Source organism: Lampetra planeri, chromosome 31 (genome assembly GCF_965212315.1).
Source record: "Lampetra planeri chromosome 31, kcLamPlan1.2.h2, whole genome shotgun sequence".
In the NCBI taxonomy this organism is placed as follows: domain Eukaryota; kingdom Metazoa; phylum Chordata; class Hyperoartia; order Petromyzontiformes; family Petromyzontidae; genus Lampetra; species Lampetra planeri.
In genome coordinates, this window is record NC_136137.1 from 768,142 (window position 1) to 912,320 (window position 144,179).

At 48.4% G+C, this 144,179-nt stretch overlaps 3 protein-coding genes across 4 annotated transcripts; all 3 read left to right on the forward strand.

Moving 5' to 3' along the window:
• Positions 1-9,212: 9,212 nt before the first annotated feature.
• Positions 9,213-97,996, forward strand: LOC144729053 (epidermal growth factor receptor-like). Of its 2 annotated transcripts, none has more exons than XM_078608911.1 (28): positions 9,213-9,501; positions 55,954-56,105; positions 59,462-59,648; positions 67,803-67,931; positions 69,157-69,219; positions 70,278-70,396; positions 72,048-72,189; positions 73,208-73,327; positions 74,475-74,601; positions 75,712-75,770; positions 76,492-76,582; positions 77,252-77,454; positions 78,228-78,354; positions 79,651-79,741; positions 81,282-81,439; positions 82,426-82,479; positions 83,197-83,338; positions 84,783-84,902; positions 85,870-85,968; positions 87,764-87,949; positions 88,132-88,287; positions 88,602-88,677; positions 89,214-89,360; positions 90,129-90,226; positions 91,680-91,835; positions 92,285-92,329; positions 93,184-93,613; positions 94,864-97,996. In XM_078608911.1, the coding sequence occupies exons 1-28, from the start codon at positions 9,417-9,419 to the stop codon at positions 95,349-95,351; spliced, it is 4,050 nt and encodes a 1,349-aa protein (XP_078465037.1). In that variant the 5' UTR covers positions 9,213-9,416; the 3' UTR covers positions 95,352-97,996. The 2 variants fall into 2 exon arrangements, with proteins under 2 accessions (XP_078465037.1, XP_078465036.1); XM_078608910.1 differs by lacking the exon at positions 82,426-82,479 and adding an exon at positions 82,572-82,637.
• A 2,910-nt stretch (positions 97,997-100,906) lies between these two features.
• On the forward strand, positions 100,907-119,016 carry ATIC (5-aminoimidazole-4-carboxamide ribonucleotide formyltransferase/IMP cyclohydrolase). The gene is made up of 16 exons (XM_078608912.1): positions 100,907-101,035; positions 103,594-103,720; positions 105,397-105,473; positions 105,979-106,045; positions 107,499-107,587; positions 107,993-108,144; positions 108,437-108,593; positions 109,155-109,280; positions 109,561-109,668; positions 110,303-110,388; positions 111,360-111,449; positions 112,147-112,275; positions 112,910-113,002; positions 114,234-114,416; positions 114,828-114,983; positions 115,588-119,016. The coding sequence occupies exons 1-16, from the start codon at positions 101,017-101,019 to the stop codon at positions 115,705-115,707; spliced, it is 1,779 nt and encodes a 592-aa protein (XP_078465038.1). The 5' UTR covers positions 100,907-101,016; the 3' UTR covers positions 115,708-119,016.
• A 4,047-nt stretch (positions 119,017-123,063) lies between these two features.
• On the forward strand, positions 123,064-143,248 carry SDHA (succinate dehydrogenase complex flavoprotein subunit A). The gene is made up of 15 exons (XM_078608913.1): positions 123,064-123,174; positions 126,050-126,148; positions 126,984-127,145; positions 128,551-128,694; positions 130,142-130,306; positions 132,013-132,161; positions 133,088-133,212; positions 134,342-134,510; positions 134,959-135,154; positions 135,810-135,981; positions 137,402-137,520; positions 137,957-138,068; positions 139,519-139,649; positions 140,688-140,801; positions 141,611-143,248. Exons 1-15 carry the CDS (start codon positions 123,121-123,123, stop codon positions 141,695-141,697), a joined length of 1,998 nt encoding a protein of 665 aa, XP_078465039.1. The 5' UTR covers positions 123,064-123,120; the 3' UTR covers positions 141,698-143,248.
• Positions 143,249-144,179: the final 931 nt, after the last annotated feature.

Below are 144,179 nucleotides of genomic sequence, written 5' to 3' on the forward strand. Positions count from 1 at the left end.
AAAGCTGCATTAATCGGTGCTAGATCATATCAGATCCCAACTACACTTACCACCAGCCTCAACCCATACGTGGTCCATGCAGAATGATTTTCATTTAAGAACTGTGTTCAATCCCATAAAGCTTTGCACGTGCACAATCTGTGCCACACGTGTACACGATGCACGTATACAGACGAGCTGTAAGAAAAGGGCCAGCAATTGATGCCGTGACATGGCTGGCTCGTGGGTCACGGTGTGACCTGGGTGAGTTCACAGGCAGCGTCGTGAGAGGATTGGGTTGGGCTGCGCTGGGACGAGGCTGTTGCAAAGGAACGCGACCGGTTGCTGTGAATGAGGGGGGGAGGGGTGACCTCATTTGGCCCCGGGGCACCTTGCCACGACAGACTTGTGTCGAGACGCGGCGTACATTCGCGCCAACACCAGGACCCCAATTTGGGCATCGCGAAGATGCCAGGGCAAGTGCAGCTCCGCGATGAGCGAGCACCGATGACAGATGGATTGCTGAAGCAGATGGAACAGCGGACACGAGTGGTGAGCGGCATTTGTGGCCTCAATGGCCGAATGCTGTCCCGGGTACTCAGTTGAGGCCGAGTCAGCCTTAGGGGTGGCCTCCCTCTCGTGTCGCCCGCACCGTGCAAGCACGCACACACAGGACCCGCAGTGTCGTATGGGGGCCCGTGACGTTTTGTCGCGATGGAGTGTGCAGGCGGTGCAACTGCACCGGGGCCCACGGGACAGAGGGTGCCGAAGCCCGGGATTTGGGGATTTAATTGCTTCCACCAGGGCCCTCACCGGGACTCTTGACAAGGCGGCGGGGGGGGGGCTACATTAACACGATGAACATTGAGACTTTAGATATCTTTCCCTGGCAATAATTATCAATAAAATATTATCTTAGAGGTTTTCGGGTACGGGGCGGGGAAAGGGGGCGATTAATGACCCCCACCCACCTTGGATTGGCCACTGGGCGCAAAAGAACAGATAGGGGTGGTAACACAAACGCTGTGAGTAGTAGTCGTAGCTGGTGAGTAGTAGTAGGTCGTGAGTCGTAGTAGCTGGTGAGTCGTAGTAGCTGGTGAGTCGTAGTAGCTGGTGAGTCGTAGTAGCTGGTGAGTAGTAGTAGCTGGTGAGTAGTAGTCGTAGCTGGTGAGTAGTAGTAGCTGGTGAGTAGTAGTAGCTGGTGAGTAGTAGTAGCTGGTGAGTAGTCGTAGTAGCTGGTGAGTCGTAGTAGCTGGTGAGTAGTCGTAGGTCGTGAGTAGTCGTAGTAGCTGGTGAGTCGTAGTAGCTGGTGAGTAGTAGTTGCTGGTGAGTCGTAGTAGCTGGTGAGTCGTAGTAGCTGGTGAGTAGTAGTAGCTGGTGAGTCGTAGTAGCTGGTGAGTCGTAGTAGCTGGTGAGTAGTAGTAGCTGGTGAGTCGTAGTAGCTGGTGAGTCGTAGTAGCTGGTGAGTAGTCGTAGGTCGTGAGTAGTCGTAATAGCTGGTGAGTCGTAGTAGCTGGTGAGTAGTAGTAGCTGGTGAGTCGTAGTAGCTGGTGAGTAGTAGTAGGTCGTGAGTAGTCGTAGTAGCTGGTGAGTCGTAGTAGCTGGTGAGTCGTAGTAGCTGGTGAGTCGTAGTAGTAGCTGGTGAGTAGTCGTAGGTCGTGAGTAGTCGTAGTAGCTGGTGAGTCGTAGTAGCTGGTGAGTAGTAGTAGGTCGTGAGTAGTAGTAGCTGGTGAGTCGTAGTAGCTGGTGAGTCGTAGTAGCTGGTGAGTAGTAGTAGGTCGTGAGTAGTAGTAGCTGGTGAGTCGTAGTAGCTGGTGAGTCGTAGTAGCTGGTGAGTAGTAGTAGCTGGTGAGTCGTAGTAGCTGGTGAGTAGTCGTAGCTGGTGAGTCGTATTAGCTGGTGAGTAGTAGTAGCTGGTGAGTCGTAGTAGCTGGTGAGTCGTAGTAGCTGGTGAGTCGTAGTAGCTGGTGAGTAGTAGTAGTAGCCGGTGAGTCGTAGTAGCTGGTGAGTCGTAGTAGCTGATGAGTAGTAGTAGTAGCTGGTGAGTAGTAGTAGCTGGTGAGTAGTAGTAGCTGGTGAGTCGTAGGTCGTGAGTAGTCGTAGTAGCTGGTGAGTCGTAGTAGCTGATGAGTAGTAGTAGTAGCTGGTGAGTAGTAGTAGCTGGTGAGTAGTAGTAGCTGGTGAGTCGTAGTAGCTGATGAGTCGTAGTAGCTGGTGAGTAGTAGGTCGTGAGTAGTCGTAGTAGCTGGTGAGTCGTAGTAGCTGGTGAGTAGTCGTAGGTCGTGAGTAGTCGTAGTAGCTGGTGAGTAGTCGTAGTAGCTGGTGAGTAGTAGTAGGTCGTGAGTAGTAGTAGCTGGTGAGTAGTAGTAGTAGCTGGTGAGTCGTAGTAGCTGGTGAGTCGTAGTAGCTGGTGAGTCTTCTCGCATTGCTGAGCGGGGCGGGGCTGATTCGTAGTCGGTCAGCCCCTCGCGGATTGAGGCGTCAAAGCCATCACCACCAACCACCACCACTACCAGACAGCTCCGTGTTTCCTACATCGCAGAGAGAGCCTCCGGGATCAGCCGAGAATATAAAAAAATGCCATTTCTGTGAGTCACGGTGTGGCTCGCGAGTGCCATCACTGCCTTGACACGTCCTGAAGCCCTCCCTCCATTCAGGTGTTGAGTTTCCCCCACGGCATCCCTGGGCTGTATTCACACTCAGTCGTGGTGCACTGCTTGGAACAACTCAGTGGTTTGGCCACAGTTTTAAGTAGCTGTGAGTGAAGTTGTGCTTTTTAAATATATGTTTGTCTCCAAAGTAGGGTCGGCGCTTAGGGAGCTGCTGGGATGGGCGCAGAACCATCAAAGTCACGTCCCTGTGGTCGACCGACCGAAGTTCGCGCTCCGTAGCGGTGTAATCACTGTGATTTTATTTTATCGAGAAACTCCCTGAGGCATGGCTAAACTGCACCCCTCTCTCCCTTCCAGTATGCCACGTGTATCCCCTGCTGGACGAGGGCCTCCCCATGGGATTTGTTTAGACATACTTCACGCGTGATTAAACACAATGTGATAACTGCACTACGTTGGCAGCGGTACACAAACACAACAAAAACACAACACAATAATCAATAACACCGCCTGAAAAATGTATTTAAAATTGGTGACATTTTGGGAAATGTCTCTTCTTAGTAGCGGAGAGATACAAGCTCGTGAAAGTCGGGTCTCCCAAGACCAGCTCAGATGGCACTTAGCCGTGGTGAGAAATCAAACTCCCGTCGCTTGGCGAAGAGAGCTGAACGCAGCACTCGTCGCCCTGCGCCACGCGTGTGCTTGCTGCGATTCTTCTCGTTTCGTTCCAGCCACAGTAGGACCCTGATTCTTCACAGGCCGGCAGCGCTGTCGTGTAGTCGTCGTGCAGCCCATTATTCATGGGTTAGATCGCGTAAATATATAAATGTGTCGTTAAAACCCGCCACCACCCGACACAGCCAACTCGTATTAAACAGCCCATTAAACATTATTGTCCAGCAGGATGTGCGCGTGTGCCTCGCACTGGTGTGACCCCACAATTCCTGCTAAATCTGGTCTCGAGTCACGCACGCTCTTGCAATGAGTGTTTTTTGTTGTTGTTAATGCGTATAGTTTATATTTATTTATATACATTGTATGACCAAATCACCTGGAATGTGTCTGATTTTGTCAGATCTGGGAAGCAAAGCAGGTTTGAGCCTGGATAGTGCTCGGAGGGGCGACCAGCAGGGATAGTGCAGTAACATACATTGTTGTACAGTACTGAAATATGTTCCCCGTCTTCAACAACCCGCACGAACCATGACCGACAAGGCATGATGGGGGTGCTTCCATCCAGCAGGCGACTGCTAATGTAGTTCATAAAGCTTCATTTATAATCATCCATAGCGTCTAAACCTTCGGTGCTTTTTCCTTCTTGGTTCTTTCGGTAAAGTCACGTAGAAGGGAAGTAATAAAATAATAAAAATAAAACATAATAACCTGAAGACAGCTGCTTGCGTTGTGGCCGAAACGTCGTGAGAATTATTTTATGATGTTTTATTTTTATAATTTTATTACTTCCCTTCTACGTGACTTTACCGAAAGAACCAAGAAGATGAATCCCTGCAGTCACGAAAGCTTTAAATCGAAACGTCGGTACTTTATTGTAGAATATCAGAGATCGCTTGAATGCATGGAAACCCATCTGCACGGGTGGAAAATAACCTTCAGTGTAAATGTTTTGACCTAAAGCTTTCGTGGCTGCAGGAATTCATATTCTTTGGGTCTTTCGGTAAAGTCACGTAGATAGGTTCAAAGAAAATAACAAAACAACTACGACGTTTCGATCGCAACACAAGCGGTCGTCATCAGGAAAAGGTGTTGCGATCGAAACGTCGTAGTTTTTTGTTATTTTCTTTGAACCTATCTTCGTGACTTTACCGAAAGACCCAAAGAAAATGTCAATGTTTTGTATGCAGTGGACTTTACATGCCACACGGACCTTCACAACAACCTGGAGTGCTTCAACACGGGGTGATAGGTAAGGCTCTCAAAAGGAGCCATTGAGGGGGCTCGCCTAACTTGACCCCATTTGAACAGCAATCATGTGGGCGATGACTTTAATCAAGGGCCTCCCACGAGTGTGGCTGCAGGTTTTGTTAAAGGGCTCCGGCCACCCAAGAATTCCTTGGGCCTCAGTGGCGCTGCCCTGGCTGGCCCGAGGTCCCGCTGTTGTTGGCTCTGTGCCTCCATTGCTTTGTCCTGGGCTGTACCGCCGTGTTGCCCTCTCCTCTCTCTCCTCCGTGATTCCCTGCCCTGTACCCCCCCTCCCCTGCTCCCCATAGCCTTATACCCGAATGTATTAAAAATCTATTAGTTTGTAAAGTATCTTGTGATTGCATTTCGATGCCATGTTTATTGAAACCGTTGTTGTTGGATTCTCGTGCAGTTACAGAATGGTGGATGGCGCACGCTTGCACGTGGCTCACGCAGTGAGAGATACTACTGCTGTATTGCATGCGCTATTGAAGACGCGAGTAATGTGAATATTAGTCATACCAATCATTAACAATCAGGAGAGTATTTGGCTCATAAATTTCCACCTGATAAGCCACTTTTAGAGCTGTCATTTGTCGCCAAGTCGCTTCTGAAAAAGAGCTATTTAGCTCAGCTTGCCTTACCTGGTAGTAAGTTTGTTTTTATTAATGTAAGAAATCACCACCCCAACCAGTGAACCAGTGGTGTTTTAGAATTGTGGGTTGCTTGCAAGCTTAGCAAACCGAGCTTAATGTTTCTAAGATTCAGTGGAAATGCCACATGTTCCACAACGGCTATATTTAAGCAAGCGGAGTCCAGCGATATTAGGAGAAGCACCCAAAGCCGTTCTGTTTCATGGGGTGAGACCAACCATGGAGCAACTAAGGGGTCCACGTATCCAGCTCGATCCACCCTCGGAGGCTGCTGGTTCGTACCTTGCAGCTCCTGGCGAGTATCGGATGCTCTTGTTGGGTTGAGCGTGGGGTGTGATCGGCTGTGAGTGATGGGTGGGGAATTTCATAAAACAAGCATTGGAATGTTTTTTTATGCGGGCGATAAGTGTCAACGCCTTCTCTTTATTGCAAATGTCATAAGTATTCATGATGCGAAGGAGTGGCAAAATCTGCACTCACATTGATGCGAAACACTCGACGGATGTGAACTGACAAATTATAACTTCCCTCCACAAACCTGCACTGACCGGCGTGGTGAAGTACGGCCAAACAACCCACGTTACTCGCAAAGCACGGGGAGGCCGTCATCCAGCAGCGGATTGACAAAGGGGCAGTAAGCACGCCCAAAATCGATAATGTAGTGAAGTCCATTTCTTCTGAACTCCTGGGCTGTGCATGAGCGTGGAGCTGGGCTATGCGAATATTCAAATAATCAATTACGCTACCGATTATTGGCTCCATTACAAGACGAAGCGGAAAGTTGTTTAAAAAAAGAGTCACCTCCATTTCCACGTGTGCCACTGGACGGGAGGTGATGGGCCGATCTTACTGGCACCATCAGCAGCATCAGCCGCGTCGCGCGGTTTCCTGCCTTCGGGAAATCTGTCTGTGAGAGGCAGTAACCATGTTGGGGGGGCTCGTGTCATTGAAAAAAAATTAACCCGTAAAAACTAAGTTTTTCACTATAAATCCTTTATATGCGTGGCATCGGTTTTATTTTATTATTCATTTCTGTTTTTCTTGAGTAAGAGTTTCATTTTTATCACATTGGTATTTTAAATTAAATATGAAAAAAAAAATTTCCTAAAAAGTGGGAAATTTTGGAAAAAAATTTTCACGAAAATAAATTGTCACGCACAACGAGTCTGTGCAAAATGTCAGCTCGATTGGATCACGGGAAGTGGGTCGTAAGCGCGCAAGCAAGTGAACTTAATATAAAGGATTTAAAAAAGAACAAGAGTAGTCTGTTTCGATTTTTAGATGACTTCATCGATTAATCGTCCCGGCTCTCGACGCCAGCATCACAGGAGGATGAACCGTGTTCGGCCGTCTGGAATGAGTCGTCGGTGTGGATTTTGCAGAGATTGTTGAAGGTGCCGGCTGCGAGCCTCGTTTTTGCACACTAGATGGCGAAAGAGCCTTCCCTTATGAAGATCTGGGCCAGAGGACCGAACGCCCCACGCGATTCTATAACTTTGGCATGCCACGATGTCTCGCAATTCCGATTCCCCACGGGAATCTCGCAGGGGCACACGAGATTATTTAATTGCTCCGTCTCCATAGTGAGCGCCCTCTTGGGTTTGTGGTATTCCTTGGCTGCACGCTTTACACGACACACACACGACACATACACGACACACACACGACACACACACACCCTTGGATCAATTGATTCCAGTCAGTGGCTACGCTCGGCAAAAAACAAGTAAATTCTGAGCTTATGCCATAAAACGATACACTCTTTATATTAAACTATTCTTATTTTACCAGGTAAGGCCCACTGAGCTATTACCTCTTTTTCAAAAGCGACCTGACCACAAATGATAGCTCAACGAAGTGACTTGTCATGTGGAAATTTACAGCAGCCAAATAATTTAAATAACCTAAGCGCGTGTTTCTAAATGTGGAGGGAAAAACCGGAGAAAAATCCACGCGACCACGGGGAGAACTCGAAATATGGAGGCGTCAGGGTTGGGGTGGAACCCACGACCTCCTGTATACAAGGCAAAAGAGATAACATCTCGCCACCGTCAAATGTAATTCTTATTTCACACACTGAAAAACAATATCTCATCACAATCTTGCCTGCATCCATTCTCTTATCACATCACAACTCTTATAAACACAATTATACTTTTGGCCCCCAATCGGCTGCTAGCACCACCGCAGCTCACAGCAAGTCTCAGTTTACACGGTGGTGCCTTTGCCAATGTTTGAGATGTTGTGCGTTTTTTCATGGATGGAAATGCCAATTGCAGATACGACCACATCCCTAAATTGGTGGCTATTTGTAACAAAAATTAATCAAGACGAATTGCTGGTACTAATTATGTTGTCAAATGCCTCATTCAATTATTCAGGGTATGATGCCTTGACCTAGTCATAGTTTTAAAAGTACAATTTACCATAAATAAATACATGTGAGTGTCCCCATTAAAAATTAGGGGGGCATCCATAGACGACGTGGCGATTCCCAGAACAATCTGTGGCAGCCAACGTGGGAGGATGCCAGAGAGGACCTCCAGTGAGGAGACGGAGTGATGGAATCAGCTCGCGTGCAGGTCCTGGGTGGATTATTGTCGCAGGATCGTGAGATGTGGCGGTGGCTTGGAGAGGCCTTCATCCAGCAGCGGATCGACTGTGGTTGATGATGATGGTGAGCATATTCACACTAAAATGCAAAGGTCACCGTTGAGCATTGAGCTCACGCAGAGCGGTGGACATTCCACGCTACTATGGCGAGGAAGCATGAGGCCGGTATTGAAAACAGTCATAATTGCGGTTCGGGAAATAATGTATAAATTGACTAAAGTTTATAACAGTATATTTTATGGTTTTACTTTTAATGAAGGGCTTGTGTTACTCAATAGCTATAAATAGGGAACTATTAATAGGTAACTATGAGTAGCTGTGCCTATTTAAATGCGTCCATCAGGATTTTTTATTTTTTTATTCTCCCCAGGCCTCATGATGTAAAGTGCAATGTCCAACTCTTAGTATCCACTCTGTCTCTCAGGCCTCGCTACATATGTGCTGTGAATAAGGGGCGCTGCTGCCCGAAACGTGATCTATTCCTATCCTCGGTTCCCTTATTAGGCCACGTGTTAGTGACGAATGTACTCTTAGGTTTTGTCGGTAAAGTCACGTAGGTAAAAAATAAAAATAATAATAGAAATAAAATAATAATAAATGAAAATAAATCTATTAAATCACGACGTTTCGGAGGCAACACAAGTCTCCGTCTTCAGGTGGGACCGTCACAGCTAAATTTACTGTATCACTTATTTAGCTGTGACGGTTCCACCTGAAGACGGAGACTTGTGTTGCCTCCGAAACGTCGTGATTTAATTGATTTATTTTCATTTATTATTATTTTATTTCTATTATAATTATTATTTTTCACCTACGTGACTTTACCGAAAAAACCTAAGAGCATGAATCCTTGCAGTCACGAAAGCTTCAAATCTAGAATTAAGTGATGAATGTCTTTTGAGGTTTTGTTTAAAGTTAATATGGGCGGGGCTTATATGTATAAGGGGCGTGACCAAATACTTGGCGGGCGGGGCCATCGTAATAGGGGGCGTGGCCAACTCCGTATCCCGACGTCCTCGTGCGTGAGAGGCGGGGCTTGAGCTCGCGCGGGGGGCGTGTTTACTCTAAAGAGGCGGGACTTGAGCTCGCGCGGGGGGCGTGTTTACTCTAAAGAGGCGGGGCTTGAGCTCGCGCGGGGGGCGTGTTTACTCTAAAGAGGCGGGGCTACACGTGTAAGGGGGCGTGGTTACTCTAGAGAGGCGGGGCTACCCGTGTAAAGGGGCGTGGTTACCGGCGATGGGGGTGGAGGTTAGCAGCCGAGGGCGGGGCTAAACAGTAGAGGCGTGGTTACACTCGTGGGCGGGGCCAGTCCTGCAGTGGGCGGGGCCAGTCATGCAGTGGGCGGGGCTTTGCACTTTTACGGGCGGAGTTAGTGGGGGGCGGGGCTAGGGGAGAGCCCAAGCCCTGTCCCCCCCCCACCCCTCCCTCCCCCACCCCTCCCTCTCCCCGCAGACAGCAAAGTTGTCGAGAGTCCGGCGGAGTGGAGAGAGGAGTGCGAGTCGAGAGTAGAGAGACGCGGGGAGAGACGCGGAGACTGAGAGAGACACGAGGAGGAGAGGGACACGGGGAGAGAGACGGAGAGAGACACGAGGAGGAGAGGGGGACACGCGGCGGAGGGAGAGGAGGTCATGCTGAGAGCATGAGGAGGGACACGGGGAGAGGAGCGCCGCTGCTGCTGCTGGGACTCGCGCTGTGGTCGGCGGGGAGCGCCGGGGCCAGAGAAGGTGCGGGCGGGAGAGTGCACGAGAGTGAGAGAGAGTACACAGTGAGTGTGTGTGTACACACACACACAGTGAGTGTGTGTGTGTACACACACACAGTGAGTGTGTGTGTACACACACACAGTGAGTGTGTGTACACTCAGTGAGTGTGTGTACACAGTGTGTGTGAGTGTGTACACAGAGAGTGTGTGAGTGTGTGTGTACACAGTGTGTGTGTACACAGTGTGTGTGTGTACACACACAAAGTGAGTGTGAGTGTGTACACAGTGAGTGTGTACACAGTGAGTGTGTGTACACACACAAAGTGAGTGTGAGTGTGTACACAGTGAGTGTGTACACAGTGAGTGCGTGTACACACACAGTGCGTGTGTGTACACAGTGTGTGTGTACACAGTGTGTGTGTGTACACACACAAAGTGAGTGTGAGTGTGTACACAGTGAGTGTGTACACAGTGAGTGTGTGTACACACACAAAGTGAGTGTGAGTGTGTACACAGTGAGTGTGTACACAGTGAGTGCGTGTACACACACAGTGCGTGTGTGTACACAGTGTGTGTGAGTGTGTACACAGTGTGTGTGTGTACACGGTGAGTGTTCGCGAGTTTGAGAGCTAGATTGTGTGTACAGTAGTGTGTGTTGACTCTGTGTGTACACCAGTGAGTACACAAGGATAAAGGCGCGTTTGTGTGTGCCGATGTGAGTGCTAGTAGTGTGTGTACACTCGTGTGTGTACAGGTGTGTGGGCAGTGTGTCCTCGTGTGAGTGTGTACACACGAGATATTGTGAGTGTCAATATGAGTGTACTCTGGAGTTGCTATGCAGAGTAGAGTGAGTGTGTGCACACCCCAGTATTGTGTGTATACTGGTGTGTGCGCAAATGTGAATGTGTACTTGGAGAACTGCAATCAATGATGTTTACGACTGCGAGTGGACACACAGGGGGTGTGAGCGAGATTAACTTTACACAGTTTAAAGACAACGCACTCAGACGTGCACACACTGATTATAATAACACGGTCATTAGCTTACGCAATTAAACACCGGGTAACACTACTGTACACACACACACACACGAGTACTCACAATGATTAACACACCCATTAGTTGACACTCAAACGCTGGTGAACACACTGCCGTACACAGTGCACACACACAGGTGAACACACACTCACAGGTGAACACACTGCCCTACACACACACAGGTGAACACACTGCCTTACACACACACACTCAGGTGAACGCACTGCCTTATACACTCACACACACACACAGGTGAACACACACTCACAGGTGAACACACTGCCCTACACACACACACAGGTGAACACACACAGGTGAACACACTGCCCTACACACACACACAGGTGAACACACACAGGTGAACACACTGCCCTACACACACACACAGGTGAACACACTACCTTACACACACACACACAGGTGAACACACTGCCTTACACACACACTCACAGGTGAACACACTGCCTTACACACTCACACAGGTGAACACACTGCCTTACACACATACTCACAGATGAACACACTGCCTTACACACACACACCCAGGTGAACACACTGCCTTACACTCACACACACAGGTGAACACACTGCCTCACACACACACTCAGGTGAACACACTGCCTTACACACACACACAGGTGAACACACTGCCTTACACACACACAGGTGAACACACTGCCTTACACACACTCACAGGTGAACACACTGCCTTACACACACACTCACAGGTGAACACACTGCCTTACACACACACTCACACAGGTGAACACACTGCCTTACACACTCACACAGGTGAACACACTGGTTTACACACACACAGGTGAACACACTGCCTTACACACACACACACACAGGTGAACACACTGCCTTACACACACACAGGTGAACACACTGCCTTACACACACATTCAGGTGAACGCACTGCCTTACACACACTCACAGGTGAACACACTGCCTTACACACTCACACAGGTGAACACACTGGTTTACACACTCACACAGGTGAACACACTGCCTTACACACACACACTCACACAGGTGAACACACTGGTTTACACACTCACACACAGGTGAACACACTGGTTTACACACTCACACACAGGTGAACACACTGCCTTACACACACACACAGGTGAACACACTGCCTTACACACACTCACAGGTGAACACACTGCCTTACACACTCACACAGGTGAACACACTGGTTTACACACTCACAAAGGTGAACACACTGCCTTACACACACACACCCAGGTGAACACACTGCCTTACACTCACACACACAGGTGAACACACTGCCTCACACACACACACTCAGGTGAACACACTGCCTTACACACTCACACAGGTGAACACACTGCCTTACACACTCACACAGGTGAACACACTGGTTTACACACTCACACAGGTGAACACACTGCCTTACACACACACACTCACACAGGTGAACACACTGGTTTACACACTCACACACAGGTGAACACACTGCCTTACACACACTCACAGGTGAACACACTGCCTTACACACACACACAGGTGAACACACTGCCTTACACACACTCACAGGTGAACACACTGCCTTACACACTCACACAGGTGAACACACTGGTTTACATACTCACACAGGTGAACACACTGCCTTACACACACACACCCAGGTGAACACACTGCCTTACACTCACACACACAGGTGAACACACTGCCTCACACACACACACACTCAGGTGAACACACTGCCTTACACACACACACAGGTGAACACACTGCCTTACACACACACAGGTGAACACACTGCCTTACACACACTCACAGGTGAACACACTGCCTTACACACACACTCACAGGTGAACACACTGCCTTACACACACACTCACACAGGTGAACACACTGCCTTACACACTCACACAGGTGAACACACTGGTTTACACACACACACACACACAGGTGAACACACTGCCTTACACACACACACAGGTGAACACACTGCCTTACACACACACACAGGTGAACACACTGCCTTACACACACACATTCAGGTGAACGCACTGCCTTACACACACTCACAGGTGAACACACTGCCTTACACACTCACACAGGTGAACACACTGGTTTACACACTCACACAGGTGAACACACTGTCTTACACACACACACAGGTGAACACACTGCCTTACACACTCACACAGGTGAACACACTGGTTTACACTCACACAGGTGAACACACTGCCTTACACACACACACTCACACAGGTGAACACACTGGTTTACACACTCACACACAGGTGAACACACTGGTTTACACACTCACACACAGGTGAACACACTGCCTTACACACACACACAGGTGAACACACTGCCTTACACACACTCACAGGTGAACACACTGCCTTACACACTCACACAGGTGAACACACTGGTTTACACACTCACACAGGTGAACACACTGCCTTACACACACACACAGGTGAACACACTGCCTTACACACACACACAGGTGAACACACACACTCGTACATAACACCGGTTTGTGCGTATGAGTGCTGTATTATCCAGTGTGTGTGCAGCATTGTGCATACCAGTGTGTGTGTGCAGCATTGTGCATACCAGTGTGTGTGTGCAGCATTGTGCATATCAGTGTGTGTGTGAGAATTTGTGTATGAACCCAGCGAGTCAAGATCGATTCCCACTCAAAGCAAACACCAATGACGATTATCTGTACCGGTCCTGGGCCTCCCTTGGGTCGAATTAGCCTTAAATGAGTACCTGGCGGTGTGTAAACATCGCCACCGGGGAGACAAAGGCGGTTGGGCGTGGTGCTGGCCACCCAGCCCTCGTGTGCCGTGCCGGCCTTCAATGGTGCTCACTTAACGCACTTGCCCCAACAGTCTGTGTAGGTTACATGTGTATGAACAAGTGTCTGTGAACTTGCATGTGTATGAACAAGTGTCTGTGAACTCGCATGTGTATGAACAAGCGTGTCACTCTTGTCAAGCCACATCTATAAGCTCCAGTTCTATAAGCTAAAGTTCTATAAGCTACCTGAATATTAGGGTCACTTCAGTTTAACACGTATCAGCTCTTATGATGATGAGACAATTTGTGATGTATTTAGCAGTCCATTACATTTGTCTAATCCTTAATAATGAACCTCAGTGATCCTAATGAACTCTTTGCTTTAGTTTAATTGTTCAGTCATGCACTATGTAAGTAAGTACTTTTAAAGTTAAGTTTTTAAGTAGATAGGTGAATATGTTAATGTTATTTAAACCAGGCGAAGCCCACTCATTTGCAGGTAGGTTTGTGTGTTTTAAACTGTGCAGCAATAATAATTTGGATTTTAGTTATTGCATTGACTCGTGTGTTATAATAATTCAATTCAAGACGACGATCACTGCCAATTTTTTTTTAAATATCTAAAAAACTCCTTCACTCTCACCCGCATCATCATCATCGACTGTTAGGCATCATGATCCATTCACCATGTGTTGACAAATGAGCCTCGTGCAGGAGGATGCGGGACGGCTGTGTAAAGTCACAGAGGAGTGCGACACACGGAAATGCTGCCTCTGGAGTCTGTAGCAACAGCAGGCGTGCACTGTAATGCCCTCATCGTGCCATTCCAGCCGCTCGGTGCAGGTATGCGGGCTCTGCAGGCAAGGCTCTGCAGAAGCCCAAATGATAAAGAGTCACCATTTGGCTTCCCCAGCCTCCTGCGTCCCCTCCACTGCACCGCTTAACTTGTACAGTTATTAAATAGGCCTCATGCATATACAGTATGTGTTACTCTTCATCTAGGGCAGGGGTCGGCAACCACAATAACAAAAAGAGCCATTTTTTTTCCTAATTCGGCAAAAAAGCTCAATAATTGAAGAGCGAAGTATGACGTCACGAGGCGGGCCTTCGAGAGCCACATGCGGCTCCGCGGGTGCAGGTTGCCGACCCCTGACCTCGTGCACGGCTCTCATTGCCAACACACTGCTGGTTGAGGGCCTCCCCATGCCGTGCGCGTCGTCGAAGGTTATCCGACCCATACCTTCACCATGATGGTCAGTGCGAGTTGATGAAGGTGGGGCTGTTGGGAGAACAGTACGGTAGAGCAAGTGTGGGAGACTAGTAGGGTAGAGCAAGAGCATTTTCTGCACTCTCTTCTGATGGCATTGCAGCCCCGCAGGAGTCTACAACGCCTGTTTTGTGCGCTGTGGTCACCCATCCCAGTACAATCTAGACTCAAACCTGTTTTGCTTCTGAGATCTAATAAGATAAAATTGTTGGCATCAACTTCAGCAAGAGAAGTCCACCCCTGGCTTTCATGCTTATTCTTAAGAAGTGCTTTAAAATATTATTGTTTCATATATCAACGCATAATTGGAATGAAATCAATGAAGATTACACAGCTTTTACGACCAGGAGCAGTCAAAACTTATAGACACTTTATATTATTTCCAATGTCTCACCCAGACATTCAGCTTGCTCTCTCACGTGATAAAGTAAATTGAAAATCATCCAATCAGCTCGTTACTTGCCTGGAACGTCACCTATGAAATATACGACTTTTAGAGTCGTGTTATTGATGAGTGTGGTGCGTTTTTGCTATCAGGATGACAGGTCAGTATATCAGAAGACTCCTGTTTGTGCTGCAGGGTTCACGTAAAAGTAAATGCTCGAGTGATTCCTGCTCAAATGAGAATCGAGGGATTTTGCATTTCCCATTTACAGCCCTGTGCCAGTTTTGGAAGTTCCACATTCCGATGTCAGAGTCGAGTCTTCCATAGGATCACTCTCCCACACATTGGTATCTATTTTATTATGCCCAGAATGATGATGGGCTACGTTGACCCCCAACCAGGATTTGAACTTGCAACCTTCAGATGGCGAGCCGCTCGCTCTACCCACTCAGCCACTTGGCCGGATAACGACATATCCACCAAAATGTGGCATTGTGGTGGATAGGTGACAGTGATGGGAGTCAGGATAGGCTCACGCGGGAGGGCAGGCAGCGGAGAGAGGGAGAGTAACTCTGTTAATAATTCATCGCTTCGGTCACGGAGCCCCTCTGAAGTGGCGGTGCAGTCCAGAGGCCCCATGGGAATGAATAATTAAATTGTGTGCTGTGTTGCACCCGTTAATTGCTCTCGCGTCCCCGAGTGTCCGAATCCGTGTCCTCCAGCTCCTGTGATCAGTGCCGATCGCCATGCGTGCGTTTGAAGTCTGCCGCCGGCCACTGCTACACCCGGGCGTTGTGGTCGGGAGTTGCTGTACATTTATAGATGCGTACTCGCCGGTACAATGCAGAATGTAAGGGGTTTTAGACTAACTTAACGGCCCCACTCCGAATGTAATGTATTGTCTTCTGTAAGTAATATTTGGACTGTGATGCTCTTAATATGTTACGGTTGATTTTTACACGATGCAGTTTTTGTCTGTTATAAGTTTGTCAAATGGGTCCTCAAACTTTGGGTGTGTTGGAATCCCGGACTGGTTCTGTATCATTTAATTTATTGCTTACACGCTAGATTTATTTAGTCGCTACGGCGTGTCGCCTCGTTTCTTGGCAAAGACTCGTACAGTGAGCGTGTTGTAGGCACAGGAAAACGAATGATACATTTGTAATTAGTTATTTTAAACTAAAATCTAATTTGCCCTGGTTTGTCCTTCTTTAAACAATTCCTTTTTGTCCAAGTGCTCTTACGAGTGTCATTAAAACATTAAAATTAATCTTCCATTATCTTAACCACCCCCACTTACAAAAAACATTGCAAGCAAAAAAGTTAAAGTGGACCCGTGTTTTTATAGCTTCACATCGCTACTATGGTGCCCTAACAACGCAAAACGCACACCTGCGTAGGCTACGCGCCTAACATGCGGAACAAATCATTGTTCATGCTGGTGATCTCTCTATTATGAAGACGGGCCATTCCAGAAACACCGCCTATTGTAGACATTTTATTTTTTTCATGCAGCGTTATTGATGAATACGTTGACTAAATGTGGTTGAGGACACGAAGTCAAAAGTGTTACTTAAACAGCAAACGTTTCAATTCTCATTGTAATGTTGTGAGACATGGTTAACTTTGCAGAAAAATAAATAATGGATCGCCATGTATTTACTACGGTGTACCAGAAATGATACAGAGGAGAGGCGTGGAGCAGTAGCACAGTGGTTAGCACACTGCACTATGAACACGATTCTTGAGATTCCCAGCCACAGCTAATATCACAGGCAAAGTGCTGCATGGGCGACTTTTTTGTAGAACCACTCTTGACTTTCTCACAGACAGATGATGAGCTGAGTCAACCTCGCAACCGGAATTTGAACTCGCAACCGTCTGATTGCGAGCCGCTTGTTTTTCCGCTGAGCCACCTCTGTGACAGCATGGTCATGCAACCTCATTGCTAACACGGGATGTGGAGGACTTCATCCAACAGGGGATTGGCCAAATGCTGTACATTATTTGAATTACTGCACTATCGTAGATGGAACGAGTTAAGGTGAGCAGCCGTTTTATGTACTCAGCAGATGTTTGCACCAAGTGGATGAGACGACTTTAAGCAAACAACGTACGGAAGAGCGTTTATTAAAAGTTGTCCAGCGTTCAGCAGACGGTTTTTTTTCTCCTTAATTTAATTCCTTGTGCCATGGCCCATGCCAACGAAGCTGCATCACTTACAGTCGGGATGCTGCACCAAACCGTTTTGGGATGGTGGCCGGAGTGTGCCTGAGCACACAGACGTTGCAACTTTACCAGAGCCGAGTGGCTCCAGGCGCTAGGCCACAAAGAGGTGGCTTGAGGAGGCGGTTGGGAATTGACAAGGGGGCCCTATTTTATTCCTCGTTACTCGGGCCCATGCCAACCTCCGATTGGCACGGTTGGCTACGTACGGTGTGAAATAAGTTCAACGCACATACGTACAACCGCATCACGCCACTGACTGTAGCAGCAGGGATGTTTTATGGAACTGCTTTTGCTGGGTGGCTGAAGCGCCCTGGAATTGTAAGCGAGTCCGTGCTGGCGAATCTGTCCCCTCAGCCACAGTGGCATGGTTTAGATCGCGAGAGTGAACGAACGGTCTTTGACACTCGGCATTGTCGTTTTGTTTTTAAATGTGGCACCGCAGTGGCTGAAAAGATAATGCCGCCGCCACCACCGCACCGTATCTGGGTTTGCGTCGCTTTGGGGAGCGGGTTGTGCGGCTGAGCGGTGGAGGAGGGAGGCCGAGTCACAGATGTGTTGGTGCCGTCTACAAACTGCAGTTTTTCTTTTCAACATTTCTTGCTGGTTTGTCATTTCCTCTCGCGAGATTGACTGCAAGACGCTGAACACATGCACGGCGCATGTTCGCGCTTCGCAGATCGTACTTGGACGCAAGAGCAACCGTGAAGGGTTATGGTGCTTTCTTTGGTTGTGAACGTATTTTTTTTGCAAATGCGAAGGGTCATCTGTAAATGTGAATAAAATAGAATATCACCCAATATTAAGATAGTTTATTTGAACACCTACAGCATAATCTTTGTCGACATAGAAACATAAGTGCACAAATCCCACTCACATCCTTTATTTAAGCAAATGGAATTTCATATAAATTATGGAAGAATTAAAATATAACAACCGCTGGGCGACTCTTCACTAAGTAATGTTGGTGCACCAGTTGCTACTCATTTGACCGTTCCTCCTGGGAGACGATGGTGTTGATGGGGCCAAATCGGCCCTGACCGGGATTTGAACCTACGGATACAAAGTGTGGGGTCCTCCTGCTGTGCCGTGAGTGGGACAGGACGTGATAAACAGTACGCGCATGCGACCAAGGAGAGAAGAATGGGTGTTGCTGTTGAGAGAGAACAGCAAATGAGAACCTTGGACTTGAAAGCAAAGTGTGGCCAATTTTCTTTTTGTTTGTTCACCACGAAGCTGCCCTACGTACACACATTTGCACGGCGTGAACGTGCACTTGTGCGCGTGTTAGCGTGTCTGCATTTGTGCCTGAGTAAATAACGCATTAATTTGAGTTGAGCAGAGCTGTGCGTTTATGAGCGTTAGCTCCGGTCAGCCGAGCGGCGAATACACAATGTTAATTCTCACATTACTGGCCTCCCTGCTCCTCCTCTTCGCCTGGTCGCCTTTCTCTCCCCAGTGCTGATATTTATATAATGCACCAGATACTTATTTAAGGCTGAGTAGATCTAGGGGAAGCCCAGGACCAGTTCAAATATTCGCCACTGTTATGGATGGTGAGCGGGAATCAAGCTCGGGTCACCGGGCTCGTAGCGCAGTGTGCGAGCACGCGCCACGCTCACTCGAAGACAAAGACGCACACATGCGCCATGCTCGCACATCCACACACATCACACACTTTGTGTTGCATCATTTCTTGCTGTCCTGGAAAGAAAAAGTGTCTAGACCCAGGGGGCAGAATAATTTATGGTCACCACTTAATTCATATTCATTTTATGGAATCTCTATTGCTCGATAATGTTAAATGCCACGTTCCGGCATGCAGTTATTTTCTTTATAATGCAACATTATTTATATGGGAGAGCCTCACCGAGTCGGAAGACTTTTTCAAGAGGGTCCTGCATTAGGATATCTGCACGGTTCTATTCATGCATGGTTATCAGGTAGAAGGAACCCAGATTCCGCGGAGAAAACTCACTCGTAGGAAGTGACAAACACTCAAAGGACCACGCAGATAGATTAAAACCATTGCTGTGGATGAAATCTACGTGTGCGGTTCTTGTAGGGTCGCTCTACACTCATTCACCTTGCCGGGACAGCGGGCATTTCGAGTAAGAAAATGTTATGGAAGGTCCGGAACAGGTGGCGAATGTCCGAAGCAGACCCGCGGTCTGTGTTTGCTCAAATTTAAGTCGTGCTCAAGCTCAAATCCAGACGACACACAGCGCTTTGTGCAAAAGTCATTCGCTCAAGTTTCACCCCCGCAGTTGGTTATTACAACAAGGGCTTTAGTGCCACCTCTCAACAGCCGTGCTCCCTTGCGCTTACATAATATTTGAATATGCTGCACCTTTTTAACCTTGGTTGTTTGTTTAAACCGGACAGACCAGTCCTGTGCGCGCTGTGCGACTTGAGGGTGTGGAGATGGAGCCGCGGGCTTCGATGCGTTGCCGATGGCATTTCGGCGTGACCCCAGCCATTTTATATTTAACGGCGCCCCACGGAACAGGGGGGGATCAATCCCCAAGAGGGACCGCGCAATGCCAGCAAGAACATAATTTGTGTGTTGCGGATGAACAGAGCGGTCCCCGCCACGTATTGTGAATGTAGCGCTGCTGTTTAGATAGCAATCTGCAGGTTCTGTGCTTTCAGATTATCGCGTCATCGGCAGTGCGCGCGAGAGGAAGCGCATACAGCTCACGTGCGGTTTATTGATTCCCTCTTCAAAACAAGTTGTTTTTGCGACTTGACGAACTCAGCGGATGAATGTGCCTTGTTACTTTGCCAGCGAGTCGCCGTTCCCGGTGAACGCACCCCGACGCAGAACGGCGCCTCGATGCGATAGCCGGCAAGTTGTGTGAATACGCTACGCGATAAGAGATACACGCAGATGAAAGCACTTTACGGCACAAGACGGGGAAAACGGAAACATTTTGTGGCGGACAACAATCTGACGGCCCGAGTTCGATTCCTGGCCACGGCTAACTTGGTGAGAGAGGGATACCTGAGCACGTCCTGCACACCCCCTGCCTTTACTAATCCACGCTGACCAGCTTAGTGAAGTACGGTCACACATCCCCCATCGTGTGGAGAGGCCTTCATCCCGCAGTTGATTGATTCAAGTGGTTATATTTATTACTATCAGAATTGTTAAAACGAAAGAGATCAACAAATTGCTGACTATAGTGGGAAACAAAACCAAGGTGAAGAGTTTAGCAACACGACGGGATGAGAGGACCAGTGCCACCCACCGTCTGCCCGTCCACGTTTGACGTAATGAGATTTGTTTCATGTCTGCGTCAGAAAGGAGGCCAGGTCTGCACAGAACTCTGCTGCCTATCGAGTTACCCAGCTGAGGTCAGAGGGTCAACGGGGGGCTAATGACCTCGGCAGGTTTGGCGGCCATGCCCGGCCTTCATCAGAGATTCCATTTGTAATCCCCCACACCTAAAACGCTAAAAGTAAAATTAACAGTAGCGGACGTGGAGATAAATAACGGAGTGACAGCCGAGGAATGGAATGCATTCGAGAAGACGTCGACTGAGGAGATGGAGCGATTAAATCCGTTGTCCTTCCCCTGCACCTCCGATAAGCATTGTTGTCTATGTGCGGTGCGAAGGAAGTTCTACACACATACAGTGCATGTGCAGTGCATGTGCGAGTTCAATTATTTTATCCTAGGACTGTGAGTGGTAATGACAGCTTGAGGATTCCTTGTGGATTACCCACGGCTGATGATGATGATGAAAATGAACATCGCAGTGAGCACGCAGTTGTGCTAAGTGTGCACTGCTGTATGAGGGTAGTTTCTCTTGTAATTCATAGCTGCGTGTTTGTGACTATTAGGTGATGGGAAAACATTTTTTTTACTGACGAAAGCGATACGTATTTGTGATGGCGGCACAAAAAACACGCGTCAAATTAATGCTGCCATAACAGGTGCATTGACCCTGAACTCGAGACTGTTTTGTCAGTTTTATCTTTCTTTTAAGTGTTGTAATTGCCGTTTAAAAACTAAAAATATTTTGACTTTTCTTTTCTGGATTTTTTTGCTCCGTAAATCCCTACTGACAGAAATGCCACATAAGTCCGGCTCTTGTGATGCTGCTTCTGTGCTGTGACCTATCCGTACATCATCCTGTCCATATTAGCAGCATATTTATACATCTCGTCCTAATAAACTCATCTGAAGTTTGTGCCGTATTTATGCGTCGGTCTCGGCGGATATTCACAAACTGGGTCGGGCTGCACGGGTTGGCGCAGCCACGGACACCCCCCCCCCCCGCGTGCAGACGCCCCCCGGGTGTGGACAGCACTTGCCCCAACAGTCTCTTAAGGCTATACTGAGGGATATTTGTCTTTGTTTATATGTAATCTGGTAATGCTTTAATTTATCCATAAGCACACGCAGGACGAAGTTTCCTGGGCGGCCCGGGCGAGATTGGGGTTCACGATGAGCACACGGGGTCCCCTGTGTGGTGGGAACACGGCGATGTGTCGAGTGTACCCACCGAGGTGTTGACATGTCCACTCGGGGCAAGCCCCCACCGCCACGTTGGTTGGTGGAAGGATTCGCGTGCTCATCACCGAGCGGGGCCGGCGCTGTGCGGACAAAGCCCCTCTTATCGTCTTTAATCACCGAAGGGGGGCTGCTCTCGGCTGAGTCGAGCCCCCTCACCCCCCCCCCGCAGTGACCCCCCCCCCACATCTCCCACGCGGCGTACGGCATCTGAATTGTGCTGCTAAGCGGTGGCCAAGAGAATCGTGGTGCATCGCCCCCCATCCTTCTTTACTTAAAGTTGTGATGAGGTTTGCAGTACGCTGTGACTGTTGCGGAATTGACTGCGATTTGCCGATGAGTGGCAAGAGCGTAGAGTCCCTCCAGACATCTCACGCGAAGCACAGCACCTTGACACGACCACCTGTGACAAGTGCCCAATGCCTGAATCGTAGCGTATATCCTGTGTGTCGGATATATGCACATCTCTGCTCACACCAGAGTGCTCATATCTATGTTTTGTGCAACATCTGAATCATCCCGCTCATCTACAGCCAATTGCATCATGACAATCCGTCCTTAAAGTTATGATGAGTGTGGCAATAAGCTGTGACCAAGTGGCAAGAGACTGGTCTGTGTGAGTCATGTATTGTGGGTTGTGCAATAGCCAAAAAGTAATGGCAACCTCCAAGACCTGTCGGCCCATGAATATAAAAAAAAATTCAGCAAAACACATTTTATTGACTTATTTCAAACCCACCTTATTTGAAATATTGCGGGAGAAATGTACGTTCTGAGAATCATTACCCCGTTTAAAATCCTCGATAGGCAAACAAATTCCATACAGCTCGAACACTTTGAATATCCCATTGTAAACAGCAGTCAAATGCTAATTCACTTATGACCCTGTGAGAGAGCCCATTGATTCGACTCTCTTTCGTGGCGTTAACAATGGTAGGAAAATTGAGACGTTAGCGCCTCCTCTCTAATGCGAGAGAGGGCCGACGCGTGGGTGCGGACGGAGAGCGCAAGTGGCTGAGTCTCATCCCCACCAGCGATCGCGTCCGCTCAGTGTGGAGCCCAGAGACGCACGCACACACACACGCGCGTACGAGCGCTGTCGCTGAAAGTCACTCCCCCGCGTCCCAGCCCCACCCCCTGCAACAAACGGCCCAGTGTTGTGGCTAACTGAATAGACAAGAACGCCAATTGATGGTGGCGACGGGGCCACTTTTTTTTCTTCTCCTTCGCTGTAGCGTTTTACCAAGCGACGGCTTTTTATAGCTGGCCAAAAATATAAGTGCGATTAAGTGATGCTTAGGAGGAAAATTGCCAGGTTGGCCAGCAGGCTCGTTGGTTTGAATGCCTGTCAGGCAGCACTGAACGGTCGTGTATCACTATATTGTCCTACCTAACAATAAAATAATGACATAATAAATAATCAGAAAAGGGGTTGCCTTGCCACGTAAATATTAATGAAATTGACATATCAGTCTTTTAGCCGGTGGGGTCATCCAAATCAATGTTCTCCAGCATTTATAAGCAGCAAAAACATCTGGATTGGTTGCTACCAACATTCATCACCAGAGCGTTGATTAAACTAATGCTGCTGTTGCCTAATTTTTCTTTATCCACAATCGCAAACTCCCGTCATCCTCACAGCGGCTTTTGGCTAGTTATCGAACAAAGACGGTTACTACATTGCGTGCCTTCAGATGCGCTTATACGGCCGTCTGGAACGCTCCGATATAAGGAAGCCACTGAAGCTGTGCACTTTTAACTCTAGATAAAAATGTAACTTCTTTAGAACTTCTTTATGTGTTTAGTTTACTATCCTTCCCCCGCACCTCCGATTAGCACGGTTGGCTACGTACGGTACGAGAGAAGTTCAATCGGCAACCACGGTGCTTAATTTAGGAATAGATTTCGAATATAGTTTACACGGCTACTGCTGCCTTGACTGTTAAGCCTTGCGAGATCCACGAATTTTTGTTTAATTGCGTGTGCCCACAAATGGCAAGGTGTGAGCATTTCTTGACGTCACGGACATGAGTGAGCACGCGCTCGCGATCCGATCAGACTTGTGCAAAATGGTTAAGAAAACAAACAAAAAATGCACATTTGGGTCACATAGTGGCTCTGTGGCAGTTCTCTTAATTACCACAATTACGCAAATCGGCTTATAACTCCGCCGGCATCTCCGCCGCCGAGATGTGAAAATGTCCGTGTGGCGCAAAAGGTTCTCCGTCCTCCGCCTGTTGCAAAGGCACCCGTGGCGAAATCCTTTCACTGCGCCTGGTAAATTTGGCATAGGCCTGCACCATGACGTCCCCCTGCGAGGAGACCTCTTAGCCCTGCGAATGTCGGGATGTAAGCGGGACAGCTGGCATAATGTCTCCCATGAAAAATGGAGTGTTAAGCGATGCTGCTTCCTCCACATGGCACAGAGAGAGACCGAGGCGTCGACTCAAATCGCTTGCCCTTCGACTCGCCCCTCCTACCTCCTTGTGAGATGACCCCGCAGTGTCCCCTATTGAACTGGCGAGATCGCACCCCCCCCCTCCTCTCCTGCAGACTGCACATCTCTGCAAGTGTCGTGTTGTGATCACGCGCGGCATTGATATGAACGTGAACACAGTTGTTGTGGCATAAAGGTCAAAGCCTTGTGAAGTTCTACAACCGTATCACGCTCACAACTTTTCCAGGGCACACTGCGGAAAGCGTGCTATTTTTATTTTGGGTTGTAACTTTATCTTGGCGGCTTATTGTAAATTGGTCTGCTGGGAATATTCTCAAATTCTCCAAAAATGTTTTAAACATACATTGCATATATATTTTAAAAGCATTGCAAGTTCAGGTAATTTCAGCACCCCAACAAAAAAAGGAATATTTTATGACTTGCACCATTTCAGATTCCAAAATGTAAAAAATACCCCACTTCATTTGAGCATATAATATTCAAAGTTAAGCTCTGAATAAAACATCAACGCCCAATGGAAGCAGTTTATTGTTCAATTCTTTATGCTCTTTTAAATTTGCCGGCCGGATATGCAGGAACAAAGAACTGCGGAACAGCACAAAGGCTAAAACATCGCATTCCTGTCTTGGCTTGTGTTGTCTTTTTAACCCCAAATGTTCAACAGCTCCCACACATTCCTCAGTTATGTTATGTTCTAACAATCAACATGCACGAATCATATTCGTCACCTATGTCACATGTCACCTCCTGGTTTGTGTCTGTCACGACCTGGTCACAACTAGAGAAATATACAAACATTGCAACTTTTAAATGTACGCCTGTCTTTTGTATGACTCTAAATGTTTTGGCTGCCTCCTTACAAATCTGTGAAAACAGACACTGAAACTTGCCATTGTGTAACTATGTTAATAGTTACACAATGGGGCGCCGATGCCGCAGGATGTTAACTACCTCGCCTGGTATACAGGAGGTCGTGGGTTCGATCCCAACCCTGACGATACCTGTTTATTTGCAGTTTGCATGTTCTCCCTGTGGTCGCGTGGATGTTTCTCTGGGTCCTCCGATTTTTCTCTCCACATTTAGAAACATACATTTAGAGTATTTGGCTGCTATAAATTTCCACATGACAAGCCACTGCGTTGAGCTATCATTTGTGGCCAGGTCGCTTCTGAAAAAGAGCTGTATAGCTAAGTGGGCCTGACCTCGTAAAATCAAATGAATAGTTTAGAAATAGTGAGTGAAGGGGGTAAGCGGTTGCACATTGATAAATGCACTGTGAACTCCGTGGCCTGAGCTCGATTCCCGCAATGGCGAACATCAGTGGTGAGTGATCTCTGAATCGGTTCAGGGTGCCCCCACTTCACCAACACGCACTGACCAGCATACTTGAGTAAAGTCAGACAAACCCCATGGCTGTCGTGGTGTTGGGAGGCCTTCATCAGGCAGTGGATTATATTCGAGATGTAACGATTCACCCCTTATGGTGACGTGTTATGAATCAGGAGTCGCAGGATTACTATTTGGTGTCGTTTTTACAGTTTCGCTTGTATTTCTTCTCCGCTGTTCTGTCTCGCTTTTCACCATCTCATTTACTTTATTAGCCTCAATAATGTCACATCACTTGTAGAAATTGTGAATCGTCGATTCTTGCGTTGTACGATCAACGTTTCGTACCATGAGAGTACGAATGATCGTGAATCGATAAATCTGTGAATTGTTCCACGAGTAGGATATAGGAGCAAGTTTTCAGTGGAAGGTGTTGTAACTGGGCACGCTGCCGCAGATGTTTGTCAATGCTGGCGATTGGTTCCGCAGATTTCACTTTGGTCCATCTGTGCAGCTGTTTCATATCTCATTGCGCTACTGCACAAATGTTGCCAAGTAGATAAAAGCCGCCCAGCTGCGCACTGTTGCGCCTGCCTCTGCTCTCCTGTTTCCGTTTTGACTTTTTTGTTTCATCAGCTGGTTTCTGTCTTCCCAGAAAAAAAATATTCGGTTGTGTCGACTTCCGAAAAATCTTTTGAACTTTTCCGGAAATGTGGGAATTGCCTAAACACAGCAGATGTTGGGCTAGGAGCCCGGCTGATTGCTAGCTTGTGTAATGCTTGTTTTAAATAATAAATGCATTCCTGTTTGTGATTCCTAAACATGCACGCACATTTTTTGTTACGTGGAAAACTCAAGAATTTGTCGATAATACGGCGGCCTGAGAAGGACAAATAAATAATCGGCGATATTTTGGGCATTGACCCTCTTCATAGTCCTTACAAAACCTTAAATTCTGTAGCAACTATGTGGCACACATTAAAAGTTTGCAAGTAATTTATATATATTTTAGTCTGTTGATCTTCTTCACACCATACGTAGCCAACTGTGCCAATCAGGTGGGGGGAAGGGCAGCAAACTAAATGTAACACGGAGGCTTTTTGCGACAGAAATACTTCTTCAGAATGTTGGCACATCGCCTGATGAAGTTGGTTGTAATCACCAGCGAACAGTTGTACTCAAATAATAATTGCTGCGGGTTGACTCTCCAACACACCGTTGTGCTGAAGTAACTAATTGGCACATTTTGTTCACGTGACAAACCCCACTAGTTGGCTGTGTCGGGTGGGGGTGGGCTAACAGCACATTGAGAGTTATTACATCTCATCCAAAAACCTTCATGATGAAGTCATTTTTACTTTTTGCGTACACTTCACTTTAAGATTCGGTGTTGTGATTTGGTTTCCTATTGTCTTATTTATGTAAACACTTACGTATAGTTAACGTGTGGTACTTTAGGCAGTTTTTTTTATTTCGTAAACAATTATTCACATTTCATCATCGGCTGTGGCCTATCCACTGCTGGATGGAGGCCTCCCCATGGGACGGCCATCCCTCATTGTCTTATTCAACACATGCTTTGGCAACCCGTACAAATATTTTTCTCCATTTGTCAGATGGTAGCATGACCCGTACCATAGGAATGTGGAATGTACACCTCTGGCTCAGGGCTGCTTGCAGAGGAGAGCATAGCCGTACAATTGTTGGGTTCCAGTAGCACTTACAAATGTAGTTTTTAAAATCTTAGTTTTCCACGAATTATTTTACTTTGACCAAATTTCCCGGAAAGCGAGCAGTTTTGTCAGATCTTGGAAACTGAGCAGGCTTGAGCCTGGCCAGTGACGACACGGTGACCACCCTGCACAAACAGTTTGTCGTCGGTGCTACGGGGATACGTGGTGCGTAGTAAAAGGCAACGCGTCAAAGGCAATGCGGCAAGATCCATTGTTGTCGTTCTGTACCTTTTACGCTTCCGCATTTCTACACACACCTTCGGCAACCCGCACTTAACAGCGCTGTGAAGTGCAGTCAATTAAACCTCACGACCCGCTCGCATGGGCATGGAGAGGTCCTCATCCAGCAGTGGATTGACAGGCAGGCCTGCACATGTACACGTACGTCGGAGCAATGCTGACCGAGCAACTGAGAAGGTTACAAAAAAACTGGGAGAGAGAAGCGCACGTGGCCCGGCTTCGGGGCTTCGCTCGGTGCTGCGCCGGCAGCTGCGAGCGTCTCTCGTTGAGCGCGAGGCGTCGGCTACATTCCCCGGGAGGAGCCTCGCCATTGGCCACCACAACAGGGCATTGTCCCGTCGGGATTACAGCTGCGCGCGAGACGAGCGGCTGCCAGAGAGACGTGACCGCACACGACCCTCCGACTTGCGCGCCCGTTGGCTCGGCCGGCTTAATGGAGGGGGGGGGGGTTGGTGGGTCAGGCCGCGTCAAGAGCGTTGCGAGAGAAACCGACGTGGGTCGTGCCACGGTGGCGCTGCGCCCTGGGCGACCGAGGGGCCGACTCGGGCGACGAAGTGTGAAGCACGGGCGCGCCAGCTCGGCTCACGTGGCGGGCAGAGCCGCCTGGGCGCTACGTGGGGCGCCTTTGCTGACGGGGGGGAGAGGGACCAAAGTTGTGGGGAGGGGGGTGACTCGATGCAGACGTGGAGCGGGAGAGATGAACACAGAGGCGGACGCAGAGACGCACATGCACGCGCAGAGAGATACAAGTGCACGCAGAAGCAGGCGCACAGGGGAACGTAGACAGACGGAGACGTGAAGAGAGGAAGACGAAGGCAACGGTTGCAGAGGTGGGAGAAGCAGGTAGACCGACACACCGAAAAGCATATGGGGATGGACAAAGAGACACCAAAGGGTACACAGATACACGTGTTGAACGACACGCGAAGAGAAGCACGGAGAGATGGACACAGGCATGAAAACGGCCGCAGAAAGAGGCACGGAGAAGGACAAATGGAGGTCCCTAACGAGACGGTGGCTCTGCGCGCCTGCACACGTTCCACAAGCGTATACACAGCACAACGCGTAGCCACGCAACATACACACCGCTGTGATATATGCACAGTGTACAATGGTTTTAAAGCCAGCCCATTGATATCAACTACAAACAAAAATGAAGCAGACTGATCATGCACAGGAGCAACAATTAACGTCCGCTTTTACAAATCCAGGCACAGACATTGCAGATCTCTGTTGCCGGGGTTGCAATTCGTCGCCGCAGACCACCGGGGCACCCTGATTGTGGTTGTCGGCGCGGGCGTCCCACCGAGAGCGAGCAGCCGAGCGTGGGATCGGGGAGCGGTTCGGCAGCGACGCTGACAGCGCCGACGTGAAGCACGTGGGACGCGACCAAGGCGGCGTGAAGGAGCGGCGTGGGGGGGGGGGCAGGAGTGGGGGGGGGGGGCAGGAGTGGGGGGGGGGGCAGTCGCCCTATCAGGTGTCCCCTGCTCGGTTGGGTGGCAGCAGCCGGCGTTCGTCCGCTTCACCGACCCGGACGCACCTGGCGCGTGCTAATAAATGGACCCGGCTGATTTTCTGCCCCCATTAAGATGCGAACCCGATGGCTTCTTTTCGGCCCGAGTGGCGATGGTGACGCGACATTGGTGGGGGCGCGGCGCTCCGCACGCAGCTGGGCGGGAACCTCCTTCCGCAATGAATGCACGGGAATTTTTGCAGGAACTGGTGCGGTGGAAGTTATGACATGTAGATGTCTGACTAGACAATAAAGCTAACTGACTATTTTTTCCTTCAAATTCCAGAGCCGTTTATTGACTTGTTTTGCTCAAGCTGTCCCATAAAAATGAAACAATTATATCACCATGCATCCAAGAAATCACAATGCATTCATATAAAGTACTATTCCATTGCAAGGTCCAAATACACATCTTGGTAACTAAAGGGATTGTTAGTCAAGAAGATTCCGGACCTTTTTCACCAGAAATTGCACAAAAGGGAGTTTTAACCAATTCATGAATTGGACTTTATCCTGTGTCTTGTTCGGTGTGTGGCTCGTCAGGGTTATGCTGGCTCGTAAAGGAGAACATGAGACAAGCGACGTGACTACTAGTACGCACTTATTGGTGTAAAATATTCTTCAAGTTATTTACTTTGGGGCTTTTATCGAGGTAGTTCTACATCAGTATGGGAAATAGCCGTCTGTCTCAAACGGGACACTCCAGACAAGCTGATATGAGGACTTGGTAACACTTTCATGGCTAAATATAGAATTTTTAAACTGCGCGCCTATGTACGCTATTAAATAAACCCGCGTTTCCCAGGACCCTAGCTGGGGTTGTACATGGAGGGATGACATAATCTATTGTTTGCGTCACAGTCTGCTCATCTTTGGCCAGATGTCACAGACCAGGAGTTCCCAACCTTTTGTCCGTCGGCCACTGGTGGGCCGCAAACCACAAGGCCGTGGGAAGTGGTCTGTGGCGACGTTGCAGATAAGATTTTATTTTCACAAAACGACACTTTAATTTTTTTACCAAATGTGGTTCCGCAAAAAAATATTTTAGAGTTGAGATTGCTTTGCTGTTCTTGAACGGTTGGGAATCAGTGGTCTAGGCGATGCGCACCACACCTCTTGCGTATAATAATCTACGAGACACAATATAACCGATCGCAAAGTGTACGAATTTACGCCCGTTTTTGAAGCGTCGACGTGTGGGCTGCAGTGCTGCTGCAGGGGTGGGTGTTCTGCTCGCTCACTTTGTTAATCCGACAAGGCATCTGACCACAGTGTCTTGTTGAGACACACGGCTCCGTGGCGGATGCGTGGACGCATTACAATATTTATATATTTAAATACACAGAAACCCGCTTGGCCGAATGTGTGACTCCTTTGCATTGGGCAGGAGGACCCGTACCAGGCCGTGTGGATGGAGTCCCGTCATGAGCGCTGACTCGCAGGCGCCCACGCGCCACCGGTTGAGGATGCTTGTGGAATGGGGATGACGCGTCGCTCAGTCAAAGGTCACGCTTGTTGCAACGCAAGCCGTGCCGGCCGATCAAATCTATTTCTTGTCGTTGTCAAAGACAAGTTGGACAAAAAATTTGAAGTTTGCAAAAAAAAGAACCTTTGGTGTGCTGAGCGCTTGGAATTACATGGCCAACGATAACAGCTCAGCGATTCAACAAGTGTTTTTTTTCATAAGAATTGTAGAATAATGGTGTTAACCGTGTCTGCGTAAGTGGTAGGAATGAACTCCGTGCATTTGTGTTCCGTAGATGTCTACCGATGCATAATGGCATCGATTTATTTCGATTCTTAAGATCACGATGCTATCATCGAACCACTTGTGTTCGAATCGATGATGTTTAAACTCACGCACGTGTGCGACGTGTTCATGTGCACCCTGCCAGCCAGCATTCTTCAACTGAACCCGTGGCAGTTCATCGAAGCACTGGAAGGTGGAGGGTTGTGAATCATTACACATCTAAGTTATAGTATAAGATTAAAATGACGCATAGATATAAAATGTTTGTGAATTGGCTGGTGTAGCCCACTCGCCTTTCTTGTGAGCGCTCGTGACGGGACTCCACACCGCCCGGCACAGGTGCACCTCCCGGATTGAATGGAGCCACGTCAGCAACCGTTTATTGTTTTAGTGAGCACTATACACCTACACCAAATGTACCTATGTACTTTGAACTTCTTTCGTACCGTACGTAGAAAGCCCTGCTAATCGGAGGTGTGGGGGAAGGACAACAATCTAAACACATAAAAGAGTTCCAAAGAAAATCGTTTTCGATACATATTTAAAAGCGCATAGCACCCAGCGGCTTGCTTATATCGGAAGGAAGAGCGTTCCAGATGGCCGCAGAAGGGCATCTGAAAGCGCGCGATGTAGTGACCGTCTTTGTTCGATGGCCAGCCAAATGCTGCTGCTGTGAGGATGACCGGAGATGACCATGTCATCCCTCCACCGCCAAACGTACTGAGTTCATGTTGTGTTTATTTGGTGACACTGCGTTGGCAGTGGTGCACAAATGGCAACAAAAGACACATTCGTCAATATCACTGCGCTCTTAAAGAGAACAATATATGAGGTGACGTTTCGGGCAATGACCCTTCTTCATTGTACATTTGTAGCATGCCAGGTGGTTATGAAGAAGAGCCATTGCCCAAAACCTGTTGTATTATTTGTTACTAGCTTTTATGACCATCCTAGGATGGGTGTATGTTGCAGTAAATCTGAAATATTCAATAGAAAAATTGTTGAGCTCATGATTATTAATGAGGGGGGGGGGGGTTGCCGCATGTGGAGTGACGTCACTTGCTAATGGTCATTGGGGAGGGGTGCGGCATGTTGAGTGACGTCACTCCCTCATGATTATTAATGAGGGGAGGGGTGCGGCATGTGGAGTGCGCGACCTTCTTGTGCGTTCGTGTAAGTTTCCATGCGGGCATGAATATGAAGGGGGGGGGGGGGGGCTCTTTTTCAGTGACGTCACGCACGGATGTAGCACTGTGCTGCGTAGATGTATTTTTTACCGTCACTTTCTGTAAAGAAACGTCATATTTGAAGCACCTTTGCGTAATAAATTATTTAATTTAGCTCGACCTTCTACGTTAGTGTAAAAACACCCACTCATGAATATTAATGAGAGGGGTGGGCCTCATGTGGAGTGACGTCACGCACGGGACATACACATTCTTGGCTTATTATATTCGTAATTTAACCTTGGTGAAAGTTGATGGACGTATACAACAACAAAAGCAGCTTCGTATGTAATAATGCAAACAACAATTGAATCGTTTTTATATTATCGGAGTACCACGGCAGAGAAAAGGCACACAGCGGTCCGCCGATCTCGTCGCCTGCGCCGTGATGTTCGGTGGCTCGGGGTGCCCGTGAGGACAACGGCTATAAGCCGAGGAGAGGCTGAGGTGGCGTTGTGTGTTTGAACTGTTCGTTTTTCTCGGAAATGCACAAACGCTTGATAACCGGTCTCAAAGCGGCGTAACTGCAGAGTAGACGAAGCTGTGGCGCGTGGAACAAGCCCAGCCTGCCGTACAGACCTAGAGACGGGACATTTCCTTGTTTTGTTTGCATCTTCGTCCTCTTCTGCCATGGCATGTCACGTGTACGGTATTCTTATTATGCACATTCCAACGTACCTTGTTGCGTTTCCCACTCCGTGTAGACCACACGGACGCTCCCCCACCCGTGCCTCCCAAGTGATGAATTGTTATGATTCGGTACTGCAATCTCCTTTGTGGCATCTCATTTGTATTGTTTGTTATTTTTTTCCGCATCTTTTTTGTAAAGTTTTGTTCACTCCATTATTATAAATGTAACGCGATTATGTAATTAGCATGAATCGTAACTGATCAATTTTCACACGTGCGTGACTCTGACACACGTTTTGTGAGCATAAAGAAACGATTTTAATTGATTAAACGATTCATGGTTACTCTAAACTAAACTAATTTAAAAGTATACTGTTCTACTTTACCAGGTAAGGCCCACTGAGCTATATAGCTTTTTCAGAAGCGATCTGGCCACAAATGATAGCCCAACGAAGTGGCTTATCATGTGGAAATTTACATCAGCCACATACTCTAACCCAGTGGTTCTTAACCTGGGTTGCACGCACCCCTGGGAGTGCGAGACATGCCAGATTGTTTTGGAAGGTAAATTATGGAAAAGGTAAATTAAGAACGGGCACATAAGGCCAACTACTTTGTTTCATCAAACCTCTATTTAATAACATACATTTTTTACGATTGAGAACCAAAGGGGTTGCAGGCTGCAGTAAAGGTTAAGAACCACTGCTCTAAACGCATGTTTCTAAATGTGGAGGGAAAAACTGGAGGACCCGGAGGAAAATCCACACGACCACGGCGAGAACGTGCAAAATTCCAATATTCACAGCCGTCAAGGTTGGGATTGAACCTACGACCTCCTGTATACCAGGCGAGGTGGTTAACATTTTGCCAGCTGCTGATCAGGTCAAGGCACTGTCCTGTGAGAATCCCCCTCCACACCTGTATGTGCGTCTGTGCGCGTGCGTCTGTGCGCGTGCGTCTGTGCGCGTGCGTCTGTGCGCGTGCGTCATGGACTGTTGCTTCACGTGATAGCCTCAAAGTGCACCTGGCCTGGCACAGGCGCCGTTGTGACGTCACCGTCGCTTAGTGGTGAATGGCGGTTGTATTGGTCTGCTAGAAATGTTTAATCTTTAACCAAATCTCCAGCAGCCCCGCTAAACTCGTCCCCAGCAGTAGCACTCAATCAATTAATCAATATTGTCTGTTTAACCAGGTGAGTGCTGTACAACTATACACGATCTCTTCTGCAAACGAGGCGTGCCTCAGTGTTCTGCAGCTAGTAGGGAAGGGTTGTAACTCAAGTTCATTATTAATTTTTTTCTAAATGGTTTGTGAGTCATTTTCACGTTTCATATTTGGTCTGCGTCACAAGCAAACAGTGTTGCGAAATTGTATCATGTTTGTGGTCATTAGTGTACTTTTAACATGAAACAACACGAAGCAGTAATGCCTGACAGTACTGGGTAACGGTGGGCATCGGGCCCTCAACATTCGGATCAAATGGCGTAGAAGAAAATTACTTCACCAATCTGGAGGAATTAAGCAGGTGGAGATGGTAAAAAGTTACACAACTAGATTCCCCATGATTATAAAGTGCAGTATATCATCTGGAATATTGTTTATCTTTGTATGTATGTGTACTTGCATTTACGGGTGCACAAGCCGGCACACAAGTGAATCTGTAGAGCGTAATGAGAAGCCTCAGTGACCTGGTTTTCTGGGCTCACTGTGTATCACTGAGTATCACTGCACATTGTCATAAGTATTGCTGTGGACGTGACGCCACGGTGGCGAGATGTTAACTACCTCGCCTAGTATACAGGAGGTCGTGGGTTCAATCCCGACCCTGATGCCTGTATATTTGGAATTTGCACGTTCTCCCCGTGGTCGCCTGGATTTTTCTCCGGGTCCTCCGGTTTTTCCCTCCACATTTATAAAGATGTGTTTAGAGTATTTGGCTGTTATACATGTTAACATGATAAACCACATTGTTGAGCGATCATCTGTTGCCAGGTTGCTTCTGAAAAAGAGCTGTATAGCCAAGTGAGCCTTACCTGGTGAGAATCCATCTGAGATTTAACCTGGTTCCCAAGTGTAGCAAGTTGATGGTCCTTAGCCTGGTCACAAATTAATGGAAGACAAAAACCACCTTATCTCATTTATGTTTTCACCGAATTCAACTAATTCCATATGTTCAAATAAAGCACTGGTTTGATAGACCCTCCTTGCAGGGCATACAGAACATGTGCTCCTTGCGTGCAAACATGGCCTTTTGTATTGACTTCAGATGAAGTTGTCTTGCATCACCTTTCAGGCAAGTTCTCTGACACAGATGTCGTACTGCTCCCTATAAGAGTCTCATGATGCTTTTAGGACCGTTGTAATAAACAATAATTGGGGGGTGGGGGGATGACACGTGTAAAGATGACAAATCATTCATTGTTGTGGTGGTGTGTGTGTGTACTGCAGGGAAGGGAGGCAGCCTTGGCTATCGCGTTCTCTTGCGTAGGCGTTCTCGCTCCGAGCGACTCCTTGTAGCATCGTGCTGCACACAAGAGACAGTGGTTTTGCTCCCATGGATAGTTTTGACAGTTTCCCATTTATTTAGGGTTTCCGTTGAGGGTGCGCGGGGGTGGGAGAGCCGGAGAGGGATTTGGGTCAGAGGAGGCAAACAAATGAAATATGTATTTTATTTTGTTTGCAGTTGTGAAAAATGACGAGTAATATGTCACTGTGCAGGAGCATGGGTGGTCTTCCGTTCCACGGCTTGACAGGACAGCCCAGTTCATCTGCTGCTCTGTCGTCGATGGCAAACAAAGACAAAGACCCCCCGTATAGCCTACCTAGACCGTTGGGGCAAGTGCTGTTTGACACCTATGAAGGCTGATAGGGCCCACGGGGGGGGGGTTCTGTGCCGAGTAGAGTGTTCGCTCGCCTTTGTCTCGTCCGTTGTTAATGTTTTCACACTCCACCAGCTATTCGTTTTAGGCCGAGTTGACTTTGCTGAGGTTCAGATTAAACTGCCCATTGATGTTTGTTATGAATGCACGAGAAATACAAAATTATTATCCGGCAGGTTAATAACGCAATCAGCTAATCACTGTGCCACCACTCGCATACATCCATACAAAGGTATGCTATGGAACAGATCTGCCATACTCCACACGTGTATATGAAGTAGTATACATACAGCACTGTATTTACATTCATGAATGTACACAAATACATAGATAAACAAGTACTGTGTGTGTGCGTGCGTACACAAGCCGACCTTGCAAGTCAAATTCTGACTTACAAGGTCGGCTACGGGATCTGACAGAAGGAAGGAGGTGATGGTGAGGTGTGCTGGCATGAACAGCGATGGCTGTGATGGGACCTTGACTTGTACATACACAGGCATACATATAATTCTATATAAACTCATAAGCAAGATAGTAAAAGCAAGGGCAGATACATTGTGTACCATGTAAAACGTTATACTAGCTATGAATGTCTGAAGTAAAACTTAAGAAATGCCTATTATAAAATAGCACCAATTGCCATTTAATGAGGGCTGCTCACATGGCTCTGCTGTATGTGGTAATGCCGCCCCTATTATTCTAGTAGGGTGTCCATACATGGATCGCCCTGTGTGTTGTTACTGCACGAGACAATGGGGGCAGCCTCTGTCTGCTTTCTGTCGGCTCCAGTGCCACGGGCTCACAGGAAATACCCCCAAAAATGCCGTTGTGGAAATACAGGGTACAAGTTTTTATCGGCGTAAGAATAAAAATGTTAAAGTATTTTGCGTCCAATTATTCGGGGGGGGGGGGGGGGTGGCTATGAAATAATAAATTATTGTATTTTCCCCCCAAAATCAAAGATTCACTTTTTCAGATTTGACTACTTACGAGCATGAACTCGCCTCTATTTGTGCTTTATAGCCCTTCTAGAACCCCGTTAGAGTTTACATCAGTTACTCACTGCATTAGTCCAGAGTTGGATGTCCAGAGATGTAAAATCATGGATATGTGTATGTCATATGTACATATTCATATAAAACAACATTGCATTCAAAGCTTCTCTGTGTCCTTCACCAATCTCGGTCCAGTTACTTCATATTTCATAAATTTCGTGTGTCAGATATCGAGCTCATCGCTTGCACAACAATCAAGTCAAGTGGGTGAGACCAAAATAAGGTGATCGTTATAAATCAGTGGGGAACCTATAAATGGATTACCATGTGTATACACAAACTATTCGTTCCACACTTTGTTTCCGGACTTCGGTCTTTACACGCGGCAAGTGTCCGTGTAACTACGTGATCCCATATTTATAAAACACTGCAGCTAAATAAAGGTCGCAAGAAGAGGTCAGCGGCCACATCGGGAGTAATTCCACGTTGCCGCCAGGGTCCGGCAGGAAACGTTTGAAGCCCTGCAGGGCACGTTCTTCATTTCTGAGCGCGAGCGTGGGCCTCTGCGGTTAGCGGAGAGCCCTTCTCGCTTGGAAGTAATCAAGCCGAGCAGGAAACCAGGGGAAACGAGGCCCACCTCCCCCCCCCCCGGTGGTGGTGGAGACGGGGGAAGTTTCCCGTCGCACTCTAACATCTCTGGGGTTGTATGTATATTTAATTCTGTGTCTGCGCATGTGGGTGCGCAACGCTGGTTTTACAGCTACTCTGCCGTTCGTACGCCACTCCGGCGCTTTTTCTGCTTGCATTCCCTCGGTCCTGCGTAGGAAACGTTAAAAGCATTCTCGTGCAACTTTCGTAAGAAGTTGTGCCCTTATAGCGTATGAATGGATGAGAAGATGAATATTCCACATTTACTTGCCGAGGGAGCTTTTGAAAAGCAGTTTCAGCTTCATGTTTGGGTTGTTTGTTTTGAAAGCGAATTTCTTGTGCACAGCCTAACCGCGACTCTCCCGTTTATACATTTCAGCTCCAACGTTGTCAATGAAGGCGAACGTGAAAGCTCTGACCGTGTACGTACTGCCAGCGCTGTGTGCAGAGTGCGGCCCTCCTTCGATTTGGGTCAAAGTTAGAAAGGGGAAGACTTCATGAATTTTAAAAAGTTAAACTTTACACGGCAAATCTCCCATCCATTGCATTATTAATGCGGAAGCTCTCGCCTGGTGGTGGTGCGCGCGTGCGGGAGCCGACGCTAATGTCTCTCTGCCGCGACGACGCCGCCGTGAGAGATTTAGTTTTACTTCCACTTCGTGGCGCTTCTGTGACAAATCTCTCCGCTCGCCGAACCTGGCGGCTCGGAAAAAAAATCGTTCGAGTAAACGCACATTGCAGCAAATAAACACGTTAAATACTCTTGTAATTCTCGCGAACGAAAGCGCGTGTGCAGCTCAAGGATTTACGTTTAGAGCACACGCAACGTGCCACAGGTTATGAGCGTTAAATTGTGAAACGTATGTGCGGCGTGGCTTGTGTGTTGTTTGTAACCTACGCGTGGGGTTAAACAGTGGTGACTTGTTTTGCTGCAAAGCCATGAGTTTGGTTGGTGAGGTGGTTAAAAACCAATATAGGAGCCTCGGTGCCAATGGTCTCGTAATTAGAAAGCACACTTTAATGTCTTGCATAATTCAAACCCAGGTGTCTTTAAAACAAACCCACAGTAGTAATCACAGTAAATATCATTAAAGAATGCCTAATTTATCCAGGAAGCCCTTGTAGTTTCAAACATCAGGTGGGTCCTGCATTGGGATATCCGGTCAAAACGGTGAATGAGGGGTGTGCGAGAGGAACCGGAGAACCCGGAGGGAATCCACGGTGGATACGAGGGGGATGACACTCAGCACCGTCTGATCTGCTCGCCGCACCTTGCAGCCCCATCGCCTTCAACACCTAGCAAGCCCTCCATGTGGTCACCCATCCAATTGCTAACCCGACTCACCTCTATTTAGCTTCCCTGATGTGATGAGATTGTACGCATTCAGCGTGGTTTAATGAAAGGCCAAGTTAATGGAAATATTAGGGTCTGGATCAAGTCGACTCAAGTCTCTCTTTGCAGACAAAGATGTGGCATTCATCTCCAATGGTGGCACTCAGCCCCAATGGTGGCACTCAGCCATTATCATAAGATAATTAAAGTGTGAAGTATACTGGCATGTATATATAAACTGGAGTACCTCACCTTGTGATGTATACAATACTCGTGTGTTTGTTTGCAGTGCTGATCATTCGTTGCTGTCTGATCTGATTGTTAACAGATGTAAACAATGGGAGTTGGATTGGCGTGCATGCACCCGTGTGTTTGTGTTTTTGCTATGGGGCTGGATGTGATGTCGGGAATATTTCTTTATTTGTTGTGGCCCAGCATGGGACAATGGTGCAATACATCCTACATCAAAGCAAAACGAACCCTCACACATTCTCTTCCCAAGTAGCTCTCTTTTGTGTTATTCAGAGCATTCCCTTCAAACTCATGTGTGCTCGAATATCCAGTAGCGGGTCCAGTGACCAAGGCAAACTTAAGAGCAGATGGTGAGAGACCGTCAGGGCCGATCTTGGAGGTCACCGCGTGTCAACTGTGCGGCAGCTGTGCGATCCGACGGAGGGTAGAGAGAGCGTTGGCGAGGTGTGGTGGGGTGGCGTCGACGGCTTCGGCCATGGTGACGTCTCGAGTAGCGTGGCAATGTGTCATTTAATCCAGTTTTATTTTTCAACTCTTTTTCGAACGCGTGTGGGATAGTGCCCTTTAACCTTCAGCATTTTGCTAAATTCAGGGGCTTGCGTGAATAAAGCTAGGCGCTTGTGTTGTGGTAACGATGACAAATGTTTTACATTTGCCAGTCGGTTCTGATGCCACGACCACAATCCAATTCTTAACATCGATGTTGAGTTTTTGATCCGTGTCCACAAATGCGGATTCGAGGACACGGGTTTCAAGAATGAGGGATCCGAGCGAAATAGGCCTTGGTAGTAATTGTGATAGTGCTACGGGGGATTATGAAACAATGGAGCCTCAGCTGCTCGGTAACGTAACACTCCACCGTGAGCCGCTTGATGGGCGTAAGGTTAAGGGGGATTGGCTGGAAGGACCACAACTGTGGGCTATTGTCCTGGAGCTCCCCAGCGATGAAGTTGCCCCGCGTTAATTTGCTGGAATTAAGCACCAAATGTAATAGGGGCAGTGGGGTTGGCAGATGGGACGTAGATGCCGAACCAGGATGCGCCTAAATTGAGGGTGGCTTTGGAGTGCGCCTCCAGAGCAGCGTGCGTGGTTGGGGGGACTGTCGGGGGATGATTTGTGACCACCGGACGCTTCCTCCTCTACACACGATTCTTGCACCATGCATTCATCGTCGGTTATTCACGATGCACGCGGACGATGTATGCAAGTTGTTGTAAACTATCATGTTGTCTGCGGGCTAATGGAGCGAACAACACTGCACAAATTAGACGTACTAAACAAATGCAATCGGTACAAATAAGAGTTAAAACGAGACAACAAAAATCATCAATTATTGATTCGAATTGCAAACCTAAATCGTGACAAATAACGGGATCACTGGCGGGGTAACTTGTAGCGCGCACCGCGTTAACCCGCACATCGAGGGACGCCTCCACAACGTGTCGGGCCACGGCGTGCTCAGGGTGCTGTACAGGTGTACAATTTCTGCACGGCGCGTGAATTCTGCCGCAGGACAGAACGGCACAGAAATCCCTCCTGCTCAGCGTTTAAGTGAATACTTGTGGAATGTGGGGAACCAAAAATTGTAAGGAAATGAGGGAAGAAGTTTTAATTTCTCTATTTTTTTGGGGGGGGAGGAGGGGGCTCGGAGGTGTTTGGTGTGCGTGAACCCGTCGGGCTGGTTGGCGGAGATGTCCTGGGACCGTGGTGGCTCTGACGGGTGGCTCGAGGCATAAACAACAACCTTCCGATGTCTTCATGGAACTTACAAAAACAATCCCCGTCTGGGCCAAGCCCCTGCAGACATTGGCCGTCGCCCCTTCGCGCGGTGTTGCACGGACCCAGAAAATCTGTTGCATGTTAATTCCCTCGTTTGTTTCGCGAGAAAATGTTGGTAGCCGCCCATTCTGTGGGGTTATTCAAGTGACAGACATTCAGGGCTCGGGGAGGAGAGGCCCAGGGAACGGCTGCGTCGCTCCGCGTCAACGTGCCCACCACCACATCTTTGCCCCCCCCGCCCAACTCGCCCAGCAGCAGCCGCCGCACGTGGGGAGGGTTTATTTAGACTCCTGCACCTGACTGCGAAGGCTCACGGGAGTTAAAATCACTGCACCAGGCTGCATCTGCAAGTGAACAGAACAGCTGACTTGGAAGGGGTAATCCTCGTGAATAGGGAACTTTTTCCAGACGCCCCCCCTTACAGATCCAGACGCAGGGCTGTGTTTGGAGCCACTGAAGCAATGGGTCGCTGCATAAAACCTCGATTTCCCCCCCCCCCCCCACCGGGTAGATCAGTGGCGCAGTTGTTAGTGCGCTGTGCTATGAACCCAGCGATCAAAGTTTGATTCCCGAACCTGGCTAATGTCAGTGGCGTGCAATATCGGAGCCGGTCCTGGGCCCCCACCGCCCCAACCAGCTTCTCCTACCAGCAGTGACGACCATGGTGGTGATGGATGGTCACACAATCCCACGAGCAAAGCACAGCGGTTGATTGACAAAGGGCTGCCACGTATTTACTTATTATTCTACTCAACGGTTCCACCGCTTTACTTTAGAAGCTCTCGGGGAACTATCGCATCTTCGTGTTTTGTGCAATGGGGCTCAAGGACCCGAGACACGGGGGCCGTGGCTTGGCACCGGACAGCAGCAGGGGCCCGGTGTGAGTGGAGGGCGCCGTGATTACGTGTGCGGGCACACGGAGCCTGCTCGCCGCCTCACCCGCGGGTGAATCCACACGCAGTGGCCGCGTTCCTCGGCCGAGCGAGTGCCGCCGTCCGTGGGAGCCTCTCGCTTGGCGCCCACTCGCCGCTCGGCACGGCTGCGTGCCCGGCGCGGGCACTGGGCCGCTTTGCCCGGCTACCAAAGGTCGTGTGATCCCCCCCCACCGCCGTCGCCACCACAGTGTCTCCTTGCCCTGCGGCTGCGGCGGCGCGGCTGTTTCTTTTGGTCGCCGCGGCAACGGCGCCGTGACGACCGTCAACAAATGGCAGGCGGTGACGAGCGGCCGCGCCGCTGCCAAACTCGGCGGTGCGGTGCTCACCGAGGCACGGCTCGTTTGGTATTGAACCGATGTGCGGCGAGGTAGGCGCGGGATGCATAGCATTGGTACACATACACACAGCCCCCTGCCGCCCACACACTTTTGTAAATCCACGACTGGATGAGGGCCTCCCCACTAGTCATTACATTGTCATGATGCTGTTCTGTGTTATGTTTTCTCCATTCGCATAAGTGTAATTGAATACTATTGGCATATCATTTGAATATCAATGCGCATGATTCTACCTATGTATCAAGAGCATAATAATATTTTTATAATCAATATTCATTGACATGTCGATGCATCTGATGCATACCACTGGCCCAGTGATTCCATAGAGTGATGCTCAGAAGGAAATTATCCAGTGCATCATTTTCTGTAAAGTGGACATGAAATACCACTGTGAGGTCATTTGCAGGATCGGGCCAGTGTGCTTGCTCACGTTCATGAATGAAAAGCCCCCTAAACAATATGATGCAATGTGGATTAGCATGGCATCTATATGTGTCTGCATCTTAAGATACTGTACAGAAATCGTGAACACATTTATTTTATAGAGGCGTACTTACAGTGACAGTGTCCTATACTCAACTTGCAATTGGATATACCCATAGTCTGTGTGACAATTATATGATCGGAGCAATGAACGTTTTTTTTTTGCAACAGTTAAAATGCATTATCCTCGAGTTAGCCTATAAGTATTCTGCACTCATGCAGGGATTTTTTCCAGCCACTCCCAATTTCCTTCGATATGTCAAAAATATTGTCCCAACTTCCAAACCAGGAATTTACTAAACATTCCAAGCAGAGCCTTTCTGAATAATCAGTCGTGAGATACAGTGGGCTTTTCTGGGTAGTTATATATATAAAAAAGTAGTTTAACAGTACTGTATATGGTTTTTTTGGTAAAGTCACGTAGATAGTAAACAAAAAAAATCTAAAGTAAAAGCAAAAAACCCACGACGTTTCCATCGCAACACAAGCGGTCTCATTTTTTCCCTCTCCACCTGAAGAAGACCGCTTGTGTTGCGATCGAAACGTCGTGGGGTTTTTTATTAATTTTTTTTGTTTTCTATCTACGTGACTTTACCGAAAGAACCAAGAATATGAATTCCTGTAGTCACGAAAGTTTGAAGTCTAAATTTAGTTGAACAGTATTTAGTTTTAGTCCTAGGTGAGAAAACTGACCACCGTCTAGCATGCCCTGCAAGCCATCCACATGCAATCTAGATCGCTTGATTTTACAAAGTGTATCCCCCCCCCCACCAACCAGCTGTGATGTGACGGTGCGCTGTTATACTCGGGTGTCCCATTACGAAGGCCGGCAGGTGTGCCGATATGGAACCTGCCATTGAACACAATAACTTAATTGCTCATTTGCACAGCGGGGTGGCGTGTGTTTGTGTTTGCACGCTGGCAAATGTGGCTATGGGGAGTGCTGATGTAGGCGAGGGAACGGCACTGTGATCCTGACAACCTGAGTTCAAGAACCGGAGGTTGTGTTTGTGTGAATGTGTTGCCAGCCTTCTGTAGATGTTAAACATTTAAATTGTGATGAATACTGACGGCAAGGGTAGCGGTGGGATAGCCGGTGACTTTCGTTCCATCCCCGGCCATGAGTACCGCCAGTGGTAAACTAAAACTAAACTATTTTTTTTATTTGCCAGGTAAGGCCCACTGAGCTATATAACTCATCTTCAGAAGCGACCTGACCACAAATGGTGGCTCAACAAGTGGCTTATCGTGTGGAAATGTAATGTGTGGATGTAAAAACCGGAGGACCCAGAGAAACATCCACGTGACCACAGGAAGAGACACGCAAACTCCAAATATACAGCAGGCGTCAGGGTCGGGATCGAACCAACGACCTCCTGTGTACCAGGCGAGATAGTTAACATCTCCTAGCCACCGGAGCACCTGGTGGCATCTCAACCGGTGCCCAGACAGAACCCCTTTCAACAACCATTGTGGTGAAGTACGGCCATACAGTAGCCTCGTAGTAGATTGATATAGGCCTGTAGATTACTTATTTTGTATTTATTTACTTACTGACGCAATTATTCTTGTATGTGTCCCATTCATTATTTATGATAAGCAATGTTGATTCTCATGAAGAAAAAAAACTCATGAGATTAATTCATAATAGCACCAACTCCCATTACATTTATAATAGAAGTTTTTGGGTTAGATCGCGTAAATACATAAATGTGTCGTTAAAACCCACCACCATCCGACAGAGCCAACTAGTAAGGGTTGTCACGTAAACAGAACGTGCCAATTCGTCACTAGTACAGCACTAACCGGTGTGTTGGAGAGCCAAGCCACAACATTTACAATCTGAGTACGACGTTTCGCCAGTAATTACAGCCAGCTTCATCAGGCGACAGCCAGATTTGCTAGTTGGCTGTGTCGGGTGGTGGCGGGTTTTAACGACACATTAATATATTTATGCGATCTAACCTCTAAAACCTCTTATGGATGATATTGGTCGCGAAAGCCTACGTGTTAAACTTTCATTACATTGTTGGAGTTAAAGTAGCAAGTTGATTGGTGCTGCTGCGTTGGTAGTGGTGCACAAGCACAAATAACAACAACGACAACAAAAACTCAACACACTCGTCAACAGCACTGGCATTAAAAGAAGACGAAAAAATGAGAGGGTGCCGATGTTTTAAACCTCAACCACAGCGTGTAGGTGGTGCAAACACACCTGTAATGAAGCTGTCCTTTACAAAGTCTTTTGTAGGAGTAATTCAAATTTATTGTCAACGAGATAATGCGAAGGGGGTAAAGGGTCGATGTGTAATCTCTGTGAAGTTTGGACACTGCTACAGTGGGTGCAAATCCATACGCTCAACATCCACTATTATGCTGCGTGTGTTTGCGTGCGTGTGTGCGTGGTTTTTTTTGCCCAGTGTAGTTCGTACAGTTTCTGATTTCCAAAAGGCACGGACGTCAAATTCACGCGACCTCTCCGTGTGGTTTTTGAGCCCAAGAATAAAGCCACAGAAACAAATGGCACACGAGCAGAAACGTAAATAAAGCGCGCCAAAACCCTCACCCATACAGATGGACAAGCTGCACCTTTTAATGAAGAGGAATTGACAGATGACCGGTTATGTACCAAGAGCAAAAAGTAGCTTTTGGTACTGATGCTTTTATTGTAACGAAAACAATACCCTAAAAAGTACGCTTGTAAATCAGCGATACGTTCCACTCTTTACTCTCGTGAGCCAACCGGCCTGTTTGTGTACAGCAAATGTTTTTATTATTAATATTTGTATTTTTTCTAAATATGTCCTCGGTCCTGAAAAGTCGGTCTCTTAGTGACTGCTTCAGGTGAAGAGAGGGGACAGCGTGGCTCTGCTGCTGCTGCTGCTTCTGTGGCCAGTGTCTGCTTCGTGTCTCCGTGTCAACTCAATTGGATTCACATCTGTTTTTGCCAAAACATGTCAATCTTCCCTGCTCTTCTCATTTTTGCCTTATCTCTCGGTGGATTGCCAGATTCTTGTTTGCGTGTCTTCACGTTTTATTGTTACGAATGAAAAAGAAAATAACCTGCGTCTGCCCGAATTTCACATCTTTTGAGAAAATTCGTGACCCTCCCCCCGTGTCATCGGAGATGAAGGCACAACGTGCCAGTGTGTGTGGGATGAGCATACACAAGCGTCCCATAAACAATTCACATCAAATCAAAGCGAATGCAACTGTTAATATTTTATAGTGCATCGATAAAAAAAGAACAGGCAACGATGATAAAACAATGAGCGATATCGTGGGTACACTTTTAAATATAAAGTTTTTTGCCCAAACATGTCAGTTGTATGTTTGCAATGTTTGATGTCTACAAAGAATGGAAATTAAGACCTGTTTTGAGTCAATAATTAACAGGATAATAAATAATTACAAGAAAACTTTTTTCCCAAATAAGCCTATTTGGCCAAAATGTTCTGTGCTGAAAAGCCACTGGAGGGTTCAGCTTCATACCGATTGAGTTTTGGGGTCACATACCTCATTAGTCTGTGAGTATTGTTAAAAAAAATCGTGTAGGCCATAAAGGAATGAGCTATACTTTTACTTTATAGGCTGTTCATTAAGTGGCTTAGAAAACAATGTGTATTAGGGGTGGACACATTCACCCAACTGGTGAATATATTTTTCGCCGATTTAATTCAGGGATCGATCGACTCCTATTTTAGATTGCAGTGACTGGTAGCGCTTGGAGTCACTGCAGGGGAAACTTGAACCTATTACATCCAACACACATACTTGTTTATAAACAGCAGTTCACAACTCCCACACTCCTATGCGTGCATCGTGAGCTCAATAATAGTTTAGTTGAGTATATAATGAAAATAAATACGAATTGATTTTCCGCACAATCGGGTGTCGTTCACTCTTCCCGGTGTCGCTCAGACGCCCGCTCCAGCGACGTGAACCATTCAACAGCTTCAGACGTGACACACTGTGACACACACACACGTGTTGGACACGTCCCCACGACTCTAATATTCCGCAGTCGCCACACACGCGCCGTCGGCGATCGTAAACATCTCGGCCTTGTCAACATCTCGGGCTCGTCAACATCTCTGTAAATGAGAAACAAACGCGGAGCGCGGCCAAAGCGCGAGGACTCTGGGGCGGTCCCCCGGCACACAAACTCCGGGCTGAGCCACTCTCAGTTTGTGTGCCCCCTCCCCGTTTTGTGTGCCCCCCCCGTTTTGTGTGCCCCCCCCCCCCCGTTTTGTTTGCCCCCCCCGTTTTGTATGCCCCCCCCGTTTTATTTCCTCCCCCCGTTTTGTTCCCCCCCCCCGTTTTGTTTGCCCCCCCCCCCCCCGTTTTGTGTGCTCCCACCCTAGTTTTGTGTGCCCCCACCCCCGTTTTGTGTGCCCCCCCCCCGTGTTTCTTTCCCCCCCACCCGCTCCCCCCCGCCGTCAGTGGCCGCGCTGGGCGAGAGCGGCGCGTGTCCCCAGCCAGGCGCTGGGGCCGAGTGGGCGCAGGCGCTGGGGCCGAGTGGGCGCAGGCGCTGGGGCCGAGTGGGCGCAGGCGCTGGGGCCGAGTGGGCGCAGGCGCTGGGGCCGAGTGGGCGCAGGCGCTGGGGCCGAGTGGGCGCAGGCGCTGGGGCCGAGTGGGCGCAGGCGCTGGGGCCGAGTGGGCGCAGGCGCGCGCTGTTTGTCGCCGGCCAGGGGAGAGCAGCCCCAATCAAAGTTGTTGTTAGAGACACGCCCGGCTTAGCCCGGTCCTCACGCTCCAGACCTGAACTGTATATATCATCATCATCATGAAGAAGAAGAAGGTGCATTCTAACTTGGCCTCGCGTGTGCCCGTGGCAAGGGGGGACACTTTGCGCACAATGGTCAACTCGCGACGATGCTCGCCTCGTCGTCGTCGTGTTTGCCGTGAGGGTTTGGGCACAAGTTTGACGCGGGTGTTGGGAGGAAAAGAAAACGTGAATTCTTTAGAGGTGCCAGGAATACAGTGTTACATTATAAGGGAAACGGTCATTCGATCATAATAACATCCTTACCATGAATTTCTCTCAAATTTCAATCCAAGTCGAAGGGATTTCCTGCTGCTCACATGAGCATTGAAGCAGTGCTCATCTCCTGTTTACTGCCCTGAGTCAGTGGTGGCAATTTCTCATTCTTATAACAGGGGGGATACTCTCCCCATAGGACAACCACTTTTGAAATCCACGCTGCCCGCATATCGCTAACTGGCGATTCAATACGAAATAATTCTGAACATTGCTCGTAATTGCAGCCATTTTTAGTTTTCGCTGGACCTAAAACACGTTTTACATGCATGACCTTTGATCAACTGTCCCAGACATTTGATGAGTTACTCATTGCCAGCGAGTGTTTATGAAGCCATCAGAGATAACAACAACAACCTTGCTGCTATAAGTGAAGGGTATTGTGCTGTCTTTAAGTAGACATTAAATCAATTACAGAGTGCCCGCTAATGCATTAAAAGCAAAGTTGGGTACAATCACAGCAGGCACAGACACACACACGCAACAAACTCATTGGGTTTGGCAAACACGCTGACCTTGCTGGTGCAGGGCTAGCCCAGAATTGCCGCCTCCTGTTTAAACTTCTTGTTTCGAAGAGCTTGGCGCTAGTGATCAGGAACAATACATAACTGTACCTTGTTGTTTTGCTAAAAGGCACAAAGGTTGCTCATTAACTCTTAAACGGGCCTGCTTTGCACTTAGATTAAGACATACAGATCACGCCTTGTACTTTATTCTTGTTGTTGTGCTTGTTTACTCAGGAAGAGCCTCACTCTGAGTCTCAAGACTCCTTTTCAGAAGGGTCCTGACGAGTTTTCATAGATGGTGCTGCTGCTGTGTGACCACAGTTGAGTAATTTTTAGGTAACTTTTCAACAGTGGGATATTTGGCCAACACAAGCTACGTTAGTTTAACACGTGGGCTTTTGCGACCAACAATATCTATAATAACGTTTTTTTTGGGTTATATCGCATAAATATAAATGTGTCGTTAAACCCGCCACCGCCCGACACACAGCCGATTATTTAGGTTTGTCACGAAAACAAAACGTCCCAATTAGTTACTACTTCAGCACGCCGGTGTGTTGGAGAGTAAACCCCCAACATTTACAATTCGAGTGCGACGCTGGTGATTACAACCAGCTTCATCAGGCGATTAGTCAGAATTGTGTCATGTGGTAGCGGGTTTGACAACACATTTATATTAATGCAATCTAACCCAAAAAAACCTTTGTTATGGATCAGCTTCGTTGTATACGTATGTCTTTTTTGTGGAATGGTAATAGGTTTGTCTGAGTGAGATGCACTGTCCTGTGTAACAGCATGTGATTTTGTTCATCATGTGAAGTGAAGTTCCCCGTATGTAGGCCAGTGTGTAAATGAGCTATAAAGTCCACCACACGTTTAGAGTAACCAGATACGATTTTAGGGGCTGCGAATTGCCCTCGGTGTGCAGACTTTTAACAATTTGTCTGGGTTAGGCTCACTTTCACCGTTGAAATTAACTCTAGTTTGGTGTGTAACGTGCACAGTTTGCGTAGATTCAGAGGCATGGCGAAACCACAGAGAAGCGGGCAGGCAGCCAGAGCCACCGCTCACGACAAACGCCCAAGCGCTGTGGCCCTCGATTGGGATGTTTGACCAACTCTATTAACGTGGTGGAAGAGAGCTCGCACGTACAAGGGGGCAGCGCGCGATATCTCGTGCAGATGGAACAGATGTAGCAGTCCACATTTGTTGCACCACCTTCCCCTGATAAGCCAAGGTATGGCACCTTGATGCCCACACAAAGAGGCGTTTTCAACCATTGTGTTATCCACCAACCCTTGCCTCCACAGTGCTGGGATGACAGCCGTGCGTAGCCACCACTGCCCAGCTAAATTTGTTGGGAGATTATCCCTGGCCACGAATGAGGAATTGGAGGCATGGAGCGGCAGCACCGTGGTTCGCATGCTGCGCTCTGGACCTGGAGACCTGGGTTTGCTTCCTGGCCATGACTATCTGAACCGGTCCTGACCCCCTTCAAAATCTCGACGTTTTGGGCAATGGGCCTTCAGCAGTTGAGTTTTGTTATTTTTGTTTGTGCACTACTGCCAATGCAGTATCGCTAAACAATTTAGTTGGAGAAAGTGCAGGTAATGCTCGCAGAAACTGTACGAGGGCTCCGTACAAACAAAGCCCTGTTGCTTGAATGATTTAATGGACATCCTTTGTGCCGTTGTAATTACGATCATTCTGCGATCATGATGCGATGTCGTGGCGGCGTCACGCGCTGTTTTGTTACCTGGCAGCGCCGGACGCTCACGTGGTCCCCGCTGTTTATGGCTTAAGTCGTGGATGGGGGAGTTCTCGATTTCACAATGGATAGTGCTGCTTTCCCACCGGTCGGCTCTCGCTACCTAAACCGGTGATTTCTTCCCCCAACGCCACCCCAACTCCTCATTGTGGCGGCTGACGTAATCGCGTAATCCGGGCGTAAAATGAAATCGCGGGGCCTGAGAGCTGGGCTGGTAATGGCACGGTGCTCTCACGACAAAGGAATGCTGTTGATCTGTCCCTTCTACCCAGTTTTTTTTGTTCAACTTGGAAAGTGTTCTGCCATGCGCGAGTGTGGAGCACAAGTGGCTTGGCCAGAGGTACCGCTGTACAAGCTGTGCTTTGACCCAGCTGAATAATTTAACAACTTCTGTTTTTTTTACTTTTATGTTACCAAGACGTAGTAAAAAACCTAATCTTGGTTACACGTGGGTTTGATTTGTTACCACATACTGCGTGGATGCTACGAGATAGCAGGACACTAATGAATTCCTGAATCTATCTGTGCAGAGCTGTTAGTATTCCCCAGGTAGAATGCTTTTTCCCCTACACGAAGCTGAACATTCATTATCGGGGAGTTGGCCAAACACCCCAATGCAGGACCCTCCTGAAGTCGAGCCTAGAGACTCAGTGAGGCTTTCGTGGGTGAATAACCCGCCTTGAACGAGTGCTGTTCGTCTGTGTGTGAGGACACTTGAAGACGCGGAGCCGTTGCTTCAGCAGTGTCATGGGTAAATCTCTTATCACCTAAAATCTGACGCCGAGATTGCATGCTCGCCATGATAGAGCTCAGCTCGGCTCAGATCCCACAACAGAATCACATTTTTGTTTTGTATTTTACAGCCGTTCGCTGTGCTAGGCTCCACTCGTCATTTGAACAATCCCGAAGTCAGCTCCTTTGACCGTCACCTTCAAGTTAAATCGACTCCATCTTGTTCATGTTTACCGATTTGTTGAATATTAATACTCTAAAACAGTTCAGCTGATATCACATCTTAATGTAAGAGCTGACTCGTGGTATTTCAGCTTGTTGTGTTTTTTGTTACTGTTTTGCTGTGCAAGTAGCTGCACCTACATCTGTTTACTTGTGTAACCAAGGCCTACCTTGAAGAAGAGACTTGTGGCCTCAATGGGCTGCTGTCGCGTTACATTGGACTCGGGTTGCGCCCAGGTTTATTCCATCTTGGAAGCTAAGCAGGCTGGAGCCTGGATGGTGCTGGGATAATTGACTTCGTGGTGGGCAGGAGCCGGCAGTGCAGCACAACGCGTGGTTGTACTCCACCGATATGTTAACACTTCTGCGCGGTTCACCTTCACCGAGCGACACTGACCAGCGTGGCGAGGTCCGGTTACGTACCATTTGTGACCTCGACGACGTGGGGAGGCGCTCATCCAGCAGTGGATTGATAGACGGGCTGTACACGAACAGTTTCTGTACGTCTAAGTAAGACCGACCGAGCAACTGGAAGGATGAAAGACCGCCAACGTGCGCGCGCCGCACTCGTGCACGTATTTGACTAATTCGATGTCGGTTGCGACGACCGTCGATCGGGCAGCTATCGTCGGCATTTGCATTCGCCCGAAGTGGAACGTGGAGCATAAAAAAATACAAAGAGATCAAAACAAACTTGACAGGCTACATGTGGATAAAGTCGACGGTGTGTTTTTTCGGCGCTTGCCAATCACGCGCCGCTGCTGGCACATTCTGTCGCCCTCTTCGTTTTGCCTCCAGCAAATTACTCGCACCCCACTTTTCAGGATCGAGGACATTTTAGCGTAATCTTTTCTTCAAAAACATTTTACATTTCAATGAAACTGGTTCGTTCGCTTCCTAGCTCGGCACCTGTTTTATTAGCTCGTTAAAAAAAAATCACCACGTACACAGTACTGTTTAATTTTCCATTCTGTTCCACCAAATGTAAACGTTTGTAAATTTGTGGAACCTAAAAAGGGAGGGGACCCGAGAACAAGTTTGTATGGGCGAGAGCGCAGCGAACTGAACAGCGGCGTGAATAATCCCATGCTTTATTCGTCTTGTTATTCTGCGCCAGAAGGGAGAGCGGACTGGCCTGCCAGAAGGGAGAGCGGACTGGCCTGCCAGTTTCTCCCTCGCCCTGCGCTCGGCTCACATTTGGTTGCCGGCGTCTTTTGTTTACGGACACATCCCCCGATATGTATGTGCACGGCACGGACACACGTTCGTGGAACATTGTCGGCAAAGCGAAATTCCGTACGTCAAACCCCTATTTTTCCCTCGATATACGGGAACTGATAGTTCATGAAGAAGTTGTCCGTAAAGCAAAACGACAGCGTGTATGGAGTTGCCGTACAGGTGGGGATGGTCGCATCACCAGATGGAGAGCCCTTTACATAGCCGTCAGCCCCTTATCAGTGCCTACCTTATTACAGACCAACTCAGACCTTATTGGTCACCCCGTGCCCTTATAAATCTCAACGTTCATCCTACAAAGTCCCATCACAAGGGAGAAACACAAACAAATAGATAAAAAAATGTTTTGACCGTTTTGAAACGGCTGTCCGTCGTATGGAGGTGAACTCAATTTCCCTGTACAAGAATACGGGGTAAATCGTATGGGTAGACAGCTGTGCCTTTGAGACCAAACATGGCTTTGTCAAGGGGGGCGACTCGTACCATAAAAGTTCACCGCTTTTCATTCCTTACCCATAGTTGCATCTCCTCTGAACAGACGACGAGTCAAACGAGATGTCATTTCGTGCACTCGGTAGTGTTTCTGCTTTTGTTAAATGAGACAGAAGTCAAGTATTTCGTGTTTGGTCGTTTTCGGTGATCTCTTTACGCCCGCCTCGGCGCGTGTCTTCATATTGCTGCGATTTTTCACGAAGTCGCTTGTAGCCTGCTTCGTCCTGGAAAGTTCAAGTAAACCGAGCGTGTAAACGCCGCTCAGCCTACTGGGATATCCACCACTCGACCCCGTCGTTGTTTGCTTGGCCACGTTCATGGCGATGCGTAACACGGCCCAAGTACTTGAAAAACAAGCTGTCGACGCCGCCTCCCAGTCCTCCTCGGGGTGTCGTCGCCAAAAGCTGACAACAGTTTTTTTGTTGTTGTTTCATTTCTGGGAAAGAGAGAAAAAGAGTCGATGCTATTTAAATTAAACTTCTTTCTTTTTCACAGCTCAGCAAATACCACGCCCGCTGCTTTTAAATAAACACGGACGATGCCGTTGACTGCTCGATACTTTCGGGTTTGATAGCTGCCCCCACTGGAGCTCCACGCTCGGTTGGCCACGTTTAACTGGTTATGTAAGAACGTATCTGACGTGTTTTTTTTACCCCAATGCGGCACCCTGCGATGTACCTGGCGTTTGCATCGAGTGACAGGCCTGGCGGCAAGAGTGGTCACTGGGGCGTGTCGCACGTTCAGCACACGAAGCGTCAACATCGTCTTCGTGAAAAAAGAAAAACCCACAGTGTGTAAAGATTCGAATAAATAAAACCAGCTGGGTTCCAATCGCTATGCTGACCATCAATCTGAGGTTGAGTTGATTTTGGTCATTGTACAATAGGGATGTAACGATGCATTGATTCATGCATGCAAATAGATCCTTACTTTAGCTGTAACCCATCGAATCGTGCACGTAATTATCGATTCGTCTCGATCCTTATGCGTTGTAAGTGTGGGTTCAGGTGAAGCTCGCTGTCGTTACAGACTGCTTCATTCGCCACCTTAAAAAAAAATAGATTCGTGAATCGAATAATGACCCCGAACCATCGATTCATGGGGGAGCGTGTAACGTACGTGTGCATTGTACGCATTTGGAAAATAATTATTCCGTTTACAAATCTCCTAATATCTACATGCGCCTATGCTTGCGTGCATGGGCAAGCGTGCGCGTGGGCGCGTGTATTTCTGTAAGTATGTGAGCGCTTCGATACTCGTGAAAGTCGATAGGTCTGAGTTACACTCTCACACGCACGGTCGGTCGCTCACTCGCTCGCACACCCGTGCACGCTCGCTGTGTTCCACACGTGTGTGTGTGTGAGCGCGCGCTGCTCAGCCACTGCGGCGACTCGTCACCCGCGCGCGAGCAGCTGCCGAGCTCCTAATAAGTGCCGACGTCCCCTGCCCAGACTTGGGTTTCCACGTTCTGCTGGAGAATCCGACCGTTTGTGGGCACTCATGGTGCTCGGAGGCTCGCTCTGCGGAATCGCGGAGGCTCGGTTATCCGTTTCCCCCCCCCCCTACTTCCCACGATTCAATCGGTTGTCACGACTCGCGGCCTGGAGGGAGGACGTGTGCCCATTACATACACCATCTCATCGTCAGCCGTGATCTAGCCAACTGCTGAAAGAAGTCTTCCCCAAGCCAGCAAACATTTATACAAATTGACAAACATCAAATCTTTTGGATTGTGATTTTAAGAGTTCTTCTTCAATCGTGTTACCTCTACTACTGTACTGTGAAAGCCCTTCTGGCCATTGGGTTCGAGGTTAAAGCCATTCAGAACGTGGTCATGCCGGCGGTGTTGTTGTGTGTTGGTTGCGTTGACGCGGAATGTGTCGTCAGCCACTGAAAGGGACATTATTCCAGTCGCTCTGTCCAGCCAGGAATGTTAATGTGTCTGTGGAATACAGTAAAACTATCTCTGCACTGGTGGTTCTGTTGAACTCTTTACAGCTCATTAGCTTGAAGACCCCGCTCTCTATTTTTTAAGCGAGCAACTCCAAGAAGTGGGGCACATCTCAATTGGCAGGAGGCCTGGCTGTTTGTTTTTCACGAATTATGGTGCTTTATGGCAGGTGGCTAATTTGGTTAATGATACGGACTGGCTGTGGCCTTCACTGGGGGGGGGACAAATGCCCGGGGCTGTTTCACCAGACGGGGGTAAACAGGCGAAACGCCATCCTCTTAAAAACACACCAAGCCAGCCACACTTCCGTGCCGTGGAACTGCCCCCCCCCAGCCGCCCCCCTCCCCAGCACGGGACCGGGATTGAGTTACGCTCACATTTATAATTTAATCACTTTATCGTCGTCGTGAGTTATTATTATTATGAGCTCGAGGTCAACGTGTAACTTGAACATGCCTTGCGCTCGACTCTCTGCGTACGGCGTTGGGGGGGGGCGGGAATTTGAAGTCTGAAAATCGGGGAAAAGTCGCCGCTCGTGACGGGGCGGCGCACTGCTCGCTGTGCCGCCGAGCACTCTTCAGATTGTGAAACCGTAAATCGGTGACGGGGGAGCGGACAACCGGATTCCCATTGCAAAACGGAGCGCTGCGATGAGCAGACCGCCAGCGTCACCGCATTGGGGGAGGCAGCGGACTGGACGCACGCCGCGTCCACAATGACAGGTTTTACCGAGCAAGTGAAACCGAAGAGGTGCGCGCAGCACGGAGACGGATGGCGTTGCGTTACAAATATTCCGTAGAGGTATGTTTCGAGGCGTCTTTAGGAGATGCCACTTCACAGCGCACGGCTGGGTGCGCTGTCGCCGTGAAGTGGAGTGTGCGGCTTTTCCCCACGCACACTTTTTATTGTAAAGAATCACACGAAATCGATTCGGCGGTGAACACAGAATGTGCAGGAGCTGTACTGTCATTGACCAAGTGCCGTTGCAAGGCATTGCGGTGGCTTTAGTAGAGCACAATGAGTTCAGTGGGTTTGTTTTTTCTCGATCATATCAGCAACAGCGTGATGTTCATTTCCGTTGATGAGCCTGAGCCACTGAAGGAAATTCCACATTCCCATGGTAGGAACCGGTCACTTAGGTAGAGAAGCAATTGCTGACTTCACACACAATTGCGTACACGTTTTATTGACTCCAAAGGGAAGATGGGCTGAGCATGTGACCACATAAACACGACTGTGTTTTATTGCTCAAAGCTACTTGGCTAAACACTTGCTATAAAATAAGGTCAACATGACCTGTAGTATAATAATTTATTTGATAGCCATTGGCATGAACGATGTATTGATCCATGCTCATGAAACCTGCATAGAATCATACGTCTGATGATTGTTTCTTTACGATTTGCACAAATTGTATGCAAAAGGTATGCTGGTGTTAGGTTTAGGCTAAGGAAGTGAGCAAAACCATACAAATGAGACAGCAGAACATTAAAAACAAATGATAATGAAATAAACAATCCACTGTTCAATGAAATCGTGTTCAAGATTCATGACAATTGAATCACTTTTTGCGAGGCGAACCGCTGACTGGCCCTTCCGACATTGTTTTTATTTTGATCATCGCACGTGGCACCTGCAGTGTTATTTATTGATGTCTCCAGCTCGGAGCGCAAGAGGTAGCGCAGGGACGACTGTGCATGTCCGCGACCCCCTGAGGTGGGGCCCCTCTCCGGCTGGCCGCTCTGACACTCCGTGCCGTTGCTTCTGCTCTCCCCGCAGTGTGCGTGGGCACGGAGCATCGCCTGGAGCTGCTCGTCAGCAAGACGCAGCATTATGAGTCGCTCAAGATCCTCTACCAGGGCTGCGAGGTGGTGCTGGGCAACTTGGAGATCACACATCTCTCCAGGGGAGACGACCTCTCCTTTCTCAAGGTGAGGCTTGGCGTACACTAAACGGACACGCCGGACCATTTTAAGATTGCGCTCAACGTCTTCAAGATCCTCCACGGATCCTCCCCTGCCTAAGGCTCTCCTCTCACCTTGCTCTGCTCCCCTCCATGAACTCTACTACATCTCCCCTCTCATCTCATTCTGCTCCCCTCCACTCACTCTCCGCTCTAGCAACCAAGACTCTCCGTCGAAGCCTCCAGTTAACCTTCGGTCAGTAGAATGTCGCTCATTGGCCTCTGCTGCCGCCCCGTCGTGTGCATCTCCCTTCCCCCGAGTTTGAGGCTCAAGACCCACCTTCGCCCCCCCTCTGCCTGTGACTGCACGCCTTTTACTCTCGACGGAGGAGGGGACGAGCAAACCGGCTTCGCTTTGTACCTCGCAAGCCTCCGGTGGCGGCCGAGAGCACCCAGTCAAGTTTACTCTGCGCGTTGACAACGCTCACTATGGGCTCCATCCAAACAATGCCACTGCAGTGCTTTGATGTGATATGGCTGCTTGAGTGTGCGTGTGTGTGGTAGTGTCTGTTTGTGTCTATTTCTGTCACGTGCATTTATGCGCGGGGTGGGGGGGCGTTTGTACGGGTCACCGTCGTCGTGGTTGCGCGGCCTTGACACAGTTGCCGCACTTAATCTTCTCGCGCGTGAATTCTCCATCCTCTCCACTCTAACTCACTCGTACTTTTTTTTTCTTATGGAGTTCGAGCACGCGCCTGTGTACGTATGAATAGTTCAACATTGCACAGTGGAATGTGCCACCGTTACGCATGTGCTTGAGCAAGTGAAGTTAGTGCATTTGAGCCTTGGATAGTTTAATAGCTCCATTTTATGATTAACTTACTGGCTTTAGTAATTTAGAATATATATAATAAAAGAGTCGTCCAGGTGGCTTAGTGCAAGAGTGGGTGGAGTTCAAATCCTAGTTGAGGGTTGACACGACCCATCATCCCTCTAGGGTTGATAAATTGAGCATCACTTTGAGGGGGAAGTCAACAAGTGGTTGTCCTCTGCGTGGTAACATAAAAACGAAAATAAACTCAAGAGTTATTGAATTTCTATCTATATTTAAAAATACCATTCAGGTCGTTGAATATTTTTTATGTAAGCAACTTCTCTTCAGAGTGTCGTTTTTATATGCAATCTGTTTACATCGGTCATCACTGCTTCATGTGGTCTTGTTCGTCCGAACACAGCAGGATATTGTTACACATTTTTGCAATCTTCTGCTGCTGATGCTGCTGATCGGTGTTGCTGCTGCTGATGATGTTGATGTCAGATGGGGTAGGGGGTGCTTTGGCCCCGGGTCTTTGGACTAGGGGTACGATGTTGACCCTAACGATGGCAGGGGAATCTGCGGTTCACTCTGCGGCTCTCTTCCAACTCCCCTCCAGCTGTTCGGCTGTGGAATTCAACAAATGTCCGGCAAAAAAAACCCCTTTGCTCCCGGGAACGGCTGCCCGCAAAAATCGGCACTTCCGTCCACCCCCCATTGATCAGCCCTCTCGGTGTAACCGACGGCTCGGTCACAGCCCTCGAAAGCCCCTGGCGCATTCGCGCCGTGCGTAGCCTTCGTGATTGTGACCTCGCTCGAGTGATTCACCAGCCACGACTGCGCGCGATCTGCACGACCGTGGCTTTAGATACGAGTGTTCGTGTTACCCGCGTTTCTTCTCTGATACAGTATTCCCTCGTTGTACGTATGTATGAACTTCTTTCACACCATACGTAGCCAACCGTGGTAATCGGAGGTTCGGGGGAAGGACGATAAAATGATTCGCGAAGGATACGTTCCAGAGATGCTCATGAATAGCAAATTTTGCAGATAATATTGGCCAACAAAAAAACCTACCTTTTAAACCAATTACCTAAAATAAACACGTAAATAAGCTATTAAACACGTGAAAATTATAACTTTATCTTATCAATTTCTCGCACCACATTTTCTATCATCACTTGATCTCATCACTTTCTCTCTCGATGGAGTGATGTAGAGTTTCAAATGCGATTCGCGGATAGCAAGTTGGTGAATAACGAGTGAATGCTGTGTACCCCATTGTATTGTAAACAAGGCCCCTCCTTTGCAGCGAGTGTCATGAGCCGGATGGTTTAACGTCCCGGCATTGTCCCCGAGCAAAGAAGAACCGATTTCGATCGACCTCTGGTGCACTGCGTTCAAGTCACGACCACATCGCCCCGACCCCCCTCCCCACCCCTGCCGAAAGAGATTCTTCTCTCGCAAGAGCAGCTCGGTGACTAAACAAACGGGAGGCTGAGTAAGCGCTGGGGATTCCTGCTAATGTGACACACGGTCTGGCCTGCCACATGCCGCTGACCGCCTTGGCAGCCGCGGAGAAGAGGAAAGTGAGAAGGAGTTCAGTGTCTCAGCGAGTGCATCACCGCCTTTGGCTGCTCTCGCCGACTTGAGTCTCTCGTGCCGTGAGTCAGTGTCGGAGATAACGGCGATGCTGACTGATAATGCCGTTTACGTGGGACTTTGGTTGATCCCCGCGATGAAAACGCTTGGGAAGAAGCCAGTATCTGGCGGTCAGCGATATCGAAAGCCACTTGGATTTTGCAGTCTGGTCAAAAACACACTGAACTCATTCTTTATTCAAAGCTTATTACCAACACCATTTTGACGCTTACAATTACAGCAGAAGCACTGCGATTTTCTTAACTTTCAGGATTTTCTGTCTAAACCAATGCGCTATGAATTTATTTAGTCTTGGCTCGAAGCCAAAGTTTGAGTGAAGCCGACTCAGTGCTACACGAATGGCACACACACAAGACAGAGACAAGATATGTTCTTGCATCGGCAGGCATTGGGCATGGAATTATTAACCTGCCAACAAGTTGATGGATTGTCATAATTCGTTGTTGCCATTCTATTAAATCAGATATTTTTTTTGATTTTTGTTTGGCTCGTTTGCATGATTTCTATTTTGTTTCTATATGAGTTTCAAACAACGCACGTACCTATGCCAAAACAGTACAAAACTTGTTTGTGCAGTTTTGTTTGCTCCATTTTCCTACATTTAAAGTTGGTGCATAATATAGCATGATAATAATTCTCAACCTACACAATTCGGCTCGTTTATCGTGACCATCAGAATCAATTCAATCTGTGAATCCGATGCATCATTGCACGCCCAGTAGACGGACAGCCTGGCGTATGGATTTTCAGATTCAAAGATACAAAGGCCGATGGGGTCCGTGGGTTAGCTAAGGGTGAGGGGGCCCCCGGCGCGTTGTACGCATGCCTTGCCGGGATGAATGTAAACTTCCACGCGGCGCGCGGCTGCTCTCTCACGGCCGGACTCGTTGCTCTCCCCCGCGGCGCAGGACGTCCGGGAGGTGATGGGCTACGTGCTCGTGGCCCTCAACGACTTTGAGGAGCTGCCGCTGGAGAGCCTGCGCATCGTGCGCGGAATGAAGCTCTACGACGACAAGTTCGCGCTGGCCATCGTCGGCAACGGACAGCGCGGCCTCGGCACGGGCCTGCGGGCGCTGCTGCTGCGCAGCCTCACTGGTGAGGCGCCGAGGGGGGGAGGGGGGCGGCGGCAGTGGCGTGACCGCGGCGCGTCGGCGGCAGTTGTCGGCGACGAACGGGCGACACGGACGCGTTGTTTTTCGGTGATCGCTCGACTGACCCTTGCACTTAAACTGCTGTCACTTAACCTTGGAAGAACCATAAACAGCACGGAGTGGGCGCGTGACAAATGCACGCACGCGTGTGTGCGCTCGCATACGTACGACACACACGCACATGCCGGTGTGTTTAGTGCCCGCTAAGATAAATGACGATAATGAAAGACAATGATGGTGTAGCCTTGCAAACGTCCTTACATTCCTGGGATAAATGCACCAGTGACGCTCGGGTACTGAGACAACGTCTGCTTATAGTTGCTTATTTAATATAAAAAAGCACAACTCATGAAAACAAGTACATTCTATTGACTGCAACTAAAAATTTTAGCAAATGGGTTTTCTTTTTGTGAGAGACACTCATGAGTTTTGCCCTCACTTGGGCTCATCAGCACCAAATTTTACACGGCTAAACTGCTACATGCATAGTTCCAAAGCAGCGTTTAGTCTGCAGTGGCTCGCCGAAGATTTCTCAAGGGGTTGAAAGGCACCGCACAGTACCAAGTCCAGGAGCTCCGTGGTCTCAGTGACTCACTTTTCAACACTTTGACAGCCCCCTTATCCTGGCAGCTTCCTCCTCCACCGCCACCTGACTGCCACGGTGGGCTTCCCGGAAAGTGGAACGTGAACTGATTTGCGTACGCATGGTCTGCACGCTGGGATGCGATCATTCCGCGATTCCGACCACGGAGGCTCGTAGGGGCCGGTGGTGGAACCCTGATTGACGGATAATGTGGCGGCTGAGAGCACGTTTACGTTAACATAAACGATAGTTTTTTTGGGTGTTTTATGTTGGATTCCACATAATCAAGTCGGACTTGCATCGAACCGCGCCCTGTTCAAGATTTATCCGATTTGGGATTATCCACGAGAGATTATGATTACGCAGAGATTTAATGAAAAGTGAAGGATTATAAGTTGAAAAATAATCACAATTCATTGCAGATGGCTTGTAGTCTCCGATGGCAGCTTCCGCTCGACTAACTAATCCTGGTGAAATTGTTTTATTCATCGTCTCGTCTTGGAAAATCAAATTAATAAATTGTCGCCCACTTCCAGACCCAACCAACAGCAACTACGTTCATGTTCTGCCGTAGGAAACGTAAAACTGGGTAAAGTAAGAACAATTTAATTATATCTGTGTTTAAAGTAAGTGACAGACTGCACAGAACACACACGTTACGGAGTTCTGTGCGTGCATATCTTGCCGTGATGTATAACCCCAGCATTTACGTGATGTGCGCGATCGTAATCGGACACTCGATGCTGAAGCGCCGATCAACAACGCTAATCTGGCCACGGTGGCGCAGGGGAATCTGCACCGCAAGGAATTCGCCACGAGTTTGTCTCGGTTGACCGCGTGTGCCGCGTTTCATTTGATTTTTATTATTATTGTTTATCTCCCAGCGCCGACCGCTGCATACGTGCGGAAACGTACGGTTTTTAGCCGCGAAGGCGCGAAGCTGCTCACCCACGACTTTTTACGCCTCTATTTTTGGTGGCGCGGGTTTTGCCAAGAGGCGATCCTGGCCCGCCGGGGCCGTGCACTTTTGCCGTGTTCCTAGCCCGCGGCTCGCCTCGACTTACGAAAGGTTACACGCTGGAAAGTTCCGTCCGCTCACAACGCGTTATGCCGCCACTGCCGTTGTAAAAAAAGAGCCGCGGCCGGTTCGGCGGATGAATGCGTAGAATTTGAACTCGCATTTTTTTTTTCCCAATTTAACCGTGAGCCCCCAATGAGATGGAGAGGGGCCTCGCTGAGAGTCCGCGTGGAGGTGTGCGGGCGTACAGTGCAAACAACGTATCGTGTCCTCGACGCGAGCAGGTCCGTTACCCGAACAAAACCCCTCTCCCTGTTTGTTATGTAGGATATCCCTGTTTGTACGTGCAAGCCGCAGATGCCAACATATTGCTACTTTTCAGCTGCTATTATGGGACCGCCTTTGTGATTTAAAAGTCACATTTCATTTTATACAGTTGCTTGCATTCGGATAATAATATTAAATGCATTTAAAAATAGAGATGCCTGTCACGTGAGATGTTTTATGGGTAGCTAGGCATGATGATGTGAACGGGGGCAAGTTATTTTCTCAAAAAAAGATAGAGATGTGTTTAATAAATGTAAGAAGCTGTAAACTATTTATATTTTACCAGGTAAGACGCACCGAGTTATTTTGCTCTTTTTCAACATCGACTTGGCCACAAAATGATAGCCCAACGAAGTGACTTATCACGTGAGAGTTTATGGCAGCCAAATACTGTAAACGCACGTTTCTAAATGTGGAGGGAAAAACCGGAGGACCCGGAGAAAAATCCACGCGACCACAGGGAGAGAGAGAGACATGCAAAATCTAAATATACAGCAGGCGTCAGGGTCGGAATCGAACACTCGACCTCTTGTATAGCAGCTGAGGTAGTTAACATCTCGCCACCACGGCGCCCATACAATAAATACATACAAATGTATGTACTGTATGTTGAACTTCTTTCGCACCGTATGTAGCCCACCGTTCTAACCGGAGATGCAAGGGTAGGATGTTTTGCATTCGTTGGGCTAACAAAATGAATGCAATACATTTACAAGGAGAGCACAGTGATCCAACACAAATAAAGCAGAACTGATAATGGGGGGGTGGGGGGAGCGATGGCAACAGAGGTTATCAGAGCCTAAGTTTGATTCCTGGGCATGACTCCTATCTTCCCTAACCCGTACTGACCAGCGTGGTGAAGTATGTTCAAACAACCCCTGCAACCTACATACAAAGCATGGGGAGCTCGTCATCGAGCAGTTTGTTAACAAACAGTTGAAACATTTATTAGATGTGCCTCGAACGATATTTATAGAGTGGGAAAATGTTAACAAGCGGATCTTTTGTTGTGCCGATGACGAAGGCATTCGTGGTTTAAAGTTCAAACACTGACACACTCGTATCTCTGAGTGCGTGGCACACATTTTTGCATAGGATTGTTTCGACTCTTATGCAACACTGAAACCTAAGCTGGAACTTAGTCGTCTGGCGCTCGTTAGTCACGGATGGAGAAATTTCCCGTGGAGGTGTCGCGAGCGTAGTGAGAGGGCACGGTGTCGACTCACCAGCTCGGCGCGCGGCTCAAGTTGCGTTGGCTCCTGCGCTCAAAAACCCTTCTCGCTGTTCCACGTGCGCCGACCTCGTCAGCTTGCCCTGGCTTCACCTGTTCTCACACTCAAAACATTTACTTCCTAGAGTTTTAAATGAAACTACAACTATCAAATATTTTTTGTTTTCCCAGGTAAGGCCCACTGAGCTATGTATCTCTTTTTCAGAAGCGACCTGGCCACAAATTATAGCTCAACGAAGTGGCTTATCGTGTGGAAATATATAGCAGCCAAATACTCTAAACGCGTGTTTCTAAATGTGGAGGTGAAAAACCGGAGGACCCGGGGGAAAAATCCACGCGACCACGGGGAGAGAGACACATCCAAGCTCCAAATATACAGCAGCAGGCGTCAGTGTCGGGATCGAGCCCACGAGCCCCTGTATACCAGGCGAGGTAGTTAACATCTCGCCACCACGGCTCCCATACATACAAATGTACAAATGTACAAATGTATGTATGTATGTTTTCTTTCACACTGTACACAGCGAAACGTGCTAATCCGAGGGGCGGGGGAAGGATGTTTTGCTTTCTTTGGGCTAACAAAATTATCGCAATAAATTTACATGGAGAGGACGGTGATCCAACACAAACAAAGCAGAATTGGTAATGGGGGGAAACGATGGTAACAGTGGTTATCGGAGCCAGAGTTTTATTCCTGGGCATTGCTCCGATCTTCCCTAACCCGTACAATTGATAGCTCAACGAAGGGGCTTGTCATGTCGAAATTTATTGCAGCTAAATACTCCAAACATGATGTTTCTAAATGTGTAGAGAAAAACCGGAGGACCTGGAGAAAAATCCACGTGACCACGGGGAAATCATTCAAATTCCAAATATTCAGGCGTCAGGGTCGAGGTCGACCCACGACCTCCTGTATACCAGGCAAGGTAGTTAACATCTAACCACGATTTTGTCAAAGTAATGCTCGTTGCTTACTGGTGCAGAGATGTTGTCTCGTATATGTTTTGAGAAGCGTGCGAGAGAGGAGGGAACAAGAGAGGGCAACGCGGAGATGTTTCGCGAGAAGTCTGGGAGAGGAGGAATGAACCTTCCCGAGAGAACTCCTCTCTCGCTAAACTCCTCACGTAGGTTGGGTGCGCCTTCGTCGCTCGCGTCCTCCCACCGATTTGGCCCTGTGCCCCCTCCACTGGAGCAGCAAGATGTCACGAGACCACCGGTCGTCAGACTGGATTAGCCGGTGCATTTTGTTATGTCTTTTTTACATTCGCTGCTCTGCGTTTTGTCCTCCTTCCCTTTGCCAATTCTGCTGCCGGGCGGCGCGTCGCATCGCGAAGGCGGAGACATTTTAGAATTTGCATCCCTCCTGCTGCAGCGAGCGGCGTTACGTCACCTCGTGTGCCGCCGAATACGATGCTCCCAAAAAATGAGGTCACAGAATTCCTTGTGTGGTCGGCACTTTGCTTGACACGTGTCCTCACCAGGTGGAGCCGGGTCCCGCACACCCTGCACGTAAGATTCTGTTGCCTGGCGGCCAAACGAGCGTTGTGTTTAATCAGAATGAGCCGAATTGCATTTTTGGCAGCAGAGGGCAGTACGGGAATTTCCACTGTTCTAATGTACTTCTTTACTCCCACGTCGTGGATGGCTTCCCGGATTTAACAAAATGGCTGTGCATGTAAAGGCGCAAGCTGAATTATGAGAAGCCAGTTTTAGTTTGAAGGGTTTCTTTGCGTAGTTATTGGTACCCTAGTATCATCCACCAGGCGATGGCCTCGATAGGCAAGTTTAATCATTGTGAGAGGCGGTGATGGTGTCTTGATGAGTCTTTCATCCAACAGTGACTTGACCATGACTGATGATGGTAGATGCAATGAGTCAAACCTGCCGTTAACAGGATGTCTTTTACAAAACTCACATTGGGTATATGTTAACACGTATCACTCACAGGAAACTCTAAAAATAGCACCATACTTCGGGAAACGGTTCAGTTGACTGCAGTGCTTAATCATCAACCAACAATGCTCACCAAGACAAAGATCCCCCGTCTAGCCTTAACAGACTATTGTGGGGCAAGTGCTGTTAGCGAGGACCTCGTGTGCCATGCTGGCCTATGAAGGCTCTAGCATGGCACACGAGAGGGTGGGTTCCCAGCACCACGCCTGGCTGCCTTTGTCTCCCGAATGGCGATGTTTAGACACTGCACCAGGCTAAATCGACCTCCGGGAGGCCCAGGACTGGTTCAAATAATCGTTGCCGGTGTTGGCCGTAAGCAAGAATCGAACTTGGGGCGCCGAATTCGTAGCGCAAATCGCTAACCCTTGCGCTACTGCTCGCCACCAACAATCATCACCCCCGCCTACTGCACCCCTACCCTCTCCTTCCCCGATTGTGCAATTAGCACACACACACGGGCAATGCTCAATTCATGAGCAATTTCTTTCTCAATTCAGCGCCGTCATTCGGCCAACCAAATCGTCCATGCGAGCGACGATGTCCGTTGGCGATCCGCTGTTGGTAATTGGTCAGTCCGGTGGCAGGAATGTGAGGGGACGGGCGTAGTCCGAGGAGAGTCGGGTTACCTTGGGACGGGGTTTGTTGTTGAGAGGATGGTGCGCTGTGAGCACGGTGCGCTGTGAGCACTCGGACGCAGAAGACTGACAGGTTCGACGTGCCACCTGCTTTTTCAGCGCACCGTGGGCTGAGAGGCCTGACTGATTGATCGCTCGCCGCCTATTATTAGCATCTCCAGTGATGTTTTGTTTAATGTTTCGTACCTTTGTGCGAGCTATTTTAGGGGAGCCGCAGTCGCCGTATGAGAAATGCTATTTATGACCTAAAGATGTCACCTTTGTTTTTTTTGTTCCATTAAAAGAAATGCATTGAACTGAAATGTAATACTTTGAGCAATTAATGTCGATTCGGGTCAAAGTGGTCAATCCTTGTCTATAAGTGAAGTTCATGTTTATCTGTTTAAGCAGCAAGTGAGAACTCGAGAAGCCAGGGTCGTCTCATTTGCAAGTGTGACCTGGCGTCTCGCCAAAATGACAAAAAAAATCAAATAAATCTACAGATATGAAGCAACTATGGAAAATCGGAGCAAAGACAATCACGATACAGGAAAATAAAAAAATACTGTACAAACTCACGTCAATAAAAGACATTTCATGTAACATAAACAAAACAAACACGATTGAATGTGTTTTTTTTTACAAAACCACTCTGATACTGAAAGGTCGCACATCTTCTCCAAAGCCGAAAGTCTCAACCTTATACGGCGGCGGCTGCTCGTGTCCTCCGTGTACAAGAGACACACAGGCGATGTACAGCAATCCGCTGTGGCGTGGTGGTCACCTCTTCACAGACCCTATAGTTTGCAGCGCAACACGAAAAACCTCAGTGTGTGTGTGAAGAGAATTTTTCTTTGTGCCAAATATTTAAGAAGGAATTAGCCCCCCCCCCCCTTCATGCTCTCCCCCCGGAAGAGATCCAAAAATCTGTGGAAAGATGACGGATTTTGGCATCTCCGCCCCCGTGGATTATGGGAGTTGTCACGGACTGCAAAGTTTAGGATTCGTCAAATGATAGCTCAACGAAGTGGCTTATCACGCGAAAATTTTATAGCAGCCAAATACTCTTAACGCTTGTTAATTCTAAACGTGGAGGGAAAAACCGGAGGACCCGGAGAAAAATCCATGCGACCATAGGGAGAGCGGCATGCAAACTCCAAATATACAGCAGCAGGCGTCAGGGTTGGGAATTAACCCACGACCCCCCTGCATACCAGGCGAGGTAGTTACCATCTCGCCAGCGCGGATAATTTGAGCGCGGATGTCGGAGTTCTTCTGTAGTTCTCTTCTGCGCCTCTTCCCAATAGTACAGATGGCAGCGGGTAGAGGTCCTAGTGGACGCACGCGGCAGATATGGCAGAAGAACCACCTCCTGCTCTCAGGACTGTGACGCCAGGCTTATAGGACAGGCCAATCCAAATCATTAAACTATTGGCTTTTAAAAAGACGTTTGACCTCTCAGTGCAGGGGTTAATGTTTTTGATTGAGAGGTCACACTTGCCGTGTAGTATTCCAAGCTGGTAATTCTCTAGCCACCTGTTGTCGCTGCCTCATGAAGCCAAGAGCCGGTGTATTTGTTTGCGCTGCTGCTGTTGCGTTGTTGTTTGTGCTGCGGGATTGTAAACGTTGGGAAATTCCCACGCCCCACCGCTCGACGCGGCACCTGGAGCTCGGCTCGTACGTGCGACTTGTGCGCACGTGTGCGTGACGTGACGGGTGTGTGACGTGGCCTTAATGGGAGCTCGTTAACAGCACTCCCTCGTCGTTTAACACGCTACAAAAAATCTTAAGCAAAATTATCTCCCCTTCATACTGTTCCTACTGTGTACACGTACAGCCATAAAATGTAAAATAACAACTGTCTCTTTGCTTTTATTTATTTTTATTTACTACATACCTTTCGTTGCTATTCATTGTGCACGGTTACCACTTTATTTTGTGTGTGGTTGCAATTTACTCTGCTCAGTCGGTGTTAGCCCCTGAGCGCGTGACGGAGTTCTTTTTAATTCCTGTTGCTCCATGCCCCATTCCCGTTCCGTTGTGATGTGCACCGATGCCTACTTTATTGAGGGCGATATTGGCACATTAAATAAAGATTCATTGATTGAGGCCTGTACATCCACTGCTCGATGTGGGCCTCCCAATATCATCAGGGGTCGTAGAGGTGAATTGACCATACTTCACCATGCTGGTGATGCAGGATGGTGAAGGTGGGGAGCATCGACAATGAGTTATAGCAGTACAGCACAGCCATCGATTTTGCTGTGCTGCCCTCTGCTCCCCACAATGCTGCCTTCACAGCGCATGAACCCACTGTTGTTGATTTGTTTTTGTTGGGTACTTACTGTTGTTCTTTACTTGTCACTCGACAGAGATCCTGTACGGAGGGGTGAATATCACCGACAATCCGTCCCTGTGCCACGCTGACACCATCAAGTGGGAGGACATCTTGGGACAGAAAAACCTCAATCAGTCGGTTCTGCCGTACGGCAGACCTGATTGTGAGTCCCCGGCGTCACAAGCGTTGTTCACCGCCGGGTCCTGCGCTGCGAGCAGACGTTCGGAATACTCCGCTGGCGCTTGAGATGACGCGATGGGTGGTGCCGCAGCGCAGCACGGAACGCGATCTCCTGTCTCCCCGTCGATCATTGTTATCATCTCCTCGTTAGCATATTTGCTATTCGTGCAAATTTTTATGGCGTGGGGCCATCCCGAGGACGCTATGTTTCAGATGCGCGTATACTCGGCAGTAGCTTCACAGGAGGGGGCTCTGCGTGTGTGTGTTTCTCAATCGAGAGATTTGCTCTGTACTATCTTGCCGCACGAATATTATCATCCCGGACCAGGCATTATGTCCCAGCATGGAACTAGTCGCCGTAACAGGTGGTGTTTGTGCATCAGTCGTCATATAAAGTACTTGCAGATGATTGTGACTGATGTACATTGAGTAAATGATGTAACTTTAATGTCCTAGAAGTGCTAGAAAACTGAAATTTAGCACAAATACGTTACAATTTTAATTTATATAAAGAGTGTGAATGCAGCTGCATCTCAAAATGCTGCGTAGTACGGTGGGACGTGATCATCTTGCGGAGAGGAAGCGTATTTATTTATTTAATATAGAGAAAGAGAGTCAGATATAGGCAGACTTAAAGAGGAAAGACTTGAATCTGGATGTTGACAGAGGCAGGGATTTCATAGCACTTGTGGCTGGGGAAGATGTCGGCCTAGAATTAGACATTGCTTTGTCTCGTGCAAAACTCTTACAAATCTGCGATCCTCATCATCGGTGAGCCAAGTAATTCACCCCCCCCCCCCCCCCCCCCGATGCAGTGTGACGTGAAAGTTGATAAAAAGTGGCCAAAGCTCATTCTCCTCCTAGTGGAATATATCAAGCGCTAGATCCAACAATGCAGGTGTTCCAGCAATGCTTGATATGCTGTGCGACAGTTTCTCGGCGGGATTGAAGTCTTCACTGGGTATGAGTTCTGTTGTTTGTTTCATGGAACATTTCACCAAACTACTGCACGTGTGTTATTACGGCAATTCAGCACACGTCTGTAGCAGCAATAATAACTTCATGTGAGAGGCAGGTAGCGTTCGTGGTCGTGGGAGTAACTGGGTTATTTATTTGCGTTGACAGCTTGATGTTATGTAAGCATTCTTTGTTTTATTGTTTCACATTTTTTTTAAAGTACGTAACGCATGTTATGTTTCCCACGACAGGCCCTCCGTGCCCACAGGGTTGCAGCCACTGCTGGTCGGCCGACACGAATTACTGCCAAAAGCGTGAGTGGATTTTGCAATTATTGCCTTCTGCCAGCGGTGACATACGAATCAGACGAAGAGACACGGGTGGCAGGGGGAACGCGAACAAAAGCCCAAAGGCGTACGAAGAGGCGTGAAGAGGTGGCTTGCTCGGTTTTAGCCAGCGAGACAGAAGGAGAGGCACCTCAATCGGGGACAGAACGCAGAAACGTTTTTTTGTACTCTCGAGACGAGAGACTTGAGCGAGAAGCATCTCCCGCTCCTCGGGGTGATGGCCAATGCACAGGGCTTTGTGACGCAGCGGCAGCCAAAGGAAGGGAGAGAACACACGTACGGGGACACCCGCGGCAGAGATGGAGCGATCAGATCAGTTCGTGTGCAGGACTGAGATCGATTGGTGTGTCACTGGGCTGTAAGGGAAAGATAAACACCAGCTAACACTGATGACTAAATTAGCTGGGCTTGCATTGAGTCTTTGATTATTCAATGTTTGTACATTTGAAACCTGATGTCGATACATTTATAACGTTTTATAATTAAGGATGACTGTTTATGCCTTAGCTATGTACGTCAAACCTTCCCTATGTAAGGGGAGAGGGGGTGGGATGGGCACACTAAGTCCAATAAATATGGTCCAAGATCAGCAACACGTGGTTGTAAAGTTGTGTTGCTATTCAGGACTTGCCATATCGAAAACCGGTCAGATTGATCAAAACACGACCTAAATTTGGAGACCCAAACCACAGTAACAAGAGCTATTTACAAAAATTCAAGCACATTTTGCCCAACTCCTACCCGTCAGTTTCATTATCGATGATTACTTCTGAGGACATGCACGTTGGAAAGCATGACCGGATTCTCCACATTATAGGCACACTTTATATTCCTACATTACGAAGCTAAATATGAAATGCGTCTTATAATCCGGTCGGTGTATGTGTTTGCGAGACCAGATTTGTATAACTTTATTGGCACCGGGCACAAGTTTGGGGTGCATCTCTCTCCAGAGTGTCGTAGAGTCCATGCGTGTGCATGATTTTTTTTCTCCTCCCCTGTTTGAAACTGGCGTGACGGTGCAGTGACGAGCACCATCTGTGCCAAGGAGTGCACAACCCGCTGCTACGGAACGAACACCAATCAGTGCTGCCACAAGCACTGCGCTAGCGGCTGCACGGGGCCGCGTGACACCGACTGCCTGGTACGACCCCTCACCCTCGTACCTTTGCTCCCAACATTGATACCAAAGCCTGACTTGACTCACGACCAGGACTGCCCAGAGCTTCCTGGAGGTCCGGGGCTGGAGGCCCGAAGCACAACGCCACGACAAATCCAGGCCTATTGTGAGGCTCTCTTTTGTGTGAGGCCTGGAGAAAATAACCTCTTGTCCCCCCGACCCCTACTCTGGATGGCCCTGCTCATAACTCATGAAACCAAGTCCGGAATTTACTCAGTCCAAAACGTTATCCATTACCGCAAGACTCAGCTTGCTCATTTTTCTGATCCCTGACCATACATCTTAACCTTGCTGCATGGTTGGCTACATATGCGTTGCAAAAGAAATTCAACATACATACATCCACATGCTGAGCCCACACCAGAACCATAGATGAAACTGTTGTTTGGTTAACATTCACTCCAATGTAACTTCTTTCTCCTATTTTTTGGTTATTAAATTATCAGCAACTTTGTGATGAAATGCAAATTAGAAATTCATACACTGCATGACTTTCCAAACCCTGGTGTGTGGGCCCACAAACTCATTAAATTCGGCCTGCAGCATCTCTAATTTACCATTAAATGCAGCCTGCTGTGGCTCGAGATTAAATAATTATAATCTATTATTTAACAAGAAATGTATTACATCTCTCTGCCTCACGCATCTAATAATATCTCGTATATCTTTTCTGATATATATCCTATCTCTCTCATCTTCTGAGTAAATATTACTCACAATTCTTTCAAGAACACAGGTGATCCTCGACGTACATCGATCCACACTGACGGCAGGTCACCAATTCCACCCACGTTGTTACTCGTAGCGATCGCACCGCACGAACGGCACAACACCGACTGGCGCCAGTGCCGCCCAGTTAGTCTACCTCCCGACGCGGCGCTCCGGCGCTCTACCTGTGTGCATTGTGGGTGATTCTGAAGGATTTTTTATTCATCTAATCCTTAAAAATGGCCGATTAAAGAAAAGGTGGGTGGGCTCGTGATGCTGTTGATGAGACAGGTAGCAGAAAGGCCATCGCTGTATTCAGTCCAAATAATCCAGGAATTATGAAAAATCAAGGTAGGCACTTTCACAATATGATTATTGTACTTCATATATGATTGGTAGTTGATTAAATATGTTATTTGTAGTCATATCTATAAAAAAGTTGCATATGGGACCCTTGGTCAGGAACGTAACCCCCTATTATATAATTGTTTCTCTGGGAAATTCTGTCTCGACTTATGGCACCTTTTCTAGGAACGTGACACCTGACGTAGGCCCGAGCACCGCCCGTACTTGTCCCTCTAATCTCACGCTCATATCTCTGTTCTCAATATATCTTCTATCCACTGCCTTCGTAGCTCTTTTGAATATATCTCATGCTAAAAGCTCCTAGTTCAATATTGATATGCTCATGGCTTGTATCTTGCTGCATGTTTGTGAGTCCGGCATGCTCTTATTCCTGGCCTTTCCATATCACCGTCCATTTCTCTGTTCATTCATTAATCCATTGATTAATTCATTCTTCCATTCATTATTCCATCCATACATACATTCATCCATCTACCCACAAACCATCCTCCCGTGTTCCCTCCGCCTTGGCTTATCTCCTCCGTTCCTTTTCGCCGGCCAGGCCTGCAAGCTGTTCAACGACACGGGCGTGTGTGTGGAGTCCTGCCCACCCACGCAAATCTACAACCGCGACACGTATCTGCAGGAGGCCAACCCGGACGTCAAGTACAGCCACGGGGCCATCTGCGTCAAGCGCTGCCCTCGTGAGTGGCCGTGCATGCGGGGGAACGCGCGTGAGCCCCAGCCGGGTGCTCATGTGCCCCCCCCCATCCCTGTGTCTGTGTCACATGCACACGTGTGTGTGTGTTTGTAAAGTGGAGCAGTGGCACCATGGTTAGCACGCTGCGCTATGAACCCAGCGAACCGAGTTTGATTCCCGCTCACGGCTAACACCAGTGACGATTATCTGAACCAGTCCTGGGTCTCCCCGATGTTCTCCAACATGAAGGCTTACAGTACTGTGTGTGTAAGAAATGTGACTTCATTATTCGTGCCAGGACATGACGCCATTCACGCGCTTGGGATAGAATCCGGCAATAGACAAAGTATCTTGTGCAGCGTGTTATTTGTGTCTTTATCATATCACCTATCCACAATGGCCCATCCGCAAGCTTGTGTACAAACAAAAAGTTATTGGAAAATGTTTTGTATGTATGTTGAACTTCTTTCGCACCATACGTAGCCAACCACGCCAATTTGGAGGTGCGGGACAGATGGCAAGACGCCTGGATAGATTGTAGAACTGGAGTTGGATACATTATTTTTTTGTATAGAATGTACATCTAGATGAGCTACTTGCCTTTAAGGTTTTGATAATTGTTTGCTAATGCACAAGTATGTGAAGCCTTGTTTTGTAAATTATTGAAATATTAAAATAATCATAATTTTATAAAGTGCCTTTCATCGTGAAATATTTCAAAGCACTACATTAAATTTAAAAAACCCCACCATATGTAGGTCAAATCCAACAGAAATACAGTAAAAGCTGATAAGAGCAAGGCTAACAACTCCCGATATTGCCACCATCCCTGCGGCTGGGCATATCTTGTAATTACTGATGATGACATGTCAGGGTTCATCATGCCCCATCTTCTTGTGACAGAATTCAAATTTGAGCAAGAGTTTTTGAAACCTCAAACTAAACACGCAGTCAAGTTGCAGAATGAACGGCAAAAACCACTGCCACCCCCCTCCCACCCCCCCGGCTTCTCCCACGCGCAGAAAACTTCCTCATCGACCAGAATTCGTGCGCGCGGTCCTGCCCCCACGAGAAGATGGAGGTGGAGGAGAATGGCGTCAAGATGTGCAAAGATTGCTCCGAGAAGCAAGGCTGCCCTAAAGGTTAGTGGTGCCGTCCACCGTCATCTTCCTGATGTGTCCCCCTTTTGAGAATCTGTGACTCCCCCTGTCAAGTTGAGGTTAATTTGTGTGTCTAGGGGAGAACTCAAGGGACCAGGATGAGTCTCGTTTGCAAGAGCCACCAGGGTCACCAAAAATAGCAAAAGCAATAAAATGAAATAATTTGCAGCGACGGAGCAAACGGGAATCTGAGCGAGTGCTACCTTATGGGAGTGAAACGATTTCTCACTCATCGACTGCAACTCGTGTTTGGAGCTCGTGATGCATGTGTTGATTCATCCACGCAATAAATTTGATATTTTTGATTCGCGCAAATGTAATGCAAATGTTTTCTTGAGGCTGAACGGGCATAAAATGCGAGACGGGACAGGACAAACGAGAGAGGGCGAATTACGCGGCATTGCAGACCAGACAGTACAATATTCTGGTGCGAAATCATTGTATTTATTTACATGCACTATTTCATGTTGTCGCTTGGTTAGCGAAGTCAACTGAGTTTATTTAAAATCAGATCAGGAAAAAAATGAGGTCAGGGTTGTCAATTTATTTCCTGAACTCCATTTTTCACTCCTAACCACAATGCATCTTTACAATGTTTGCCATTTTTGAGATTTGTGCATTGTGTAATGACATGATTTGGAATAGAGGGGATATATTTGTTTATAAATATGAAAACCTGTACTCGGGGGTGAGCGAGGAATGGGCTTTGAGTTCTGCTTGGATCGTGAATGTTTCTGTTGACGTTGGGCTATTTCTGGAAGACGGACGGACCGGCAGGCTTGCATGAGAGCCCAAATTCCCCACGTGGCTTGAGGTGACGCGTGAAAAGATTGTTCGCCGAGTGCTGACACTGCGTGTGTGCGTGCGTGTGTGTGTGCGTGCGTGTGTGCGCGTGTGTGCGCGTGTGTGCGCGTGTGTGCGTGCGTGCGTGTGTGCGTGCGTGTGTGTGCATGTGTGTGTGTGCGTGCGTGTGTGTGCATGCGTGTGTGTGCGCGTGTGTGCGTGCGTGTGTGTGTGTGCGTGCGTGTGTGCGTGTGTGTGTGTGCGTGTCTGTGTGCGTGTCTGTGCGTGCGTGTGTGTGCGTGCGTGCGTGTGTGTGCGTGCGTGCGCTTGTCCCTGTGTGCTTTAGTCTGCGACGGCATTGGCTCGGGGAATCTGAAGGACGCGAAATCGGTCAGCTCGTTAAACGTGGACACGTTCAGCGAGTGCACGACCATCAACGGCAACCTCGTCTTTCTCGAGTCGGGTCTCGACAGGTGGGGTGCCTGCTCCATTAATTGCACGCGACTTAAATTGCCTCATGTCATCATCAACCACGATCAGTCCACTGCTGGATGAAGGCCAACCCGACTCGTCGCCATCCAAGCTGATTTCATTGCTCGTCTCTTCGGTTGACATCCTGTCGGACGTGATCCATCCCGTATTCTTGACTGCTGGTCATCATCCCTTCTAGCAACGCGTACTTCTCAGGCCCACTCGCTTGTATAAACAGTTGATGTTTTAAGATGTCTCGTACATCTTGTAACCTGCGAAATGCACGTGTGTGTCTCTCTATCTCATTGTAATCCCACGCTCACACACCTTCAGTACAATGTTGTATTTCCGCACAAGACACATGTTTTAATGAGTGACGGTTAATAATGACAGTATTAATAGTAACCAAGGTCAACTATGCGCCGCTATGTTGCCAAGAGCGCGGCTGGAGACAAGGTCACCGCGAATGCAATCTGAGTCACTGAGCGTCGACGATAAAACCGCCCCAGGGCGGATAAGCGGAGAGTGGCCGTACGTCCAGACGGCGTGGAGGATGACAACTCCGTGGGTCTCCAGAGATGAGCAATGGAGCCTTGACAGGGCCCTTGATTTTCCTTTATCAAGGCTGCCCCTGTTATCATCATGGCAAAAGCTGACCCTGTCACTCTCGCGTACTCATTTGACAGGATTCCCGAAAGCAAAGTGGGTTCCGGTGTACCGTTACCTATTTGCCCAATTGCATGTGTGTACGCTTCTGTGATAATTGTCTTTAGAATAGGGATTGTTAGCGTAATGGTTGTCGCACTGCACGACAAATCCGTTGGCCTGGGCTTGATTTCCAGCCGTGGCAAGTGTCTAAACTGTTCCTGGATCTTCCCTAAGTCTACTCATCCTTAAATGAGCACCTGGTGCAGTGTGTAATCATCAGCACTGGAGAGACAAAGGCGGCCGGGTGTGGTGCTGGCCACCCACCCCCTCGTGTACCGTTCCGGCCTTCATAGGTGCTCGCTAACAGCACTTGCCCCTACAGTCTGTTAAGGCTACACGGGGGGTCTTTGTGTGTAGGGTGTCAGTTTGCATCAGTGTGTCTGTTGCTTTTTATGTTTTTACAGCGACCTACTTGCTCATCCCGAAAAGCTGAAGTTGTTCAGATCTGTGCGGGAGATCACAGGTAGCTATTTAGAACAAAACTATCGTACTGCACACACACACACAGACACAACATCAACAGTTGCTGTGCACCACTCAGTGATGGTGACATCCCTATTGCACCTGTGCCACGCTGGGTTTACTCCGAGGCCATGTGAAGAGGTGAGAGGTCGCTATCGAGAGGTGACACGTAGGAAGAGTTTAGCTAGTCGCGATGAATCACCAGTGCTCAGGTGTCTTCTCAGGATTCTCTGAATTCAGTGGAAATTCCTAATCCTGAGAGAAGCAGATGAAGGCTCCATAACGAGATACATTCCACCGGGCTGCAGGCAAGGTGTTTACGTTTCCATAGAGGGTAGATATTTACTGGATTTTTCGCTAAAGGGTGTTGGGCCTTGGGTCACCACGCGATTGAATTGCGTCGTTCAGTAAGAGGCACGCTGGAGCCTCATGGCCCCGGCAGCGACTTCTCGGTCGGAGCCATGACGGGGAACCCAGAGGCTTCGAGTCGCTCCGAGACGCCGTGGCGTTTGAGTGAATGATAAGTGCTAACCCCCTTTCGTTATTTTTAGAGTACCCAACGTTATCTTTAGTTTGTCGTCCTTCCCCCGCACCTCCGATTAGCATGGCTACGTACGGTGCGAAAGGAGTTCAACATACGTACAGATACCCACACGTGCGTGATGTACGAGCGTGCGCCTGCCCGCCGCGTGATGCGACGCCTCCCCTCGTCTTGTCGACAGGGTACTTGCACATTGAGGCCTGGCCGCCCAACATGACCGACCTGAGCGTATTCGAGAACCTTGAGATCGTGCGAGGGAGGAACATCCGCAGGTGAGACACGCGGCACCTCCGCCTTATTACCAAGCCACGCACAAGGGCGGGAGCGCTGTTGTTAACGCGCTGCGCTGTTGTTAACGCGCTGCGCTGTGAACCGGGCAACGCGTGAGGTCGCCCACGGCTAGCACCGGTGGCGAGCGATAGCCACTGGTGTCCCCCGGCCCCCCCCCCTCGTCCTTCACCTTCAATTAGCACTGTTGGCTACGTATGGTGCGAAAGAAGTTCAACATGCGTACATACACCAACCCGCATTGAGCACCGTGTAAGTCCTGAGGGTGCCATCTGGACAAGTGTTTAACAATGCGCTGATTAGCGCCATGGTATTGGGTCACCGGTGAGTTAGAGAGGATATCTCATTGGCGCATTAAGCACTTGCACACCTCGTGGCTGTTTCATCTCCTCGGCAGCGTTGGGTGGCGGAGGGTCTTCATGACGCAAAATTGGCCATTTCACCGACGTGACCGACACCAAAAATCAATCGCCAGTCATAGTATCGGCTGCGAACACCTACTTGTTAACCTACGTGTTATCCTACATGTTAACCAATGCATTAAAATACGCGCTAAGTGTGACCTTAACGTTGACTTGTGCGCGCCCCCCTGCCCCCACCCCACCCCCACCCCACCCCGCCCCCACCCCGCCCCCACCGTCTCCGGTGTCCAGCGTTGGGTACTCGGTGCTGGTGCGGAACCTGCCCCACCTCGAGGTGCTGGGGCTGAGGGCGCTGAGCGAGGTGACGGAGGGCAGTGTGCTGGCGCAGAACATGCCGCGCCTCTGCTACGTCCTCACCGTCAACTGGACGCGGCTGCTGCGCTCGCCGCGCCAGAAGGCCGACCTGGAGGGCGTGCCCTCCAGTAGCGTCTGTGGTGAGCGGCCGGCACGCACGAGCGCGGCGGTCAAGAGGGGAATAGCGGCAAAGTATGGGAGCGGGTAATGGGGGGGGGGGGTGGCGTGGAGGTGGGGGGGCAGGGAGAGGTGAGCGGAGTGGAAGAGCATCGGGGAGGGGAAGCCGTTGTGATCCATCTGACCCACCCGGTCCCTTGTGGGTGTTTGTGTTTGTCAGCGTGCGCACTTGTACGCTCGAGTGTGAGTGGGGAGCGGTAGTGTGGTGGTTAGTGCGCTGCGCTACAAACCCGGTGACCCGAGTTCAATACCTGCACACGGCCAACACCTGTGATGATTATCTAAACCTCCTCAGCCTCCCCTAGGTCCCCTCAGCCTTAAATGAGTACCTGGTGTGATGTATAAACATCTCCACCCCCTCGTGTGCCGTGCCGGCCTTCATAGGCACTCACTGACAGCAATACGGGTGATCTTTGTTTTTGTGTGTGCGGGGAGCGGGGTAGGGTAGCAGCGAGCGCGCTGTGCTACGAGCCCAACGACCCGAGTTAGATTCCTGCTGATGGCAGTCCTGGGCCTCCCCTAGGTCAACTTGGCCTCAATAGTACCTGGTGCCAAATGTGTAAATATCACCGCTCGGGAAAGAAAGGCAACAACCGGGCCTGGTGCTGGTCACCCACCTCCTCGTTTGCCACGTCCACCTTTATAGGTGCTCACCAGGGGCACTTGTTCCAACAGTCGGGATCTTTGTATTTAACTTTGTCTCTGCACACGTGTGCGGTGTTTGCTCGCCGCACAGGCCCTGAGGCCTGTGACCCGCTGTGCTCCCCGGACGGCTGCTGGGGCCCCGGGCCAGAGCAGTGCATGCAGTGCAAGCTCTTCAAGCGTGTCCGCACCTGCGTCGAATCCTGCAACCAGAACGACGGGTAAGGACGTCGGTTGCCCTAACCCCTCCACCGGGGGGTGGGCGAACTTTTCCCCTTACCAATGGCCGAATGTCACTTTTCAAAGACCTTTGGCAGGTGGCCGCACGATAGCGCACGCCTTCACGTTGTCCACTGATCGCGCGAGAAATATAATTAGGGCTCAAACTTTTCACCACGCGAATGCGACGCCTGCGCCTGATTGGCTGTCGCCCACGCGGTGATGAAGTCGGCTCGCAGTTCTGGAGACGTGCGGCGCAGGTTCTCGCAGTGACCGATGAATATCGTTCACAGGCCGCTTCCAAGTGGTAGGCCTCGTGTGGCCATGTGTCCTGGCTTAAAAAAAAAACTGTCCGTCACGATTTTCCAATAGATAGTCATGGTACCACCATTATCACACCCGTCCCTGTGTACACAACGATTCACACCATCTCCCTGCCATGGTGAATTGCTACAGTAGGCGTCACAATCTGATTTAAGAATGTATACTTTTGCCTTGTTTGTACCGTCTGTTTTTTCATTAGTCTAAGGGGTACATAAACATGACATTTGCATTTCTTATCGGCTAATAAATAATCTAATCCTGAGCTTACAATTAAGCGCATGTATCATGAGCCTAAGAAATTATATAAATGGGGTGGTTTCATGGTCATTGGCTTAAATAGAATATGGTTTCAAAGTTTCAAGCTCGTTCGTTCAACACTGGGGTTGAGTGTCTTACAAAGGTGATGTTGGTAGCGATGTAAATGGTGATGATGACGATTGTACCGATAGTGGTGATGCTCATGACAATGGTGACAATGGGTACTATTATTCCGTTTGGTTACCCACAAAAGTCTCACCGAGTCTCGTGCTTCTTTTTCAGAAGGGGCCCGGCCCATTTTTTCTGTAGTCGTAGGCGAATGATTGCTCTGTATATTCCAATTGAGTAATTGTAACATAATTCTAGATTTGAAGCTTTCGTGACTGCAAGGAATCATCTTCTTAGGTTCTTTCGGTAAAGTCACGTAGAAAGTAAAATAAAATAAAAACAAAAATCACGACGTTTCGGAGGCAACACAAGTCTCCGTCATCAGGTGGGACCGTCACAGCCAGATTAGCTGTATCAAGTGATACAGCTAATCTGGCTGTGACGGTCCCACCTGATGACGGAGACTTGTGTTGCCTCCGAAACGTCGTGATTTTTGTTTTTATTTTATTTTACTTTCTACGTGACTTTACCGAAAGAACCTAAGAAGATAACTGTAACATATATATACAATAATGTAGTGGATGTGTGAAACATTGTCTGTGTGGCAGGGAGGTGCGTGAGTTCATCAATGGGACGCTCTGCATGCCCTGCCACTCCGAATGCCTGCCCACCAACGGGACACTTTCCTGCAAGGGCACGGTAAGGACAATCACTACGTTTGTCTCCGAGGCGGTTTTGGGGCGGTCGGCAAATATGAACCTTTAGCTGTCATCATTCGCATTTGCTCTACCTCACCGCGAATAGAGTGATGCTTTCCCGTGTGTGCTAAACTTTAATAGTCGGTGTAAACTCCACTCCGTGTCACCTGTTGATAAACACACACGGCCTTCTCAAACACACACTTGCATTAGACGTTGGGTGTTCTCCATTGGCCTGGCTTAGCAAGGGCTTGTTTCCCCCCTTTGTGTTGACCGCCGGCCATCCATCCACTCGAGCGAGCTGTCCTGCTGAAGCTCACTTTGCTTTTCTTGGCAGTAAATATGAGAGCTTTAATTCACGTGTTCGTCTCCCATGTGTTCAGATGACTGAATATATTCTGACATTTACAGATAAAAAGCCAATTCTTTATATGCATTTTGACTTTAAACTGACTGCAGGAATTCATATTCGATGGTTCTTTCGGTAAAGTCACGTAGATAGAAAACATAATAACAATAAAATAATAAAAATGAAAATAAAGTGAATCAAAAATAATACAAATATCACGACGTTTCGATCGCAACACAAGCAATCGTCATCAGGAGAAAAAAGAGGGGGAAAGCTGCTGAGGCAGGCTGTTTATAAAGGTTTAGAGATGGGTGGGGCAGCTAATGTTAATGTCGGAGAGGTCTCCGACACCGGCAGGAGGTCTACACAAATCAGAGCATCGCACTTCGCTTCACACACCCACACTGCTGACGATGAGGGTTTTGCCTTCTTGTGGGTTCCTGCGGAGTGGTTGTTAGTAGTTGCTAGTCATGGGCAGTGATAGTGGCTTTTTGCATCAGAACCTGGCTCATTTGAAGGTCAACTCAGCCTTAAACGAATACAGTAACTTGGCACGGTGTGTTATGAGCACTTTTGGGACAAAGACCGTCAGTTGTGGGACTGGATACAATGCCCCTTTGTGTCATTTAATGGGCACTTGCTAACAGCATTTCCCCCTATCAGACTAGGGATAAACAGGAGAGCTGTTGTGTTCTTGCGTGCCTGTGTTTTTTGTATGTCAATGTTGACCTGGGTTAGATTCTCAGCCATTATTAACATCATCAGTGGCTGTCTTAATTGACCCTGTTCAGGGTCTTACCTAACTCACCTCACCCTTAAATGAGTTGTTTGCTTGTGTGTGGGGGGTTGTGTAGAGAGGGGGAGCAAGAGGGTGTGGTGGTGGTTAGCAAACTGCGTGATGAACCTGGCGACGAGAGTTTAATCTCCAGTGAAGGGTAACATCAGCAGCAATCGGTATCAGAACTTTCCCTGTGCCACCCCGAGATCGATTCACCCTTAAACGAGTAACTGGCACAATGTGTAACAATGATCACTGGGGAGACAAAGGCACACCAGTCGTCCTGGTCACACCATCCCGTTGTGCGCCGTGCCAGCCATAATAGGTGCTCACTAACAGCACTTGAACGGTCTACTTGGGCCTTACGTGGGCGGCGTGTGTTTTTGCGCGTGCGCCTTCGATGGCGAGCCGCAGACGTCCGACAAGTGCACGCGCTGCCGCCACTTCAAGGACGGCCCCTACTGCGTGGACAAGTGTCCCTCGGGTCAGAACACGGAGCACGGAGCTCTCATCTTCAAGTTCCCCGACGCCCACAACGCCTGCATGCCGTGCCACCCCAACTGCACGCACGGGTGAGCGGCAGCACGGCGCCCACGTGCGCGTGCAGGCCAGCGATGGGCAGGATCCAAATTACGTGCAATTAAAGCTCATCCTTTCATGGCATATTCACTTCGGTGTTTCAATTCCAAAATGCTGAGGGTGAGGGACGTTGCGTGAAATGCTCGTGGACATGCTGCGTAGATGCCGCTAAATCGGATTGAGGATGTCATTTAAAACCGCGTTTTCCTCATCGTGGTTTTTGCTCGTATTTTATCTCGAGAAAAAATATGTGCTCATAATTAGTCACTGTCGGACAATTTTTCGTTTATATGCTGGCTTGGTTTGTGTTGCATTGTTTCCCTAAACGTTGTAAAAATACTGAGCAAAACTCAGTTTCACTCGTGGGATTTTTTTCTGCAAACAACATAAATACAACAAACACTCTTGTTTCACAAAGTATGACTCATTATGCCTGAGCGCAGAAAATCTCACAGTTCTTCAGATTTACTAGATGGGGCATTTTCGGTGGAGAAATTATTAGTCCAGCGTTTCTCAAGCATGCCCTGCCATGCCCAGAATTTCCTTTCGAGACAAGTGAAACTGAAAACGAAACAATTTTTTATTTGATCAGGTAAGGCCCACTGAGCTATATCTCTCTCTTTCAGAAACGATCTGGCCACAAATGATAGCTCAATGAAGCGGCTTATCACGTGGAAATTTATAACAGTCAAATACTCTAAACGCACGTTCATTCTCAAGTTATCCTCCCCTCAGTAAGGCTCCTTGGCGGAAGTGCCGCACCGTTGGGAGGTTTCGCTGAACGACGCACGGTGTGCCGATGCACGCGTGCGTCACCGGTGCGACACGCTCGCTGTGGCTCGGAGCTTCGCTAAGTTTTTATCATTGATGCCGTCCACCCGGCATATGTGAACGTGCCACAGTTTGAAATTCCCGGCCGACACACGGTCTAATTCCGGCTGTTAAACCTTCTTCCTCCAACGTGGACGCTGACACCCAGGTGCGATGGGCCACTCTTGGAAGACTGCAACGGAATTCCGACCCGTCAAAATAGGTACCGTAACCACTGTCTTTTGCCTTTGTGTGCGTGCGTGCGTGTGTGCGTGTGTGCGTGTGTGCGGCGTCTTTTTAAATGCGGGGGTTCAGGTGCAAAGGGCCTTTGCCTGTCGACTGCGTTTTTCCATGGAGCGAAAGTTCAAGCAGCCCAACTAGGTAAACACATCTCCTGTCTCATCAATGTTCCACGTGTCCACTTCATTACCGATTTATTTTTGTTGCTCTGTTTGTACCGCCAATTTTCAGCTTTCAGTCAAAGAAACATTGTTACAGCGTGACGCACAATCCAGCGAGTCGGCAGCTGGTTTTTCCGAAGTTGGGCCGGGCCCAGTGCCGGATTAAACTAGTGCGGGGCCTGTAGCATATGTTATAAAGGGACCCTCAATAAAAAAACACACGCAAATATTAAAACACAAAGTTTTTTACTTGCATCGTAAAGTAATTGTATTTTTTCATTTGTGATACAGCCAGATAATACAACAAATCGCTAACCTTCAACACCAAAGTTGAAGGCAGTATAGTACTATAGTATAGAGCAAGTGCAAAATCACTGAACCGGAATTGATAGCTTGAAAGCATTCAGTGCGGGGCCCGTAGCTACTACACAAGTAGCTATTTGTGTAGCTACTTTTGCTACGAGGACAATCCGGCACTGGCCTGGCCTCTGCGGGGATGATGCGTGACCACCCGCTCGTGTGTTTTTTACGCTGTGCAGCAGCAAGACGCCCGTCGTGCTGGCGGCCGTGGTGGGGAGCCTCTGTATGGTGGTGGTTCTCACTCTGGGCGTTTTGCTCTACAAGCGCTCCAGCAACCAGAAGCGCAAGAAAACGCTGCGGCGATACGCGATCGAGCGAGAGGTAGCGTGCCTGTCGCAGGTTCATAGCCACTCGTCGTTGCTGTTATCGTTGTCGCCATCATCGTCGTCGTCATTATTATCATCTTGTCAACAACCGCTATCAGTCTTAGCAGCAGTGCGATTAGCACGGTTGGCTACATACGGTGCGAAATAAGTTCAACATACATATGTAAGGACATCCTTGGATAGCGTCTTTGTGACATGGATATCGTGAACACCATAACCGCCACGAGGGGGCGCTACTGCATAAGGAGACGTGGCCTGCTCGATGGTGGTTGGTTGGAAGATTTGAAAGGGAGAAGACAGAGATATTTGAAAAAATTAACCCGTAAAAACAAAGTTTTTCACTATAAATCCTTTATATGCGTGGCGGCTAGAGTCCTCTCGTCCTCTGGCTTGAGATGGCTGCCACCTATGGGTCAGATGATTGCCTGCCACCATTAAGCAATTGGTAATTAAATATAATTTAGTTTTTCCTAAAAAGTGTAAAATTTAGGAAAAAAATTTTCACGAAAATAAATTGTCACGCACAACGAGTCTGTGTGCAAAATGTCAGCTCGATTGGATCACGGGAAGTGGGTTAAAAAACGACCGAAAGATTTGCACGGTCGTAAGCAAGCAAGCAAGCAAGTGAACTTAATATAAAGGATTTAAAAAGGCAAGGGGTCCATTCAGGCTGTTAGAAGGGGATTAGAGGGATTGGTTAAAAGGAAGGGGATGGGTGGAGATTGGAGAAGGGGAGGAAGAGGAGGGCACAAGGGAAGGGTGAGAGCTCCCAAGAGATGGTGGTGAGCACTCGACGTCATTGTTCAGGACAGACTTGGGCGCCACGGTGGCTCAGAGATGTTGACTACCTCGCCTGGTGTGCAGGAGGCCATGGGTTCGATCCCAACCCTGACGCCTGCTGCTGTAGATTTGGAGTTTGCATGTTGTTCTTCCCGTGGTCGCATGGATTTCTCTCCGGGTCCTCCGGTTATTCCCTCCACGTTTAGAAGCATGCATTTAGAGTATTTGGCTGCTATAAATGTCCACATGATAAGCTACTTTGTTGAGCTATCGATTGTGGCCAAGTCACTTATGAAAAAGAGCTATACAGCTCAGTGGGCCTTACTTGGGAAAAAAAAAATTGTTTATAGTTTTGTGGTTATTATCTTTGTCACCATCATCACCATCACCACTACAACTACTATCATTGTTCGCATCAGTTTTGTAATTCTCTGCATTTTCCATGTGACCATCATAATCATCATTACCAACATTGCAATCTATATAAAATGCAATGCGTTTAAAAACCCACAACAGAACACAAAGGAGCTACTGCAATTTCAACTTACGCGCGCAATACACAGAGGGGATTCGTGCGCAACGTAGCTCTGCCGCAAACACCAACGGACACGCCGCCACCGTCGCTCTGCGTGCCGCTCACCCGCGGTGTCCCCCCACAGCTGGAGCCACTCACGCCGAGCGGCATGACCCCAAACCAGGCGCAGCTGCACATCCTCAAGGAGACGGAGCTCCGGCGTGGCAAGGTGCTCGGCTCGGGCGCCTTCGGCACCGTCTACAAGGTGTGTGCAGTACGGCGCCATCGCTCGGTCTCTGAAGCGGTCGCTCGCTCGCTCACTCTCGCCGGCTCGCTCTCGCCAGCTCACTCGCACTCACGGAGTGTTTGTTTTCTTACTCACCTGTGCACTCACGACGTCAATCTCTCACTCGATATCTCCTCTGCTCACTTATTCAGTCACTTGGTTGCTTCGTCGCTCACTCTACATTTCACTAAGTTACTCATTCACGCAATCGCTTATTCACTGCTCGCTCAATCATTATTCACTCCCTTGCTCGCTCACCCTCTCACTGACGCAACTGTTTACTCATTCATGTAATCTCTTGTTCACTCGCTCACTCATTTGCTCACTCAATTACTTCCCTTCTCAATTGCTAAGTCACTCATTCACATAGCCACTTGTTCATTTACCCACTCAATTGCTTACTAATTTACTGAGTCACATATTAATTCAACCAAATGCTCACTCTTAAGCTTGCTTGCTGACATTCTCACTTGCGCTTTATTTTTGTAATCCATTTCTTAATCTTGAATTTTATGATTCAGAATTCCAAATTTTTTAATTTCCGCTCTTCATTCATAGTTTTGTTGCATGTTCTCTGTCGTCGGTATGTTGAAAACTAATTTCTTTAGAACTGCTTTTGTGTTTCGTTTGTTGTCCTTCCCCCGCACCTTCGATTAGCACGGTTGGCTGAATACAGTGCAAAAGAAATTCAACAAATAATGTTTATTTTGGACATTTTGAGTATAAATGTATTCCGTATATTTCACGCTGTAAATAAAATGTCATCAGTAAATTACATAACATAAAAATCTATGTTATGTAATTTGTGGGCTTTGTAATAATGGGCTGCTTGAAAACCATTCTTACAGTGCTAAGTAAATCAGCAGATGAGGTTTACTGGCAAGGTGATGCCACACTACTGCCTTTTTTTACGTCAATAATTCTCTATAATCAATTTATTCCAAAGGGAATCTGGACCCCAGAAGGAGAAACGGTGAAAATCCCTGTGGCGATCAAGGTTTTGCGTGAAGACACCTCGCCACGCGCCAACAAGGAGATCTTGGATGTGAGTATGCGACGGCGCCAGCATCGAGAACCATCGGCAATTCTACCGCAGCCTCTCGGCGGTCAAGTCATGCTGGCGGCCACCGAGTCATGCTGGCAGCCAGTGGAGGTCATGCGAAACCAGACCGCGCTGCCGAGATAGGGCCCGATGCGTTCAAGTTTCATTTCACAGTCTGCGGCTAAAACACAGAGGCGACTTTTCTCGAGGTGCCGCGGAGAGACACGGTGCAGGTGAAGTAAAAACAACAAAAAACGGAGAGGCGACACGCACAGCGGCCTGCCTGCGGGCGACGCACAACGTCTCTGCGAGGACGGTGGCACCGCGCGACGACGACGACGACCACAAAAGCCTGGGGCACGAATCCTGAAAGCTCGGCCGACACATCGTCACCGGGAGTGGCCCTGTTGCTCTTCCTGCCCATACTCGCGCTCTAGGAACACGACCACCCCTCCACATTGCGCCCCCCCCCCCCCCCACTTTCCCTGTCCTTTGCCCTTCTCCCCCCCGTACAAAAATCCAACACTGTCAAAGGATGTGTTGGATTCCAGTGGATTGTGTACTTTACATCATCAGAGGTGCGCACTGTTGATTCTGTTTAAAAGCTGGTTATTGTTTTGTACTTTGAGATAAACACATTTTCTTTTTTTAAATGGTAATGGCCTTGCATTGAATCGCACCAGCCCACCGCCTTCCACCAGGGGGAGTTGATCTCATCGGCTACAGCACGATCGGAACTTCACCTGTGTTGCCTGTGCTACTTCTGTTACCTGTGTTACCTGTCGGAACGCTCGGCGGCCTTGGCTTGCGTGCGCCCGTCTGCGCGTATGTGCACACAGTCTGTGCAAGTGGCAGCTTTGTTTGTGATCATATAGTTTCTTTTATATCTGATAACGCATGCCACTTAATTATTCCTTGCTGGTAAACAGTTGACTGCTTTGGACCCCGGGGTATTTATTATTTTCAAGCTTGGGCAGGCGAACATTTTTTGTTTGCCACGTCTGTGTCGCCACCGCTCACGTCGCGCTGTGTGAGGTCGCCCACGAGTGGCAGACGGGAGCTAACGCCATTGGCGCGCTCCGATCTTGCGGAGTAACGATCGCATTCCTGGGTGGGCGCTTGCGTGGCCCGTCGTTCGACGCAAGTCTTGTTGACTACGCCTTCCACCGCCGCCGATAACGTCACCTCGTGCCCAGCACGGCCTGGTTCTCCGTGCACGTTGCACCCACAATCTCCGGCTGTCAGGTTCAAGTCGTGTAGGAAGTAAAAATGTTTGGGAAAATTGCTTAATCTATTATTGCCTTTTGTCACCCCTCCAATAAAATTGGTACAATGCAATCAATGTAACACATTACCCTGTGAGTGTCAGGACACGTTGTTACAGCTGCAGCTACTCGAATCTGTTCGTGAAATGTCACGGTCACATCCCCACATGCCTTCACCTGTCTCTAATTAACTTTTATGAGCGCCCCCCCAAGCTAACACAGATCACCATTTTTCAATGGATTTTGGTGAACTGCCCACTGCTGCCCACCACAGAGTACTGTACTTCTGTGCTCCCCACCTTCATCAACCCTAAATGAGCAGTGTGGTGAACTGTGTTCAGGATGGGACACATGGCTTGAGGAGACACTCCTCTAGCAGTGGATTGACAAAGGGTCTGTGCAAGTTGCGTGTATGATGCTCCGTAATGGCAATGTTTTTTTTTTTACAGTAGCGCACATTACACATTCAGTGGCCCCGCAATAGCCAGGCTGTTGAACTCTGGGCGTACATGTGCCGGTGTCGCCGCGTGCAGGAGGCCTACGTGATGGCGAGCATCGACCACCAGCACCTGGTGCGCCTGCTGGGCATCTGCCTGAGCTCGACGACGCAGCTTGTGACGCAGCTGATGCCGTACGGCTGCCTCCTCGACTACGTGCGCGAGCACACTGACAAGATCGGCTCCCAGCCCCTGCTCAACTGGTGTGTGCAGATTGCCAAGGCAAGTGAAGCATGTGCGCGCGCGGCCCGGGGCGTGGAAAGCACCTAGTTTGCAAGAGGCGCTGCTGCACGTGCCCGAACCTCAGAACCCCGCGCATCTCAACATCGTCCCCACCAGGAGCGCCAACCAGTGGAGTTTTGACAACAGTATTTGTGAAAATGTTCCCCGCGCACGAACGACAGGGAATGAATTACCTGGAGGACCGGAGGCTGGTTCACCGGGACCTGGCCGCTCGCAACGTGCTCGTGAAAGCGCCAAACCACGTCAAGATCACCGACTTTGGGCTCGCCAAGCTGCTGGACCTCAATGAGACCGAGTATCACTCCGAGGGGGGCAAGGTGAGCTCCCACCCCCCCCCCCACTCCCATCCCCACAGCTCATCTCCTCGGAGCTGCTCTAATGTTTTGATGACACAGATCTGCTCCGCAAATGTGTGGCCTGACCCAAATATCTGTTATGAATCTGGCAACCTTCAGGTTAAACATTCTGCAGGATTTATTCAAATGTGCCCCCAAATAATGCTATATTAATCCTTAGTTCCACGTAGCATTTCGAACAAAAATCATACTTCAAAGTTCGAACAAATTTTAATAGTTTTAGTTGGATGAGAAGCATCATGTGCTCTTGTTTTGTCTGTGTTCGATTTCTACAGCTTCCCATCAAGTGGCTCGCATTGGAGTCGATTCAGCAGAGGATCTTCACCCATCAGAGTGACGTGTGGAGCTACGGTACTCATCGCAGCCACCTGCCTGGCTTCCCGCAGGCACCTCCTGCTGAGCAGGAGGTCACGTTCACCGTCTGTCTGGCTTTGATGACGACAGACAAACTGCAGACCCTTCTCTTGATTGTAGCACATTGTCACCCCTTATAGCGTATACGAATAATGCCCTTTCATTGCCCTTTAGAGTTTCACCGAGTCTCAAGACTCTTATTCAAGAGGGTCCTGTATTGAGATGTTGGGTCAATTTTAGTAATGAGTGTTTTGCTTTGTGGGTAAAATTTGAACACCAGAGAAAACCCATGCATATGAGCAGAGACGGCAGTCTCAAGCTCTGCAGCGGTATATCGATGCTATGTCGTCGTGACCACGTCGCTGCCTGCACGTGCAGCGACGTGGTCACGCCCCTCCACATACTCGACACGCTCCAACCCAGCTTCGTCTCCGAGATGGGACACAACGTCGCAACTCGAGCACCTCCGTCGGTAACGTCCCTCGCCGCTGTCCCCCGCTCCCCCCCCCACCCCCCTTGCCGGCGCATCACAGGCGTCACGCTGTGGGAGCTCATGACGTTCGGCGGGAAGCCGTACGACGGCGTCCCGGCGCGGGACATCCCCGAGCTGCTGGAGAAGGGAGAGCGGCTGACCCAGCCGCCCATCTGCACCATCGACGTCTACATGATCATGGTGAAATGTACGTGGCGCCTGACGCGATCGCTTCGCCTGCCTCGCCGGGGATCCGTTCCAGCTGGAGCTGTCTGGGATGCAGCTTTGGAGAATATTTCCCACCTCCACATCCTGTGCTGTTGGGGGTCCGGGAGGGGGATGGGGGGGGGGTTTGGGTGTTGAATTTTGATTTAGGTACTAAACTAAATAAATTGTAAAACACAGTAGAGTGTATGTACCTCGAGCAGTGCATTTAAGGCGGATTGGAATCAAAATTACAGAAATAAAAATACGTGCGCAAGAGCAGGTAGATGGCTTTAAATAACCTAATTTGATGATTATTATAATGATATGATAATTATTACATTTTGAGAGTACCCTTTACAGCAGGGCATCTCAGAGCACTATATACGTGATAAGCGACTTACATCTCATCTCAAACAATTGAGAGGGCATCCCCAGTGGCAGCTGCCCCCGTGAGCACAAGGTGGCTCCAGTGCTTGGCCTGCGAGTGGGCATTTGTCTACCAGTCGGGGGCAATGATTGCTCTGTGTTATTCCCAATTGAGTAATTTGTAGGTTTTTTATTTTACAATTTTGGACCACGACCGGCAAGCAATTTCCCGTATTAATATGGCTAATACATCCATAGTAATAACCAGGACGGCCTGTCGGATTAGAACTTCAAAACTCTGAAACAAGCGGCGAAAGCGCTCCCGCTGGGGCATGTCACCTGGTGAAAAACAAACGTAGCAGCGTGCAGTCGCTTGACGCTCCGTGTGCTTGTGTCCCGCCAGGCTGGATGATCGATGCGGAGAGTCGGCCTAAGTTCCGGGAACTCGCCGCGGAATTCTCCAAGATGGCACGCGACCCTACGCGCTACCTCGTCATCCAGGTGAGGGGTCCCCACGCCATCACGCCATCATGTGTCCCCTTCGTCTTGCAGGCTTGGAAACAAGCGGTATGTGAGTGTCGCTAACAAACAGCAGGAAGGGACGACTCCCACCGTCCCTTGCCTGCATGTCATGTGACCACCACATTGCTTTAAGTCTTGTCTAGGTCACCGACTCAAAAGAGAGCGTTGAGATGAATTTGCTGCTATAAAAGTCCACATGTTAGCCACATCGTCATTTGTGGCCAGGTCGCGTCTGAGAAATAAGCTAAATAGCTCAGTGGGCTTTACCTGGTACAATACAAATGTTAGTTTTTTCCTGATTTTCTTACCTTTCCTATACTCTGCACTCCCATTGTATTTTTTTAATTGTTTGTTGTTGTAACTTTCAGGCTCGCCCTGACTGGACATCTGTGAAAAAGAGCTTTAATGCTCTTCGGATTCCTCCAGTATAAAGATTCTGATTCTAGACCACCAACTCAAAATATTAGAAAGTAATGGCCGTATATTAAGGCAGCAACGAAACAAAATGGCAGCACGCCCAGTGTGCTCCCACCAGTGTCTCGCGGTGCGGAACAACGATCGGCGTTGGCAGTTCTGAACAAATTCTGGAGAAGTTATTTTGTTTTGTGTTTAGTTTGTTGTCATTCCCCTGCACCTCCGATTCGCACGGTTGGCTACGTACGGTGCGAAAGAAGTTCAGCATACATACACATACATATCGTTCACGAGAAAAAAAGTCCACAGCAGCCAACGCAAGGGAATGTGGGGACACACGCCCCGAGGTGAACCTACGAGAGACAGGCCGGTCCGCACTGCTTGCGCTGTGGCAGTGTGGTGTGTGTTACTGCACACTGCGTTTGAGTTATCACAAGTTGCATCAACCGTGGACTTTTTTTCCCCTACTCATGCCTCTAGGAATGTTGTAAAATATGCAAACAAAGTTCCCACCCCCCTTGTTGAGTCTACCTGTGTTGACTCTTGCAGAGTAAATTGAAAAAATGCGTAAACATCCTCCAGTAGAAATAAATATTCTGATTCTGATGTGCAGCGGTTTCTGTCAATCTGCTGCTGAATGAGGGCCTCCCCAAGTGACCGCCATCCTACATGATCCCGTGATGGAACAATCGGCCCAGCACCTCAACGCGAGCCGATTGCGTCACTCCTTCTCCACCGTGGATGTCCACTTGGGCGCTTTCTGTTCTTTGGCCACCGCTTGGTAGTTAGTCTCCCACTAGCCGTCATTGCTTCGAGCGACGTGTCCTGCCAAGTTCACAGAACCTTGCTTCACGGTCACTATGATGTATCTAGCCTGCACGTGTTCTCTAATCCAAGGCACTCCTCAGTTCTGTCTCTAAGTTGTATCTCAATTGTGCTATCGGTGTCACGTCGCGAGAAAACCCTTCCCGTGAGAGATCCCTTCGAGTGACCTCTGCGACTTTGTCCCCTCCGCCAGGGCGACGAGCGCATGAAGCTGCCGAGCCCCAACGACAGCCGCTTCCTGCAGAGCCTCATGGAGGAGGACGACATGAGCCAGATGGTGGACGCCGAGGAGTACCTCACTCCGCCGCCATTCCCCCTCCGCCCGCCGCCGCCGGGAGCCATCGACCCGGTAACCGCGCCTCAACGCATCTCACCCACCCGCACCCTCCAACCTCTTTTCCACTGGCATACCTGAGCCAAGCTAGCGTGGGGCCATTACAATGCGAGTGCTTTTACCCTGGCTGCTGCCGTTTGCCCTGCTGAACCGGAACTAAACCAGATATCCTGGTCGGGCTGGAGTGGGGGCCAAGCGTGGCCAGGATTGGGACTGATAACACGCTCGTTTCATTTGACGTCAGTCGATAACAATTCCAGCACAGTGTCACCGCGTCATCTACGTGTGTCTCAATGCGTGTGACATAATACTGACGATGACTCCTGAATACATTGTACAACCTAGCTCTGTGTGTACCTCCTGGCCGAAGTGGAGTCACGTTGGGAGGTGGACAATTCATCACATTGCCAAGCAATGTGGACATCCCGTAATGGATGTGTCATTTGTGCCCCCTGTGCCCACAGAGTGGAAGCAATTCCCCAACACTGCCCTGCCAAGGCATTACTGGGGTGAGTGCCTGAATATTATAAATAAAAAAATGCTGTCAACAACTGTGGCATTGAACTGTCATGTGTGTGTGTTCTGCAGTCGTGCTGTAAATACGGGTTCATTTCGTATTTCAATTGCAATATGAACATGGCTTGGGCTTCCTTTAAGTCAACTCAACCTTAAATAAATAACCCAGTGCATTGTTGCGTGAATATAAGCGCTTGATAGACAAAGGAAGCCGACACTCGTTAACATCGTTTTGATCATGTGTGTGTCATGGGGAGCGGGTAGCGCGTCGCGCTACAAACCCAGCGATCCGAGTTCGATTCCCGCTCACGGCCAACACAAGTGACTATTATCTGAACCGATCATGGTCCTCCCTTAGGTCGACTCGGCCTCAAATGAGTACCTGTGCGGTGTGTAAACTTTGCCACTCGGGAGACAAAGGCGACCGGACGTGGTGCTAGCCACCCACCACCCCCTCTTGTGCCGTGCCGGCCTTCATAGGTGTTCGCTAACAGAACTTGCCCCAACAGTCTGTTTAGGGTATACGGGGATATTTGTCTTAGTATGTAATGCACACGCATACATATGTGACGCAGTGGTTAGCACAGAGCACTGCGAAACTGTTTAACCAAGTTCAATTCCCAACCACGACTAACATGAGTGGTGACTGATCTCTGAACTGGTCCCCAGGCCTCTCCTCGGTCGACTCAGCCTTAAATGAGAACCTAGTGATGTCGTGCGTTCTGCAAAGACAAAGGTGACCGGGCATCACGTTGGCTCCCTAGGAGCGTTGCAGACTCCACGCGCATGCATGATGTTTTTTTCCGTGCTTGTCTTTTTGCGTGCATCATCCTCCACCGTGGTGCAGACGTCGGACCCGGACTCGGAGTTCGGCTCCGAGCACGGCGCCGCGGCCCCGCGCATGCCGTCGCTCTTGAGCCGCAGCATCTCGCGCCAGTCGGATGGCGCGCACGCCCACTACCCCGGCAGCGGCGCCGGCGGCAGTGCCAACGCCACCGCCGGTGGCTCCGCGGCGGACGTGTTCGTCGGAGGTGCCGGTGGCTACGGCAGCGGCGGCTCGGGGGAGATCCCCATCGGCGGCACGTGCGTGGACGGGAAGGCGTCGCAGCCGAGGTTGCACAAGAACAGCATGCGGCACCGCTACAGCAGCGACCCCACGGGGCCACCGGCGCCCGCGAGCGATGGCGGCGGCGGCGGTGGTGACGACGATGACACGGACGACGGAACCGGCGACGATCTGAACTTCCAAAGCCGCCCGCAGAACCTGGACAATCCCGGTGAGCTTGGCGTGGGGCATAGAGGTGGTGCCGCCTGTATAAGTTGTAGGCGGCATAGCAAGTAGTTCATGTATGTATGTTGAACTTCTTTCGCCACAGTACGTAGCCAACCGTGCTAATCGGAGTTTCCTGACCTGTCGGCATGTAGTGCATTTTCTTTTTGAAAACACATTTTAGTAGGGTTAGGATGGGACTGTCCCTTAACATGCGGGGACGAGAGAATATTGTTTCTAGAAGTGTTGTCTTTGAGGTGACCGGGTGGTACACAGGTCAGAGAGTGCTTCAATTTCATTGCGGAGGTCCTGGGTTCACATCCAGACAGCTGTCCGGATATTAAAACCGACTTCTCAGGTGTAGTGAGTTTATATCCAATATCCAGTGACTGTACAAATAAAAATAGAACATCACGTAAAATTTAGTTCTGCATTTAATTTGGCGAATTTTATAGCTCCTGAGAATTAAAAAGAATGGTTCGACTGTCAGGTAGTAGCAGGGCAGGTGGGGAAAGTATTGCCGCTGACTGTGTAGACCAGAGGTCACTTGAATGGAGCTCAATAGTAGTTCCGTGATGTCTCCTTCCGCAGACCGGTCTCTAACAGGGCGATAGTCTCGTGGCACAACACAACTGGGATATAATTTGGGGAAAACACAACACTTTCAAAGACAAGCAAAGTGTTGTCCCGTGACATGTGTTTGTTTTCTCCTGGCGTTTCCCAATGGAAATAAATTCAAATATAAATTGGCTAAATGTAGAAAGAAGAACATCCTGTGCAGGTGCAGGGACATCCTCTGCCTATTGTGGCCGCCAATATCTATCCACTGCCAACACTGGACATGTAATTAGTGTAACGTCTGCCAAACCATCAGTGCGGAATAAAGATACTAATGCTTATCAAGGAAAGCCACACTGAACCTGAAGACTTTTTCAGGAGGGTCCTGCTAAATTGGAATGTTTGACAAACACCAATGACATTTCATGTTTTTAACCCGGATGAAACCCTTGCAGAACAGAGTGAGAACATACAAACTCTGCACAGAAATGCACCCGAGTCAGGATTCCAACCCAGTGCCTCCTTGCTACGAGGCGCAAGCCTTACCACTGCGCCACCCTGCCGCCCTCAGTGTGAAAGTGTCGCTTAAACGACGTTGAAGAGTAAGAGTCCAGTTACTATGCGTTCGTTGGTCCGTGATTAATTAATGAGCACGACTTTTCTCCTTTGGCGCATCGCCCCCCCCGCCCCCCTGTGTAGAGTACATGAACCCCATCAACAGGCTGCAGGACCCGCTCGCGCTCTCCAACCCCGAGTACATCAACTACCAGGCCGCCGATGACTTGGACGCCGAGTACGTGAACACGGCCTCGAGTGTCGCCGGCCACGCGGCGCCGTACACCGTCCAGAACCCCGAGTACCTCGAGCCGCGGTCCAGCGACACGGACGCGGACTCCGGCTTGGGGCCCCTCGGCAGCTCGCAGCCGTTCAGCAGCCAGGCCTTCGACAACCAGGAGTACCTGGAGGACTCGTCGCTGTGCCGCCAGACGTCGCTCGACAACCCCGAGTACATTTGCGCGCCGTCCGGGGACAGGCGCAACGGCCACTTGAAGTCGGTGGACGGCATCATCGGCGGCGGCGGCGGAGGCCCCGTGGCCGCCGCCATGGACAATCCCGAGTATCTGCTGGCGGTGATGCCGCTCCTGGGGACGGGGGTGCGGAGCGGACACACCGACACGATGGTGTGACGCGCGCCGGTGGATGCGGCGATATGAGGCGCCGTGGAACACCCTCCGCGTGACGCGACATCGACGCCACGGTGTGCTGCACCGGCAGACTCGAGTAGCCGAGGACTGTAGTGGAGAAAGCCCCGTGGAGTATCGTGTCAATGATCGCCCCCCTGTCCAGGGCGTCTCGGATTTTTATGACACCTGCAAAAAAGGGAAGCGCTAACCCCCAGTGACACGGCGGAGCCAGGGGCATCAGCAGGAGCGGTCGTGGTGAAACGGGTTTTGTTTGCAAGTAGGAGAAGTGCTCGTGGTTCTTGGGACTACCACGTGGGGACCGTGCCCCCACAGGTTCTCGTTTGTTTCACAGTCTTGTTCGTCACCAATCCACACAACGAGCCACAGGTGTGTGCATCGCAAAAGGCTCAATAACTCCACAGTAAGATCACAAAACCCACCGTACCATGGTAAATCCGTGGACACGCGGTGATGCGACAGGGGACCGGATTTACATCTCGCCGAACCTTTTCCTTTCAGCTAGTGTTTTTGGCTAACACGTACCGATGTCTCCCATGACCAGCAAATGGGGGCGATTGCCAATGCACAGTTGCGTTTCAGCCGTTTCTTCTCAACGTGAATCTGGCCCAAAAGGAACTCGTTCACAACATTTTTAATGTATTTGAAAGCATGGTAATTACAAATGAATCGCACACAGTAATGGAAAAAAGCTATAAGAGCTGTATATTTTTCGTGTTTTTATACCGTATTGAATTGTTTATTTTTTAACACTATTAGATATACCGAAGCAATAAAACAATGTGGTATGTATGATGGTCTCCGTGGTACTAAGCAATGTGTAGATTCGCTTCGCATTATCTCACTACTGAAAAGCACAGCACTACAAGCTTCAAATCAAGACAGCGCTGCAGCTTTCAACACTCTTCGGGGATGTCAATATTAACACTAATGAACTACTGTCTTGCTCTTGGCAGAATTACTCAACTTGTGTTGTAGCTAGTCACTTGTATATATTTAATGGAAGACTGTATATTTTTATTTGATATAGACACGGTTTATACATTGTAATCAACATCTGTGGTTAGGTGACTTTTGGGGGAAACACCACTGTCTTTGATTGTGAAAGGGTGTTTCGCTGATATTTGCTTCGTATGAAAAATGTAATTGCAGCTAACAAGAAAAATGTTTATCTTTGCAAAATCTGTGTGTACAGAAGAGCAGTCATGAACTCACAACCTTGGAAAACATCCACTTGCTGACCATCCCAGCGCATTGTAATGATTTTGCTATCTCATTTATGTTTGGTGTTTTAGTCTTTTTCTAAAAGTGCAGGACACCGAGTTTATCTGCCGAGTTTATAGTGTACTGTACATAAATATTTTGTGTAAATATTGGTACGATAAAAGCGACTTTACAGATTGTAATTTCATACTGATATCAAAGTGCAGCTTAGAGGCAAGGCTCTGTATAATGGAATATAATGTATGTTTGTGAGAAAAACAAAAAAATGTTGTCGTTGGTTTTAGAAGTGTTGCAGCATAGTACGTCAACATTTAACTCCACCATTATGCTGTACAATAACTGTTATTTTAGTTTAAACAATCATATTTCATTTAACGCATACGCTCGTTGATACTTAAATACATGGATTCACATCACGTTCATAATTGTTTGGCTAAAACGCTAATTTAGATGAATAAAGATTCGACTCGGACAAAGAAAGGCCAAATGGCAGCTTCCTTTCACCAACCACAGAAACGCGTAGATGCCGAACGTCCGTTGCACCGACCAGGACAGGCAACGTTTCGCCAACACAGAAGCCCCCCTTAGCACGAGGCAACGAATAGTGTGAAGTCCAAGAGTATGAATTCCGAAGCCCTCATTGAAAAATGCACTTTAGAACTTAACTTTGCTGGCAAATTCTGTGTGTTAATAAAGGAAAGCAGTCCTAAGCTTTCTGGGAATAGTGTGTCCTGTATCGAGCGACGGTGCAAGTATTTTGGGATGCCCTTATCACCGCGTGCCACTCCCCGAGCTCCGAGGAGAGGCAATTGCTCAAGTATCCCCATGGCTCTTGCAGTGAACCCGAATGTATCCAGCAACAATTCCACCACTTTTGTCTCTTAAAATTCCCATCGGCGTGACATTTCTCATGTGTCGATTTTGTTTTGCTCATATGTGTTGGACCGTTGGCTCACACAAGCTTATGGCCTACAGGAGTACGCTATACTGTGAAACCTTGTACCTTGCGAATTGTAATGCTGCAGGCCCCGATAAGTTGTCTACTCTCTGGGTGGGGATTTTTTTGTACAATGTTTATAATGTTTAAAGCACATGAGCACATGTCGGTTCTTTCCAAAATTACACCTCTTACAGCTGATAGAGTTTTATTTTTTAAATCACTGTACATTGCTGAACAATTAAATGATTACATTTAAACTTCACTCACTTAGAAAATATTATCTGGTTTATTTTGTGTCAAAAACTATGTTGCGTACATAGAGATGCTGTCGAGGGCATACCGATGGTAAGGCATTAGCTCTTTTCCTTTAATGCTAAATATGTTGACCTGTGTTGGCATTCATTTAGGTTGGTGTACATTTTATGTGTAATGTTTGCTGAAGAAGCAATAAAGCAGTGGAATATTACATTTTCGGTCAATGCCACTGATTTATAAAATGTGTCAGTTGATGATTGTGCTCATGACCATTTGTCAGACAAGTCTCGTGAACAGAAGCCGTGGAGTCATTGGTGTCTTGATGGCTCGCTTGGTTCAATACAGCTCTCAAATCCAAAAATACCTGCACGTGAAAGAACAAGATGTGCTCATTCGTCATTGTTTCTGAAAATAACATTTCCGTCAAAAGTGAAGTGATAAATCCGAGGTTGTAATTGGCGTCTGCAAACGTTTTCACAATTCCTTAAAACCCCCAATAAACTCAATTCAGCTGGAGACACGGTACAGACGTCTGTATCGAATGTCAAACTTTATCCACGGACACAACTAGCGTCTTCCACTTTATTTTGGCATGCTGCGACTTGGGCCCGATTCCTGGCCACTGCTTACATTACTGAACAGCTGAATTAGCAATGGACCTCTCTTAGGTCGACTGAGCCTTAAATAAGTACCCGGTGCAATGTGTAACATCTGCACTGGGGAGACAAAGGCGACCAGGCGTTCCTGACCACGTCACCGCGTTCGCCAGCCGTGCAGGCTGAAGATGTATCCAAGTATGGCGCGTGTGGAGTCTGTGTTTTGTGTCTGTGTGTTTTAATGGTTTATTCATTCAATCATTAACTCGTGTTTATTGACAGCGAGACTAGTCCCACTGCAGGCTGTGATAATAACTAAGCACGCGGTGCAGACTTTGAGGCGTGTAAGTGGGTCACTGGACTCGCTCGGTCTGTGAGGCCACGCTGAGCCAATCCCTGATCTCTATGGAGCTCGTTATTGGGCCTGTACAGCTGCCATCACGGGATCGACGGAGACTTGGGGAGGCCTTCATCCAGCAGTGTCTTGACCATGGCTGATGATGATCATCAAAAATAATATGTGCGACCTACAACCCAAAAATATTCGTTCATATCAAGCGGTGCCTGCCAGCCTTTAACAAAGTCATCCGGAGGATTTCCAAAAAGATAGTTGTTACGAGCTGCATAAAAAAAAAGTTTGGCTTTGGTAAAACCTAACAAAATCAGACGATGTCTTTCCGACAGACCTGTTCTTCACCTGAGGACGGCTGCTTGCGTTGCGGCCAAAACGTCGTGAGAATTGTATTTTATGTTTAATTTTTATTATTTCCCTTCTACGTGACTTTACCGAAAGAACCAAGAAGATGAATCCCTGCAGTCACGAAAGCTTTAAATCGAAAAATCTAACAAAATCAGTTGGAGGTGTGGCGCGACAATGCCAGGGTGTCTTGAGTTGGGCCTCCACGGAGCCACCAGCAGCCACGTGTCAAGGTCTGCACCGCACGGTGGGCACTGCTCTCGAGATTCGGCGCCGCGTGATCGCCACCGCCGCGCATTCACCGAATTCACCTTCCTGGAAATGTGACAAATGTGGGGAGAAGTTGGCAGCCGCGAAATCTGGCAAACAGCCCGGCCCAGTTACCGCTTCACGGCTGTTTGATCCGCAAATAGCGACAACAATAGGGCCCGGCTGCCCACAATGAACGCGATTCAGCAAGAACGGAGCCGACACAAAGGAGCTCACTTTGCAATGGAAGTGGAGCCAGGTGGGGTTCATCATCGAGGGGGGCAGTCCCCCACAAGAACAACTCCTCATCCTCTGCCCCCTCCCCCCACTGCCAACCCAAATCCAGATCTCCTGCCCACACACCCCGAGCATGTGCTGAGGATGTAGTGCCCTCTGGGTGCGAACGACGGGTGCGTGCTGTCTGCAGCATGCTCTGTTTTGTATGACTATGTCTACTTGGTTGAGACCTCGAGGCCCTGTATGCAACGTGCATGTGTCCAGCCCACCTTGTCAATCCACTGCTGGATTATTTGACCATACTTCACCGCCCTGGTCAGTGCTGATTGCTGAATGTGTCGGGGAGGTGGGGGCATAACAGAAACTAGGATGCATACGAGGGCATAACGCTTAAAACTCCACACCAATGGTCTCAATCATTCATGGATGTACCTCTGTCTGGCCAACCCACTTATCCAGTTTAAAGTGATCGGTAGTCATGGACTTAAATGGAATGGAAAATACAGTACAGTACGGTGCAGAGGAATAGTATGTGCTGTGTAGAAGGGCCATTGCCACCCACCACGCGTGCCACCAAGCGTGCCACCCACCACCCGTGCCACCCACCAAGCGTGCCACCCACCACCCGTGCCACCCACCACCCGTGCCACCCACCAAGCGTGCCACCCACCAAGCGTGCCACCCACCACCCGTGCCACCCACCAAGCGTGCCACCCACCACGCGTGCCACCCACCAAGCGTGCCACCCACCACCCGTGCCACCCACCACCCGTGCCACCCACCAAACGTGCCACCCACCAAGCGTGCCACCCACCACCCGTGCCACCCACCAAGCGTGCCACCCACCACGCGTGCCACCCACCACCCGTGCCACCCACCAAGCGTGCCACCCACCACCCGTGCCACCCACCAAGCGTGCCACCCACCAAGCGTGCCACCCACAGCAACTGAGATTCTCCACTTGCCATGGGGCGAAGCGGCTGCCCCCTTGCGGTCGCTGCTCGCAATCAACCTCACATGTCACCCTCACCCCCCCTCACCCCCCCTCCTCACCCCCCCTCACCACCCCCCCACTACCCCCCCTCTCACCACCGTGCATCATGATTAATTGATACTGTGAAGCGTGGATGATCGTGGTGTTTGGTGGGTGGCATTTATGCTGAAGTTGCCACAGCAGGTGGCACAGGCAGTGCATCGGCCACTCGTCTCAGTCAGTCGACCCGTGACCTCCTGGTGCACCTAGCCTGGCACAGGCTGCTGCTGTTGTTGTTGTTGCTGCTGTTGCCTCGTGGTGACGCTGCCTCTCGATTCGCTGCCAAATCCACGCGGCGGCCGCGAGGGGCGGCGCCTAAAATCCGCGTTCCCGGGGCCCGAGCCACCGCCACTCGGCATCCTCCACCTCCTCCTCCTCGCCGTCTCTTCTCCTCCTCGCCGCCGCCGCTGCTGCTAACCATGGCCCCCAACGAGCTGGGTAATGCGACATCGCCAGCCAGACGACGACGCCTTCCCCCCTCTCTCTCTCTCTCTCCCCGTGCCGGGTGGCGATGGGGACTTTGTCGAGACGCCGCGCGGGTCTCGCTTTGTTCGTGCGTGGCGCAACCACGAGGTCGGCGCGTGGTTCCCAAGTGTGTGAAGGGAAATGAATGAATTAACTGAATGAATTAGTTTAAAATCATACATTGATTGTAACTGCTGTGAATGATTCAACTTTACGCTGGGACTTCACGAATGAGTCGACATCACGAAGAATTAATGTACAGTGCGTGGGCGGGAATTCCCTATACCCCTTGCCTCTGACAATCGTATTAACAGCTGCGGAGGAGGGGTATAGGAACTTTTCGACCACACTGTCAATGTCTTAACTTTCATTTTGTTGCTCTATTTTAAAAAAAGCGATCTAACAACAAATTGTTGTTAAGTCTGAGAAAGTTAGCATCGTGAAAGAGTTGCTATAAATGTATCGCTATGTTTACATGCAGCATGTGCGTGGAAATGTTTGCAAGTTGTGTTTCCGTGACTGCAAGGATCCACACTCTGTGGCTCATTCGGTAAAGTCATGGAGGTGAAAACATAAAATAATTGTCTTCTTGCGATGACGCGCGCTTGTGTTGCGCCCGAAACGGCGTGATTTTTATTTATTTAGTTAATTTTTTCACCTCCGTGACCTTACCGAAAGAACCAAGAAGTATGAAGCTCAGCTGGTTTGAGGCTGCGGTTGGCGTGTTGGTGATGAGAGGCCACCGCGGTTGTTGTTGCTGCCATAGGGCCAGCAAACTCCATTGTTGTACTGCAGCCGTGCACCGTCTTTGCGCACGACTTGCGTGGTGAAGTATGGTCAAACAATCCACAGAGGGCAGCGATTTCTGAACTTTGTTGTTGGAAATGGCCTCTCCTGGAGTGCGGTAAATTAATCCGATTCATCCGCGACTTTTCGCAGATGTGGGGAGTCGGACAGAAGTGACGGCAAATACATTTTATTATTCGCGTTTGTCCACGGATGACTGCACAGATATCGGAGTTCTTTTTGGATGGAGAAGAGATCGCGCGTTGTGCAAAGAGCACACAAACCAGTCGGTATCTGACCAGCATTTTGAGATGCGGTCCCAATTCCATGCGATATAATCCACACTGATTGCGTGTGTTCGACTTTACTGTTTTGATTGCGTTCGAATTATGCCTGCATTCAAAAATCGTGCCTGCGTCGTAGTAAAATTTGACAAAAATACTATACGGACTCTCAAATCACTTAATTGGAATAACCAATATCATCAACATCTTGAGGCCCACTTGCAAGCCGGTGCTGCATTGCCGGCGTGCCACATAGGGACAGCTGCCATCGGGGTGTCCCCTAGCCTAAACACAGAGACAACCGTGCCTGTGTACTGGAATGATTGCGATGAGATGTGATGCAAGGCACAAAGAGATGTTGGGGCGTTTAAGTGCGTGGTAAATGTCGCTACAAATTATTGAGAATCGGTAGCAATCCCCTCGACACTACGGCCCACTCGCGCTCTCTCGATGGCATGCCAGGCTGGTCTTTGAGGGACGACGTCGAGTGGTTCTGGGACTCGCCGGTTGTTTTGAGATTGGAATTTCACGGGGTGGCTGGAGTTTGCTGTAAATGGCTCCCTAACAAGCGGAGAGCTTGTCTCGTGCTTCTCAACAAAGTTCCCCCTTGGCGCACGCTCGATTGAGCCGTGAAGACGTCTCACAGAGGCATCTCTTCTTCCCCCGTGTCACGCACGATATCTTTAGACTCGCCAAGTAGTCGCGGGAGACAAAGGAATGATCTGTGCATTTAAGAGGCTCCCTTGCTAATGCAGCATACGTGTGCAGGGCAGTGAAGAGGGCGCGTCTTGGACTTTGTGGCGGAGCGTCTGAGTAAGCCATGGCAGCCGGGATGAATTCGGTGATGAGCCGTTACAGATTCATTCTAAAGAATCAATGTCGCTACCGCTTAAACGAGCGAGCAGTCGGCACTGGTTTCCATGGTCTGCCGTCAGCCAGTGGTGGGAATTCCACATTCTGATGGCAGAGTGCAGTACATCCATCAGTTGGCACTGCTGTTGGCCAAGTGTGAAGTGTGGGTTGGTCGAGTGGGGGAAGCCTAGGGCCGTTTCATGGATATTGCTCGCCACTCGTGATGGCCATGGCTGAAGATCAAACTCTGCTTCATAGTGCTGTATGATACAAAACATACAAATAGAGAATCTTTAATTGATCTATTATCTGTAAATCGATGTTTTATTACACTATCAGTAATATCTATTTGAATGGCTGTTGTAGACCTCGGGGCTTCCCCTGTGCATTTTATCCACTCTAGCATGGGGGCCTTTCCTTCCCATGGGCCCCTAACGCCACCATTGCACTGCCTGCGCACCCTATAGCTATGCCAACGCTCCACGATTCACACCACCTGCTTGCCCGCAACAACACCACTCGCACGAGTCTGCACCGCTGCCGTTGGCACGGGTCGGAGCCGGCCCCAGTGGGTGATGTTCGTCCGTCCGTCCGTCTGTCTCATCGCAGCGCTCTTCAGCGTGTCCAACAAGGAGGGCCTGGTGGACCTGGCCTCTCGGCTGGACGCTCTCGGGCTCGGCCTGGTGGCCTCCGGAGGGACCGCCACGGCTCTCCGCGATGCCGGCCTCTCCGTCAGGTGCCTATCATCGCCTGTGTGTCGCCTCCACGGTTGTGTCCCTCTAGACCAGGGGTCGGCAACCTACAGCTCCGGAGCCGCATGCGGCTCTTTACGGGCTGCTTCTTGACGATATGTACGTATGTACAGTATGTACTCAGATGCATTGCGGCTCTTGAAATACTGAATTTTGTACCGAATTGGAAAGAAATGGCTCTTCTTGTTATTTTGGTAGCCGACCCCTGCTCTAGACAGTGCTGTTAGACACGAGGTGTGTGCGTGCGTGCGTGTAGTGGTAGTGGAGCGGTTAATGCACTTTACTACGAACCCGGCAACCCGAGTTCGATTCCCACCCACGGCCAACACCAGTGACAATTACCTGAACCAGTTCTGGGCCTCCTCTAGATCGACTCAGCCTGAAATGAGTACCTGATGCAGTGTGTAAACATCGCTACTAGGGAGATAAGTTGGTTGGGTGTGGTGCTGGCCACCCACCGCCTCATGTGCCATTCCGGCCTTCACAGATGCTCACTTACAGCACTTGTCCCAACAATCTGTTAAGGCTGCTATACGGTTGTTGTCAGAGTGAGTGTGAATGCGTTTGTGGTGCCCGGGTGGCATGGGGTGAGAGCACGGAGTCCGCACCGCTGAGACCCTGGCTGTAAGATCTGGGTTTCAGCCTGCAAAATGAGCTTTAACCGGGTTTACAAGCAGAGTGAGTTGATTGTCAAAACTACTGCACCACCACTGCACCCCAAAATGGAATTTCCAAAGTAATGAGATTTGCACAATTTTATTTACGTCGTGATCTATCAGAGGCACCCCGTGACAGTCGTGTTTAAATATAATGAGTAACTGATTGCACAAAAATCACAACACCCAAACCAAATAGTTCGCCCTCGCCACTGCCACTTGTGTGCCAAGGCAAAGTTTATTTGACATTTTATTCAAATGGTTGAATATCAAGGGAATTACTTCCATAGGTCCAAATTCACGTGTTGTTTCTCTAGTTTTGTTATATCTTGTTTGCTTGTTTTTTCTCACTTAGTCTTGTTGTTTGTTGTTGTAACGTTCTGACCCGTCCCTATTGGACATCTTGTGAAAAGAGCTTTATAGCTCATTGGATTCTTCCAGTAAAAATAAATATGATTCATGAAACATTTCATTGGAATAAATTGCAAAGAAGGGAATCTCGCACGCGCGGCTCACGATGACACTAGCACAAGAATCGACTTTAAAATCTACAAATGGAGGAGATGGAGCGATTAAAAAAGGCAATTGCTTTCTAGCACCACTGCTGGTAGAAGGGGCCTCTGATAGATGGTAGCTCTGAGGGGTATTTGGTCTACTGTCCCTCGCTGATGAGACGTCTTGAAAGATGTGGACGTACCCACACTTTACCCCGCTGCACGTGACATCGACTAACCGTGGCCTACCCATTTATACTGCTGGGTGTAAATGGGTGGGGGAAGCTAGCAAATTGCCCCCTGTGTCACCAGGGCAGCTCCTTTTGTTTCAATTAAAATGTAAAACTGTTATTTCTTAATTGCTGGACGATTCTAATGTGTGCAACAAACTGGTTACCATTATTTCTCGTTTTTTTCAACGCAATTTTTTTTAAAATATACATTTTTAACAAACCCCGTTGATGATGGCCATGTGCACCCGTGATGGCGTGCGTGCGTGCGGTTGCGCAGGGACGTGGCGGAGGTGACGGGTTTTGCCGAGATGCTGGGAGGCCGAGTGAAGACTCTGCACCCGGCCGTGCACGGAGGTGGGGTGATCGCGTCCCCCAACTTCTTGGCCCACTCGGACGTTTGCATCCCACACACACTGCCCGTTCTGCAGCCCACCTCTCTTCACCATGGTCGGCGGCGGCGGCAGCCAGTGCCAGCCCTGATCGAGCCACTGCTTGACGGAAGGCCTCCCCGTGCCATCGCCATCGTTCACCCTGGCGGGGTGGCTAGGGTTGACGCTGCGCCTGTAATGATTTGCCCAGCCGAGTAATTTAACAAATCTTCACGATTCAAGCTGGCGATTTATTCTTTGTTGTAGCGCTGCTCGTGGCTGCTGGCATCACGAAAACTAATTTCATACAACAGATACAGAAATAAAAATAAATGATAATTGCCACATGCATGATTAAATCCACGTACCCTGAGCAAAAGAATAATTTTCAATTTGTGAATCGATGCATCGTTACGTCACAAATTAATGTGTGTCGTCGTTCACTGAGAGAGCGCTGTTCCTCTGTCATCAAGGTGATGTTTGTTTTGCAGGGATTCTGGCGCGCTCGTCGGCTGGGGACCAGGCAGACTTGGAAAAGCACGGCTTCAGCATGATAAGGTCTGGGCCGACACAACGGATTTGTAAAATTATGAACACAAAACTTGTGCATTAGCCCATAGTGAAATGAGTCCAAATTAGTATTTTAAAAATTCTGATAGAGCATCCTTTGCGCGGTGCATCTCTGGAGTGCTTAGTACATGTGTAATGCGGGCGTAAGCGACCTTCCGGATGTGACGTCACGGGGAGGCGGAGCCAGGTGACGTGGGTGAAAGGTTGGGGTCCTTAAGTGGGTAAACCGGAAAGAGAAGTCAGTCGGGTTGTGAATGGAAAAGAGTGGGGCCGCGCGGGCGAACGTGAGGAGGGGGCACCGTTGGCCAGCGGGAGCCAACCCCGGAGAATAGCAGGGAGCTAAAGGGTGGTGAGAAGCTGCGGAGAGTACAGCCAGGAAGGCTGTGTGTTAGAGGCAGCGGTGTGGCTGCAGAGAGTCGCAGGAGCGACGAAGAGAGAGAGAGAGACAGCACGAGGCTGTCAGCGCTGCGGAGTAAGCAAGAGGGAGAAGAGCAGCAGCGATTACAGCCAGGGGGGCTGAGAGTGAGTAACAGCAGCGGAGCTGCTGTGGGGGCTACAGGAGCGACAGAGGCCAACAGAGGGGCTGCTGGTGGAGAAGAGAGAGACATCGGAGTCAGTACTGTGGGGACTGAGCAAAGAGGAGACAGCCGTGTGGGTAATACAGTACGGACCAAATAAAGGACACTGAGCCAGAGATCGTGGTCAAGTCTTTTATTACACATGTGATGAGAAACTTGCATCACATTTCGTCTCAAACATTTTAAAGGGCACCCCGAGTGACAACTATCTGCAAGTGGGCATTCTTAGTCCACCGGTGAGGGGTGTGGTTGGGACGTGTAATCCCAATTGGGGAAATTTTTTCTTTTTTTTTCATTTGGCAAATTTGGTCCAATACGCTGGCACACAATGGCCCATTCGTGTCTTTGTATAAGTGACTTTGGAAATGTACATTTAATAATATATCTCCCGAGTGTAAGATATCCACAAAACCATTCAGTAAAAAGTAATGCTTCGAGGTAACCTACTTTAGTAGTCCGATGAAGATAGCCGAACCTGACTTAGTTGACCTCTTGTATAATTGTCAGGCTATTACCAATCTGTCCTCCCACAATTCAATGAGTTGGGTTAGAGTTAACACAGAATGCACAACCAATTGAGTACAGTGCTATGTGTTTGTTTATCTATTCAGTGATGAACCTTGTAAAACCAATTATTACTATTTAACGTACAAAAACTTCGACGTGGTTTTATTTAAAAATAGTTGCCTGATGTAGGAATACGTAAGTGAGGTTTGTGGTCACGAGGTTATCATTTCATCAACGCTCTAAACCGCTCGTACTCACGATCCGCTACCGTGCGTGGTTCACACCGGGGATGTTCTACCGGAGCCAGTGGGCAGCATGCATTCTTCATTTCCGTGTTGTTTCCATCTTGTTACCAGGGTGGTGGTGTGCAACCTCTACCCGTTCATTAAAACCGTCTCGACGCCAGGCGTCACCGTGCCCGACGCCGTGGAGCAGATCGACATCGGTAACACGATTTCTCCGTGAACATTAATTTCATTTGATACCTCGGTCTCGTGGTTGTAGGGTCGGTAATTGACAATAGTTTTTCACATGAATCATTTACGGAATCCATTATCGCTGCCAAAATTCGCGGAATCAAGTTTCGGTTCAAGTGATGATCGATTTGATTGGCCCACACGTGCGGACGTTCAAACTGCCCGGCACGTTGCAGTGTGATTGGCCTCGTGAGAACTCGTTGCGTACCAAATATACTTACATAGAGCTTGCAGCCTTTTGCTAATCTACTGCCGAATGTAGACTTCACCATGCCGTGTCAACAATGGGGCTTATCTAACTATACTCCACCGCACTGGCCTCGCTGACGGGTTACCGTGTGCGGTGATCGCCGCGTCGCCGATCCCCCCCGCAGGCGGAGTCACGCTGCTGCGCGCGGCCGCCAAGAACCACGAGCGTGTCACGGTGCTGTGCGATCCGTCGGACTACGGCACTGTCGCCGCAGAGATGGAGGCGTCGGCAGAGCGGGACAGCTCGCCCGAGACGCGGCGATGCCTGGCGCTCAAGGTGAGATGGAGCGGAGGCCGTTTTAACGTTGGAGTTCGTCCTAAGCGGCGAGGAACGCGGGCGGTCAGAAGCGTGTCGCCGATTCACGCTGGGAAACGAGCGTGGGACACGGGGTCGACTTCCGCACGGTGCGGCGAGGCGGCGCCACGCAACTAGCGGGGTCGTTTCCCTGGTCTCTCTCGCCTAACTTATCCGACTTGAAAATTCTGATTCGACGAATCGTTACATGCGCTGATCACTCCCGCCGTCTCCCTCCGCTCACCCTGTCCCCCCCCCCCGCGTTGCTGCGCAGGCGTTTGAGCACACCGCACGCTACGACGCCGCCATCGCCGACTACTTCCGCCGCGAGTTTGGGCGCGGCGCGGCCCAGCTGCCGCTGCGCTACGGCATGAACCCCCACCAAGCGCCGGCACAGATCTACACCACGGGGCCCCGCCTCCCCCTCACCGGTCCGTGCCGCAGCAGTCCACTCGTCGACGAGTCGCCGCGGGCCCCTCTCGATCTCTCTCCCCGGCGGGTCTCGCACGCGCTGGTTCAGTCGCTGGTGTCGGCTGGAGTACCATTAAATTACAAGCATTGTTTCTTACCGTGTGTATGTGTACGTGTACAGCGGTTTAGTCGATCCACTGATGGATGAGGGCCTCGCCGCGCTCTTGAGGGCCGTGGGAGTTAGTTGATCGTGCTTCAGCCACGCTGGTCAGAGTGGTTTGGCGAAGGCGGGGAACATAGAAAGTGCAATTCAACAATTGTATTTGTTGCACTGCCCTCTGCTGAATTGTGACTGAATGTTGACAGGTCATTGGATCGACGCAGAGTATTGAATCGATATAAATGTACCAGCGAAACAGTTCATCCTCAATCTGCGATACGCCATGATTGCCACAAAGAACACTGATGGCCGTTGGGGTAGAGCTTAGCCGCTGGTGCGCGTTGCAGCATAGATGCGCTGAGTGGCATGCGTGTTCCCGCGTGCGTGCCCCCGCCTGCGTGCGCGTTTGTGCGTGGCGCAGTGCTCAACGGCTCCCCGGGGTTCATCAACCTGTGCGACGCTCTCAACGCGTGGCAGCTTGTGCGGGAGCTCAAGACGGCGCTGGCTCTCCCGGCGGCCGCCTCCTTCAAGCATGTCAGCCCTGCCGGTGCGAAGGAGCGAGTGCGCGGTGGCGCCTGGCACACATCACGGCTGAGTGACGGCAACACCTGCTGCTTCTCAGCCGGGTGGTGCTGGAGAACCAGCGGTGGCTGCCAGGCCTGCTTCTGTCTCATGTTTCATCGTCGCTCTCATAATTTCCTTTGGCCTTTCTACCTATACTCCTTCCTGCACTGTTATCTACGACTACTCTTATCTACCAGTACTCCGATTGACTTGTACTGTTATGATTTGTGTTGGTGGCTAATGGGCGTGTTGCTGCCGTGCAGGTGCAGCGGTGGCCGTGCCGCTGAGCGAGGAGGAGGCGCGCGTGTGCATGGTGCAGGATATTGCCGGCAGCCTGAGCCCTCTGGCGACCGCGTACGCCCGTGCCCGGGGTGAGAGGTCACGGGGGATGAGGGGGGAAATTCGCGTGGCATATAGGGAGGTTTAGAGGCTAATGGAGTCAACACTCAAGCTTGGCTAGATTGTGTTTAAAAGCAGAAAATTAATTTGCTACTGTTTTTTTTTTCAGATCAGGCCCTCTGCTCCTTTACAGATGTGACCTGGCCACAAATTTTAGCTCCACGAAGTGGCTTATCACATCTAAATTTATAGCAGCCAAATACTCTAAACACATGTTGATTCTAAATGTGGAAAGAAAAACCAGAAGACCCGGATAAAAATCCACGTCACCACGGGGAGAGAAACATGCACACTCCAGATGAACAGGTGTCAGGGTTTGGATCGAACACACGACCAGCATACCAGGCAAGATAGTTAACATTTCCTAGCCACCGTGGCACTCCAAAGATATTGTCCTGGCAAGTCTCGGTTGAAATGGACCCATAACGTGGCAGGATCCATGTCACGCCTGATTTCGCTCCAATTGCCATTGGTTGATAGATTATTCACTTGGAGAGCAATAGTTTAACAGTGACTCCATAACAATTAGAACTGTGCTGCCAATAAACACTGCGTTATCTCGGGGAAACGGTGAACCATGAAAATCCTTGCCGTGGATGTTCGTAGGCGCTGACCGCATGTCATCTTTCGGCGATTTCATCGCTCTCTCGGACGTGTGCGACGTGCCAACTGCCAAGATTATCTCTCGCGAGGTGAGACCCGTGCCGGGGCCTCCCATTCCCTGGGCGGTGATGCGGTGGGCACGCGGGAGCGCTTTCTTTTGGTGCTTGTTTGCAAGAATTTCGTGGTTAGAATCTGGCAGGTCACCCTGGTTATTACTGTGGTGGGTGTATTAACCATAAAGTGCTATGCGCCGTCTCTTTCGCAGCGGACGTTAAAGATCCCGTGATGTCATTTGAGAGGAGTGCGTCTTTGTGTGCCAGCGGCCAAACTTGGCAAATAAAAAAAATTGCCTGTAAATTACTAAATTGGGATTACATCTAGTAATCGTCACCTCCTACTGACTAATGCCAACTTGCATGCCGGTTCTGAGTCACATGACACACAGGGACAGCTGCCACTCGGGGGTCTCCTAATGTTTGACATGAGCTGTGGTGTAAGGCGCTGTGAGTTTCTGGGGAATTTAAACGAGCGTCTCGTGAATGTAAACATTAACGAATTGATTCCTTGCCCAATTCTCGGTTTGACTACTTAACTCAATTGAGGGAGTTTTCCTGCCTTCGGGAGGAGGAATGTGGCAGGAGTTGGGGGGGCAGCCAGTTTTAAAGGGGTCCTAGTAATCTGTGACAAGGAGAAACTCTTAAAATGTTTGGTTGAATTTATGGCAGAATCGTCTCGGCTCTGAGAGATGCTCATCAAGCAGGTGATTTGTGTCAGGGTTTTATCCCCATAAATTCACAGATTTCTTACAGGATAAATGATTCGTGTTTATCCGGGTTGATTTTAGTAAAACGAGAGACAGCCAAGCAATTCAAATGTACCTACCGTCAAGTAATGGAACATTCCCAACTCGTTTGTACGTTTGGAAGGCGTTGGCTGTTCTTTTGTTGCAGGAGAACCGCAAAGTAACCGTCTGCGTAACCGCATTCGACGTGCCGCGAGTCGGCCCCACTCCAGAGTAACTCTGCTCCCCCTCTCGCGCGCGCCGCCTCGTCTCGCTCAGGTGTCAGACGGCATCGTGGCGCCAGGATACGAAGAGGAAGCGTTGAAGATCCTGGCCAAGAAGAAGAATGGGAATTACTGCGTGCTGCAGGTGTGTCCGTCGGGAGAGGGACCGCACTCCCGAAAACTTCGATACGGAAACTCCGCCCTCGCCTTCCTGAGAGCCCAGGCACAGAGGCGGACACGGTTATGAGATGGGGGGTGGGGGGCCCACAAGAGATTGTGCAGGTTAACTTGGTGTTACACGTCGGCGTCACGACGTTTAAGAGACGTCGGATTGATTGGGTTGAAAAGTAAGTAGGCTCAGGCCTAGAATATAGCTGCTATAAAATTCCACGTGATAAGCCCCTTCGTTGAGCTATCATTTGTGGCCAGGTTGCTTCTGAAAAAGAGCTATGTAGCTCGGTGGGCCTTACCTGGTAGAAGGGGTTGATGGGTGGTCACCGAGACCACAAACGGTGGAGTGGTAGCCAAAGGGGAACATCCACAGTGGAGACGGAGCGATGGATTTGGCGAGATAGCTTGTGACATGAGACCGGGAGAGATGATGATGCCAAAGGCTTGGAGAAGGATTCATCCAGCAATCGATAGATCATGGCTGATGATCATCCTGCAATGTTTTCCCTTATTGAAGTGCTCACTTAAATGCGTTTTAATTTAATCCTAAACTCTCAATATATCATACAGCACTGTGTCTCCATATATCAGACAGAGTCGAGCGCTTGTGATGACTGTATTCTCGGTCGGGACGATCGTTTGCATTTCAACTCTCTCGCTCTGCCGGCAAGATGGACGCTGCGTACGAGCCGGAGCCGCAGGAGTCGCGCACCGTCTTCGGCCTGCAGCTGCAGCAGAAGCGCAACGACGCCGTCATCGACCGCACGCTCTTCTCCAACGTGGTCACGGCTCGCAAGGAGGTGGTGCCCCCACTCCCACCACCAATTTCTGACGTGGTGTCGGCGGAACCCTGCCGCCCTCCGCTGTGTTTTGGGGTCGTACCGCGTGTTGTTTGGCGTGATTTGTCCGAACTGTCGAGCATTGCTGGCTGCTGGTGCTGCTGGCGTTTCCGCTTCATTGACGCAAAACTGCGAGCTGCTCTATTTTTTTTCTTTTCCAAATCCTGAGCGAGCTCCCAGCACCGCGTAGCGACTCTGGATCGTGCCAATCTACACGCGGTTCAACCCGAACATGCAAGGGCAGGGGTTGGCAACCTACGGCTCCGGAGCCGCATGCAGCTCTTTGCGGGCCGATTCGTGACGTTACTTATTAAGGACCGCCGTCTCGTATTCAGCACATGTATTGCGGCTCTTGAAATCTAGAGTTTATTTTTTTATGAATTCGAAATAAATGGTGGTGCTTGTTAATTTGGTTGCCGACCCCTGCGCATGGGAGAGACGCACGGCACGACCGCGGCAACCCGGCACTGTAAGGCGACACTCGTCGCGACCGCAGTTCAATGTGACCTGCCCACAGCCCCGAGCCAAGGTGCACGGTGCTGTTGTGCCGTGCCCTGACCCGGCCTGCGACGTCCCATTGTTGTTGCCCGCTCAGCTCCCCGAGGAAGCCGTCCGCGATCTGATTGTGGCGTCGGTCGCTGTGAAGTACACGCAGTCCAACTCTGTCTGCTACGCCAAGAACGGACAGGTGGGATCACGCGTAGCTTATGTCTACATACTCTACGTACATGCGGTGAATCGAGTTTATAAAAAAAATATTACTTTTGCCATATGTTTGTTGTATGTAATAGGTTCACGTGACAGTGTTAAAATGAAATATTATAATTTGCACACTGCCAACGAAATTGTAAACAGCAATGTTAATATGTTAAAACACCAAACTGAAACCTTTTACAAGGAATCATGTCTGCATTAACCACAATACTTGTGGTCAGAATGCAAACAAAAAACGTGCTCTGATAATAAATGCATTGTCTTTGAAACTGATTGGTCCACACCAGAGACAGCTTTCTTTTGAGCCTCGTCTGAAAACGGTGTTAGATCAGAGGACGCCAAAAGGCGTACAGCTCAAAGACAATGCACTATCAGAGTAATGAGGGCTCGGAGTGAGCATCTACATCATGGGACCTCCTTTGCCAGTACCAAAATATGAGAATAGGTTTTCCCCTTTTTCTGGCAACAAAACAGCTATATTAAGATGTTAAAACACCAAACTGAAACCTTTTACAAGGAATCATGTCCGCATATATTATCAGTGTGTTTTTTGTTTGCATTCTGACCACAAGTGTTGTGGTTAATGCAGACATGATTCCTTGTAAAAGGTTTCAGTTTGGTGTTTTAACATCTTAACACAACTATTTTGTTGCCAGAAAAAAAGGGGAAAACCTATTCTCAGCAATGTTAATCTTTAAAAAAGAAAAGTTACTTCTTGAATGATCATGACGCTCAAACACAACGCTCAAACCGACAGTGACGGGGGTGTGGGTGAATCATTGAGCCTCGTGAGTTGGTAGCAGCAGGGTGGCGCAGTGGTAACACTCCGTGCCTCGGAGCAAAGCAGTTCCTGTGTTCCTTTCCGACTTGGGTGCCTTTTTCTGTCGGGTGTTTGTTCTCCCCTCCTTCTACATGGGTTTCCTCGGCGTTCACCGGTTTCCTCCCACGGTTAAAAAACACAATGTTATCGGTATTGGCCACACAACATCACATCCCAATGCTGAAACATTACCGACAGACTACTCAGTCGGGATCGCACACAGCACCAATATCGCCCCCAACTACGAAAACTTGGCAGGGACCTCCTGCGAAAGAAGCGTGACACTCTGTGAGCCTTTCCCTGGGGTAAACCAGCACAATTAGCAGCAACGATCCGTAACCGGTTACCGGCACCAACGTTGATGTTGGGCGCGCTACCTCTGCAGGTGATCGGCATCGGGTCCGGGCAGCAGTCGCGCATCCACTGCACGCGCCTGGCCGGCGACAAGGCCAACCACTGGTGGCTGCGGCAGCACCCGCGCGTCCTCGGCCTGCGCTTCCGCGCCGCTGTGAAGCGCGCCGAAGTCTCCAACGCCATCGACGTGTTCGTCTCCGGCACCGTGGGGCAGGTGCGGGGGGCGGCGGAGTGCAGAGGCGTTGGCTTGCCGACGCCGGCGGCGGGGCCGCATCGTCCGTCGTGGTCGGCAGCATTTCCATTGCCGTCATGGTCGTATTCGTCGTCGTGTTCATTCTTATAATCGTAGTCGTTATCTGGTTAGTGGAAAATGTAATCGTTGTTGCTGATAGAACACTGAGTGACAGAATGAGGAGCCCCTGGCAAAGTGTGGTTACTCCCATGTCTTCCAAGATGCCTGGCCAGCGTGAAAGAATAGGCCAAAAACCCTTTTGAGGGGCTCTCTGTAGCTCGTTTAAATAAAGGCCCTTCCACCAGCAATGTCGAGCAGGGAATTGCACGACTGCACCTTAACCTTTTACACTCTCCCAACGCTCGACACACTACTTCTCCCCGTGGCCCACAGGACGTGGACCTCGCCACTTGGCAGGCCCTCTTTGAGGAGGTCCCCGAGGCCTTCACGGAGGCCGAGCGGAAGGACTGGATTGGTCGCCTCGAGGGCGTCGCCCTGAGCTCCGACGCTTTCTTCCCGTTCTGCGACAACGTGGATCGCGCCAAGCAGGTAGCGGAGGGAGGGGAGCGATGTCGGCACGTGTCCACCCCTCGATGGTAGCGCCCTGCAGGAGGCTTGTACGAAGTTGAATACCGATTTGTTGTCCACTCCATTGGGAGGCTGCTCATCCGCTGCTCATCCGCTGTCCCTATGGCCGTCTTCATCGACCCGAATGTCTTAATTTAGCACAGAGTTCCTCTCCTTCCTCCCCGCCATGTCTCTCCTGTCCCGAATCAACATAAAATTTAGTTTTTAGTGACGCCGCGTTAGGAGTGGACTGCACAAATAACAAAACACTTAACGCATTCGTCAATAATGCTGTGGCCTTAAAAATAAAGAAAGTAAATATAAAAGCCGACATTTTGGGCATTGGCCGTAATTAATAACATAAAGGGCAATTGCCTGAAACGTCATCGACTTAACATTGACGACCAAGATATGCTCTCATGACATCAGTGGTTTTTACACCTTCATTACATGCAACAGCGTTTAAATTTGTCAACGAGAATTCATATTAAAATAATTAAAAAAAGAAGGGACAGGGTAACAAAAATGTTCCAAGGCGAAAATACTAAATGTTCCATCTTCATGCACGCGTGTCTCGTCACGGCAGAGCGGCGTGCAGTTCATAGCGGCGCCGTCTGGATCCACCGCGGATCAGCTGATCGTGGAGGCGTGCGACAAGCACGGCATAGCGCTGGCGCACACCAACCTGCGCCTCTTCCACCACTGATGCCGCCACCCAGCGCACGTACACACCCGCACACGTGCTCACACCCGCACACGTGCTCACACCCGCACACGTGCTCACACCCGCACACGTGCTCACACCCGCACACGTGCTCACACCCGCACACGTGCTCACACCCGCACACGTGCTCACACCCGCACGTACACCCCCACACACGTGCTCACACCCCACGTACACCCCCACACACGTGCTCACACCCGTACGTACACCCCCACACACGTGCTCACACCCGCACGTACACCCCCACACACGTGCTCACACCCCACGTACACCCCCACACACGTGCTCACACCCCACGTACACCCCCACACACGTGCTCACACCCCACGTACACCCCCACACACGTGCTCACACCCGTACGTACACCCCCACACACGTGCTCACACCCGCACGTACACCCCCACACACGTGCTCACACCCCACGTACACCCCCACACACGTGCTCACACCCCACGTACACCCCCACACACGTGCTCACACCCCACGTACACCCCCACACACGTGCTCACACCCGTACGTACACCCCCACACACGTGCTCACACCCGCACGTACACACCCGCACACGTGCTCACACCCGTACGTACACACCCGCACACGTGCTCACACCCGCACGTACACCCCCCACACACGTGCTCACACCCGCACGTACACCCCCACACACGTGCTCACACCCGCACGTACACACCCGCACACGTGCTCACACCCGCACGTACACACCCGCACACGTGCTCACACCCGCACACGTGCTCACCCCCGCACGTACACCCCCACACATGTGCTCACACCCGCACACGTGCTCACACCCGCACGTACACACCCACACACGTGCTCACACCCGCACGTACACCCCCACACACGTGCTCACACCCGCACGTACACACCCACACACGTGCTCACACCCGCACGTACACACCCACACACGTGCTCACACCCGCACGTACACACCCGCACACATGCTCACACCCGCGCATGTACACCCCTGCACACGTGCTCACACCCGCACGCAGACACGCGCATGCGCATCAGCATGCAGTGGGGGGTGGCGTAGTGGTTAGCAGTGCACTATGAACGCGGCAGCCTGAGTTTGAATCCCAGCCACGGTTAATATCATTTGCAAATGTGAACCAGTCCTGGGCCTCTCCTAGGCCAACTTGGCCTTTGAACCTGGTACTGTGTGTAAACGTCAGCACTGGGGAGACAAAGGCAGCAGAGCATGGTGCTGGCTACACCTCCTACTCACGTGTAGTGCCAGTCTTCATAGGTGCTCTCTAACAGCACTTGCCCCCAACAGCCTATCTAAAATATACAGGTGATCTTTGTCTTTATAAGCGCATACACCTGCATACACACACACACGAACACAGACGTACACGCAGACCCACATGCACACGTGCTAGCACATGCCATTTGCTTGCAGGTCTAGGCTCCTTTACACCCGTGATGATAAGAGCCCGCGCTTGTGCACGCATGACCGATCGTGCCCCAGTTGTGGATTTGGACCTTACATGGGGAGGATTGCAACCACAGTGGAGCACAGCGAGGTGGGAGGCAACTGTTATGTTTTGTCGCAGGTAATTCAGCCGAGCTTGAACGGCAACTCAAAGAAAACAAATAGAAATACGTCTTCCAGCCGTCAGTCAGCCCAGCCTGTGAGATGGCACGATGAGTTGTAAACCGATGCCAGGATTACGTTTGTGACTTAGTGTGCAGAATTAATGGTACGTCTGTGTCACTCGGCCCGGACTTTGGCTGCCGTTTGGTTGATGTGGAGGGCGCAGAATGCACGGTGGCACCCCCAATGACATCTACAGATTTTTTTAAACGTATCATGAATGCTGAAAAACATTCCCGTGAGACGTCCTATTTCAAGCCCTTGTGGGCGTAGTGGTCTTGCCATTCTTGTTCGAATGTGGCAGCTAAATGTTCCAGAGTCTGATTTCACACCTCATTAGTGGGGAATAATTGGGCTTTGTAAACGAGCGTCGTGCAAATGTGCCATTTGTGTGTGAAGAAATTAATATTCGAATATCTCTTGTTGTTTGATAAAAAAAAAATTGCCTCTGTGATCAATGCAAGAGAAGGCAAATGAAAACTACTTTACAAGGTGTGCCAGGAGATGTTAATACAGGGACTCCTCTACTTACGAACTTCCAGAGATGCGAACAAACCTGCCCCTGTGTCTGGTTGCCTGTTCGGACCGAGAGTCGTAAGTTCAACCGCCGCGAGATATATGGTGGTGGTTGTCACGGTGTCATTACCCAGCATTCCCAGCATTTCTGCCTGGGCCGCTGCCATTGTTTTGTTGTTGCCGTGCGGTTCACTACGACGTTCTCTGTCTACTTTTCACGAACGTTATCAACCCCCATGTCTCAGAAGAGTAAAAGTGGTTAAAGTATTGAGGGTGGTCGTCAGAAGAGGCGCACTATTACAATGGAAACTCAAGTGGACATAAAGCGTTGTGAACCAGTGGCATCTGCAGCAGATTATGCAACTTAAAGCCATTGCCCTGTTGAGTGTACATGCCTTGTAACATGTTTGTAATAGACATGAGTCAAGTTGGACTTGCGGACAGACCTCGTTAGTAAGTAGAGGAGTCTCTGTAAATCGGTGGGTTCAGTCCACAGATGGATTTGGTCCACTCACTGATTGCGTGTCTATGGTTTGAATCAATCCATGCAGGGTTTAGAGTGTTTATGCCCGTGTATACACGGGGTTTCTCCCACATACAAAACACTGATTAATGGAGTTTGCCAAACTTGCCAATGCAGGAGGACCAATAGTCTGATATTTTTCTTGGGTAAAATAACGTACATTCGAATTTAAGTTACCAGAAACGGGTGTAATTCGTGAATAATGCAGTGTTAAAAGTAAAAATACCAGGGTTTTGGTTACCCTGGAAATATGCAAGAGTTAACGTGTTTCCAACATAAAACCGTATTCTACATTGTTTAGTGATGTGGGTAAACTGTATAGCGAACGGGCTTGGCAGTAGTGTCACGGTTTATTTGGACACTCGACGACGCTGTGAAATTGAGTGGCAGGCTGATGAGGCCCCCTGATGACATTTCAATCAAAGAGGCACTAATTGAAATGCGGGTTTACAGTAGTTTGGCGCATCCTGCACCTGCAAGTTAGATTGATATGCTTCACATTCTTAGGCTTGGGGTATAAAGAAAAGTTTCTTTTTTTACGAACGGTAAACTGCCTGTAATTCCCCGATAAGAGTAATACTTTGCGAGTTGTTAAACGCATTGTGCCTTCTTGGTGTTTACAATAAATGCTCAATTGCACGATCCTTATTTGTGTGTTTTGTGAGAGCGAAAAACATGCCATGTTCTTCACTGATGGGTGGGGGGGGAGGATAAAGATGCATCGGTTAATATTGATTCTTGCGTAAGGCACACATCAAATTGCACTCGTACGAATCCATTGTTTTAGATTCATCGTCATCAGCCATGGTCAATCTACGGTTGGATGAAGGCCTCCCCTAGCCGACACCGTCTCCCACGATCCAGCGATGTAACGCTTGTCTCCTGCTTACAGCCCTGCTTCCATTTAGAAGTCGCTATGTTAATCGATGTTAAATAAGTCATTCTTGAGCACAATCGTAACTCTGAATTGTTACAGACCAAGTCAATCGCACTGCCATTTAACACAATAATAAGCTAACATTTTTGGATATGGTCCCTTCAGACTTTAGCCTATGATATATTTTTATATTATGAGGCACTTCAAAATGTGTTATGATGTTCTAACGTTCCATGCCATTACCCCTTTGCAGGGCTATAATCCAAGAGATTAGTGGCGTACAATGTATATTTCTTCCAAGACTTATGTTGTATGCTTGTGCGTCACTGCCAATGTCGTCCCTGAATTTAATGTAACTCCTTTGTCACTTTTGTTTTGTGTCCCATGTTAGCGAGCTCCGCTGATGGTCATGCACAGGTGTGAATATGGCCTCTGCTCTATCTGCTGCCGGCAGCGCCTGCAGTCTCCTCTCTCTCGTGTGGCATTGTGACAAGCAACAGTTTTTCTTTCTTAATGATCGTCAGAAATGAATACAATAGTTGCTCATCCAGACAATGAGGTGGTTGACGCAGTGTGGATTTCAGCGATACCGCCAGGGTGTGCATGGATGGAGCATTCATCGGCGATGTGCTTAATGGTTTGGATGGAACGTGCATGCTGATCTGCCGCGTTGTGTTCGAGCGCGGTGCAGCGTGGTCCATAGTCGTGGAAGAGAGGATCCCGGTACTTCCACCGTGGGATCCTGCAGTGTAGTCTGGGTATGGGATTGCTTCTGCCGCCCACGTGTCTCTGTTTGCCGTGTCGGGAACAAGCACCACCTTGCCAAGTGGCCCAGTTTGGCTGCATGGTACGACTAGTCTTCGCACGGCCGTATGGGAAAAGTGCAGAGTGTAAAATGTTTTAATTTGGCGGAATGTAATTTTCCATAGAATAAAAACGTTTAATTGTCTTAATAGGCAGTAGTATTAAGAAAAGTGGACTTGGACAGGACACTAGAAGGGACGACGGGCGATAGTCAAGAATAATAGCGGAGTGGCAGCCAAGGAATGGAACGCATCCGAGATGACGTCCACAGGGGAGATGGAACGATGACATCCATTCGTGTGCGGACGCTGGGTGAATGGTTGCATCGCATGATCGTGGGAGGTGTCGACGTATTTGGGAGGCATTCATCCAGCAGTGGATTGACCCTTGGAAGGTGATGTTTAATCTTCACATGGTACGTTGATTGTGGTTTGTCCACAGCTGTCGGTGGTATAACCGAAATAAAGGTTCCCTCCCAGCCTGGGTGGAGCCGCAGTCTAAAGTGTGTGGTTCAGTGACGAGTACGCAGCACTTGAGCTCGTGGATGCTACTCAGCCCCCGTGTTATTGTTCCGATCTGGCTTGAGCAGGGAGGTTGTGAACCTGGCTCCCGCTGGACAGAGTGGACGTTCATAGCCTTGAGCCCATAATAGCGGAATCCAGCCTCCGTGTGCCTGGGCTGTCTTGGGAGGCAGGATGGCGTGGTGGTAAAACTTGCGCCTCACAGCAAGAAGAACCTGGGTTTGATTTCTGACTTGCGGTGCCTTTGTGTGTGAAATTTGTATATTCTCGCCTTGTTCTGCATGGATTTATTCTGGGTTGCCTGGTTTCCTGCCATGGCTAAAGCATGTGCTTTCCTGGGCACACCTCTGATGAGCGTGGTTGGCAATGCGAAACAAGTTCAACGTGGATATGCAAAACAAAGTACGTAGAGTACAGGGTGGCCCATATGTCTTGTGACCCCCATTTAATTATCCCAACTTTATCTATTTTTTTAAAACTAAGGTTTATTCAAAACAGAAATGATTATGCAAAGGAAAAACATGTTGGAGATAAATTAATGGGGGGGGGGGGGGTCACGAGACGAGACTTCTGGACCACCCTGTAGATATGATTGAGTTTCCCTGCAAGGAGAGCCATTCTAAGGTAGGTAGGGGCTTTCATTCAGGCTGACCAGAGGCCACGTGTTCGTTGTGTCCTTTTACAAAAGCCAAACGGACCGAACAGCTGGACTTGGGACTGCGTATGTGTCGAGGAAGGTGAGTGCCGTGTCGGGTTGGTGGGAGAGGGGCCTGGCACGTTGTGGCAGCTGGATGTGACTTGGATTGCAGTTACCCTGATTAAAGCCGGATCTTGTCATGGTATCCATGGTAAACTTGCACTTTAATGGAACAAGTGGATTGGAACATGTTACTAGAGCTTACACACGTTTCTAAACTGGCGTATGCGCTAAATTTATTTTCCAAAGATTAACGTTTCGGCACAGAATCGCACCTAAAATAAATTTTCATTATCTAAAGATGAATCTCAGGTTAGCTGTGGTGTTCCTAAGTGTCTGAAGCTTAATTAGTACAAGGAACTACAGTACAGTAAATGCAGGGACTCAGCAGTCTGTGCTGACGTTACCTCGCGCGATTAATCGAGTGTATAAATGACGGGAACCCTGTCAAAACAGGGAAATAGGGCAGGCCGGAAACACAGTGGGTTTAACAAGTCACTGGACCTTAGTAACAACTACTTCGCGTGGTAAATAATGTCTGCCTAAGTCACTGTCTTAAGTTCCTATGTGTGTATGAAGGTGGTCGGGGCAGTGTCAGCTTACGCGTGACCTTCTGCCATCACGTGTAACGACAGCCTCATCGTGTGTTTGGGTTAAGCCGCCGTGAAGGTGACTTGTGACGGCTGTTTGTTTTTAAATTCACGTTTGACGTTCAAGTGAAATGTGTGAGGCCTGCCCGAGCAGTGCCTGGCACAGGACTCACACCGCACGTGGAGCCGACTGGAGCGCCTGTGTTTGGAGGCAGGACCCCGGTAAGATCAAATACATCAAAGTCTTAGATCCGATCTCGGAAGCTTAAGCTTGGATACACGGTGCATAACAGGTGTTACCGGTTTGTGTGAGGCTATCGTGTGAAGAGGGAGCAGAGGACGCTCCAAGAAACATCAGTTGCTGTACTTTTGCTCCCCACCCCATCTTCACCAACCCGCCTGGTGAAGTATGGTCAAACAACCCCCACAGTCCACACGCGTGTGGGGAGACCCCATGACGTAGCCTGCCGCAAGCACCACCCAGGCTCAACCTTGCTAATTTGGTCATAATTAGGCAGACCCGACAAAGAGTGCAACACATCCAATATATAATCCCATACATCCCATATATAATGATAATATTTATACTGGAGGAATCTGATGAGCTATCAAGCTCTTTTTCAAGGATGTCCAGTAGGGGAAGATCAGAACGTTACTGCCAGCCATCTCAGTCAACCCATGGCACCTGGGTCTGATTCTTGACCTGCCAGCGAGCCTTCGACACTTCACGTGGCCTCAAGATGAACCTAGCCTGGCACAAGCGCCGTGGAAAGGTCAGCGGGGACGCGGGTTGCTTTATTACGGAGGTGTGTGCTTCGTGTGTGGGTGTGTCTGAATATGCCAGCCGAGTGGAAGTTGAATGGGTTACACGTGTTGCACAGAGCAGCTCTTCACCTATCACAAGACCCGGCCTCGTCCATAGTCACTCTAACGGAGGGGGGATTTCCGAGAATCTTACACAACTGTATTACCCCTGTTACACAATCAATCTTACACAATTGTATTACCCCTGTTACACAATCAATCTAATTAATGTATCATTATTTACATCAAAATGTTCCTGTTATATTTACGAGTGGATATCTTTACAACATCTCGCTATCTCAAAAATCCCCAGTTAATGCAGCGGGCTCTGTAGGAATGACGTGAACACGATTATGTCGGGGGTGTGTCCCACCCCCACGCTACCCCGCTGAGTTGGTACGACCCGAGGTTATAAAGAGGGGCTCGCGCTGCCTGCCGGGAGGCGCGAAGATGGCGGCCGTGCGTGGCTTCGGTGCGGCGCGCTCCACGCTCAGGAAACTCGCGGTGAGGTGGCAGACGACGAGGAGCAGGAGACGGTGGCACAGAAACACAAACGTGTAACGTCAGCACCCCCTTTTGTTTGATTAATTGTTGCCTTTAACCCGAGAGCGACGCGGTTGCGGTATCGCTTCGGCGTCCTGTGCTCAAGGTCGAGGCGGCCGGGCTGAGGGGACACGCGACCTGACGTGACCTCCCGGCTCCGTCCGCGCTAGCGCGCAGACGTTTCGGCCTGGTCCCTGTGTTCAATGTAATTTCTGTTCAAGGTGTTGCAAACGTAATGAAATGTAACGCTTTTGCTGGCAGCGGTGTCTGCCTGTGCGCGTGCTGTAGGGGAGGTTGAGGCTGGGCTGCCTGACGGTAACTCGCGCGACGCGGGTTCGACTCCGGCGTTCGCCACGTCATTGAATTTAATGCAATTTAATATACACAAGAGGGTACATATACAATTGTATCGTAGTTCTGAAGTCTAAATTGCAGCTTTGTCGCGTCAAAAAGGAAATGTAACTAGCTTAACAATGTGATATTTCTGTACTGTACCATGATTATCTGATACGTGTGTACAGTACATTGCAGCGTGTAACCGCACGCCTGTGACCCCAGTGTCCATTTGATCAATTATAAACCAACTTGGGAATGGTCAAACACAAAATGTATCTGCTTGGCATACCCTTAATGTCGTCTGCGATTCAACTCAAAAGTATTTGTAGTGCTGTTACCCTTGGACTCGAATACGTTCTGATCACCAAAATGGCTTTGAGCCAAAGCCCTAACGCATCATTAACATTGTTCTCCATCTATGAGAACAACGATTTGGCTTGAGGGACAATCCAGCATTAATCAAACACCTTCAAAAAACGTTGCACTCATTCGGGATATGAGGGTATGCCAGAGAGAGCAGTCAGTCGTGCAGGAGGTTATGAAACCGGCTGCTTTAAAACCGGGAGAAATGTGGTCGGGGAGATAATTCTGAAAGGAAACTTGTGGCAGTCTTCTCTGGGTGGTCATGTGCTGCCATGGATCAACAGTATTACGTGTTCCCGTGGGTAACGGTGGCATTAAAGATGATGATGAACAGGTGGAGGAGTATTCTCCCGGTTACACGAAGCGCACCCAACTTTGCTTTCAAATTTCAGGGGGATAAGTGCGTATTATAATCTGAGAATATGGTAATTTAATCAATTGGCGCTCTTGTAAGATGGGCAGCAAACTTCTTGAGAGCTGCGTCATAGGTGGCTGCTCGATTTAATGAGACGTGGAATTGCTTTGAGCATCATGTGAGCGATAGGCATGCGTGCCTTGCTGATAACTTAATTAAATTGCGCACCTCTGAGAGCTTGGCACCGGGATGACCTCTAGAATAGGCAGGGCACGAACCTGACGGATTAAGAATTTTGTTTTGCCAGGAGTGGTGAAACACGAAATTGATTCACAGGCACAAGTAGAAGAGTCGTTTTTATATTTAAATTATCAACAACAAAAACGTATCTGGCACAACAAACACGAATTTGTATAATTGTTAGCAAATTTAGACTTTCGCAACGTTATTATATGCTTTTATCGTCGTAGACCTGGATGCTGCATAACAAACACTATAAAAAAATATTTTCTAAATTTGCGTGTTTGGACTACCACAAACTTTGCTGTAAGAGTAAAAAAGAACAACCAAAAGTTGATAATTTAAATTCGATTTAAGCCTGCGATGATGACCACATCCATTCTCGTGGTCGCCTCGAGCACGTAGACCTCCACAGTGCTCGCGTGCACTAGAAAGTTATGCAAACACATTGAGGAAGGCATTTCAGTTTGTCCTTAAGCACCATTCACCTCCAAAGCTGTGGGTGAGGTCTTTGGATATCAGTATTTCAGGCACGTTCCATTTACGTATGCCACTTGCAGTTGGTAGTTATATTTTGGATGTAGCTTAGAATGCGCAAATAATATATAGTTTATATATAGTTTCATTTTAATAATGTTCTCTTGAATAATGTGCTGTATGCATTATTTATAAGTATTTTGTCTTTGTGAATGTGAGAGCCATAACCTGTTTTGCACGAAAGGGCATACGCTATAATGGGACAGAATAAAAACTGCAATAATTCTGTATTTTTCTGTGACTGGTTTGATTGTGAGTGGTAAGATTAAACCATAAATCAAAAACTAGATAAAAAATATATATATTTAGCCATATATAACACGCCTCAAAGGGGTAGTTAATTATTTTTTGTATCCAGTTTTAGTCCAGATGACTGCAATCAACCAGTTTTCTCTCATGCAAAAGACGAATGTGGGATGGTCCTCGGTGAACCCCTTTGGCCCGTGTTTACTGGCTCGCCTGGGTAGCATGGTGGATCATGAACCCATCGCAAAGCAAGCAGGGATGTTTGTAATTGTCATCATTCTCTTCACAGCTGTGCTGCATTAAGTGTTCAGTTGGCTGTTCATTTGTGTGCACTTCACTGTTCAAACATTGTTTTAAGCATCCTGATATACTAATTCATGTGTGTGTTCAAGCCAAATGTTTTTTTAACACCTTCCTCTATTTAATACAAATATGCCAGCAACTGTTATTGTAACACATTTTTAAGACACCTGTTTTGTAAAAAAAAATGTCTGGTTTAGATTGCTAACATTGTTTATATTTACTTCACAGCTGTAACATTGGTATATTTTTTAACCAGGTAAAGTCTTGATTTTGCCGTTTACATATTGATATTCTCGTTGACTGTCTACCTTATTTGTAGTGAATATAAATGCGTATTTTCATAACCTTGGTCATTACAAAACTCTAAGCCTAACTTGAGTAGATGATAAAGTAGAAGAATACCTAAGGTTTCATGGTTACATCATGCAAGAAATACAACGCTTTTTTCCATTGTAGAATCCAGCAGTGGGACGGTCAGTAAGTGTCACCAGCACCAGAAACTTCAACTTTACCGTCTACGGCAAGAAAGATGCCAAGGCCAAATCCTCTGATGCGGTAAGCAATGTTCTTGGTAGCCTTGACATTGTGTGTATGGCGATTAATATGGTGAGGTATGGTAACCTAGACTGTCACGGTTCTATGCCAATTAACCCTTTGGCATTCCAGTCTATGTCCCTGTGGTAGTTTCTTAGGCACCACACACAAGTGGGTCTCAACCCACTTGTATACGGTGCCTAAAATAAGTACCTGTGGTGCCAGGAAGTTGGGTGTGCATATAGGTAAATGTGTAAGGATTTTGATATCCCTAAAACACTGTAATCATCATCACCCATGATCAATCAACTGCTGGATGAAAGCTGTCACCAACTCTCACATTCCTGCGATGTAACATTCCATCTAGCATGTGCGCACAAGCTAGTTTCATCGCTACATCGTTAGTGTCAACCACCGCCATCATAACTTGTAGTGATGTGTCTTGCCCGAGCCTGCTTTATTTGATCTTTCTGACTATCATATGTAGATATGGCTATTAAGAACAATGCATTATTCGTGTGTTTAAATTCTGAGCTTTTAAAAGTCAATGAAATTAGGTTTATGTCCTTTAAATGTTATTTATCCCCATATTGTTGGGAATAAATGGTGCATAACTTTTTTCATCTAAATCTGGCCCTTTTTTAAGTGTACAATGGTTTTTATCTTGTTAATGCACAGGGGTGTGTGATAGTGGGAGGGTATGTATGTATGTTGAACTTCTTTCACACCGTACGTAGTCAACCATGCTAAGTGCGGGGGAAAGACAAACTAAACACAAAAGCAGTTCTAAAGAAATGAGTTTTCAATCTAGGGTGGTAACGAGGAGTGTCTGTTCGCAACTTTGCCCGTGCAACAGATCTCGCGCGAGTACCCCGTGGTCGACCACGAGTTCGACGCGGTGGTGGTGGGTGCCGGCGGCGCGGGGCTGCGTGCCGCCTTTGGCCTCTCGGAGGCCGGCTTCAACACGGCGTGCGTCAGCAAGCTGTTCCCCACACGTTCCCATACCGTCGCCGCACAGGTGCGTTACTGTCCAATGCCACCAGCGCAACGCTACTGCTGTGTGTCCTTGAAATAACTTGGGCGGATTGACCTTCTCCTGTACACCGTGGGTTTCTTTTGGGAGCCCCTAAATATCGAAAATCTAGAATATCGCACTCCCAAAGCTAAACTTTTAACATTGCGCAAAGCAAGTGATTTATAAGCCGTGTCTCCACACTGTTTTATAGCATTATTTTGGTGATTTCGAAAACGTATGGTTAAGCCACATTTGTTGAAATTTGGAGTTAGCCTGATAACTTAATCTAAATTGTCTTATGGTTGTTATTGTTAGACTTGCATCCCATTGGGATTTTTGCACACAGCGTTGATATACGGTGCTTTTTTCTGGAATATTTTACTGGATGTTTCTGTTGCACGTCGTCACTTTAAGGTGTTCTTTGTTCATGTTTTGTTTGTTGCGGTTGCACCCGAGTCAAGAGCCTCATGGCTCACAGGGCTATACCTAACAAATGAAAACTGAAACTGCAGATGCATCACGAACCAGGCAGTCTCAGTTTAGTAGAAGGTAAAAGATAAGGACGCAGCCTTGCAATGACTTTTCATTACTGCTAGCAGAAAGGTCTCCACTAGAGCGAACTCTAGAGAGAGCCCCTTACAGGGTGTTTTGGCCTGCTCTTCCACAAGGCCCAGTTTAGTACTGTACAGTACTATAGCATTGGATTGTGCTTTCCAGAATTGCTTTTTTATCGTTGGTTTCATGTAAATGATTAATTTTGTTAAGAATATAGTAATGATATACTGAGGCTCGCTCACTGAATTAGTCCAGTGTTTCGTGGACCCAGTATTGTCGTTGCGGCTGTTACCTTCTATTTGGTGTAAATAGTGCTCGTGCATCCACAGGAGTGCAGCAGTCTTCTGTCGAGGGAGGAGTCAAGCATCTTGTTGTTGATCGGAAAAAAAAAACATTTTTGTTGATTCCCTTGTTTCAGTTCATCTTTTTTTAAGTATAAGGATTTATTTGAAAATAAAAACAAGTATTGAGTAATCATTTATTGTGCAGTTATGGAGTAACACTTACCACAGCATACAACTTTTGTGTGATAGTGATGGAAAAGCGACATTTGGGTTAACTGTTTCTGTAAGGGAGAGGAGGAGGGATGTTAAAATAGTACCTTGTGCACTATTTCACGTTTGAAAATGTTGATATTGTTGAACACTTCTATTTGGATTACAAGCAGTATAGATAATTTGTACAGGGTGAAGTGCGTCTAATATAGCGATTTGTGTACGAACTGTGCATACCCCTTTATCAACTTTTTCTAAACAGACCTCTGATAATATGGCAATAAAAACGTCTAAAATCGTGGACCTTGGCGCCGCGGTTAGGGCTGAACGGCGCGGCACGTGTGCTCGTGTGTCTGCAGGGCGGCATAAACGCTGCGCTGGGCAACATGGAAGAGGACGATTGGCGCTGGCATTTCTACGACACGGTGAAGGGCTCCGACTGGCTGGGAGACCAGGACGCCATTGCTTACATGACGGAGCAGGCACCCAAGGCTGTCATTGAGGTGTGGAGCAGTTGTGCGTCCGCGTGTGCGGTGTCGCGGCTAGCGCGCTGCACTACGAACCCGTTCGATACCCGCTCACTCAGCCTCAAATGAGTACCTGGTGCGGTGTGTAAGCATCGCCACTCGGTCGGGCGTGGTGCTGGCCACCCACCCACCTCGTGTGCCGTGCCGGCCTTCATAGATGCTCGCTAACAGCACTTGCCCCAACAGTCTCTTAAGGTTATACAGGGGTTCTTTGTCTTTTCTGAGGTAAAACAAAACAAAATCCAAGTGCTGACAGTTTAATAGGACTTTAATTTCTCTCAACAATTACATTTCAGTTGGGAGTGCCATTTTTCTCCTTAATTATGTTTCAAAACCAACATGTTATTTTGGTCTGTCACAGTTACAGTAGGGCCATTGGCATCGTCATGAGATGGAATAATGCGTAACAAATTATACGAGAGCAGTGCATCACCCTGTGATAGAGAATGCTCCGCGTTGGGAGCGATCAAAGAATAGTTTTGAAACCTCTTCAAGTGACTTCTTATACACACGAGGGGGCAGCACTTACCCAGTCACCCTGCTGCAGAAAATGTAAGTAAACAAATGAATGCAATATTTTTTTCATGCCATCGGAAGTAACCAGGCAGAAACAGTAAACTTGCTGACACTTGAGAATCTGGTTTGATGACAGACTGGCTACCGCATGTGAACCCAGAACCTCAGTCATGCCAGCTCTGTGCTCTAAAATTAAATTTATGTCGCAAGTATTTAATTTAAAATTAGTGTGTTTTATATTCTTCTCACCGAATGCATGGGTTATTCTCAGACGATTTTGTATTTAGTGCCATAGTTTATGAATATTGACATACATTTTATTTTCGCTTATGTGTTTTGCTGATATTATTTTTCCAACCCTTAATTTCTAAATGTGTTTCTGGATACAAACAGACCAACAAACATATTATGTAGCAGGCCTACAACAATAACAATTTTGATTTGAAGCTTTCGTGACTGCAGGAATCCATACTCTTTGGTTCTTTCGGTAAAATCACGTAGGTAGACAAAATAATTGCTCACGACGTTTCGATCGCAACGCAAGCGACCGTCTTCAGGTGAGAGGAAAAGGATGATGACGACCGCTTGTGTTGCGATCGAAACGTCGTAGTTTTTTTGTTATTTTGTTATTTTCTTTGAACCTATCTACGTGACATTACCGAAAGACCCAAATAATATGAATTCCTGCAGTCACGAAAGCTTTAAGTCAAGATTTAATATCTAAATATAATACAAACGAGATGTCAAAATGATAAACATATATATGTTCTCGAATTGTACTGTGACCCCCACTAGTAACAGTGGCTTTACTAACTTGAACAAATGAATCTTTACATGTCTGTTTTTGAGTGCCCATAAAGTTGTACTGCACACGTCTATAAATGAAATGTACTCCTTTGACCCGCAGCTGGAGAACTATGGAATGCCGTTCAGCCGCACGGACGACGGCAAAATCTACCAGCGTGCCTTCGGAGGGCAGAGCCTGAAGTTTGGCAAGGGAGGCCAGGCCCATCGGTGCTGCTGCGTGGCCGACCGCACCGGCCATTCCCTCCTGCACACCCTGTATGGACGGGTGAGCCCACTCACGACCCCCTCTCTGCCTGGAGGTCTGTCCAGGCCCAGGCGTTAGGTGCAGAGATATTCTAAAGTAATGTAAAGTCCATTATCATTGGACTTCTGAATGAAGGCCACTCTACATACATTCATGGGGGTTGTTTGACCATACTTTGTCAATGCTGGTTAATGTGGGTTGATGAAGCCAGAGTGGAGAGGGCCAGTTCATAGTGCACACACCAGTGATGTTAACCATGGCTGCAAATCAAACTCTGGTCGCTGGATTCGTCGCGCAATTGCGCCACGCCAACCAGCTGATCGCAGCGTTACCCTTATATCAGAGTTCAAGGACATAGCGTGGAACGCTTGATGACTGTAGGAGAATTGCACTCTAAGGTTGATTTACAGTATTGCATAGCTTGCGTGTATGTGTAATATACAGGACACGGCTTAAAGGTTTAGAAAAAGACATGTGTTAAATTTTTTTTTTTACTGTATTGTTTTGGTGCTCCTGTAAAAAAAACCTAAATAGCATTACACACATGGGGCATTTGTTCTCGGTCATTCCTGTAACGTCTCTGAAGGCTTTCCAGTTTTATATACATGAGCTACTCGGGCTGTGAATGGACACAATGTTTGCTGGGTGGGATTATAAACGCTTTGTTCCTTTGCACTCATGCGCTGGATACAAATATGCGGTTACGTGCCAATGTCATGGCCATATTGGCCAATCGCTTTGGGATATATGACCGCCCCGAAATATTAAAAATGAGGCCACCGTGTCAGGAAACTCTGTTCTGGCAGGTTGACAATAACAAAAACTGCACGTTGTTGCAGGCATAAACTGCTTTTTAGTGCACTATGTAGTCGTACAAACCCCAGTAAATACAGAAATATACATTTGAAGTAAAACCTTTCTCTTTTTTTCGAACTTAACACTGCTGTCGACTGAATTAAGACAATAAATACTGTTTCACATCTCCAGGGAAAGAGTTATATATTATATCAGGCTGTAACTTAATACTGTTCCTACCAACTTGCAAGTTACTGTTGGGAGTAGCGATCATGCAGAGCCATGATGTGGTTACCACAAGGCTGATGCAGGTGCTGTCTATTTTTGGGCACAAGGCAGGTTCCATCTTGTGCTATATTCATCCTGCGTATGAAAGTCGACCCCTGCCCGTGTTTCGGGTTACATGTTGTGTTATGAGAGTAGCGTGACCCAAAGCTGGCTTACCGGTGATATAATGTACGCAAGGAAACACTTTGTCGGTGAGAGAAAAGTAAAAATAAACTCATCGAATAATCGGTTTTAGCCGAAAAATCACACCAATATGCATGTCTACAGAAGTATTCAAATTAGCGATAATAACCTGACCTTCAGAGCCACAGAAAGATTACTTCATGCCACATGGCATGATGACACCATCACTTTGGCTGAAAAAGCTTATCCATTTAGGGCTGATTTTGGGCAACCCTTAGATCAATTTTACCAGTATAGTCAAGGGTATGTCCCTAATAGCAACACAACCTGTTCCGTAAATGTTGTTTATACTGAATCATCTTTATGGGAGTTATCCTGACCCCCTGTCACAGATATACGAATAGAGTAAACACATTCATGCTTTGAACACAAGTTGTAAAACATTGAAAATTACAAAAACAATGTTTGTAGCAACATGTAAATATAACAATGCCGTGGTTGTCATTGTGTCATGGTGGCAGTCCCTGCGATATGACACCAGCTACTTCGTGGAGTACTTTGTGCTGGACCTGCTGATGGAGAACGGCGAGTGTCGGGGAGTGATCGCCCTGTGCCTGGAGGATGGCTCGATCCACCGAATCCGAGCGAACCACACTGTGCTGGCCACCGGGTAAAAGCCTGCTGCTGTAAAGAAAATCTGTGCAGTGTAAACATTCTCGCCTCAGAAGTTCGCGCGAGAACGGTCGTATAAAATCGCTCAGCTGTTAACAGCTGTTTTGAAAAACAATTCGATTCTGCTGTAAATTCTGCCTTTAAAACTATCTGTTGTGCTGCTAGTGTTAAGCCTTCTATACCATTTTTTCATGTCTTTTTTTGTAAAAAATAATTGTGACTCCCAGTGGTTTGGAACCTCATGCAATATATTTGATCACGACTGATTTAAAGCAAGGATATCGATTAATTATGCTGCAGAGGTTGTGCGTATATTGTTATGTTGTGAATTTCACGTAAAAAAATGAATACAATTACAGGAGAAACACCTTTTACCCACAACACTATTACATGTGAATCCTCGTGTATCTGCCGGAGTTCTAGGTTATGCAAGAACTCCGGTTATCCACAGCCTTACTCTTCCTATAATCCGCAATTCTCCATGGTTTTTTTAATCTGTTTTTGGGACGGCTTCCTATTTGCAATATTCTTGGCTAATAAGAGGAGTCGTGTAGAAAATTCACCTTCTCTGCAATGTTATCTGACAGACAAGTGGAGTAAAACTGTAGATAGTCCTGCAGATAATCGGGTCCGTGACGTTGGTTCCCCACATCACCACAGATAAGAGGAGTTCTGTATGTCCAGGGGTCGGCAATCTGCGGCTCTGGAGCCGCATGCGGCTCTTGAAGGACTGCTTCGTGATGTTATTTATTAAGCAACAGTCTCGTATACCACATGCATTGCGAATTTTGAAATATCGAGTTTTTTTACCGAATTAGAAAAAAATCGCCCTTGTTATTTTGGTTGCCGACCCCTGTGCACGATCGACAATCACTTCCTGCATTGTGCGGCACACGTTGAGTGTTTTTTTCCTTGCACCTACAGTGGCTACGGTCGAGCCTTCTTCAGCTGCACATCTGCGCACACCAGCACGGGGGATGGCATGGCCCTGGTCACACGAGCAGGACTGCCGAACCAGGACCTCGAGTTCGTGCAGTTCCATCCCACAGGTTGGTACACACCTCGTGCTGCCAGTGTTGAAGGAGACCTGGAAAGTTGTCTGGAGGAAGAAGAAATACCACGTTACACTTTGACCCTTGCGTGTGGGAAGACTGCTTAAGTTCTCGTGCTTTTGCTATGTATCTTCTAAAGTGGTTTCTGAAGAAGCTCCCAGCATCTTGAGTGAAACTTTGGACACGCGGTACAACCAGCAATCACATCGGAGAGCTAATTCAACCAAAAATATCACTTTAATGCTCCGAGTTTTTCCAAAAAGTGTCTGGAATTTGATCGGCTTTCTTAACATGTCCACAAGCTACTGTTGACATGAAGTTGTGCGGTTTCAATGTTTGAGCGCATAGTCTGAGCTTTGACCACTAGGGGGCGGTCATGCACCACAGCCACCATTTGGCATGGAGCTCTAAAGATTTGGAAGGATTTCAGCTGTCCTGGTGTGAAAATTATTTGTATTGCTCGAGAGCTGTTATTCTTTCACTCGTTACACACAGCTCAGTTTCACTTCAACTCATTTGGGAATTCATTTTAAATCACTCGTCAAGTTATTGGTGTCCAACTGATTGACAGAAGCAACCTCCATACGAGGTTAACATACTAGTTCCTCTCATGTATTTAATCAAATGTGTTCTCAATTGTGCCATTTGTGTCATGTTATGAGATTAAGATTAAATTCTGGTCTCTTGCAGAGCAGGGCATCACCCCATGTTAGGGAACAACTTGGAGAAGCAGATATCTATAACGGAACTACATATGAGAGTCATTTTAGTGACCTCTGGCACACACATTAGGAGGCAGTACTTGCCCACCCCGTTTGCTAGTCATGTTTATCACATAACAGACTTTTTTTTGTTATTTCAGCTGGAATTTAACTATAATTAAGTGCTGAACCAAATTGTATGTGATGTGTTTTTGTGCAGTGATTGGTAACCAGGCTGAGAGCATCAACTCACTACTCTTGAGAACCCAGGTTGACTCACAGGCGGCCGTTGGATTCAAACACAGAATCGTCAGCAGTGCCAGTTTGGCGATCTGCCCTCTGAGCCACCGTGCCACCTTAATATCTAACATCTTACGTGAGTGCATGTCTGATGTTTCTCCACCCCCTTGTCTTTTAAATTACAGGAATCTACGGCGCGGGCTGCCTCATCACAGAGGGCTGCCGCGGCGAGGGTGGCATCCTGATCAACAGCGACGGCGAGCGATTCATGGAGCGTTACGCCCCCAACGCCAAGGACCTGGCCTCCCGTGATGTGGTCTCGCGCTCCATGACCATCGAGATCCGCGAAGGGAGGTATGACCCCCATCGCTCACCGCATCCATCCTCTTCTCCCCCCCCCCCCCCCCGCGATGACTAGCATAGTGTACATTGTGTTGCGTCGCTCGGGAAGTGACGTGTGCACAATTAGAGTTGGAATCACCAAAAAAGTCAACCTCCAAATCGTTAGGTTAATTAAAAAAATGGGCCTAAAATTGTACGATTGTATTTTGTCCTTGAGCCTTGTTTGTGCTAAAAGTGCAATAGTTTAAGCAATTTATTGTAATTGGTTAAACCAAATGTTACGAAATTTGCTCTTTATAATCAAGTCAAAAGATTGTGCCAAAAGTTAACATGCATTCTACCGTCAACCTGAAAACCCTCAAATTTCTGAAAGCATTCTCTCTTTCCTTCTTTTTTGTCTGGCTTCTGCCTGCTTCTGTCCTCTTAACCTTTAACCCCTTTTTCCCCCATGGTGCAACAGGGGCTGTGGGCCAGAGAAGGACCACGTGCACCTGCAGCTGCACCACCTGCCCCCGCAGCAGCTGGCCATGCGGCTGCCCGGCATCTCGGAGACGGCCATGATCTTCGCTGGCGTGGACGTCACTAAAGACCCCATCCCCGTGCTGCCCACCGTGCACTACAACATGGGTGGCATCCCCACCAACTACAAGGGCCAGGTGCCGTTGTTATGCTTAAAACAGGCCCTGTGATTAAGTGTATGTACACATGACAACCCAGGCTTTCTGTCGACGCCCCCAGTCAACCTTCACTCAGTGTGGGGTTGCTTGTTCCCCTCTGCTGCTCACCTCTCCCCGCATTGGCTGGAACTCCTTCCCCCAGTCATCTGTGCTGTCGACTCCCTGTCACTGTTCAAGCACAGGCTCTCAAGTCCTTTGTTTTTACCTCAGCCTATGAATGGCTGCCCCTGCAAAATAATTGTTCACATTGTTTCTCTTCAACATCTTGAAATGTAGCCACATTTAGATGCTATGTCCAGTTTGTTTTATAATTTATGTTATGTTTTGTTCATTTGTTTTGTATGAAAGTGATCAATCACAGTGTCACCAAGAAAGTAAATTCTGCTTTGATGACCATAAGTGGATGCTTATTTTGGAATTATCACTTTCGACCCTCACCCAATGTTCTGATTGAAAAACCACACATTCACACAACTGTGTCACTGAGCTCCATTATACATCTACAACCAGATCACTCGCAAAGAAGAAACACATCCTTAACAAGCTCGCACTTGCAAGTGTCACGGCATGCCTACTTTAGAGCCAGCGAAAGACAATGATTGACCAGAGGTGTGCGGTGGCCGCGCTCGCGTAGGTGCTCACGCGCAAGGACGGCCAGGACCGTGTGGTGCAGGGCCTCTACGCATGCGGTGAGGCCGCCAGTGCCTCAGTGCATGGCGCCAACCGCCTGGGTGCAAACTCCCTGCTGGATCTCGTCATCTTCGGCCGCGCCTGCGCGCTCACCATTGCCGAGCTCGCCAAGCCCGGTAAGCCGTAGGACACTGAACACGTATGTACTATGTTGAACATCCTTCTCACCGTACGTAGCCAACCGTACTCATTGGAGGTATGGGGGAAAGACAAACTAAACACAACAAGCAGTTCTTAAAAAATTAGTTCTCAATCTAAGGTTAATTAAAAGTGCATAGCTCCAGTGGCTTCCTAATATCAAAAGGAAGAGCATTCCAGACTGCCGTAGAGGCGCATTTGAACGCGCACGATGCGGTGAGCGGCGTTGTTCGATGACTAGCCAAAAGCCGCTGCGACGATGACCGGAGTTCGCCTGATGGTTTATGTTCCTTGACGAGATCGGAAAGGTATCGTGGTTCATTTGTGGCAAACACTTTGTGTGGAATGAGTGTGAGCAAGCGGGGAGTTAGTGTGTCTTGATAAGAATCATCCTCTGGGCTCTTCAGTGAGTCGCTGTGATTTTAGATTGCTGTTTTATTAGATTAGATTCGTTGATCCATGAGATTTTTTGAGCATTGTGGTGCATATAGCGTCTGTAGTGGCTACATGATTCTGAAATCGGAATAACAATTTCCTAACTGCACAATTTACTAATGCAACTAATATAATTCAAAATTTATATATGCATTCAAAGTCATAGTTTGTCACATGCAATACATGTAAAATGGGCTTATAAATATATTTAAATCGGTGATTCATTGTTAGAAACCTAATATTCAATAACAGTTTAATGTAGATGCTACATTTAGAAGTAGGTACTTTTTTTTTTACAAGCCAGAGATGGAGGTGGACTTGAGTAGTGACTTACTATTAGCAAGCAAGTGCATCATGTTTACTCAAAAAACGCCTTCAAAGTTCTGGTTTTGCAGACTTGGATTGCATATTTTCAGTCTGAACATTAGCCCAAAGGACGATTCATGAGTTGAAAACATTGTAAGATATAGTGCATGCGGGCAAGCCGTCATTTGCTAATTGTTTTGGACCTTTTGAGTGTTACCACAATTGCTTCTTCTTTAGTGCTGCCTAACGGCGTGTGCGACTTCACGATGATATTGGTCCCGGTCTAGCATGGCGTGTAGAGTTTGTGCTGCTGTTAATTGTAGCCATGTTTTGATGTTACTGAGCCATGTCGTTTTTGGCCGTCCTGGTCGTTTTTTCCCTTCGATTTTTCCTTCCAGGATTTGCTTTAATAGCTGGTATTTGTGGTCGTTTCGGGCAATGTGGCCTAAGTAGTAACACTTCCTGCTAATGATGGTCTTCAGCAGGTATAACCACAATTGCTAAGCCATTCTAAACATCACAAAATGCCCTTGGCTCTACAATTCATTGTACGTTCAGAGAGGAAGGAACTAATTGTGAGGTGTACCGAGCCAATCGTTGTGTTGTAAAGATCGTTGTCACGAAGAAACACCTGTGTGTGTGTGTTTGCTGGCCCAGGTGAAGCGCTGGCCCCTATTAGCCAGAGCGCCGGAGAGTCGTCCGTGGCTAACCTGGACAAACTGCGTTACGCCGACGGGTCCGTACGCACCTCCGAGCTGCGTATCAACATGCAGAAGGTAGGGACGTCCTCTTGACTGAACCAAAATTATCTGTAGTGTGTGGATACATGAGTTAATGTGAGCAAAGGTATATCAAAGTGGCGCGGTGCAAGTTGTGATTTGTCAAGTCAAATGTTAAAAGAGATACATTTTCATCAATAAATGTAACTAGCAGAGGCTTGTCTTGCATTAGTAGGATTTTTCTAAATTGTTATATCGCAGGACCATGCGAGATGTAAATTGATCACGGCTGATGATTAATTATATGATCTTTCATATAAGCACCTGACTCCTTCCAAAAACTTTGAAGAAAAAAACACGTAAAAAATCAGGTTATACCTGCCATATTGCTTACCGTCCATTACTATCAAGACATTTAATCACCGAGGCGCAGGGGGTTGTTGCTTGAGTGTGCCGTGCAAACCCCCGCCCTGTCTACTCGATGTACCCGCAGACGATGCAGACCCACGCAGCCGTGTTCCGCACGGGCCCTGTCCTGGAGGAGGGCTGCAGGCAGCTGAGCAGCCTCTACCAGCACGTGCACGACCTCAAGACCTTCGACAGAGGTCAGCCGCGCGTCACTTGAGTCCCGGCGTCTTTGCGCGTTTGTGTGTACGAGCTCACGTGTGTGTGCAGCCATCGTGGCTCGTAGCCAAGCCTGTAATGGAAAGCAATGCACACGTTTAACTTTTGCACGGCTCAAGTTGCGTGAAACAAAGCTGGGTTGGAACATTGCTGCAGTTCATCATGAGTTAACTCCCCCTATTGACAGCATGAATTTTTTTTTTTCAATTCAGTGAAGTTGCGTGTAAATAGTTGTCCTCTTAGAGTATGGCACCCTTTTGATAACTTGCCTAGTCCTGATTTGGTTGCTTGTGTATTTGGGTGAATTCTTTAAAAAGCTGCACTCCTGCTGTTCATAGCGCAGTAATCAGAAGGTGGTTTCATTGCACACACGAACAATAACGGACTCTGGGGAGGCGGGAAAACTTGAGTAGATGCTGGTGTGAACATTGTGAATGTCACACATGTTACAAGGTTATTGTTGTTCAATTATACAAGGCAGCATTTAAACAGGTGTGTGTGTACGGTTTGTGTTGCAAGTCAGAAAGGTCTCAATGCAATGGGCCATGATGTTGTTTTGAGTCTTCAAGTTCGGCTGTTGTTACACTTTTACACATTGGCAAAATTAAGAGAAAGCCTTGCCCTGTCCATTGGGAAGCCCAGTCGCTGGTAACAGTGAACATGAATGCTTGTAAGTGTGAGGCCGTTGGTGGTAGTCTTAAAGATGTGATGATAGATGAGAACAGGAATTTTCTTGCACATGCTTTGGCCTTTCAACCCCGTGGTGTGACAAGGTTTGGGTTTGTCTATTCACACGTCAGCAGATGGCGTTGACGTTGTCTTATGCAGTGCTTATCTTCCTTGTATGTGCAAGTCGATTACATTTATCAGTTGTGTGTGTGTCAGTGATCCTGACGGCTAAATCTGATAAAACCGTGAAAAAAAAATAGAAAATAACTTCAGCCACTCAGACCATATGGAAATACCTTCATAAAAGTGGCACCATTCTTGTTTGGCTGGTCAGGCAGCTGCTGATGGTGTAATTTGTCCTCGTGTAAACTCTGTTGGTGACTGGGGAACGCTGAAAGTTGAGCAAGACAAACAAGATCCATCCTGCCTCTTTGACACGTCTCTCTCTGGGACAGTCGGAAACAATTTACGGCCTCTACATCTGCTTTTCCTCATCCCAAGCTGTGCGGTGCTTTTAAATCTTGCGTCATTTGAAAAATAATAATTGAGAGAGTAGGTACTTGTGTTTCTGCAAGTAAGAGACGACATTTCTTCAATTCGCCCATGAATTCTCAAAGCTCCAGCAGAGGGCATGTGAGTTAGCCAGGCAGCATGCAGGTGTTGAGAGTCAACTGCCCTTTGAATACACTGTAAAGTTAGTAAATTAAACCAACACGGGGGGGAACGTGCTTACCGAGTGCGGCTTTGCGACGGCTCCGACAGGCATCGTGTGGAACACGGATCTGGTGGAGACCCTGGAGCTGCAGAACCTGCTGCTGTGCGCCATGCAGACCATCCACGGGGCGGCAGCGCGCAAGGAGAGCCGCGGGGCGCACGCCCGCGAGGATTACAACGTGAGACGCCCCCGCCTGCAGAGACGGACACACTCTCACCTCGTCGTTTAACCCTCTCGTGCGTGAATTATGAGTGCCTGTTGTCAAAATAGGAGTCTGGGAAGTGGACACGGAGGAGCCAAAAGGGTGAATAAAGGAACACAATTGACTTGATTCCGGCGGACAAACCCCAGATTGCCAGAGGCGTCTTTGTTCTCAACAAATTAAACGCAGAATACAATGACAGATCGGTGCAATGCAAGTTGCTCTCCACTATTGCCAAAAAGAAGGCAAAACCAGGATTATTACCAAATCATCTCGGTCAGCGGGCAGCCGATTAATAACAATTCAGCAGTGTGTTTGGTTTAATGTGATTTTAGTTGTGAAAGCAACCCCTAGGTATGTTCAAAATGTTTAATATAATTTCATAGAAGTCACATGTCTCATAGCAGCCCACCAGAGTGAACGTGATGCTCAAGCGTAAAAGAGCTGCAGCAAAAAGATTAACGTGCCAAGTCCATTCACGGAGGATTACGTATTAAAACATATTTTGTGTAAGAGGAAAAACGATATCTTGAGCACAGCTGCACACAAAAAAATAAATTTCAGAACTTAATCTCATCAAATCCCTTTTCAAAGTTAATTTTAGAGCATTATACAGGATTACTGTGATGGGTAGGGTTCTGGAGCTTATCTGGACGCTTAAGAGGTTAAATAATAGCATCCCAACAGGACAGAATTAGGACAATTTAATGACGAGAGAATGATCATGCAGCAGCTGCGTTGGAGATCACTATTTCTAAAAATAGCTGCTAGTCTTATCAAAACGTTCACAATGATATATGAGCTGCAGTTGGCAAGTAAATTTAAATTCTGAAATTCATATGGCTTGAAACAACATTGCCTCAAAACCTATTGGATGCCATTGCCCCTTGTCACAGATGACTGATGTAGCTGATGACCCATTTAAAAAAAAAAAATTTAGAACGTGTTTCTCCGCGTGCTCTCACACAGCTGGCGGAAGGAGTGCAAATTAACCTGCCGATGTCTGCACCACAGGTGCGGATTGACGAGTACGACTTCTCGAAGCCGTTGGAAGGTCAGGTGAAGAAGCCAATTGAGGAGCACTGGCGCAAGCACACGCTCGCCTGGGCAGAGCCGGAGACGGGCAAGGTGAGGAGAGGCTGCTGCATTGGCGTTTTAAAAAAATAATAATTACATAACATTGCGAGGATATCATGGGGGACCCCTCCCTTGCCGTTATCAAAATATAAGAATAGGTTTTACCCTTTCTGGAAATAAAACCGGTATTAAGATGTTAAAACACCAAACTGAAACCTTTTGCAAGGAATCATGTCTGCATTCACCATATATACTTGTGGTGAACATTAAACATACTCTGGTAGTATATGCATTGTCTTTGAAACTGATTGGTCCACACCAGCCAATGCATATACTACCAGAACATGTTTTTGTTTGCATGTTCACCACAAATATATGTGGTTAATGCAGACATGATTCCATGCAAAGGGTTTCAGTTTGATGTTTTAACATCTTAACACCTGTTTTATTGCCAGAAAGGGTAAAGCCTATTCTTATATTGCCAAGATAACTTTACATTGAAGTCCTAGCTTGCTGTCCAAAATGCATTCCTTATTTAACTGCAGAATTAAGACATTTCAATATCAGGCATTCACTCGTAACATTGGGGTGGTTGTGCAATCCGCCAAGTGACGTATCACTGCCGTACGTTTATCTATCTACAAATTGGGCTTGATATTGTGCGTACGTACGTACGTATGCGTGTCATGTTGCCATTCAGACGCCCAGTTAAAAATCCTTGCAGCGATTTTAATTGAGTGTTTTGAGCGTGGTTAAGTGGATGTGGTTTATATTTATAAAACCAATGTTGACTGCCAAGTGTAAGTTTGTATAATATAGTTCGTTTGTGTTAATCGAGATGGATTTCTTGTCCTCTTTAGGTGACATTGGATTACAGACCAGTGATTGACAACACATTGGATGAAGAACATTGTGCAGCCATCCCTCCAGCCATCAGATCGTACTAAACTATGCCCCACATGCCACCTAAATTGTGACCTAAAAAAAAATGACATTCATCCCGAACATTAATTTGCACCGGTGAGTTAAATAATACGTGGGGACATTTTTTTCCATTTACAAATCGAGATAGCTGTCGCAAGAACCAACATACAGAGACTGCTGGCAAATGTTCCGCTATACCAGGGGTCGGCAACCAAAATAACAAGAAGAGCCATTTCTTTCCAATTCGGTACAAAATTCAGTATTTCAAGAGCCACAATGCATCTGAGTACATACTGTACATACGTACATATCGTCAAGAAGCAGCCCGTAAAGAGCCGCATGCGGCTCCGGAGCCGTAGATTGCTGACCCCTGCGCTATACCAACACTTTTAATGACCCTTTCCTGTTACCTTTGCCACTTTGTCAAAATGTAGCGCGTGCACACCGCGTCTCGTTTTGTTTAATTGTTCAATTGGGCGAGAGAGTCGCCTGTATTTTTTTACATGGCTTTTCTTTTTGCACAACCGCACAACGCTACATCCTTTCAATCGCAATGCGGGTAGCTTCACCGACGTACCTCGAACATTGACATTTGCATTAAACCTTTCCAGACGTTCTAACTCATGCACTGGTAGGCAATGTTTACTGTTTTCTTTAAGGATGAGCTCATAATGTTAAAGTAATGTGCAAATATGTTGATGTGTTGTGGGATGTAAAAGCTAGCAACAGCTTTTGAGGTTGTGTCATCTGCCAAATGCCTTTTGAGTTGATGCCACTCATCTCTGTACTCTTAGATTGGTTAATCATTTATTGTCTTCATTGTATACAACTTTATCAGTGAGATCCTTGTGTGCATTTTAAGACTGTCCAATATCCAGGAGTGTAAGTTGTCGGACAGTAGGTTTAGAATCTTCAATGACAAACTCGATGAGAAATTGGCCTACAGTTCAAATAATGATTGTAACGTCTCGCAATCTGTTCGCATTTCTGGTCTGGTAGTCTTCTAATTTACACTTAATCCTGGTGATTTAGTTAATGATCACATGTTCATGGTATAGCAATCTACCACCATGCTTCATACAACCTTGAAAAATGACATCAACTCACATAAATACATTGGCAAGCTTTTTATGTTTGGTATGCATAAATACCAAATTGATATTTTAAAACACATGGGAAAGCTTCAAAAGTGTTGATGTTATTCAAAATAAGATGCATTGAACTGTATGAACTGCCGGAAATAACTTAGATTGCATGTTTGGTAGCTGTCCTATAGACTTATGACCTCAATATTTAAAACAGTGATTCATACAAATATACTTGATGTGCTTCGTTATGGGAACTACCTTAAATTATGCTCAGTAAGCAGACCGCACAAGTTTAACACTTATAGATACATGTGCAGATTTGTCGCCACTTGTATTTGCAGTGGGGTTCTAAATTGAAAGTCAATTCCCTCACAGTTACATCTTGCTCTACATTTAATTGTGGCTGGCTGTGTATTGGCACGTGTGTATCAATACACTATACCGTTTCATTGGTTTGCAAACTGTAAATAAATTGACACAATTGTTCCCTTTGGGTGTCTCCCCATCTATTACCCCTGTGAGTGTGTCGCGGTTTCATTACCCCAGGGTACTTAATGGATTTAACGTAAATGAACACCGACATGCATTTTTTATTTTGTTTTACAAATTGGACAATTTATAACGTTTGCAGTAATTTACTGCCAAAATCACGGTCTGTCTGAGATGCTGGATCTAACAAGCTCGCGGGTTTGCTCTCGCTGCATTTGGGGTTCATGTGGCTACCCGATAGGTGGGCTGTGTGACGCTCCTTTGCTCTGCCAACTCGGCCCATTGACGTTCCTTTCATGCCAGCAATGCATCAATCACCTCGTCGAGTGTCCTTTGCGCGAGTTCGTCGCCGTGCGATTTACCGAGCCAAGGAAATGGAATGTTCCCATTCGTCAGCGACAGGAATATTCTGCTTCATGTTTCTGGAATGTTAAGATATCCGCGGATGAGGGGTACTTAAAAGGGGTGCTTTGAACGTAACACGTGTGTGAATGTTCATCCACGAGAGGGAGCGATGCTAGTTCGCGTGCAGGTGCGAGGTGGGTTGTTACGTCGCAACTGTGAGAGGGCGACATGGGAAGGCCTTAATCCAGCAGTGGATGACTAATCATGGCTGATGATGACGTGACCACGGCGCTCGTTTTCACGTGCAACTTATAACACATTTTTTAAAATGGGCTTTAACCTTTGCAGGGCGACATGCGTCTTCGTTTGTCCAGTGTTGCAGCCGCACTTTGCCACCCATAATACACAGGGAAATGCAGACGTTGTTACCAGCCAAATTGTAGAAGGTTTGCAACTTTAATTTATGAATAACGTATCTAATGAGACTCACCGCAACCCCGTCGTACGTATTCTTTGGGTCGTCTGCAGACGACCGCTTGTGTTGCGATCGAAACGTCGTAGTTTTTTGTTATTTACTTTGAGC

Excerpts from the sequence above, each read along its gene's own strand:
- LOC144729053 (XM_078608910.1), top strand. The coding sequence starts at position 9,417 with ATGAGGAGGGACACGGGGAGAGGAGCGCCGCTGCTGCTGCTGGGACTC. Across the intron at positions 59,649-67,802 it reads GCTGCTGCGCAGCCTCACTG|AGATCCTGTACGGAGGGGTG; the intron begins GTGAGGCGCCGA and ends GTCACTCGACAG. Across the intron at positions 83,339-84,782 it reads GATACGCGATCGAGCGAGAG|CTGGAGCCACTCACGCCGAG; the intron begins GTAGCGTGCCTG and ends GTCCCCCCACAG.
- SDHA (XM_078608913.1), top strand. The coding sequence starts at position 123,121 with ATGGCGGCCGTGCGTGGCTTCGGTGCGGCGCGCTCCACGCTCAGGAAA. Across the intron at positions 135,982-137,401 it reads TGCCGAGCTCGCCAAGCCCG|GTGAAGCGCTGGCCCCTATT; the intron begins GTAAGCCGTAGG and ends TTGCTGGCCCAG. Across the intron at positions 137,521-137,956 it reads TGCGTATCAACATGCAGAAG|ACGATGCAGACCCACGCAGC; the intron begins GTAGGGACGTCC and ends ATGTACCCGCAG.
- ATIC (XM_078608912.1), top strand. Across the intron at positions 103,721-105,396 it reads GATGCCGGCCTCTCCGTCAG|GGACGTGGCGGAGGTGACGG; the intron begins GTGCCTATCATC and ends GCGGTTGCGCAG. Across the intron at positions 106,046-107,498 it reads CACGGCTTCAGCATGATAAG|GGTGGTGGTGTGCAACCTCT; the intron begins GTCTGGGCCGAC and ends TCTTGTTACCAG.